The sequence below is a fragment of the Heloderma suspectum genome, chromosome 6 (genome assembly GCF_057233095.1).
Source record: "Heloderma suspectum isolate Gila_16-S chromosome 6, 16-S_ref, whole genome shotgun sequence".
Classification (NCBI taxonomy): Eukaryota; Metazoa; Chordata; class Lepidosauria; order Squamata; family Helodermatidae; genus Heloderma; species Heloderma suspectum.
The window spans coordinates 114,022,501-114,127,670 of NC_139463.1; the positions used below are offsets into that span (position 1 = coordinate 114,022,501).

General features: G+C 44.8%; 5 protein-coding genes and 1 pseudogene across 5 annotated transcripts in view; all 6 read left to right on the forward strand.

Annotated features, from left to right (window-relative positions):
- Positions 1-28,550, forward strand: part of LOC146342607 (vomeronasal type-2 receptor 26-like) — a 31,399-nt gene extending 2,849 nt beyond the window's left edge. The window contains exons 2-6 of the mRNA XM_084807927.1: positions 17,545-17,836; positions 19,873-20,715; positions 23,405-23,632; positions 26,123-26,249; positions 27,637-28,550. Of these exons, the coding sequence (XP_084664053.1) occupies positions 17,545-17,836; positions 19,873-20,715; positions 23,405-23,632; positions 26,123-26,249; positions 27,637-28,550 (2,404 nt within the window). The remainder of the gene's footprint in view (positions 1-17,544; positions 17,837-19,872; positions 20,716-23,404; positions 23,633-26,122; positions 26,250-27,636) is intronic.
- Positions 28,551-43,693: 15,143 nt separating this feature from the next.
- LOC146342608 (G-protein coupled receptor family C group 6 member A-like) lies at positions 43,694-56,991 on the forward strand. The gene is made up of 3 exons (XM_084807928.1): positions 43,694-43,899; positions 53,959-54,434; positions 56,909-56,991. The coding sequence occupies exons 1-3, from the start codon at positions 43,694-43,696 to the stop codon at positions 56,989-56,991; spliced, it is 765 nt and encodes a 254-aa protein (XP_084664054.1).
- A 1,961-nt stretch (positions 56,992-58,952) lies between these two features.
- LOC146342609 (vomeronasal type-2 receptor 26-like) lies at positions 58,953-70,265 on the forward strand (annotated as a pseudogene).
- A 449-nt stretch (positions 70,266-70,714) lies between these two features.
- On the forward strand, positions 70,715-75,951 carry LOC146342610 (vomeronasal type-2 receptor 26-like). Its single transcript, XM_084807929.1, has 2 exons — positions 70,715-71,518; positions 75,585-75,951. Exons 1-2 carry the CDS (start codon positions 71,307-71,309, stop codon positions 75,949-75,951), a joined length of 579 nt encoding a protein of 192 aa, XP_084664055.1. The 5' UTR covers positions 70,715-71,306.
- A 4,750-nt stretch (positions 75,952-80,701) lies between these two features.
- Positions 80,702-97,471, forward strand: LOC146342611 (vomeronasal type-2 receptor 26-like). Its single transcript, XM_084806207.1, has 5 exons — positions 80,702-80,724; positions 82,171-82,271; positions 85,615-85,842; positions 94,809-94,935; positions 95,571-97,471. The coding sequence occupies exons 2-5, from the start codon at positions 82,188-82,190 to the stop codon at positions 96,479-96,481; spliced, it is 1,350 nt and encodes a 449-aa protein (XP_084662333.1). The 5' UTR covers positions 80,702-80,724; positions 82,171-82,187; the 3' UTR covers positions 96,482-97,471.
- Positions 97,472-101,256: 3,785 nt separating this feature from the next.
- LOC146342612 (vomeronasal type-2 receptor 26-like) lies at positions 101,257-104,388 on the forward strand. The gene is made up of 3 exons (XM_084807931.1): positions 101,257-101,516; positions 102,800-103,091; positions 104,380-104,388. The coding sequence occupies exons 1-3, from the start codon at positions 101,305-101,307 to the stop codon at positions 104,386-104,388; spliced, it is 513 nt and encodes a 170-aa protein (XP_084664057.1). The 5' UTR covers positions 101,257-101,304.
- The last annotated feature ends 782 nt before the right edge of the window (positions 104,389-105,170 follow it).

The following is a 105,170-nucleotide window of genomic DNA, read 5'->3' on the forward strand; positions in this document are numbered from 1 at the left end:
TTATATTCTCATTTGTAAGTTGCCTTGAGTTCGTTTTTTGACATAGAAAGGTGGGATGTAAATATTCCAAGACATAAGAACAAACAGGATCTCCTGCTTTATTTATTTATTTGTTTGTTCATTCGTTTCGTCATTTAATGTATATCCTGCCTCTCTGCCAACAAATTGCACTCAAGGCAGCTCACAATAAAGCCTAGATTAAAAACAAAACCTTACTTAAAAGACGGCATAAAAATAAGTGTTCAAAACACAATTAAAAACATCATGACAGCAACAACAAATGTAAGCAGCACCAACTAGGGATGTATGAATTCCTTACCTGGTTCCAGTCGGGGCATCCACTGGGGGGGAGGAGCACCATCCCTTCCCCTCAGAATCCTTGATGGGGGGGGGAAGCAATCAGGTCCTCCCCCCTGGAATCCTGCCTGGCCGGCTCTGCTCCGCAACGGCTCCGCGGAGCAGCCGGCCATAGCAGTCCACAGCCGGAGTTGGGCTGCTGTGGATGCAAATGGCAGCCACCATAGCAACCGCCATTTGTGTCCTTCCAGGCTGCTGTGATAGGCTACGTAAGTATTTGCGTAGCCTATCACGGCATGCCCCCCAAAAAAAACAGTGTACGCAAATGGCAGCAGCTACGGCGGCCGCCATTTGCATTCCCTATTTTTCACCGTTCTAGCCAATGTAAATATTTACGTAGGCAATTCCGGCAAAAAAAAGAAAGGGAACTGCAAATACCATAGTGGACGCTATTTGCGTTTCTTTCTCTTTTTTTCACCGTAAAAGCCTACGTAAATATTTACATAGGCTAGAACGGCGAAAAATAGGGAACGCAAATGGCGGCCACCGTAGCCGCCACCATTTGCGTACACTGTTTTCTTGGGGGGTTAGCCGTGATAGGCTACGTAAATTATTACATAGCCTATCACAGCTGCAAAGACGCCAATGGTGGCCGCAGCAGCCTGGCCGCGGCCGGCCAGGAGACCAGCTGCCGGAGCCGCCACTGCCGCCGCTGCTGCCAGAACCACCTCTGTCACCGCCGCATCCAGCCCAGATAAGTGCCATCCCAGGGGATTCCATGGGGGGGTGGGGGGCAGGAGGCCATTCCACCACAGATTCTGGGGGGCTGCATTCTAAAGAATCCAGCCTCACTGGAATCCGTGGCAGAACACTCTGCCATCCCTACACCAAACATTTTATTGTCCCCTTCAGCAATAGACCCGCTTACATGCCAAATGCCTGCTTGAATAAAAACATAATTGCCTGCTGGTGGGAGGCCAGCAGGGAGGGAGCCAACCTAACCTCCCTTGGCAGGGAGTTCCACAGTGTGGGAGCGGCCACCGAGAAGGCCCTCTCTTGTGTCACCAGCAAATGTACCTCTGATTGGGATGTATGAAAGTCACTTACCTTTTTGAAGGGTGGCATTCGCAGTGGGGGGGAGGCGCTCCATCCTTCCCCCCAAAATTCTCTCCAGCTGGTTCCACTCCACAGAGATTCCACAGAGTCACTGGCCGGGGCTGCCTGCAGCTGGACATCCAGCCGCTGGGCAGCCTGCAGGGACGCAAATGGCAGCTGCCATAGCGGCCACCATTTGCGTCCCTGTATTTTGCCATGATAGGCTACATAAATAATTACGTAGCCTATTACAGCAAAAAAAAAAACCACACACAACAACAACGAATGCAAATGGCGGTGGCTACAGCGGCCGCCATTTGAGTTCCCTTTTTTTTTTGCCATTTTAGCCTACGTAAATATTTACGTAGGCTATTACGGCAAAAAAAAAAAAGGAATGCAAATGGCGGCAGCCATAGCTGCCGCCATTTGTGTTCCCTTAGTTAAGCCATGATAGGCTACATAAATACTTACGTAGCCTATCATGGCTATAATGAAGAAGCGACTGGAACCCGCAGATGCGGCCACCATTCGCAAAGCAGCGCGAACGGCAGCAGGTAGGTGTCCCGTTTCACGTGCCTTTCATGGGGAGGGGGGCGGGGGGCTTCGTTCCGCCATGGATTTTGGGGGGATGAAATGCGCTGGCATTTGGCCTCACCGAGATCCGTGGCGGAATTCTCTGACATCCCTAGCCTCTGAAGATTGTGTTACTGAAAGAAGACCTCCTTCCAGGAGATCTTAAAACCCAGGCAGGCGCATATAGGAGAAGGTGGTCATTCATCCAAATCTCTTGCTTTATCTGAGTTCACTTTCATGTAAATCCTGTCCTCCCTGCCAGCCTTGTGAAACCTTACGTTCCATGTTTTACAAATCCAATGCACAGCGATGGCGGAGAATTCTGCCAGGTACTCCAGTGAGTCTGGATTCTTTAGAATCCAGCCCCACAGAGTCCATGGAAGAATGGCCCTCTTCCCCCCCACCACCCCCGGAATCCCCCCAGGACAGACCTACCTGGTGGTGGATGCGGTGGCACCAGAGGCGCCAGCAGCATCTCCGGCAGCGAATGAAGCGCTGCGGCCGCCATTTGCATCCCTACGCTGCGGCCGCCATTTGCATCCCTACGTTGCAGCTGTGGATGCCATTTGCATCCCTACGCTAGCCAGTGATAGGCCACGTATATATTTATATGTAGCCTATCATGGCTAAAGCAGGGACATAAATTGCGTCCCCTATGCCATTTGCATTCCCACTTTAGCCGTGATAGGCTATGTAAATATATACGTGGCCTATCACGGGCTAGCGTAGGGATGCAAATGACAACCCCTATGCAGGACGCCATTTGCGTAGGGGTGGACGAAAGTCCCTTACCTTTCGCCGAAGCTTGTTCGCGGTGGGGGGGAGGCGCTTCGTTGCTCCCCCCGCGAAGTTCAGGCCGGGGGGGGGAGGCTTCCCGCCTCACCCCGGCTGAAATTCAGGCAGGGGGGGAGGCTTCCCGCCTCGCCCCGGCAGAAATTCAGGCCGGGGAGGAGGCTTCCTGCCACGCCCGGCCGCCTCGCCCAGCCGCCTCGCCCGGCCGCTGCCATTACAAAATAAAAAAATAAACAAAAAACAAAAAAAACACACCCGTGATAGGCTACGTGACGATTAACGTAGCCTATCATGGCTAGATCTGCAAAGTCACGGGTGACTTTAAAAAAAAAAAAACACGTACACTAATGGCGGCCCCCATAGGGAGCCGCCATTCGCGTTCCTTATTTGGTCGCCGTAGTCTACGTAAATCTTTACATAGACTACAGCGACCAAATAAGGAACGGGAATGGCGGCTCCCTATGGGGGCCGCCATTATCCGTACGCGCTTTTTTTTTTTAAGTCCCCCGTGATAGGCTACGTGATGATTGACGTAGCCTATCATGGCTGACTTTGCAAATCCAGCCGTGATAGGCTACGTTAATCGTTACGTAGCCTATCACGGGGGCGTTTTTTTTTTTCTTTTGTTGGAATGGCGGCGGCGGCAGCCGGTCGAAAGACCAGCCGCCGCTCCCGCCCCGCACGAACAGCTGCCGAACCGCCGGCCGGACCCGCCGCCGGGAGGGACATTCGGCGAAGGTAAGTCCTGTCCCAGGGGGGGTGCGGGGGGCAGGGGGGTGCGGAGGATTTCTCCCTGAAACTTGTTCAGGGGGCTGAACACGTTGGCGCTCAGCCCCCCCAAGTTTCGGGGAGAAATTCTCCGCCATCCCTACATTTGCGTCCGCAGCAGCCTGGCAGCACGTGGATTTCCCACTGTCGGTTGGCCCAGCCAGTGGCTCTGTTGACTGGCCGCAGAGTGTAGCCATCCAGGCAGTATTCTGAGGGGGGGGAGGAATGGATCGTCTCTCCCCACCTGTGGACCGCAGCAGAGCCAGGTAAGTGGGTTTTCGTATACCCCTACCGATGCATTAGAAAAACAAAAAAGGTTTTGAACACCAAAAGATACAGAGTGCCATTGTGTTTGTTATGGCCAAAGCTTGTGAGGGGAGCTTCAGGTTTAGTGTTGTTGTTCAGTCGTTCAGTCATGTCCGACTCTTCGTGACCCCATGGACCATAGCATGCCAGGCCTTCCTGTCCTCTGCTCTCTCCTGGAGTGTGCTCAAGTTCATATTTGTGCAGCTCCTGTGGATGCAAATGGCGGCGGCTACAGCCGCCACCTTTTGTGTACCTTTTTTTTGCCGTGATAGGCTAAGTAAATATTTACGTAGCCTATCATGGACTCCACAGGGACTCAAATGGCATCCCTGTGTTAGGCATGATAGATAAGTATTTACGTAGCCTATCACAGCAAAAATGGGGAAGTGAATGGCGGCTGCAGATGTGGCCGCCATTCGCAAAGCAGTGCGAACAGCACCAGGTAAGTGTTCCGTTTTGTGTGCCTTTTGTGGGGTGGTGGGGCGGGGGGCTTCATTCTGCCATGGATTTTGGGGGGCCGAATGCCCTGGCATTTGGCCTCACTGAGATCCATGGCAGAATTCTTTGACATCCCTAATTGTAACATTGTGCTGTTGCCATCATGACGTTCCATGTGAAAGCAGTGTAACTCAAGGTTCAGAGCAGCATGGTGGGAATCATTTTCTGTGTCAGGACCCAGCTCTGGAATATGTGAACTGTGAACAAACATTATCTTTGAACATGCACAGATTATTATTTCCTCTCAAATTTATTTATTTTATTTTTATTTATTTATTACATTTATATCTCACCTCCACTTTGCATAGTCATTTTTCATACCACATTTGCTTTCTTTCCAAGGTTCTGAGCTTTAGAGAACTAATTGTTTTTAAGGACAGACACACTATTTATAAACAGAACACCACTTCTGGTGTACTGCTGTTTTATTTCTTGTATGGAGTCAAGAGTGCTGCCACCATGTACCTTTTCTTCAATCTCCTACTAATGCTTGTTTAAACAAGGCACACACCTCGATGCCGTTAGGCTTAGGGATGGCAGAGAATTCCACCATAGATTCCAGTGAAGCCAGATTCTTTAGAATCCAGCCCCCCGGAATCTGTGGTGGAACTGCCTCCTGCCCCCCCGCCCCCCCTGCAGAATCCCCCGGGATGGAACTTACCTGGGCGGGTGCGGCGGATGCGGCGGCAGTGGTTCCAGCAGCAGCAGCTGGTCTCCTGGCCAGCTGTGGCTGGGTTGCTGCAGCCGCCATTGCTGTCCTTCGAGCTGTGATAGGCTATGTAAGAATTTACGTAGCCTATCACGGCTAACCCCTCCCCCAAAAAACCCAGCGTACGCAAATGGCAGAGGCTACGGCGGCCGCCATTTGCGTTCCCTATTTTTCACCATTCTAGCCTACGTAAATATTTACGTAGGCAATTACAGCGAAAAAAGGGAACCGGGCGCTGTTTGCGTTACTTTTTTTTTCTCCGTAAAAAAGATTTGCATTTCTTTTCTTTTTTTCGCCATAAAAGCCTACATAAATATTTATGTAGGCTTTTATGGCGAAAAAAAGAAAAGAAATGCAAATAGCGCCCACTACACTATTTGCAGTTCCTTTTTTTTTTTTGCTGTTATTGCCTATGTAAATATTTACGTAGGCTAGAACGTCAAAAAATAGGGAACGCAAATGGTGGCCGCCGTAGCCGCCGCCATTTGCGTATGCTGTTTTTTTTTGTTTTGGGGAGGTATGCCATGATAGGCTATGTAAATACTTATGTAGCCTATCACAGCAGCCTGGAAGGATGAAAATGGCGGCCGCTACGGCTGCAGGCATTCGCATCTGCAGCAGCCCATCCGCGGCTGGAAGACTGGCTGCGGACAGCCCTGGCCACCTGCTCCACGGAGCCTCCGCAGAGCAGAGCCGGCCGGGCAGGATTCCAGGGGGGGGGGACCGGATTGCCTCCCCCCCCATCAAGGATTCTGGGGGGAGGGACGGAGTGCCTCCCCCCAAGCAGATGCCCCGACTGGAACGGTAAGTGGATTTCGTACACTCCTAGTTAGGCTGGATCCAGGCTAAGGAAGTTGAACTTCATTCCCACTGAAATCAGTCAGACTTAAGTTCAGCAATGGCTAACCGACTCCATGGATTTTGATGGGAAGAATATTCAACCAAAGGACTGGAAGTACGAAGTACTGTGTTCAGTGTCTACTCGGCCTGGATCTATTTCATTGGCTGCATGATCTACCATGTCACTCATCTTGTTTAATTGACTATTACCAGAGAGATGCAGGGAGAATTGTGACACAGCATCAGCCATGTACCTCCTTGAATATTAAAACTACTTAACCTTAGATGGAGCATGCAACATATTTTAATCAGAAGGAGACAATCAATAAAATGGGGTCAACAATTGTCTTGAACCTTCTCAGAGAAGTTCTACATGGTGCCATGCCTCAGTCTTCCTTCCAATCCTTATCAGAATGTCACATTTGCTTTGAGGCTTAGGCATAATGCTCCTCTCTTATCAGAAACTAGGCCCAAATAAATATCATTATATTTGTTCACATTAATGCTGTTCAACCTGTTGCATGTTTGTGGCTTGCAACAATGTGAACATTATTTATTTATAACACCCTTCCTTCACTCTGCCCTTCAGTTTTGGCATTTAAGTTGGGCTTAAGATACTATGGGGTTACATGTCTTTGGGTGTGTGTGCTACTCACTTTCAGCCAAAAGATTAACAGTTTAGAGATCAAAATTTTAGGAAGTTTGCTCAGGAAGCCAGGAGATTGTAAAATTCAACATAAGCCAGAGGAGGAGAGAAAATAGAAGATTTTTATTTGGTACTTCATTTATGTATTTATTGGTCTGTTTACAGACCCCCCCCCAATTAGCTTTGGAGGGTAATTTGGATCTTCTGAATCAGCCCTGATTCACTTCAGACCCAATCCAAATCAAATTTTGTATATCCAAATTATAGGGATTTTATGTTTTTTCCATTGACATGCATTGAAAAACAGAAATGACCATAACCTTTTCATTTTTTATCATAAATTTATGAAATTTGGAGATCTGGCAGCCCCTATGGAGGTATCTGAACCTGCCAAATGTCAGATAGTTTGGCCCAGTAGTTTTTGTGCAAGGTGCTGGTGCAGAGAAATTTTGCTTTTTTCAAGGAAATTTCTCAAAGCAAAGCGTTACAATTCTTCAGTGTTTCTACAGAAGTGTATGAAATGTGGGCACCTGGCAGCCCCAATGGAAGTGACTGAATCTGCCAAACTTCAGACAGGTTGGCCCAGTAGTTTTTGTGCTAGGCACAGGTGAAATATGCTTTTCTTAGAAACTCAACCCAATGGTAATATCTACCAGCACTCAGAGAACTTAGGTGTTTAAGGTGACAATTAGGAGGAGGTCACTCACTATCCCTAGTCTCTGGTGTAGGTTTTCCTATCCAGCTTCACAAGGGATGACTGCAGGCTCTTCTCAAACCTCTGAATAGAATCCACACATTACTTTGAAAATGTCATACTGAACTGTGAGGAGCTTATATTGCACTTTGACTATTGCAAGTGACTTTATTTTCAATATTGCACTTTGACTATTGCATGTGATAGGGATGGCAGAAAAATCCACCACAGACTCCAGTGAGGCCAGAGTCTGTGGCGGAACAGACTACCCCCCCACTGCCACCCCCTGAAATCCCCCTGGGACGGACCTTACCTGGTGGCGGCGGCGACTCCGGGTTGGGTCGTCCTCTTCCTTCTGCAGCCATCGTAGCGGCCGCCATTTGCATCTCTGCTAGTGATTGGCTACGTAAATATTTATTTAGGCGTCTGCTACTCCATTTGCATCCCTGCTCTTTTCGTGATAGGCTACATAAATATATACGTAGCCTATCATGAGCAGGGATGCAAATGGCGGCCACTATGCCATTTGCATCCCTGCTAGGGATGTCAGAGAATTCCGCCACGGATCTCAGTGAGGCTGAATGCCAGTGCATTCGGCCCCCCGAACTCCGGGGCAGAATGGCCTGCCACCCCCTCACCCCCCCCCGTGGATCCCCCCCGGGACGAGACTTACCTGGGGTGGATGTTCCGGACTGCGGCAGCTCCAGTGGCAGCGGCAGCAGCGGCTGGTCTTCCAACCAGCTGCCGCTACCGCCACCATTTGCAATCTGTTTTTTTTTCTTTCCCCCCATTCGTGATAGGCTATGTAAAAACTTATGTAGCCTATCACGTCTGAGTTAAAAAAAAAAAAACGCGTACACAAATGGTGGTGGCTATGGCCGCCGCCAGTTGCGTTCCTTATTTTTGGCCGTCTTAGTCTACGTAAATATTTACGTAGACTAAGATGGCAAAAATAAGGGGGAACGCAAATAGCATAGCAGACGTCTTAGAGGACCTTATTTTTGGCTGTCTTAGTCAATGTAAATATTTATGTAGAGTAAGACGGTGAAAATAAAGGGGAATGCAAATAGCATCTGCTATGCTATTTGCGTTCCCCTTTCTTGTCTTCATCTTCGTCTACGTAAATATTTACGTAGACTAAGATGGCCAAAAATAAGGAATGCAAATGGCGGCGGCTGTAGCTGCTGCCATTTGCATACGCATTTTTTTTTAACCCAGACATGATAGGCTACGTACGTCTTTACGTAGCCTATCACGGCTGAATTCAGGGATGCAAATGGCAGCGGCTACGGCCGCCGCCATTTGCATCCCTGCTAGCCAGCGGCTGGATGTCCGGCTGCTGGCGGAGCTGGCCGGCAGCTCTGCAGAATCCCTGTGGAGTTGTGCCTAAGTACACAACAGTGCCACCATGTACCTTTACATAGGCACACTGATACTGGAGGTGGCATATAGCCATCGGGACTATTAGCCATCGATAGCCTTGAAGATGGCTCGGAACATTTGGAAAAGCCAAAATGCCCAGTGGTGCAGGAGTTGTGGCACTGATGGAAGAGTTTCTCCTGGAGGATTTTGGAAGGCAAAGTTAATTGGGAACTAATGGCCCTGGAAGATGCAGCTCTTCCTCCCTACCCAGGACTTCTCAGTTCAACAATTATTATTAGTCTTCCCCTTCTTTCTTTCCTAGATTCTTTATTAAAAAAACATACAAAACTGTCAATTCAATATTTGGACTATTAAAAAAAAACCCTGTTTTTTTGAAAATAGAGATCACATGCTAGGGGTGTACAACCCCATTCACCATTCTGCTGGTGGCATCCATGGGAGGGGGCAATCCACCCATCCCCCTGGAATCCAGCCTGGCTGGCTCTGCTCTGCGGTGAGTCCGTAGAGCTGCCGGCCGGGCCCATCTGCAGCCAGACTGCCGTCCACTGCCTGGCTGCTGCGGCCGCAAATGGAGGCTGTCATAGTGGCTGCCAGTTGCTGGGGAACATGGGTGGGAAGTAAACCCATATAGCCCCATATAGCCAGCTGTCGCACCCATGTCCTGCTTGTGGGTTTCCCATGAGCAGCTGATTGGCCACTGTGTGAACAGAATGCTGGACTAGGTGGATCCTTGGACTGATCCAGCATGGCTCTTGTTATATTCTTATCCCTAAGTTGCACTTACTGAACTCTGATATAGGCTGAAAGTGGTAAATGGCTTGCTGCTTGCTCCTTTGTAGCCAAGTTTCCCAAATGGGTTTGGAGAGTTCTTAGACTGGATGAGAATACCCCCCCCCCAATTTGGCACTGATTCATGGCACTGGCCATCTAGAGATGTTCCAGATTTCAGTGGTCAGTTCTAACTGCCACTGGGTGCTGTGCGCCCTCTGAAAGATGCCTCCACGTTTCTAACGCCAACTTTATGGCTAAAAGTTATTTCTCCCAGATGATGTAGTTCCTCTCAGACATGCTTAATTTCCTGGAATGTTAAGCACAAGGCTGTAACTCTTCCCCTGCTGCTCCCGGCTGGAAAAGTACAGCCCCCAAAGCAAAGTCAGAAGCATCTGTTTGCACTACAAAGGGTTTTTGTGGATCTGGATGTAAAAGGATCGGTTCAGAGCTAAACACCCACTTCAGCTCTTCAAAAGACTGTTGGTTGGAGTTGGACCAGTAAAAGGGGTATTTCTTGCCTTTGAGAAGGTCTGTCAGAGGAGCCATAAGGTTTGCATAGCAGGGCAGAACTTTCTGTAAAAAATGGCAAAGCCCAGGAATCATTGTAAGTCTTTCTTGGTGGATGGAGCCTGCCAGGAGAGGACCGCTGAAAGATAGCTTTCGGGGGAGTGCCGAATGCACTACCCTAAAATCCATCACAGAATGGCCTGCCACCCCCCGCCCCCCGCAGTTCCCCCCTGGGATGAGACTTACCTGGGGCGGATGTTTCGGACGGCAGTGGCTCCAGTGGTGGCTTTGGCAGCTGCGGCGGTTGGTCTTCCAACCGGCTGCCACCACCGCCATTTGCAGTCTGTGTTTTTTTCTTTCCCCCCCCATTGACGTGATAGGCTACATAAAGACTTACATAGCCTATCACATCTGGGTAAAAAAAAAAAAAGCGTACGCAAATGGCGGCGGCTATGGCTGCCACCATTTGCATTCCTTATTTTTCGCCATCTTAGTCTACGTAAATATTTACGTAGACTAAGACAAAGACAAGAAAGGGGAACGCAAATAGTGCCCAGTACGCTATTTGCATTCCCTTTTCTTTTCTTCATCTTAGTCTACGTAAATATTTACATAGACTAAGACGGCGAAAAATAAGGAACGCAAATGGCAGCGGCCGTAGTTGCCGCCATTTGCATACGTGTGTTTGTTTTTATCCAGAGCCCTCCACGGCCGGAAATCCGCGGCCGAAAATGTGTGGCGCACAGCCAGCCGTCGAGGATTCCAGGGGGAGGGATGGAACACCTCCCCCCCCACCATGAACAGAATCCGTGAAAAGGTAAGTGATTTTCGTACATCCCTATTCTGGAGGCCAGATTCCAAAGAATTCAGCCTCATTTTAATCCATGGCGGATTTCTCTAACATCCCTAGTTGCACTCTTGCCCGAGGCAGAGCAGAATCTCCTTTGGTAGTGGAAGAGGGGATTCTGCTCATGGACGTCAGGTCAGAGGTGTCTGACGTTCTCTGTGTGGTGGAGGGTGAAGAAGAGGAGAACCACCAGGGTGTGTTGCAGGAGGAGCAGCAGGCAGAGACTCTGGCACCTGACCCCTCTTCCATTGTCCCCCCACTTGTGTAGTGTGCCCACCCCAAGTCAAGGCAGGCAGTCTCTGTCTCCTCCTCCCTTGAAACATCAGGGCAGCATCGTGTGGGACCACTTTGAGTTGGGAGCCGATTAGGGATGTACGAAAGTCACTTACCTGGTCTCGCAGCTTGCTTCGCGGTGGGGGGGAGGCGCTTCACTTCTCCCCCCGAAGTTCAGGATGGGGGGAGAGGCTTCCCGCCTCGCCCAGCCGAAATGCAGGCCAGGGGGGAGGCTTCCCGCCTTGCCCGGCCGAAATTCAGGCTGGGGAGAAGCGCCCCGTCTCCCCAGCCGCGAACTTCAAAAGAAAAGTAAAAAAAATTAAAAAGCCCCGTGATAGGCTACGTAACGATTTACGTAGCCTATCACAGCTAGATCTGCAAAGTCAGCCATGATAGGCTACGTTAATCATCACGTAGCCTATCACGGGTGACTTAAAAAAAAAAAAAAGCCCATACGCAAATGGCGGCCCCCATAGGGAGCCGCCATTCGCGTTCCTTATTTGGTCCCTGTAGTCTATGTAAAGATTTACGTAGACTACGGCGAAAATAAGGGCAGAGCTATTTGCGTTTATCCCTATTAAATATCATTCTTGTTTTCTGCCTAGTGCTCCAGTCTATCAAGATCACTTTGAATTTTGTTTCTGTCTTCCAAAGTATTAGCTATCCTGCCCAATTTTGTGTCATCTGCAAATTTGATCAGCATTCCCTGCACCTCCTCCTCCAAGTCATTAATAAAAATGTTGAAGACTGCTTGGCCCAGGACTGAGCCCTGCGGTACCCCACTTGTTACCTCTCCCCAGTTTGAGCAGGTCCCATTGATAAGCACTCTTTGAGTCCCATTCTGTAGCCAACTGTGGATCCACCGGATCGTTGTTTCATCTAGCCCACTTTGAGCTAGTTTACTCATCAGGATATCATGGGGCACTTTGTCGAAAGCTTTGCTGAAGTCGAGGTATATGATGTCTACAGCATTCCCATGGTCCACAAGGGAGGTTACTTGATCAAAACATGAGATCAGATTTGTCTGGCAGGACTTGTTTATGACAAATCCATGTTGGCTTCGAGTAATCACTGCATTGTTTTCAAGGTGCTTCCAGATGGATTGCTTCATCACCTGCTCCAGAATTTTCCCAGGTATTGATGTCAGACTGACTGGTCTGTAGTTCCCAGGTTCCTCCTTTTTACCCTTTTTGAAGATAGGGGCAACATTAGCCCTCCTCTAGTCATCTGGCACTTCACCCATCCTCCATGATTTCTCAAAGAGAATAGACAGAGGTTCTGGGAGTTCTTCTGCCAGTTCCTTTATTACTCTAGGATGCAGTTCATCTGGCCCTGGAGATTTGAACTCATTCAAAGTAATTAGGTGTTCCTTGACAATATGCCTATTGATCTCAAGCTGCAATCCTGCCCCTTCATCCTGTACTTCACCTTTGTACTTCGAGGGGGGGTCATAGACCCTCTTTTGGGAGAAGACTGAGCCAAAGTAGGAATTGAGCACCTCTGCCTTTTCTTTGTCATCTGTTATCGTTTTGCCATCCTTATTTAATAGCTGAACCACCATTTCTTTCCTCTGCCTTTTACTATGCACGTAGCTGAAGAAAGCCTTTTTGTTGTTTTTAGCATCCCTCGCTAACCTCAGCTTGTTCTCAGCTTTAGCCTTCCTGACACCATCCCCGCAATTCTGTGCTACCTGCCTGCACTCTTCCTTTGTTACTTGGCCTTCTTTCCACTTCATCTATATGTCCTTTTTTGTTTTCAGGTCATCCCTAAGCTTTTTGTGAAGCCACATTGGCTTCTTCTGTTGTCTTCCACCTTTTCTTCTTGGAATTGTTTGTGATTGTGCCTTGAGAATTTCCTTTTTTAAAAGCTCCCACCCATCTTGGACTCCTTTTCTCATTAGCGTCACTTGCCATGGGACCTTACTGATCATTGTTCTGAGTTTTTTAAAATCAGCTTTCCTAAAATCCAGGGTACGTGTTTGACTACACTCCAAACATGGAAATATCAACACTCATTCTGTGTGTGCTAGAATAAACAACAGCATATAAAATTTATTCCAGCCTGCCTGCCAGGTCAAGTGTATATACACTGTAGTCATAGAAAGGATGATCCGGTGATTATTCAGAATAAATTTGTTCTGCATTTCAAAGAAATCTGCAGCAGATATTGGGCATAGTGACCTCCGCTTCAACACTCTTCCCCTTCTGAGTTTGCTTTGAGTTTTATGTAAAAGTGAAATTTCACCTGCGCCTAGCACACAAGCCAGTGGGCCCAACTCCCTGGGCTTTGGGGGAAGTGATGCCCTGGAGGGGGGCTGAGAATGGCCAAGATGTCATATGTGTGCATGGAAACAGGGAGAAGTTACAACTCTTAGCTTTGGGAGTTTTCCTGGAAAAACTCGTATTTCACCTGCGCCTAGCACACAAGCCATAGGGCCAAAATGCCTGGGCTTTGAGGGGTGTGATGCTGGGGGGGAGGGGGTTGGTGGGGCCAAGGTGTCACCTGCATGCTTGGAAACAGGGAGAAGTTACAGCTCTTTGCTTGGAGAGTTTCTGTGGGAAACATCAGATTTTAACTCCGCCTAGCACAAAAATCACTGGGCCAAACTGGCTGAAATTTTGCAGGTGGCCTCCTCTCCACAGGGGTGGAGAGCCAAATTTCATGCCTGCATCATAAAAACTTTAAAAAGTTATGACTGTTTGTTTTCCCATGCAAGTCAATGGGAAAACGCCAAAATCACGCGATCCGGATATCCGAATCTCGCCTTGGATTCAGATCTGAGTCAAAGCAGAGGGGGTCCAAATTAGTCCTAAGCAGATTGGGGTCACTTTGGAGGATCTGAAGCAGATCGGGGTTATGTGCGCAGCCCTAATTTCATAGCCCTCCAACACACCTACTTTTACCTAGTGAGCTGTAGAATAGCTTCCATGTGTGGAAGCTTGCTATTGTTTAAGCTAGAGCTGGGGAACGTGTGGCCCTCAAGTTGCTCTTGGACTAAAGCGCCAATCATCCTGATTGATTTACAAGTAATTTTGAAGTGTACAAGGATGGTGGCCAGCTGGGTCTCTCTATGGAACATAGTAGTCCAATCAATCACTGACGATGCTGGCTCATGGGAAATGGAGTTCAGAAAGATCTGAATGGCTACTGATTCACCAACCCTGACTTAAACTACAACTCCTTTAATGCCCAACCAACTCACACATTCTCTAATTGTGTAGGATCCTTTAAGGCTTCCTCAAGCCCTGGATATTGCACTTTGAAAATCTGAAGCCTTTTGCTCCTGTCCTTACATTTATCAAGTAACTCAATGTCAGCAGCTGTTAGTGTGTGTCCATCCTCCACTACCAAAGGGGCAGGTGATGGAATGGCCTCAAGACACATCATACAACCCATGGCATCTTCAGGCATATGAAGCTTCCAGGATGGTATTTTTTTATTATTATTAGTTGGGCATATCACCAACTGGATTAATTTCTGGACATCTTTAATGTATATTCTACATTAATGTGGATAATTCTGGATCATCCATATTAATAATTATTGGATGAATATTTTTTTGTATTGGAGGGAAGTTGGAGCATATTTTGTAGGGATGTATGAAATCCCTTACCTCCAGTCCGCCGGGGGTCCACAGGGGGAGGCGATCCATTCCCCCCTCTGGAATCCTCGCTGACCAGCTCCGCTCCATGGCGAGTCCGCAGAGCTGCCGGCCAGCTCCATTCCACAAGTAATATGGCCACCATTGTGGTCCGTATCACTGTCTGAGTGGAAAGAGGAAGTGATCCGGACACAAATGGCATCCGCTACACCATTTGCGTTCCTGTTTCTTCTCACAATAGGCTACGCGTCTTTATTTGCATAGGTATTTATATAGCCTATCACGTGGGGGGGGGGGGAAACAGGGATGCAAATGGCATCCACTACGCTGTTTGTGTCCCTGTTTTTTCATGCGATAGGCTACTTAGGTATCTATGTAAATAATGATGCATAGTCTATTGCGAGACGAAACAGGGACACAAATGATGTAGTGGACACCATTTGTGTCCGATCACTTCCTGGTTCTGTTCAGGATAGTGGAACGGAATCGGCCGGGAGGAGAGATTCAGCCTGTTGAGTCCGGGGTGGCAGGGGTAAGTACATTCGTTCTGCCACGGACTCCGGGGGGGGGGGCAAATTCACTGGAATTTGGCCTCATTTGAGTCCGTGGTGGATTTCGCAGCCATCCCTAATATTTTTGTGAGCAGGAGTGATGGTGGGAGCCGTCTCAGTGTGGCTGTGGATGTGGGGTCCGGGGTGGCAGTAGGGATAGATTGAGGAAAATGCTAATTTAGCTCAGATGACATTCATCTCTTTCCCAATATTTTGTGAAATAATTTTGATTAATCCAAGCCAATGTGTTTTAAGCCTGTGGGAATTTGCCTGCTGCTTCCTTGTGGATGTTCTGAGATCAACAAAGCCATAAGTGGGCCTCTCTCAGCCCTCTCTAGTTAAACATCTTTAAACAGAGATGCCAGAGGTTGGACCTGTGCCCTTCTGCATGCAAATGATGTTCTGTAATGTGGATCTCAAGCATCACTTTCTCTTCAGCTATATACCAAGGTCTTATTGCTTCCCCCATCCCAGGATCCTACTTAGTTCATGTGGTTTTCCTGTCCCACAAAGTAACAGAGAAGAACTTGGATAAGATAAACATGTTTTTCTCAATGCCGCCACTGCACACATTGCCATATAAATTGAAATACTCTGGGGACTGCAAACCATATAATTATCTCAAAGTACTGTGAATTAATCTTTTGTCTTGGCAAACGTCCACACGTCTTTTTGGAAACCACAAGCATATGAAATAACAAAGCCTCAGAAGTTTATATAAAACTCTCTAGTGCTGTGCAGAGCTTTTGTACTTTTTAAGGATAGTTCAGAGATGCTGGAGGCAAGTCATACACTACTGGTTGAGAATGATTTAGACTGAAACAGGGGACACAGTATCCAGGGAAGCAGCTCTTTCCATCAAGATGTCAGAATTATTCATTTTGCTGTTACTCCTAGCTTTTCCTGAAATTGAGGGCAAGTCACATCCTGCTTTCTGTAGCATGAATGATCCCCTTCATATCCAACATGAGTATTATCAGCCAGGGGACCTCAGCATTGGTGAGATCACTTCACAACTATTCACACCCCCATTCTCTCCAATACTCTTCAACAAGAAGCCAGAAACAGTGCTTGTGGATATACATGCGTAAGGAACCATTTATTTTTCTCTCTGTCCAAACTATAGTAATCACCACTGATAGATACCAGGACCGATTGAACATTCAGAAAACAACTACTTTGGACATTTTTAAAAAAGTTGGAGCATAATTATTTTGAATAAATTAATGAATACATAAATAAAAATGGAGTTGAAGTGTAATTTGCACAAAAATCAAAATTAGATTCTCTTTTAACAAATGCAATGTAAATTGTTTAAACAACAACAACAACACAGAATTCAAAATTGAAATATGGTGATATTGGATGGATTGCATGCCACTGAAGTTGTTGAAATATGGTGATATTGGATGGATTGCATGTCACTGAAGTTGAAGGAGGACATTTATTTGATCTCTGCAGTTTACTTATATTCTTGAATGGGGAAAATACATTTTCAAAGAGACTTTTGGGCAATGGAAAATGTGGTTCTTTTAGAGGTTCTTTCACTAATTCTGCCTTTCTTTTCTTTCTTTTTTTAACTTTCCAGTCTTTTTTTTTTACTTTTGCTGCAGCCTTCAATATGTTAATGTCTTTCATGCCTCCCCCTCCCCATGTAGGCACACGTTTCCAGCGATAAAACACTACATTGCAAAGGAAAGCCATTGTGATGTGATTGTACAAATGGTTATACCATACACACACACACACACACACACACTTACAAATGTGCAAAAATGTTCATGCAATCATCCCATCAAAACTGAGTTTTTGGAATATTTTATCAATGTGTATGTTGGGCACATAGATAGGAAGAAATGATGTAAATAATGTAAATGAGCTGAAGGAACAGATATTCAGAACAAACTGACCAGGCTTGAGTTTTGGAATCTCCTAGCTAAACCACCACTAACAAAGAGTAGAAGACATTATAGTGCAAACTTCTGGAACAACAAAGCAATGGAACTGAGGGAAGCCAATGACCCATAGAGGTGGTTTATATTTTTGCCTGGGCTGACTTCTTTAAAGAACTGAAATTCTGTCCACTCTAAGCCTAATGAGTGATTCAGTTATGATGGCATACTTTACTTATTTGTTCACTTATTTACATAATTTGTACCCCATATCTTCATCATATGTTTATTTATCCAAATTGTCTAACAAAATAGTGAGAATCTTTAAAAATACAATAAAAATAGAAAAACAGGGTAAAATAAAGCATAGGAGCTAACACAATAACTATAACAGTAATAGCCCAATTACAGTATACACTCCTTTAGGAACAGTATATAGGTGTTAGAAACCAATGAAGGGTACAATATTCATTGCATGCATAATATGATACTTGTTTTTAGCACAGTGCCAAAGAACTACCAGCATGTCCTGTCCTTGGTGTTTGCTGTGAAGGAGATCAATGAGAATCCCAAGATTTTATCCAATGTCACATTGGGGTTCCAGATCTATGAAAGCTACTTCAGTGCAAGGATGACTTATCAAAACACCCTTAATCTTGTCTCTCGTCATAAGAAGACCATCCCCAATTACAAGTGTGATGATGAGAAGAATCTGATTGCCGTCATTGGGGGCCTTGACTCTGAAATATCCCTCTACATGGCCACCATCTTAGGCCTTTACAAGATTCCACAGGTAAGTTGAGTGTGTCGTAGGGATGGGCAGGTAATTCAAGTGGTTCACAGTTCAATGCAAACTTACCAAATGTGTACTCCCTGAACCTAAATACAAAGCAGAATGCAGTTAGATGTCAAAAGCTGTGCTTTTCTGAAGTTTGTGATACAATTCACAAAAAAGGCTGCAAAATGCATAGACTTGAAAATGTGCACCAAAAAGTGTACATCTGAAAAAAGTGCACCCAAAAGTGTACATTTGAAAAAGAAAGTGCACAAAAATGTATACATATTTTCATGCAGACTTTTAAAAAATCAACCCAATGCATAGACAGAATGTAGCTAACTACACAGGGGAACAATGACAATTAGATGGAAATGGAACTTGACAGATTCACTCATCCCTCAAGTGTGCAGAATGAAGCTGTTACAACTGTGGCAGATCATGGACCCTTACTGCATATTCCCAGGGATTTGTGTTGGTAGCACCTATAAGGTTCTGGGAAGGAAGGGTGTGGAGGGTGACAAAACATATAGAGACTGATACGGGTTAATAAATTGGCCACAACTTTATTAGTTGCAACATAAAATAGTCCAATGCCTGGTTGAAATCTCTGCCCAGGCCTTGTGCCAGGGGCTTGGTAAGGAGCTCAGCTGCCTGGGCTCGTGGTGGTGCAAACCACACATGTGAGCTCCTATGTGAGCTCCCACTCCCCTGCCCCAAAAAGTTGGATCCTGCCCCATGCCTACCCCACAACAGTGACAGGTGAAACATTTTTGCCATTGTTTTTAACAGCCAAACTCTATCAGCATATATACAAGCTCATCCTTCCTACGGGGAAGGCAAGAACCCTGAATAGCAGAGCCAATTGTGTGTGCAGGTAAAACTCCTTCCTATTTCTGGTAACTGGCAGCTAACACCTATCCCTAGCAAGATGCCCAGAACCTCCTCTTACATGTTTGGTCTGGGAGGGCAAATCCAATTCAGCAATGCTGGCCCTCACCCCTCAACTCGGCCTGGTACTGATAGGCCCAGAGTGGACTGAAGGGAGAAAGTCTTCACTCTGGTCTGCTCCAAAGACCCTGCCGCCTCAGCCATCCTGTTGGTACTGGTTGGTTTGGCTTCTCCCACCATTTCTCCTGCTCCTCCAAGGAGTGCTGGGGCACCACCTGAACAGGAGTCCCCTTCCTCCTTCTCCTGCACCTGGTGTCCCCACAACCTGTGGCTCTCCAGTAAGTTGGGAGTCAACTCTGGGTGGAAATGAGGAAGAAACCAGAAGGGAAGAGGGATTAGTTGCAGACACACACAAAATGTAAGTGTTGCTTGTATATATAATAAAGTATCCTAACTGAAAATAGAGTGTCCACCATAAAACAATAGATAGTAAGAAAACCATTAGGATGCCCACTGTCTTATTCACCTACCTTGTTCTGGTGGAAAGTAGGATGTTATGGTAATTCAATTTGGTCTGTTAGTGGAGCTCTGTTTTAACTAATTCACAAGAGGGAGGTTTAGAAAGGATCTGAAGGGAAGATAAGCCTAGTTGTTCACTTGCAAGTTGATCAAATGTATTGACAGAACTTGTATCCAGGATTTCAGTCTATTCCCTGCATGATTAGAATCCTTCCACAGAGTCATTGTCAGTCATCACAGTTTTGTTCTAGTAAAGTGGCGACAAACAATATCAAAAAGAAAAGAATGAGGCCTCTGTTGTTGGCCGTTGCAAATACTAAGTCCTCCTCGATCAAAACCGAAGCAATTTCAGCAGCCCAAGCCCACCTGTGAAAAATATGAAAAATGCCTCTGAAATTTTGCAGCCGGAGAATGCAGTTGCAATAAGAGGCACTTTTGGCCCAGTACTAGTTAAGAAGAGGATCACATGTTATAGTGATTAAAATAGGGATAAATTCCACGTATTCATCAATACATGAATCTCTTGAAGGATAGTTGGGATGTATAGCATGATAGAATGTATGATAGAATTAAGCAAGTGTCTGACTCTCCAAACACACAAAAATCTCCACCCAAGTAATGAAAATCCCTCCGTTCTTGTTTAGGTCACCTATTCCTTCTTTTCTCTAGCACTGAGTGACAAAATCCAGTTTTCATCTTTATACAAGATGGTCCCTGATGAAGCATATCAGTACACTGGGATTGTTCAGCTTTTTCTGCATTTACAATGGAAATGGGTTGGGATCATTGCCATGGCTGATGAGAAAGGAGAAAAGTTTGTGCAGACTTTGACACACCGGCTATTCCTGAGTGGGATCTGTATAGCCCTCACTGAAAGAACACCAATCCACAGTGGATTTTTTGATGTTACGAAGCTGATAAATGTCTTTTTGGATATGATCATATCTCTAAACAAGACAAATGTTGATATAGTTGTTGTAAATGCAGAGACTCACACCATGTTGGATGTGCAGTGGTTGATAATTCTTAATATGATGCCTATAAACAAGGTATGGGTTATGACAGCCCATTCAGATTTTTCATCAGAAACATTTCAAAGAGATTTGGATGTACAAAACTTCCATGGTGCCCTATCCTTTGCAATCCAGTCTAATGAAGTGAAAGGGTTCAAAGATTTCCTTCTCAACCTGCATCCCCACTCTGAAGCTGATGGTTTTATCAGGCTGTTCTGGGAGCAGGCATTTAACTGTTTATTTTCAGAAACTGATATGGGTGAGGAGACTGGAGAAAACTGCACTGGGGATGAGAAGCTGGAGAGCCTTCCTGGGCCTCTTTTTGAAATGCAGATGACCAGCCAAAGCTACAGCATCTATAATGCTGTCTATGCTGTGGCACACGCTTTCGATACCATTTGTTCATCCAGAAGTAAACACAGAGCAATGGCAGTTGGACACTGCCTGGAACCTTCTAAACCACAACATTTTCAGGTAATGCTAATTAAAAATAATAATATTCTATTAAGCAAATGTGTCAGTATTTTATTAATTGGTATTTTATTCAGCAAATGTGTGCTTTCAGAGCATTCACTCACACTACCAAACTTATAGGGAATATTGCTCTTTCATTAAGCTCTTATACCTGAACAGCCTAGCTTCACATCCCACTCACCACACAGAGATCGTCCCTTGTAGACCAACAGAGAAACCTAAAGGAGACTGAAGAGGGACACCTTTATCTGTTTATCCATTTGTCTGTCTCTCCTTCTGTAGTTAGCAGTTAACTGCAAATAAGAGATGAAATAATCATGGGAAGTTTCAGTAAGTCCAAGTTAGATCTTGCCCAAAGAATTAAAGATATAGATCTACAAAATTTACTAGGTGGGGCACATGGAATACATAAGGATGTACGAGAATTTTGTTTCAGTTCATCAAATATCAGAACTTGCCTCATTCATACCACCCAAATGGGGACGTGATCATAGTTTTTTGGAGAAAGCTAGCATATTCCCGGGGTTGTGACTGTGTTTGCAAAATGAATCCCTTAGAAAAATTCTCACTTTTAAATTGTGCATTTTAAGAATAAATACACATTTTCATGCTTTAGCCATTGGGGGTAAAGCATGTGGGGGCACCAAAATGTACACTTTTCCTGTAGGAACAATAACAACCAAAACTTGCAGAGGAATGAGGCAGACTGAAGTTTAAGGTGGAAGCTGGTTCATCATGAATTTTATGGCGTACTTATGTTTAAAAATGTATGCACATGCACACTCACTCACACACATATTGGATTCCTAAATGTCAAAGCACTTTCATGTTTGAATGATTAAGGGCGCAATCCAATGGGGATGACTGTAAGCCTCCGAACTCAGAGGCTTACAGCCACCCAATGCAGAGTGGGAGGAGGAGTGGAGGCAATTGTCACTTCTGCCGCTTCTCCTGTTCTGCATTTCAGCTACATGGGCAAAAAAGCCCATCTAGCCGAGGCATCAGGGAGAAGGAGGGGAGGAGGCTGGGGAGGCTGGAGGATTCCTCATACAGTGGCCTCCCCAGTCCTGTCCCCTCTGTTCCCTGCCCACGAGAATGCCCCCTTTCCCTTCCCTCCGAGGTTGCTTTTGCGACCTCCGAGAGGAAGCTGGTACTGTTCTCTCCAGAGAGGGGAGGGGGTGGGGCGCTTGGACTCCTGGGTCCAAGGTTGGAGTACTGACTCCAGCCTCAGTTCCAAGAATCTGAGGTATCCTATGCCCCGCTCCCCCGATGCTGTCTAGGGACATAGGATTGCCCTCCCTTGTGTTTTGATCATCCAGTTTGAATGGGCATTTTAAAGGAATGCTGATGGTTTATACACTTGCTGATGTGCTGCTTTGTTGTTGTTGTTGATGATGATGATTTACATTTTTATACTACCCCATAGCTGAAGCTCTCTGGGCGGTTTACAAAGATTAGAAACATTAAAAATACAATATGCAAAAAAAAAAAACATTAAAAAATACAACAGACAGTATACACAGAGACAAGATATATTTAAAAAAATACTGTTTCCTGATGACATTGTTATTTTGAGAGGCCTTCCTTGAGTGACCAGCCACACTTTATTAAGTTCAGAATATGTTTCTTTTAAAATGTTTAAAATGTTTTGATATGATGTTTTATTCTTTTATCTTGTTGTTCACTGGTCTGAAATCTTTGATGTGGAGCAGTATATAAATATTGTAAATAAATAAATAAAATAAATAAAAACAGCTGCATCATTAAACTGCATATTGTAGAAAGATTTACAGTGGCTATTGATATCCTCTTTGCTGGCTCCTTATAGGGTCAACTCTTTACAATTCTATATATCATTGTGGTTCTGGGAAGGAAGTGTGCTTTTGAGAAGGAAGCATGTCTATATGCGACTGTCTTTCCCATAGACTCTCTGGGTTGAGGAGAGAATTGTGGCATTTTGATGCATTTTTGCTTGATACAAATATTTCTTGCAAGCAAATTCCCTAATATTTGAAATCCCTAATATTTTTCAATTAAATTCTCCAATTAAAAACACATTCACAAATGCCTATATAAGGAACATTAACACTATTTTTTCCTTATATATGCATTTTCAATGCATTTTTAATTAGAGAATTTGATTGCAAAATTTGGAGAAGTGTGAATTTAGAAAGATAACTGCATTTCTGTACACATAGTGGTTTGAAAGTGTAAAATGAGATGCATTCATATTCAAGCAAGAACTGATTTTCTCCCGCATCATTAGGCAGCTGAAGCCACCCTGAAATCTGGTGGCTTTAAAAATTACTAAAATGGTGGAGGAAAGGGAAAGGGAAAGGGAAAGGGAAGAAAAATGTTTAAGAAGGCCCCACACAACTGCCATTCTAAGAACACAAACACTGTTCACTTTCATTTCTGGAATCCCACCTCCCATCCCTGCAAAACAAATCTACAGCCAGAACAAAACAAAAAGTGACCAGCCTTACACTATTGCATTGGATAATCAGCCAGAGACACATGTATCCTGCTAGTGAGCTTCCAATTGACTGGGAACCACTAAAAGCCACATGGACAGTACAGCTTTGCTTTCAAGGGAAATAAAACCACTAGCTTCAAGGAAGATTGTAAGCATATCCCAGGGTGATGAAGCATTTATGTGTAATACACCTCTAACTCTCTACCACTGCAGTTACACCATTTCCTGAGGAGCATCTCATTTAACAATAGTGGTGGGGACGAGATTGTTTTTAATGGCAATGGTGAGTTAGAAGTTGGATTTGATATCATCAACTGGGTGACCTTCCCAAATAAATCCTTCGTAAGGGTGAAGGTAGGGAAAATGGATCCGCAAGGTCCGAAAGGCAAAGAGCTCTCAGTTAATGAGAAGATAATTACGTGGCACCACCACTTTAACCAGGTATGACCCAACTGTAACTCCTAAGGTCAGTAATGTTTAATAATCCCTTACAACCTCCTGGATGAATTCCAGTTAGTTTATTTAAGCCTTATGGTCAATGGTGGGGGTTGGACTCAATGGTCTTGTCAGCCCCTTCCAACCCTATGATACTATGATTCTATGTTTGCAAGTACCTGTAGTGATCCTAGCTCTCAAGGCTTAACAGTCCAGTGCAGTTCTTTTTCTGATTGGCTGTTTTCAATAACAAGATTCCCAAACTCTGTTCTCTATTTAATACACCTGATTTTATACAGGTCATATAATTCAGAGTTCCTTGATATATAATTTGAGTTTTATTGGTGAATATCTATATCTATATGGGGCCGTGGTGGCTTAGTGGTTAAGACACTGAACTGCAGACCAGAAGGTCAGCAGGACAGCAGTTCGAGACCCGAGTGCTGCGTGATTGAGTGAGTTCCCGTCTTCAGTCCCAGCTTCTGCCAACGTAGCAGTTCGAAAGCAAGAAATTGCAAGTAGATAAATAGGTACCGCTTCGGTGGGAAAGGTAACAGCGTTCTGTGCACCTCGGTGTTCAGTCATGCCAGCCACATGACTACGGAGGCGTCTTCAGACAACGTTGGCTCTTCGGCTTAGAAACGGAGATGGGCACCACACCCTTGAGTCAGACACAACTGGTTGGGGACACCTTTACCTTTACCTTTTTATCTATATCTATGTATCTTGTGTGGAGTACACAGTAATCATGATTTTTGTCATAACACTCACAACATTAGGACTGCCAACTCACCAGGGAAACTAGTGTGGCCTGTTCTCCTGCCTTTAACAGCCAGTTTGTAACTGAAAACAGCTTCAGAAACTAATTGAAAAGCTGGCAATCTCTATGAACATGTCAGTTGTGCGGAATTGGAAAGTACTGATATCCTTTGTGAAGGATATGAACACTATACTGGGGCAATATTTTGTGCTGTGTTTGTCCCATTTTGAAACCACCAGAACATGTACACAATATCTTAAATCAATGGATTAGGCATTTTCAGGAAGAACACAAAACAGGTGTTAAAAGAGGGAACAAATTGAGATTTGACACTAGTCTGATTAGACATTGAATTTGGTTTATTTGTAACAGGTTGAGGTGATGAGAAATGAAGCATTTTTATACAACTCCCAAACCATAAATTACTCAAATGCAACTTTGAGATGTGAAGATATAACCAGTTAATCAATTAGCTTTAAAATTGTGTCCCATGCCTTCCCATTCAAACATTACAGTGTTGCATGAAGCAGTTTCAATTTGCATGAATCAATGTAGAAATTTATTGTTTCCCTTGCTGAATTCTCCTTCTCATTTACAGATGGGAAAATGGAGGTAGGATCATTGATTTTTCAGAGGGTATTTTAAAAGAATTTTAAGACCACATCAGCTGGGAAACTTCAGCAGTTTCTTTTCTTATCCTGCAGTTGTTGTTGTTTTACTTTTTGTCAGCCATAATGACAGATATCCTCACAACACCCAGCAATGGCTGGCTTCTAGCTGCCATTATTCTACCAAAAATATAAATATTCCTGAAATGACTCTATGTCAGCCTTAATGGATCCTGGATATCAGCCTCTCTAGCATATGTAGAAACCCTCAGACTCTTTCAGGGCCAAAGAAGTAGCAATCAAATGAATGGATCCCTTCTTTGCAAGAGGAATTGCAAGTGGAATTTAAAGCCCTGATATCACCATAGCTAGGGATTTAATATGGATTGGGTCTTCTGCACATTCATTAGTGAAAAAGAGGGGAATGTAACTCCTAGCTGTGTCTTTAAAGCAAGCATGGGGATTGTGTGGCCCTCCAGATGTTGATGGACTGTAACTCCCATCATCCCTCACCTAGTTATGCTGGTGGATAATGGGAACTGCAATCCACCAACATTTGGAGGGCCACAAATTCCCCATCCATGCTTTAAAATAACATGCATTTCAGCCCTCAGAGCAACCACACCCAGTTAGCATTACTCCCTCAAATTGTTGCTTAACAACCTGGAGGGAGAAGGGATGGAATTTCCCCCCCAAAAAAAATGTAGGCCATCCAGCTTCACCACCACTGACTCAAAACATCCCTCTCAATTTGCCACCCTGGTCTTTGGCAGCAAATAGAGCGTCGAACATTTTATGTTGCCTGTTTTATCCCCCTAAATCATTTCATGATGATTCTGGGGATGGGGCTGTTAACTTTGGCTAGCATCTCCAGAGAGAGGTATTCTGGTGGGATAAAACATGGCAGTTGTAAACCTGCTTCAGTGACTGCAGCCCACTATATATTTGGTTACAAGAAAATGGGTGGAAGACCTGCTTCAGTCACCATTACATTAAAAAGTTCTCTTTCCCCTGAACCCTTTTGAAAGAGTCCAGAGGACAATGCAACAACTTGTTGATTACACAAGTCAAAAAGCAAATGAGAAGAAAATGGAATGCCTGTTTTGTTTTGTTTTCTTTTATGGGTAGGTTATGCCCCGTGCCTTGTGTAATGACCATTGCTATCAAGGTTACAACAAACAAAGGAAGGAAGGGGAACTATTTTGTTGCTATGATTGCACTCCATGTCCAGAAGGGAAGATTTCAAACCAGACAGGTATGGCACATTGTACTATAAATCATGAAGTGACGGCGTATAAACCACAGTTGGGGAAAACCTTTATTAGGACCAACCAAAATGCCACAAAAGAGTGTGCAAGCTTTCGAGCTCTCCAGCACTCTTCACCATGCTAGGTGTACAAAAACCAGGTGATAAACAGTAAGAAACAAACAAACAAACAAACAAAATAGGCCAGATGTTGTGGCCATGAGGTTTGCAGCTTAGACCTAGGGATGTACAGACTACATAAAATCCGCTCTGTCTGTGATTCACGGATTGTCAGGCACCTTTTGTCCCGTCATCTGCCCACAGATGGATGCGAATATTTTTTTTTCATCATGCGGAAAAATACGGAAATATTTATGTAATTATTTATGTAAGTATTTACATAATTTACCTCAGTGCATAACATTTAACGTATTGTCCCCCATTCCATCATACGTTTCTTCAGCAGAAACTTATGTATTTTTCTACGGATTTATATGCGTAAATTTTGGGAAAGTAAAAAAATCATCCCGAAGTCCACAGACTCCGCACAGCCTGAGGGGGGCTCTCTGCAGCAGATTCTGCAGGTTGGATTCTTAGAAATCCGAGCTCATTTTAGTCCATCTCGAATTTCTCCAGCATCCCTACTTAGACCCAATCTCAAGAGGTAGATTGCAGACTGAATGAATTAGGCACCGATAGGTGCTGTGGGTATAACATAACACCTAGCATTCTGTGACAAAGAATACAATGTGCTGTCTTTGATTAAGGTTGCTATACTCAGATAGAGATTCCCAATGGTCTGCCAGTATAGGTGATGTTCACTTACATTAGAGAAGGGAGGTTTTTTTTTTTTTTTTTTTTTTTTTAAGGTCCATCAAAGTGTGGAACAAACTACTGGACAAACTCCAGTATGGGAGTGGGACATAGTTCAGTGGAGAACCATATTTTTTGCACTAAAAAAAGATCACAAATTCAGCTCCTAACATCTATCGTTAAAAATATCTCAGGCAGGAGGACCCCTTCCTGAGATTTTGGAGAGCTTCTCACTATATGAGTAGATAATATTGCATTAACTCAACTAAAAAAAAATGTAAGTCATATAAGCCAGCTTCATCTGTTCCATATAATTGACTGGTCACTCATCCATGGAAGACACAGCTTCTGCACCAGGGATGTTGGAGCTCACCAAGCTTTTATCAGCTTAGACCTCCATACTTTCCCCATGACCTGGCCTGACTTGATCTGCATCGAGTCAGGCCAGTTCACAGATTTCCCTTAAAAAAAAAAAATAGAAATGTGCACCACTGTTTCATTATGGTGCAATAATAATCCAAGCACCAGAATAATTTCCAGTAAAGAATTAATCTCTTGAATATCTTTCCTTCCATCCTCAAAGATATGGATGATTGTTTCAAATGTCCAGAAGATCAGTATCCAAACAAGGAGAGAAACCAGTGCTTTCGCAAGGACCTAAACTTCCTGTCTTATGATAAACCACTGGGCGTCAGTTTGGCTATTGTGGCTTTGGCTCTTTCTGTAACTACAGCTTTGGTGCTTGGGATCTTTATTAAGCACCATCACACTCCAGTAGTCAAAGCCAACAACCAGAATCTCACCTACTCTCTGCTCATCTCTCTCCTGCTCTGTTTTCTCTCCTCTTTACTATTCATTGGCCGACCCCAGTTAATGACCTGCCATCTACGACAAACTGCTTTTGGTATCATCTTCTCAGTGGCAATTTCTTCTGTGTTGGCAAAAACCGTCACAGTGGTCCTGGCTTTCATGGCCACCAAGCCAGGAACCAGGATAAGGAAATGGGTGGGGAAAAGACTTGCATATTCTATTGTTCTCTGCTGCTCATTTATTCAGGCAAGCATTTGCATGCTGTGGCTATGTACAGATCCTCCATTTCCAGCTTTGGACATGCACTCTCTGCCTGAAGAAATCATAGTGGAATGCAATGAAGGATCAACCAACATGTTCTACTATATTCTAGGTTACATGGGATTTCTGGCTTTTGTCAGCTTCATTGTGGCTTTCTTTGCTCGAAAATTGCCAGACACCTTTAATGAAACCAAGTTTATCACATTTAGTATGTTAGTGTTTTGCAGTATGTGGGTGGCTTTTGTTCCAACTTACCTAAGCACAAAAGGGAAACACATGGTGGCTGTGGAAATCTTGTCCATCTTGGTCTCCAGCGCTGGACTATTGGGTTGCATCTTTTCCCCAAAATGTTATATAATTGTTTTTAGGCCTGAACTTAACAGCAAAGAACAACTAATAAGGAACAACAACAACAACAACATTTGAAATCTCTGCTACTGAATTTCCATGAAATAATGATGCTAAAATCTAAGTGGAGCTGAGCAAGTAATTTTGCAAACACTTATGATTTCAGCAACAATATTTCTTTCTTCAAATCTCACAATATTTTTCCTTTAAAGTCAGATTCCTTAATTGTATTGCATCTTGGTCCATTATTTCATGGAGACTATTCTTTAAAGATAACAGTAGCAGAAAGTGATGTAGGAAGGGAGCCTACATCTAGTTATTGGGCTCATGTGTGACCCATTGTCCATGTTAGAAATCCTTCTGCAGCTCCTCACAGTTTTACTAGGATCTTGCATTTACATTTGCCACAAACATTTCCATCTGAAGAGAAATCTAAAACAAATTTTGGAACAAGTCCCTCCTTCGGACTTGTAGTCTACAACATGTGGGTGAACATATGCTAACAAATGCCCTACCCGGCGCCAGCTTGTCTGCCTGAAGGGGGGGGGGCATTGTGGGCGGGTGGGGTGATAAGACGTATGGGCCTCCGATTGGTGCACCCCAGTCACACCACCAGTCAGGGAGGAGCAGGCCGAGTTGTCTTAAACTCGTCCCCCCTCCCTATCTCAGCTCTTTGGCGCGACGCAGCTATTGAGAGCTACAGACTCTCCTGGATTCGACGAGGGATTCTTGCCTGCTGGAGACCGGCTTCGTTGTCGTCTTTCCAGCCACCTGGACTCAGCGTGCTTCTGCGCACCAAAGCTTCTATTCACGCGCGGCTACCGAGTTGCCGACACTCGCAGCAGGTCTCGTGCGCTCCGGCGCCGCTCCCTCTGGGACAGCGCCTGCTGGCCGTCAGGAGAGCCAACGTTACTGGTGATATCGTGTCCCCCCCCTTCCCTCCTTCCCTGCCGCCTCTTCTCCTCGAGCACCCGCCGCAGCCCCGGTTTGGCCGGTGGCTCGGCGGCAGCGCTCGAGCATGAGATCTCTTTTCTCCGCTGCCGGCCGTTAGTCCTAAACGCCGGCCACAGCTCCTAGTTTGCGTGCCTGGGTGAGGCACCTTACTTCTTCCCGGGTGTCCGGGTGGGGCGGCACGCACCCGCCCGCCTGCTCCCTCAGCCTTTGTTCACCCCCCCAATCACCTCCCTCGCTCGCCCACCCGCCCGCTCGATCGCCCGCCCCCCTCGTCCTTTGCCTGCCTGCCCGCCCGCCCACTCACTCGCTCACTCACTCACTCACTCACCCGCCTGCCCGCCTGCCCGCCCGGCCTCTCGGTCGCCCACCCATTTTTGTCAGCCGGCTCGCCGGCCTGGGCCTCGGAGGCATTGGTGGCGGCGAGGTGTGGTGGCGGCGCGCATTGAGCGCAGCACCCGTGTTTGCGGGCTCCGGCTGTCCCGGCAGCTGCGTGCCTGCCTCCCCCCCCCCAAGCTCGACAGTTTAGACAGCCTGGTGGGGAGGGGAGTCTGGCGGCAGAGCCAGGGGCTGGGTGTTTTCCCCCAGTGCCTTGACTATTCTCCTGTCGGCATCTTCCCCCCCCCCAATAATTAAACTATTGAAGCAGCCGCGGCTGCCTGTTTGGCGCCTCCTGAGCCAGGGCACCCTCAGCTGTGGGTGCCCGCGCTCAAGCGCGTTTCCTTCTCAAAAAAAAAAAACAACTTTGCGGCACCTCTTAAGCTTTAATCTCTCGGTCTGGAACTCGTATCCGCTGATCGTGAAGATTGTCAGGTAGTTGCCTGTTGCCCGGGGTGCCCACTTGCTTACTTAAGTCTCCGATAGCAGCTAAGCTTAACTCACCTTTGGCATCATGCCTCCCAAGAAGGGCCAAGGTGGTAAGAAAGGGAAGGGGACGGCCCCGCCCCCCTCCCCAAAAGACCACTGCCAAGGCCTGATTCTGAGTCTGATGAGGACTCAGACCCGGTACTGTCATCAATTCTTTCTCGTTTGGAAGCTGCTGAGCGCTCCTCGGGGATCCGTCTCCCTCCCCCAGCCAGGCCCAAAAAACCCTCAGCGGTCCAGCCTAAGCGAACGCGGCAGCAGACCCAACGCTCGTTGCTCCTTTCTATTTCAGCTTGTCTGGACGCTATTGAGGCATCCACCTCCTCTCCATCGGCTCTTCCAGAAGGCGCACCGCCTTCAATGGAGCTCCTCCCTCCTGTGGCCTCATCATCCCTGGGTGCACAAGCAGCAACGTCGGTTTCTCCAGCTAGGGATCAGAGCACACCTACGATTGATACAGGTGAGACTGCTTTGGCACCTCAATTCGCATGGCCGGGCATGGGGCAAATCACCCCATGGGGTTGGTTGCCATGGTTTACCCTTCCGGGTGGCCCAGTTTCCCCTCTCTCACTTCCTTCAGTTACTTCAGCCTCCCAGTTAGTACTCCCCAGCCCGTTGCCTCGGCCTCAACTCTCAGTTCAACTGCTCTGGTGGCTAGCCCACCTAATTCAGTGGGGCCTGGTGCTTCATTCCCCTTAGCAGGAGATGCCACCACGTCGGCTCCGCCACTGCTCCAGCCTCATCCAATTAACGTCGCCTCCGCCAGTGTTTGGCAGGGGCCCGCCGGTTCTTTTCAGGACCCCCTGGCGTCCCTATCTCCTCCTCTCCTAGCCCCACAGTTGTCCTCGGTTGACCCATGTGCCAACCTGAGCAGAGGATCTATGCCCACTGGTGCTACTTCCTCCCCTACTGGTTTTCACTTAACCAATGCCACCAGAGAAAAGATTCTGCGGGGTGAATTTACCGATGTTTTTGCCCTGCTCTTTCGTGAGCCTGAACCCAGCGATAAAGATAGGACCCGTGACCGAGATCCTGAGCGGAGCAAAGCCCTCAAAGTGCCTCGCACCTGGGCGAACTTTTTTAATTTACGCTGGCATCCTCCAACAGAGATTCCCTGAGAGGGCTTGGGTTCTCACCAAATACCTTGACATAATATACAGGGCTTACACCAAATATGAAGGGAGTGCATGGCTGGCCTAAGATGAAGCCTTTTGAAGGAGGGCCGCCACTGATCCCTCCATGCGCTGGGATCTGAAGGACCAGGACCTTTGGCTCCAATTCATGACCCCTTCTAGGCCAGGCTTCGGCGACAGGTCCAACAGCAGCCACATCCTGGCCAAGCTGTCGCCCGCAATAGCCGTTAGGCCTATTGCGGGTCCAGGGGTTCAACACCGCTGGCTGTGCTGGGAGTTCAGCTCCAAAGGTTCCTGCTCCCGAAACCCATGCCGCTTCCGGTATGAGTGCTCTCTTTGTGGTGGCCAACTCCTGCTCCTCCTGCCCGAGAGCCAGAGGTTGGAAAGGTTCCCCAAGGGATGGCCGTGGTGGCAGAAAACAGGGCAGAGGGCACCCTCCCCCTCCCAAAGGGCCCCAGCCCAGTTAAGATTTTTCCGCTCCTTCAACTTCTAAGGCATTACCCAAATCGTCGGGCAGCGATCTACTTGGAATGCGGCTTTACACTGGGTTTCAGGATCCCCTTTATGGGTCTGCGAAAGCCGTATTTGACCGGTAACCACTGGTCTGTTCTTAGCATGCGGCGCTTGGTGCAAGACAAAATTAACAAAGAAGTTCAGTCAGGTCGGGTTATCGGCCCCTTTTCCTCGCCCCCACTACCCAACCTGCGGATTTCCCCTTTGGGAATTATCCCCAAGAAATCGCCCGGTGAGTTCAGGTTAATTCATGACCTCTCTTTCCCCAAGGGTTAGTCTGTTAACGATGAAATCCCAGATTCCCTATGTTCCGTGCATTACATTTCCTTCGACACTGCGGTAGCCATGATAAGAGCCCTGGGCCATGGGGCATTGATGGGCAAATGCGATATCAAATCCGCTTTTTGCATTTTGCCTATCAATCCTCTGGATTTTGATTTGCTGGGATTTTCCTTCCAGGACAAATTTTACATTGACCTCGCCCTCCCTATGGGATGCTTCATTTCTTGCGCCATGTTTGAAACATTTAGTACCTTTCTGGAATGGGCCATACGGGATAAGATGGACTGTGGTGATGTGGTCCACTATTTAGATGACTTCCTGTTTGCTGGACCCAGGGACGGCAGTCAATGCTCTGACCTGATTAAGGCATTCATATCCCTTTCCTCAGATTTAGGTGTCCCTTTGGCACACGAGAAGACAGAGGGCCCAGCTGTTACTTTGACGTTCTTAGGTATCGACCTCGATACCCTCGCACAGTGTTCTCGTCTCCCTCATGATAAATTGCTGGTACTTAGGAATAAGATCCAATCCATCTTGCACCTTCGTAAAGTCTCCCTTAGAGACCTCCAAGAGGTCATTGGCCATTTGAACTTCGCTTGTAGGGTAGTGGCCCCTGGCCGCGCATTCCTGCGACGGCTCTGCTGGGCAATGCGGGGTCTTCGACTCCCACATCATCGCACCAGAGTCACCTCCGCTATGCGCATGGACCTGCAGGTATGGCTTAAATTTCTGAGACTTTAACGGCATCTCCTTTTGGAGGCGTTAGTTACTTCTACCAGCCGACATGCAGATCCATTCGGATGCGGCTGGCACCTTTGGTCTTGGGCTAATTTGGCGAGACCGGTGGTGCCGGGGCCAGTGGCCAGAGAGCTGGGCTGCATGCCGGCAGTATCTGTCGTGACCTCACCTTCCTGGAATTCTTCCCCATTTACGTGGCTGTACACATTTGGGTAGAATTGATGGCCATCTCTGTCGCTCTTTTTTGGTGTGACAATTTGGCGATAGTGCACGTCATTAATACTTTATCCTCCAGAAACCAAAGGGTTATGGAGTTAGTTAGAGCATTTACCCTCCAATGCCTACGCCACAACATATGGTTTGTGTGTTTATTTATTTATTTATTTATTTATTTATTTATTTATTTCATTTCTATACCGCCCAATAGCTGAAGCTCTCTGGGCGGTTCACAAAAATTAAAACCAAACAACACACAATAAAACAATTTAAAATATATAGAACATTAAAACCACAATATAACAATACAACCACAATAAAACCTAGCAGCAGTGCAAGAGTTTAAAATACAGATTTAAAACAGCAAAGATAAAAATTTAGAAAGCTAAAACGCTAAAATGCCTGGGAAAATAAAAAGGTCTTCACCTGGCGCCGAAAGGAATACAACGTAGGTGCCAGGCGAACCTCACTAGGGAGCTCATTCCAGAGCCGGGGTGCCACAACAGAAAAAGCCCTCCTCCTAGTAGCCACCCGCCTCACTTCCTTTGGCAGGGGCTCATGGAGAAGGGCCGCTGATGATGATCTTAAGGTCCGGGCAGGCAAATATGGGAGGAGGCGATCCTTCAGGTAACCTGGCCCCAAGCCGTTAAGGGCTTTGAATGTTAACACCAGCACTTTGAATCGGGCCCGGAAATGGACTGGCAGCCAGTGCAGCTGGAAAAGTACTGGCATAATATGAGCTCGCAGGCCAGTCCCTGTTAACAATCTTGCTGCCCTATTTTGGACCAGCTGAAGTTTCCAGACCGTTTTCAAAGGCAGCCCCATGTATAACGCATTGCAGTAATCCAGACGAGAAGTTATCAGAGCATGGATAACTGTAGCAAGGCTATCTCTGTCCAGATAAGGGCGTAGTTGGTATACCAGCCTAAGGTGATAAAAAGTGCTCCGTGCCACTGAGTTCACCTGTGCCTCAAGTGACAGTTCTGGATCCAAGAGCACCCCCAAACTACGAACCTGATCCTTTAGGGGGAGTGCAACCCCCTCCAGAACAGGTTGAATATCACCTAGCCGGGCAGACGAACCACCCACTAACAGTACCTCCGTCTTGTCTGGATTGAGTTTCAGTTTATTAGCCCTCATCCAGTCCTTTACCGTGCCCAGGCACTGGTTCAGAACAGCCACTGCCTCACCTGGTTTTGATGAGAAAGAGAGGTAGAGCTGGGTGTCATCTGCATATTGATGGCACCTCAGCCCACACCTCCGGATAACCACCCCCAGCAGTTTCATGTAGATGTTAAACAGCATGGGGGATAAAATAGAGCCCTGTGGAACCCCATGGCATAATTGCCGTGGCACAGAGCAATAATCCCCCAGCACCACCTTCTGGAATCGGCCATCCAAGTAGGAGCGGAACCACTGTAGTGCAGTGCCTCCAACTCCTAACCCAGACAACCTATCCAGAAGGATACCATGGTCGATGGTATCGAAAGCCGCTAAGAGGTCCAGGAGAATCAACAGGGTCGCACTCCCCCTGTCCCTCTCCCGGCAGAGGTCATCCCACAGGGCGACCAAGGCAGTTTCCATTCCAACACCAGGCCTGAAGCCCGATTGAAATGGATCTAGATAATCCGTTTCATTCAAGAGTGCCTGGAGCTGTCCTACAACCACCCGCTCAAGCACCTTGCCCAGGAAGGGGATATTGGCCACTGGCCTATAATTGTTAACATCCTTCTGACTGGCTGTGAGCTCACCAGGAGCTTCTGAGAGCTCCAACTGAATTGGAGGGGTGTGGCCTGAGTACTCCCAGCAGCTGACTGGGCGGGAAGCTTCAGTCTGTTTCCCGCCTCCCAGCTGAGCAGAGCAGAGCAGAGCAAGCTGCTCCAGCTGGTCCAGGGACTACAGAAGCAGGCAAGCTCCCAGAGAGCGAGCGAACAGAGCGAGCGAACAGGGGGAGCAAACAGGAGTTGGCCAGGGGAGTTGCAGTGGTTGAAGAGACAAAGGAGACAAAGGAGACAGAGGCTAAGAGGTAAGTGGGTTGCAGGAAGCCCAGGGCGCTGCCCTTTATCCTTCTGACTGGCTGTGAGCTCACCAGGAGCTTCTGAGAGCTCCAACTGAATTGGAGGGGTGTGGCCTGAGTACTCCCAGCAGCTGACTGGGCGGGAAGCTTCAGTCTGTTTCCCGCCTCCCAGCTGAGCAGAGCAGAGCAGAGCAAGCTGCTCCAGCTGGTCCAGGGACTACAGAAGCAGGCAAGCTCCCAGAGAGCGAGCGAACAGAGCGAGCGAACAGGGGGAGCAAACAGGAGTTGGCCAGGGGAGTTGCAGTGGTTGAAGAGACAAAGGAGACAAAGGAGACAGAGGCTAAGAGGTAAGTGGGTTGCAGGAAGCCCAGGGCGCTGCCCTTTATCCTTCTGACTGGCTGTGAGCTCACCAGGAGCTTCTGAGAGCTCCAACTGAATTGGAGGGGTGTGGCCTGAGTACTCCCAGCAGCTGACTGGGCGGGAAGCTTCAGTCTGTTTCCCGCCTCCCAGCTGAGCAGAGCAGAGCAGAGCAAGCTGCTCCAGCTGGTCCAGGGACTACAGAAGCAGGCAAGCTCCCAGAGAGCGAGCGAACAGAGCGAGCGGACAGGGGGAGCAAACAGGAGTTGGCCAGGGGAGTTCGGCAGGGGAGGTCAAGGGGGAGGCCCCTAACATTTTTTTTTTATTTTTTTTTACTAACTTTTTTCCATTTATTTGTCTTGTAACACACACTTCCACACCAGTGGGACTCTGCTTTTAACCTCTACTGAGTAGAGGAGCAGGCACAGGCTAGTCTAGAACAATCACAAAGCTAGACACAAAAAGGGAAAAGAGGCTATGGAAGGACAAGACTCTCCAGTGGTGGTGACCTGCAAGGTGTGTGCAATGTTTGTTTTCTTGCCTGAGAACAACATGGCCTACACCTGCAACAAGTGCAAGTTGATCACGCTGCTGGAGGAAAAAGTAAGTGGACTGGAGCGGCGACTGTCAACCCTCCGGGGAATAAGAGAACACGAAGAGTTCTTGGACAGAATGGGGGAACTACAGCAGCAAAGGGCAGACCAGAAGCTTGAAGAGCAACAGCAAGATGAGGCAGTGGGAAATGCTGAGGTGAAGAAAAATGGAGTAGAGGATACTCCTTGGAAAATGGTGACAGTTAGGAGAAGAAGAACTAGACGCCACTCTGCACCAGTGGAAGCGGTGGAGCTGTGGAACCGATTCCAGGTACTTGCAGATGAGACTGGAGGACAGCCTGCAGAGGAAGAATCACAGGGGAACCTGCATGAGAGTGAGCAAGAGGCTAAAGGTCAGTCAAACAGAGGCGATGAAACCCAGGCCTACAAGAAGAAGAAGAGAAGAGTGGTAGTAGTGGGAGACTCCTTGCTGCGTGGGATCGAGACCCAAGTATGTCGCGAAGACCCGTGGACTCGCCAGGTATGTTGTCTCCCGGGAGGACAGATTAGAGACGTGACTGAAAGGTTGCCTGCACTCATAAAGCCCACTGACAGGTATCCCTTTCTTCTCATCCATGTGGGAACAAATGATACCGCCAAGCGGAGCTACGAAGAGATCACGTCAGACTTTGAAGCTTTGGGAAGGAAACTCAAGAACTTTGGGGCCCAGATAGTTTTCTCATCCATCCTTCCAGTAGTTAGAAGAGGGATAGAAAGGGAACGAAAAATACTCCGGGTGAATGACTGGCTACGAAGGTGGTGCCGACGAGAGAGATTTGGATTCTGGGACCACGGGCTATACTTCCTGGAAGATGGGCTGTTGGCTAGGGATGGGTTGCACCTCACAAAGGCTGGGAAGAATGTGTTTGGCCACAGCATGAAAAACTTCATCAGGAGGGCTTTAAACTGAATCCTACGGGGAAGGGAGATGTAATGTTGGGGGTAACAATGGACGTAGGCGCATGCACTGCAATGGAGAGAACAGCGCTGATAGTGCCCAATAATAGTCTTCAGACACATGTAGGAAGAAAGCCAGACTATGAAGCACATGGTCTTCGATGTCTATATACTAATGCCCAGAGTATGGGAAACAAACAGAACGAACTTGAACTCTTAATACAGGAGGGAAATTATGACTTGATAGGTATAACTGAGACTTGGTGGGATGACTCTCATGACTGGAATACAGCAGTTGAAGGATATAACTTGTTCAAAAAGAACAGGAGGAACAGAAAGGGAGGCGGGGTTGCACTGTATGTGAAAAATACATATCTCTGCACAGAAATACAGGAGGAGGAGCTTGGTAGCCCCATCGAGAGTATCTGGGTTGAAATAAATGGAGCAAAGAATAAAAGGAACCTGGTGGTCGGAGTCTACTACCGGCCACCCAGTCAAGGAGAAGCCAAGGATGAAACTTTTGAAAAGCAAATAGCCAATGTTTTAAGGAAGCATGATGTAGTAGTAATGGGGGACTTCAATTTCCCCGATATTTGTTGGGAGACAAATTCTGCCAAACATGGCCCCTCCAGGAAATTCCTGACTTGTGTGGCGGATAACTTCCTCCTACAGAAAGTAGAGGAAGGAACTAGAGGATCGGCTATCCTTGACTTGATCCTAACCAACAGAGATGACTTAGTGGATAAAGTAGCAGTTACAGGAACTCTGGGGGAAAGCGACCATGTTGTACTTGAGTTCTTGGTTCTAAGGGAAGCAAAAGCCGAGTGTACTCAAACGCGTACCCTGGATTTTAGGAAAGCTGATTTTAATAAACTCAGAACAATGATCAGTAAGGTCCCATGGCAAACAATGCTAGCGAGAAAAGGAGTCCAAGATGGGTGGGAACTTTTAAAAAAGGAAATTCTCAAGGCACAATCACAAACAATTCCAACAAGAAGAAAAGGTGGAAGACAACAGAAGAAGCCAATGTGGCTTCACAAAAAGCTTAGGGATGACCTGAAAACAAAAAAGGACACATATAGGAAGTGGAAAGAAGGCCAAGTAACAAAGGAAGAGTACAGGCAGGTAGCACAGAATTGCAGGGATGGCGTCAGGAAGGCTAAAGCTGAGAACGAGCTGAGGTTAGCGAGGGATGCTAAAAACAACAAAAAGGCTTTCTTCAGCTACGTGCATAGTAAAAGGCAGAGGAAAGAAATGGTTGTTCAGCTATTAAATAAGGATGGCAAAATGATAACAGATGACAAAGAAAAGGCAGAGGTGCTCAATTCCTACTTTGGCTCAGTCTTCTCCCAAAAGAGGGTCTATGACCCCCCTGGCAAAGGCGAAGTACAGGCTGAAGGGGCAGGATTGCAGCTTGAGATCGACAGGCATATGGTCAAGGAACACCTCATTACTTTGAATGAGTTCAAATCTCCAGGGCCAGATGAACTGCATCCTAGAGTAATAAAGGAACTGGCAGAAGAACTCTCAGAACCGCTGTCTATTCTCTTTGAGAAATCATGGAGGACCGGGGAAGTGCCAGATGACTGGAGGAGGGCTAACGTTGTCCCTATCTTCAAAAAGGGTAAAAAGGAGGAACCTGGGAACTACAGACCAGTCAGTCTGACATCAATCCCTGGGAAAATTCTGGAGCAGATCATAAAGCAATCCATCTGGAAGCACCTTGACAACAATGCTGTGATTACTCGAAGCCAACATGGATTTGTCAAAAACAAGTCCTGCCAGACAAATCTGATCTCATTTTTTGATCAAGTAACCTCCCTTGTAGACCGTGGGAATGCTGTAGACATCATATACCTCGACTTCAGCAAAGCTTTCGACAAAGTGCCCCATGATATCCTGATGAGCAAACTTGCTCGAAGTGGGCTAGATGAAACAACGATCTGGTGGATCCACAGTTGGCTACAGAATCGGACTCAAAGAGTGCTTATCAATGGGACCTTCTCAAGCTGGGGAGAAGTAACGAGTGGGGTACCGCAGGGCTCAGTCCTGGGCCCAGTGCTCTTCAACATTTTTATTAATGACTTGGAGGAGGAGGTGCAGGGAATGCTGATCAAATTTGCAGATGACACAAAATTGGGAGGGATAGCTAATACTTTGGAAGACAGAAACAAAATTCAAAGTGATCTGGATAGACTGGAGTGCTGGGCAGAAAACAACAGAATGGCATTTAATAGGGACAAATGCCAAGTTCTGCACCTAGGAAAAAGAAACCAAATGCACAGTTACAAGATGGGAGATACGTGGCTCAACCACACTACGAGCGAGAAGGATCTTGGAATTGTCGTCGATCACAAGCTGAATATGAGCCAACAATGTGATGTGGCTGCAAAAAAGGCAAATGTTATTTTGGGCTGCATTAATAGAAGCATCGCTTCCAAATCCCGGGAAGTACTAGTTCCCCTCTACTCAGCACTGGTTAGGCCTCATCTGGAGTACTGTGTCCAGTTCTGGGCACCACACTTTAAGAAGGATGCAGACAAGCTGGAGAGGGTTCAAAGGAGGGCAACAAAGATGATCAGGGGACTGGAAACAAAGCCCTATGAAGAGAGACTGAAAGAACTGGGCATGTTTAGCCTTGAGAAGAGAAGACTGAGGGGAGATATGATAGCACTCTTCAAGTACTTGAAAGGTTGTCACAGAGAAGAAGGCCAGGATCTCTTCTTGATCATCCCAGAGTGCAGGACACGGAATAATGGGCTCAAGTTACAGGAAGCCAGATTCCGGCTGAACATCAGGAAAAACTTCCTGAGTGTCAGAGCAATACGGCAATGGAACCAATTACCTGGGGAGGTGGTGGGCTCTCCCACACTGGAGGCCTTTAAGACGAGGCTGGACAGCCATTTGTCAGGGATGCTCTGACTTGGATTCCTGCATTGAGCAGGGGGTTGGACTCGATGGCCTTGTAGGCCCCTTCCAACCCTACTATTCTATGATTCTATGATTCTATGATTCTATGATTCTATGATTCCTCTGGGTCCAGGTTAGGCTTTTTCAGGAGTGGTCTAATTACTGCCTCTTTTAAAGCACCACGTGCCGGGTCTGGGGAACCCTGTAGCCGATGCTTTGTCACGAAACCAGATCGACCGGTTCCGTGCGTTGGCTCCGTGGGCACGTCTGCTGCCAGACCCCATGCCAGATAAACTGTGAGAGATTGGTGCTCTCAAGTCAAACACGCTATCCTGAATTCTATAGCCCCCAGCACTAGAGCTGCCTACGAGAGAGCAGGTAGGGAGTTTAGCACCTTCAGGTGTGGACTGCAGTTGCAGGATGTGTGGCCCTTACCTGTGGACCACTTGTTACAATTCTGCGTACATCTGCATAATAAGGGACTGTCTGCTAGGACCATTTCGGGGAAGCTCGCCTCTTTGGCCTTCTGGGCCAAAGTGCGAGGGGTGGAGGATTTCACTTCAGATTTCCAAATCAGGAAGGCTGTGCAAGGCTGGGCACGGATGTCTCCTGCCCCGCCAGACTCCAGTCATCCTTTGTCGCCAGTTATTCTTATAGGGCTTCGGGCATTGTGGCCCTCCATTTGCTCTTCTCCATACGAAGCCTCCCTCTTTCACGCTGCGGCCTTAACAGCCTTTTTCGGGGCCCTTAGGATTTCAGAACTGGTCTGGGCATCCAAATCCGACACCGCCGGGAGGGCCTTGAGGTATTCCGATACCCTGATCCATTCTAGCCTGATTCACCTCCATATTCGACGTTCAAAAACCGATCAGTCAGGCAAGGGAGCATTGGTGACCCTTAACCAGGCCCAGGCTGATGAGTTATGCCCTGTCAGGGCCTTGCAGGCTTTCAATGAGCATCGCGGGGTGAAGGAGGGTCCCCTATTTTGCTATGCTGACGGTTCACCACTGACAAAGTTCCAATTTTGGGCAGTCACTAAGTTAGCCTTGACCACACTGGGTCTGAGGCATTATCGTTTCGGGACTCACTCATTCCGTATTGGGGCGGCCTCTACGGCAGCTGCCATAGGCTTTTCTTCCAAGCAAGTGAAGGCGGTAGGGAGATGGCAGTCCAGGGCCTTCTGCTCTTACATTCGCAAGTTGCCTGATGCTTCATGATGATTCTCTTCACCTTCCCCAATGTTTTATTTAGATGGGATTTGACTGACACCGGTACGGGTGCTCATTTGTGGGCACAGTATGGTTTTTGGGGCTGCCCACAGAGCTTCTACGTCGGCCTTCAGATCCCGGCTACAGTTTCCCCAACAGGTGGCGATACAATGGATCGGCCGACGGGGTATGCGATGGGACAGTCTTCTTCCCACACTCTTTCAACGAGGTTTGGTCAGTTTCCCTCCACAGGTCCTGGTGCTGCACCTAGGAGGGAACAACCTGGGCTACAAGCCTGGAAAGGGCTTGATTGAGCAGGCATTGGCTGATCTGCGGACGATCCGACATCGCTGGCCAGGGGTGACCATATTATGGTCCTCAATGCTCCCGAGAATCATGTGGAGGGCACAGAGCAATGCGGCCATGGAACGGGCCCGGCACAAGGTGAACAGAGAACTGGCACGTGGGTTGTCAGAGCATGGTGATGGTTATATCAACCACCAAGGAATCCATTGGACTAGGAGGGAGCTTTACAGGCAGGACGGCATCCACCTGTCAGGCATAGGCAATGACTTATTTTTGGCCAATCTGCAAAGGGGCCTGCGGGAAGTTCTTCTGCACAGGTGGGGGGAGTTTCACAAGCAATAGGCTTGTGACTCCTGTGGCGGCTAAGACGGGCAAAACAGGAAAGGGAGTAGGGATGGTGTGCACGCAGAGGCACCTTATGGTGGAAGGTGACGTCTGAGGCCCCCCGAACGGGTTGTGCGTCTCGGCGGGGGGATAAGGGTTGCCTGAGAGATCAACCCTACCCACTCACCCAGGTGTTGTGTGGCACCGGGTTGGGGGCGACACCGGAAGGTCTACCTCCCCCAGAAGGGGCAGTCCAGAGGGATGGCGAGATCACCGCCACCCCTCAGGCTGGGTGTGTTTTCGCCCTAGAAGTGTCAGCTAGCCGCTGACACAGTTAGATGCCCGTCCTAGTTACCCCTTTGGAAATATTTCAATAAATGTGGCCCAGTTTTTAATCCAAGCTTGTTGTCTGCGTCTTCTTTGACCCATCTCCACTCGCAAATGCCCTACCCGGCGCCAGCTTGTCTGGCTGAAAGGGGGGGCCATTGCGGGCGGGTGGGGTGAGAAGATGTATGGGCATCTGATCGGTGCACCCCAGTCGCACCACCAGTCAGGGAGGAGCAGGCCGAGTTGTCTTAAACTCGACCCCCCTCCCTATCTCAGCTCTTTGGCGTGACGCAGCTCCCTCCCACCCTCCCCTTAGCAGTGTGGATTTTGCCGGTTGCCCCTGTGGGAGCCATGTAGGAATTTTTTGGCTCACAGCCAGATTGGGCTAGGACTGTGAGTCTTTTTTGCCTACGTCACACTGTTATGCGCATTGAGTGTGTCCTGTAAGGGAATCCAGTCTATATCATCGGTCACATTCCACTTGGCGGCTAGGACAGGCAAAACAGGAAAGGGAGTAGGGATGGTGTGCACGCTAGGGGTGGACGAAAGTCACTTACCTGTCGAAGGCCGTTCGCGGTGGGGGGGAGGCGCTTCGCTGCTCCCCCTGCGAAGTTCAGGCTGTGGGGGGAGGCTTCCCGCCTCGCCCGGCCAAAATTCAGGCCGGGGAGGAGGCGCCTTGCCCTTATTTTCGCCGTAGTCTACGTAAACATTTACGTAGACTACAGCCACCAAATAAGGAACGGGAATGGCGGCTCCCTATGGGGGCCGCCATTATCCGTACACTCTTTTTTTGTTTGTTTTTAAAGTCACCCATGATAGGCTACGTGACGATTGACGTAGCCTATCACGGCTGACTTTGCAAATCTAGCCGTGATAGGCTACGTGAATCGTCACGTAGCCTAACAGGGGGCGTTTTTTTTTTTTTCCTTTCATTGCAATGGCGGCGGCAGCCGGTTGAAAGACCGGCTGCCGCTCCCGCCTCGTTCGAACACCCGCCGAACCGCCGGCTGGACCAGCCACCAGGAGGGACATTCGGTGAAGGTAAGTCCCGTCCCAGGGGGGTGTGGGGGGGTGCGGAGGATTTCTCCCCGAAACTTGTTCGGGGGGCCGAACACGTTGGCGCTCGGCCCCCCTAAGTTTCGGGGAGAAATTCTCCGCCATCTCTAGTGCACGCAGAGGCACCTTATGGTGGCAGGTGATGCCTGAGGCCCCCCGAACGGCTTGTGCGGCTCGGCGGGGGGATAAGGGTTGCCTGGGAGACCAACCCTACTCACTCACCCAGGTGTTGTGCTGCACTGGGTTGGGGGTGACACCGGAAGGTCTACCTCCCCCAGAAGGGGCAGTCCGGAGGGAGGGTGAGATCACCGCCACCCCTCAGGCTGGGTGTGTTTTCGCCCTAGAAGTGTCAGCTAGCCGCTGACACAGTTAGATGCCCGTCCTAGTTACCCCTTTGCAAATATTTCAATAAATGTGGCCCAATTTTTAATCCAAGCTTGTTGTCTGCGTCTTCTTTGACCCATCTCCGCTCACAAAGAGAAACCCACATTTCGAGGAAAGATTTGAAATCGGGAGTTTGGGGTTTGTGATGTTGCTACTGCTGGAGTTCTCCTTTCTTCCTCTCCAAGTATTTACTATGAAGTGTTCACCGACTGAGCCAGTTCCTATTCCACATGAGTGGCACCAGCCAAATAAAGTCATCATTGGCGCAATTGCATCTCATATCAATTACATTTTCCATATAATTTTATTTGATACACCCTTCGCAGGAGTTGATTATGCTTCCATTGTAAGGTTCTCTTCCCCCCTCCCCACCCCGCCTTATGCCATGAATCTCAATTTGATTTTATAGATGCTTTCTGCTTGTATGTCGGCAAATTGTTTTGACCTTTTGGGGAAAAAATGGATATAATTTTGGTAAAGATAGGAAAGAATGAGTTGTTGCTAATTTTATTTGCTATGAAATGTGAAATGGACAGACTCTTGTATACAGACAATAAGGACACACTGGCAACAACACCTGTTATGTCATTCAAATTTTGCCATTTCTTTGCACTCCAGCCTAGAAGAAGGTTAGGGGAAAACTCTACCAGATTTGCTTACTATGAGGCTAATTCCAGTTCCATGTACTTCTAATTTTGGAGTGTTGTACATTATCTGAAGGTGGGGGAGAGGAATAAAACACCCTGAAAATAATCTTGAGATATTATTACAAACTAGGAACAGAGTAGCTTTTAGTTCTTGCTGTTATTAATTGGTGCAATTACACATCTGTGTGTGACTTAGATTTATATATATACTTCTACATTTGGAGAGGTGTGTTTTACCAGAAATGAAGAAAAAAAAAATACAGAAAACAGAACACCCTGAATAATCAGCTTGCAAACTACCAGGACCAAATATTTTGCTTGCAATACGTTTCAGAAAAAAAATCCACCAAAAAGAGGCAACGGCTTTGTCTACTACAATGTTGTGTATACTAGATTTTGCCTCCCAAACTCTTCTGCACCCCAGTGCTTTGTCTTCCCCCCACATCCTGAATATTTCTATTCTTCTTCTAACCCAAATAATTCCTTGATAAGTGTTTATATTCCTCTGGCTGTATGTCAAAATTCTTTTCTTTTCATCTTCCAGTACTGCTATTCAAAACTCATTTTTTTCCTTTTTTAAAGAAAAATAGATATAATTGTCTGTAAGTGTAAATGAATGAGTTGATGGAACATTGATGGCTCAGAACAAGGAAACATGCAGAATCGAGTATACAGATGTGATGGTCACACACATGCCGCAAGGCCTGCTGCATCATTCAGTTTCTGTGATCTGATTGCATGCTACCATGATGAGATACACAACTTACCATCTAGAAGGTGGTTAGTGACAGGGTAGCTTTGTGTTGTTGTTAACTGCACCAAATTTGCACACTTCCAGGAAAGTGCCACTCGTATGAAGTTCTGCATCTGGAGAGGTTATCTGAAGGAGTCAGGGGATAAGCAGAATTTACAGACTATGAATTTACAGACTATGTAGACCCAACAACTTGCTTCAAATATATTTCAGAAAAAAACCTGCCATCTGTGAGACCCGCCCATTTTATTTCTAGTTTTAAAATGATGGTCCATGAGGAATTCAGGCTGTATAGTTTTGTACTTACTTGTGCCTATCCTGTGCAAATCTTAAATTATTAATACGAGCTTTTTATTGCATTTCATATATTTTTTCTGTCTGCACTAACTTTTGTCTCCCTCATCTCCTCTTCTCTGCCTTTGTGTTTTGTATTCCCCTCAATATTCTCTGTGTGTTTCTATTTGTCTTCTAACCCATGTAATTCCCTGCTTTTAGTTGTCTGGCTTGGAGTTGAAATGCCATTCTCTTAAGCTTCCTGTATGGATGTACTTCATGGATCACTGCCTTGTTGTGGCGAAGGGGCTTGCGTAACTCAGTGAAGCCATAAGCTATGCCATGCAGGGCCACCCAAGACGGACAGGTCATGGCAGAGAGTTCTGACAAAATGTGGTCCACTGGAGAAGGAAATGGCAACCCACTCCAGTATTCTTGCCAAGAAAACCCCATGGAACGTATCACAAGGCTAAAAGAGATGACGCCGGAAGATGAGCCCCTCAGGTCGGAAGGTGTCCAATATGCTACTGGGGAAGAGCAGAGGGTATTTCCAAGTAGCGCCAGAAAGAGTGAAGCGGCTGGGCCAAAGCCGAAAGGACACTCAGCTGTGGATGTGTCTGGTGGTGAAAAGAAAATCCGATGCTGTAAAGAACAATATTGTTTAGGAACCTGGAATGTCAGATCAATGAATCAAGGTAAGCTGGAGGTGGTCAAACATGAGATGGCAAGATTGAACATCGACATCTTGGGAATCAGCGAACTAAAATGGACAGGCATGGGTGAATTTAATTCAGGTGACCATCATATCTACTATTGTGGGCAAGAATCCCTTAGAAGAAATGGAGTAGCACTCATAGTCAACAAAAGGGTGGGAAAAGCAGTACTGGGGTACAATCTTAAAAATGATAGAATGATCTCAGTACGAATCCAAGGCAAACCATTCAACATCACAGTAATTCAAGTCTATGCCCCAACCACTGAGGCCGAAGAAGCTGAGGTTGATCGGTTCTATGAAGACCTACAACACCTTCTAGAACTAACACCAAAAAAAGATGTCCTCTTCATCATAGGGGATTGGAATGCTAAAGTAGGAAGTCAAGAAATCACCGGGATAACAGGCAGGCATGGCCTTGGTGTACAAAATGAAGCAGGACAAAAGCTAATAGAGTTTTGCCAGGAGAACATGCTGATCATAGCAAACACTCTTTTCCAACAGCACAAGAGGCGACTCTACACATGGACATCACCAGATGGTCAATATCGAAATCAGATTGATTATATCCTTTGCAGCCAAAGATGGAGAAGCTCCATACAGTCAGTAAAAACAAGACCTGGAGCTGACTGTGGCTCAGATCATGAGCTGCTTCTTGCAAAATTTCGGCTTAAATTGAAGAACGTCGGGAAAACCACTAAACCGTTCAGGTATGACCTCAATCATATCCCTGATGAATATACAGTGGAGGTGAGGAATAGATTTCAGGGATTAGACCTGATAGACAGAGTGCCTGAGGAACTATGGACGGAGGTCCGTAACATTGTTCAGGAGGCAGCAACGAAATCCATCCCAAAGAAAAAGAAATGCAAGAAAGCAAAGTGGCTGTCTGATGAGGCTTTACAAGTAGCTCACGAAAGAAGGGAAGCAAAAAGCAAGGGAGAAAGGGGAAGATATACCCAACTGAATGCAGAGTTCCAGAGAATAGCAAGGAGAGACAAGAAGGCCTTCTGAAATGAACAATGCAAAGAAATCGAGGAAAACAACAGAATGGGAAAGACTAGAGATCTCTTCAAGAAAATTGGAGATCTCAAGGGAATGTTTTGTGCAAAGACGGGCATGATAAAGGACAAAGAAGGCAGGGACCTAACAGAAGCAGATGAGATTAAGAAGAGGTGGCAAGAATACACAGAAGAACTATACAGGAAAGATCTGAATGTCCATGATAGCCATGATAGTGCGGTCACTGAACTTGAGTCGAACATCCTCGAGAGTGAAGTCAAGTGGGCCTTAGGAAGCATTAGTAACAACAAAGCTAGTGGAGATGACAGTATTCCAGCCGAGCTATTTAAAATCCTAAAAGATGATGCTGTTAAAGTGCTGCATTCAAAATGCCAACAAATCTGGAACACTCAACAGTGGCCACAAGACTGGAAAAGGTCAGTTTACATTCCAATTCCAAAGAAGGGCAAGGCCAAAGAGTGTTCAAACTACCGCACAATTGCGCTCATTTCACATGCCAGCAAGGTGATGCTCAAAATCCTACAAGCTAGGCTTCAGCAGTATGCGAACCGAGAACTACCGCAAGTACAAGCTGGGTTTAGAAGAGGCAGAGGAACTAGAGATCAAATCGCCAACATTCGCTGCATCATGGAGAAAGCAAGAGAATTCCAGAAAAACGTCTATTTCTGCTTAGTTGACTACGCTAAAGCCTTTGATTGTGTGGATCACAACAAACTGTGGCAAATTCTTAAAGTGATGGGAGTACCAGACCACCTTACCTGTCTCCTGAGAAACCTGTACGAGGGTCAAGAAGCAACAGTCAGAACCAGACATGGAACAACCGAGTGGTTCCAAATTGGGAAAGGAGTATGACAAGGCTGCATATTGTCACCCTGCTTATTTAACTGGTATGCAGAGTTGTTGTTGTTCAGTCGTTCAGTCGTGTCCGACTCTTCGTGACCCCATGGACCATAGCACGCCAGGCCTTCCTGTCCTGCGCTCTCTCCCGGAGCGTGCTCAAGTTCATATTCGTTGCATCCGTGATGCTATCTAGCCATCTCATCCTCTGCCGTCCCCTTCTCCTTTTGCCTTCAGTCTTTCCCAGCATCAGTGTCTTTTCCAGGGAGTTTTCTCTTCGCATTAGGTGGCCAAAATATTGGAGCTTCAGCTTCAGTATCTGTCCTTCCAATGAGCAGTCAGGGTTGATTTCCTTTAGGATGGACTGATTTGACCTCCTTGCAGTCCAGGGGACTCGTAAGAGTCTTCTCCAGCACCACAGTTCGAAAGCATCAATTCTTCGGCGCTCAGCCTTCCTTATAGTCCAGCTCTCACAGCCATACATTACTACTGGGAAAACCATAGCTTTGATTAGACGGACCTTTGTCGGCAAGGTGATGTCTCTGCTTCTTACTATGCTGTCTAGGTTGGCCATAGCTTTCCTCCCAAGGAGCAAGCGTCTTTGAATTTCATGGCTACAGTCACCATCTGTGGTGATCTTGGAGCCCAAGAAAGTAAAATCTGTCACTGCTTCCATTTCTTCCCCTTCTATATGCCAGGAAGTGATAGGGCCAGATGACATGATCTTAGTTTTTTTAATGTTGAGTTTCAAACCAGCTTTTGCACTCTCCTCTTTCACCCTCAACAAGAGGCTCTTGAGATCCTCTTCGCTTTCTGCCATTAGGGTGGTATCGTCTGCATATCGGAGGTTGTTGATAATTCTCCCAGCAATCTTAATTCCGACCTCTGATTCATCCAACCCGGCATTTCTCATGATGTACTCTGCATATAAGTTAAATAAGCAGGGTGACAATATGCAGCCTTGTCGTACTCCTTTCCCAATTTTGAACCAATCGGTTGTTCCATGTCTGGTTCTTACTGTTGCTTCTTGACCCTCGTACAGGTTTCTCAGGAGACAGGTAAGGTGGTCTGGTACTCCCATCACTTTAAGAATTTGCCACAGTTTGTTGTGATCCACACAATCAAAGGCTTTAGCATAGTCAATGAAGCAGAAATAGACGTTTTTCTGGAATTCTCTTGCTTTCTCCATGATGCAGCGAATGTTGGCGATTTGATCTCTAGTTCCTCTGCCTCTTCGAAACCCAGCTTGTACTTCCGGTAGTTCTCGGTTCGCATACTGCTGAAGCCTAGCTTGTAGGATTTTGAGCATCACCTTGCTGGCATGTGAAATGAGCGCAATTGTGCGGTAGTTTGAACACTCTTTGGCGTTGCCCTTCTTTGGAATTGGAATGTAAACTGACCTTTTCCAGTCTCGTGGCCACTGTTGAGTGTTCCAGATTTGTTGGCATATTGAATGCAGCACTTTAACAGCATCATCTTTTAGGATTTTAAATAGCTCAGCTGGAATACTGTCATCTCCGCTAGATTTGTTGTTACTAATGCTTCCTAAGGCCCACTTGACTTCACTCTCGAGGATGTCCGGCTCAAGTTCAGTGACCGCACTATCATGGCTATCAGGGACATTCAGATCTTTCCTGTATAGTTCTTCTGTGTATTCTTGCCACCTCTTCTTAATCTCATCTGCTTCTGTTAGGTCCCTGCCTTCTTTGTCCTTTATCATGCCCGTCTTTGCACAAAACGTTCCCTTGACATCTCCAATTTTCTTGAAGAGATCTCTAGTCTTTCCCATTCTGTTGTTTTCCTCAATTTCTTTGCACTGTTCATTTAAGAAGGCCTTCTTGTCTCTCCTTGCTATTCTCTGGAACTCTGCATTCAGTTGGGTATATCTTCCCCTTTCTCCCTTGCTTTTCGCTTCCCTTCTTTCGTGAGCTACTTGTAAAGCCTCATCAGACAGCCACTTGGCTTTCTTGCATTTCTTTTTCTTTGGGACGGATTTCGTTGCTGCCTCCTGAACAATGTTACGGACCTCCGTCCATAGTTCCTCAGGCACTCTGTCTATCAGGTCTAATCCCTGAAATCTATTCCTCACCTCCACTGTATATTCATCAGGGATATGATTGAGGTCATACCTGAACGGTTTAGTGGTTTTCCCGACGTTCTTCAATTTAAGCCGAAATTTTGCAGGAAGCAGCTCATGATCTGAGCCACAGTCAGCTCCAGGTCTTGTTTTTACTGACTGTATGGAGCTTCTCCATCTTTGGCTGCAAAGGACATAATCAATCTGATTTCGATATTGACCATCTGGTGACGTCCATGTGTAGAGTCGCCTCTTGTGCTGTTGGAAAAGAGTGTTTGCTATGATCAGCGTGTTCTCTTGGCAAAACTCTATTAGCTTTTGTCCTGCTTCATTTTGTACACCAAGGCCATGCCTGCCTGTTATCCCGGTGATTTCTTGACTTCCTACTTTAGCATTCCAATCCCCTATGATGAAGAGGACATCTTTTTTTGGTGTTAGTTCTAGAAGGTGTTGTAGGTCTTCATAGAACCGATCAACCTCAGCTTCTTCGGCCTCAGTGGTTGGGGCATAGACTTGAATTACTGTGATGTTGAATGGTTTGCCTTGGATTCGTACTGAGATCATTCTATCATTTTTAAGATTGTACCCCAGTACTGCTTTTCCCACCCTTTTGTTGACTATGAGTGCTACTCCATTTCTTCTAAGGGATTCTTGCCCACAATAGTAGATATGATGGTCACCTGAATTAAATTCGCCCATGCCTGTCCATTTGAGTTCGCTGATTCCCAAGATGTCGATGTTCAATCTTGCCATCTCATGTTTGACCACCTCCAGCTTACCTTGATTCATTGATCTGACATTCCAGGTTCCTAAACAATATTGTTCTTTACAGCATCGGATTTTCTTTTCACCGCCAGACACATCCACAGCTGAGTGTCCTTTCGGGTTTGGCCCAGCCGCTTCACTCTTTCTGGCGCTACTTGGAAATACCCTCTGCTCTTCCCCAGTAGCATATTGGACACCTTCCGACCTGAGGGGCTCATCTTCCGGCGTCATCTCTTTTAGCCTTGTGATACGTTCCATGGGGTTTTCTTGGCAAGAATACTGGAGTGGGTTGCCATTTCCTTCTCCAGTGGACCACATTTTGTCAGAACTCTCTGCCATGACCTGTCCGTCTTGGGTGGCCCTGCACGGCATAGCTTATGGCTTCACTGAGTATGCAGAGTACATCATGAGAAATGCCGGGTTGGATGAATCAGAGGTCAGAATTAAGATTGCTGGGAGAATTATCAACAACCTCCGATATGCAGACGATACCACCCTAATGGCAGAAAGCGAAGAGGATCTCAAGAGCCTCTTGTTGAGGGTGAAAGAGGAGAGTGCAAAAGCTGGTTTGAAACTCAACATTAAAAAAACTAAGATCATGGCATCTGGCCCCATCACTTCCTGGCATATAGAAGGGGAAGAAATGGAAGCAGTGACAGATTTTACTTTCTTGGGCTCCAAGATCACCGCAGACGGTGACTGTAGCCATGAAATTAAAAGATGCTTACTCCTTGGGAGGAAAGCTATGGCCAACCTAGACAGCATAGTAAGAAGCAGAGACATCACCTTGCCGACAAAGGTCCATCTAATCAAAGCTATGGTTTTCCCAGTAGTAATGTATGGCTGTGAGAGCTGGACTATAAGGAAGGCTGAGCGCCGAAGTATTGATGCTTTCGAACTGTGGTGCTGGAGAAGACTCTTAATAGTCCCCTGGATTGCAAGGAGGTCAAATCAGTCCATCCTAAAGGAAATCAACCCTGATTGCTCATTGGAAGGACAGATAATGAAGCTGAAGCTCCAATATTTTGGCCACCTAATGCGAAGAGAAAACTCCCTGGAAAAGACCCTGATGCTGGGAAAGACTGGAGGCAAAAGGAGAAGGGGACGGCAGAGGATGAGATGGCTAGATAGCATCACGGATGCAATGAATATGAACTTGAGCACGCTCCGGGAGAGAGCGCAGGACAGGAAGGCCTGGCGTGCTATGGTCCATGGGGTCACGAAGAGTCGGACACGACTGAACGACTGAACAACAACAACATGGTTGTACTGCTGTTTAGGAGCAAAGCTCAGCACAGTTTTCTGGCTGGAGTTCACAGCTCATTTTTCTCCTTTAAAAGCAATTTTATCTTCGTGGCAAAGGCAGCAGGGTCTTTAGCAGTATCTATATATCTTTGCAATGTTTGAGGGAGTAAGATACTTAAAACAACAATTTCAAGCTTTTTAAAAAATCCCTTTTATTCAGGGTGTTGGTGGTGGGGATTTCAAAATTAAAAATAAATGTAGAAAATTCTATATTTTGTATTTTCTTTGGACATCCTTCTCCCATTTATTAGATACAAGTTAGCCTTTTGACATTCAATATCCAATGAAATTGACACTCAATCATTTGTGTCATTTTAAATATCTCTATACTTACAGAGATGCATCTTTCGTTCATTCATTCTTCCTTCCTTCCTTCGTTCCTTCCTTTTATATATACCATATAACCTTTTGGGTTATATTATATCCCATTCTAAATCCTAGAAAATATATTGTTTTCAAAGTATAATATATTTTCCAAATTCTATTGCTACTCTAAATATCTTGCCTCCACTTTACATATAAACAGTTCTGGAAGTTCTAAAGAGGGCAGCAAATTTCCCCCTTCCCTTCATCTCAACACAAACTTCTAGCTTGCTTCATCACTCCACTCAGCCTGCCTGGCTCTTGGAGGGATGGAGGGATCTGATTAAGTATAAACAGTTCTGGCTGTAAAGATAATCATAAATATTGCCCCTTTCATTTCCACATGAACTTCTAGATAGGGAATAACATAATTGGTATTGGAAAGAGCTTTATAAGAATTCATCATGGTTTTGTTTTTTTGGGTTTTTTGCACAGACTAATAGTACAGTATTATATGTGTCTACCCAAAGTGAGTCTCATTGAAGTCAAGAAAGGGTATATAAGTAGTATCCAATGTTAGTCCTATGTAAAGTAGACCCATTAAAATGAATGAGACTTAAGTTGGCCATGACTAACTTCAGTCTCATTCATTTCAGTGGGTCTACTCTATGTAGGACTAACATTGGATATTCTGCTATGATTGCAGCCTACAGTATGTAAGGGTTGATCACACTTCAAATCTGTGTTTCTTAAGACAGAAGCAGACAGTGGTATAAGAGGTGGTATTTTGCTGCTGTATTTACCAGATGTATTTTATACCACATTAATAATAGAATTATTCATGCCTAACTCATTTCATTGGGTTGGATCCAGACTAAGACAGGCACATTTAGTTGCCATTGAAATCAGTGAGCTTGACTAACTTATCTCATTGATTTCAAAGGATATTGTCTGCAACTAATAGGTTGGATCCAACCTAATGAGTTTTGTTTAACATCAGTCATTTATTCCGTATCTTCCACAGCAAGTCACAGCAACATTTGCATTTGAAAACACATCTAGTTTTTCTTAGTATTAAAAAATGTGTCCGGTTTTTCATGATTGTGTCCATTTCTACTTTTTCTTAGACTGTTATGTGAGGTGTTGTTTTTGATAGTTCTGTCATAAAAATTATTCGATATCTCTAAATGGAGAAGGTCACTGTACTGTAGAATGGAAATGAGTTGATTAAAGTATTCAAGACAGAATTTTAGACCATGCCTGTCTTGAAGAAATTTGCTAAATTAGAATGTGGAACAATGGTATTTTCCCATGTTTGTCTGTCTTCACTCCTACATGGGTCCCAAGCTGCAAATACAACTAGATGATAAAGGTATTGTGTGGTGTATGAAATGTATGATAACCTAGTAGCACTACCAAGGTAAATATTCATAAAAAAAAACAGATACATAAGAAGAAATGTGTGCCAGCCCTTGTTCAATCTGCTAAGCTCCCTAGAGGAATACCTGAAGATTTGGCAAGAAATGGTAAAGGTGACAAAACTGACATTCAAGAAAGGGAATCATAACTTCGAAGAGGACCTAGTTAGGACTATCTATGCTGGTTGGTCCCTCTCTTTATCGTCAGGCAGCTGCAGAGTGGATCAATATTTTGATGAAATCATTTTGTGCCTACTTTAATTCTCCCGTGAAATAGCAAATTACTTTATTTTCAGAGTGGTGACTAAGTTCCACCAGCATATCCTGGCCTTGGTGTTTGCTGTTCATGAGATCAATGACAATCCTATGATCTTCCCCAATGTCACTCTTGGCTTCCATGTCTATGACCGCTATTCCAACTCAAGGATGACCTACCGTACCACTCTGGACCTGCTCTGCAAGTCATCACAGACATTTGTTCCTAACTACAAATGTGGCATCCAGAAAAATATAATAGGAATCATTGGGGGACTTGACTCTGATACGTCCTCACACATGGCTGACATCTTAAGTCTTTACAAGATTCCACAGGTAGGATTTGTACATGCAGGTTATGGGGATTTTCCAAAACCATATAGTTCCCACATTGTTTTAAAGATGGGTGCTGCCATTTCGTCTTTGGATTGGATCCAAAATAGGTTAATTGAACCTAGCTCATATGAAAATCAATGGGACAAACTTAGTCATGAACTGAATCCCATTGATTTCAATGGTAATTATGAACAATTAGCTTCATTTTGATCCAACCCTTAAAAATTGTTATGTTCTTATTGGATTTGTTTAATTCTTGCAGGCACTAAAGCCAATGCTTTCACATGGTGGAATCTTCACCAGTAGAACTCTTAAAATATATGTTCCTTCAGCTTTTCTGAAGGTTTCCATCTTTATTGAGTAATACTGCAGTTCTTGTGCAGAGCAAAATTACTGCATGCGTTATATATAAAGTATACCCATTATTGGGTTAGCACCTCTTATACAGCTGGCATCAACAATGATTCCACTAATACATGCTAAACATAAGTTGAAATCCTCTGCAGCAGTCATGTGGATCACAATGGTGCAAACTGGGGCTTCACCACACCAGACTTTTTATCCCACAACTTACCAGGGCTTTTGTTTCCCTTATTCTTTTCAGGATTAAGATTGGCTCCTTTACCCAGGTGGACACATGCTTTGATGAGGAAATTCCTTTCTCAGCAAGTTCCATGTGTTTCATTTTACAGCCACTAGCCATTTTACAGCTGTGTTTTTAGTGAAACTGTGCAATTCACATGACCGATATATCAGATTAATGTTCCTTATCGGGTTAGGTTCAATCTTTTTAAAAGTGGCATAAAGGTCAGAAACCATGGGAGATGCCCTGGAGATCGACAACACCATGTAAAGGTCACACAAACGTCTGTGAGTGACCAATCATAAGCATGCAATAGAAGACTCCTATACTGTAGAAATGCTTTGGATGTCACATTACACAGCTTTCAAAAAAAAAAAGCAAAGCAAGGCAAAACCCATTTTGAGACAAAGGAAGCAGATTTAGGAACATGAAAGCTTCATTATACTGAGTCAGACATCAGGCCATCTAACTCAGTACTGTTGAGACTGTCTGGCAGCAGCTCTCCAGGGCTTCCAGCAGCGAGCCCTACCTGGAAACGCTAGGGATTGAGTTTGAGACCTTCTGCATGTAAAGCATGTGCTATACCACTGAACCACAGCCCTTCAGACCAACACTCCATCTTGCCCAGCACAGTGACTGGCAGTGGCTCTCTGGGGTTTCAGGCAGGGTTTTTTTCCAGCCCTACCTGGAGATGCCAGAGATTGAACTTGGTACCTTCTGCATGCAAAGCAGGTGCTGTATGACTGGGCCATGCCACTGCAGGATTGCTGAAAGATTTTTGGGAGAAGGTGTTCAACTCCACAGTAGGTCCATAAATACTCTCCTATGTCCACAAAATAAAATGGGACACGTACTGGAGAGGAGGGAAAAGAGAACCGTACTGGCCCTATTATTAATATGAGCATGGGTAGCCAGAACTAAAATATCTACAATGCTGCCTACATGGTGACATGATCCTTTCATACCATTCAAGGTGAACCACAAAACATTGGAGGATGGAGGCAAAATGGCACCTCAGAGTATGGAACCCTGGCAAGTTGTTTCCTCAAGGGCAAAACTGTATTGTCATGGTGTGAAAGTTTGAGGCTTACAGAAGCAAAGGAGGAAAGGTCAGGCTTGGAGGCCTAGAATTTTCTGTTGGGTGGGGTAACCCTGAGGAGTAGTTTCATTTCTCTGGTTGGGTGGCAGTTTCATTTCTCTGCTTAAGTTCCTTTTCTTCAGGTTGAGGCAGTACTTTCAGTTTTGAGGATGGAGGGTAAGTAAAGACATAAGAGAGCCAGTAAGCATCAGAAACACCAGGCTGCACCCACAGCAAGAGCAGGAGACATAGCCAGAGCCTGAAGTGAGAGTAGAGTCTGAGGAGTGAGCAGGAAGAAGCAACCTAGAAAAGTCGAGGGACAGCTAAGGTAAAGGAACTTGCATTTTGCAACTGTTCTTTTCTTTTCATGCCTGTTGTATCACTCAGCTGTATTGTGTAAATACCTTTAGTTGTGATTTGTTTGATTTAAATCTACTAGCAAACTCTTGTGATTAAACCCTGTGTCTAGAGTATCAGTCCCCCCATGTCTACAGCCTAAATTGGGAAGGGTGAGTTTAAAAGAGGGAAGGAGGGACTCTTAAGGAGGCAAGAGATCCTTAAGGAGTTGTTCAGAGGGTCCAGGTTGTAAAGGGAACCCTGAGACATGGCTTTAGTACATTGAGGTAGTGTGATATGGAGCAGTCATTAATCAGTAGGCCATTGAACAATCTCAATAGTATGTGGGTTCACTCTTTGTTCTTACTCATCTTCCCAAATTCTTCCCATTCTTTCCATATTGCTACAAAGCCCCACATTCACTTATTATCCATGGGAGTTGTCTGAGCAGCACTGTCACTTGAAGATCAAACTGATGGACTCTTTGTGACTCTCTTCCAATATCTGATGCCTAAAGTGGGATATTGCCCTTTATCATACCCATTCATTTGCAAGACAGTTGTATTTTTAAGCTGGTTCACATGAACTGCACTTTTCTTTTTTTAAAGGGGGGGGGGTTTACAGGGAAACACGCCTGTTTGTTTAATTTCTGTCCCAGATAAGGTGGTGAAAAGTATGATTAAAGTTAGAGCAATTAAGCATACAGAAGAAAAAAAACTTGCTGAGGAAGAATCGGTTTGACGTTTGCAAAGGGAAGTCTCCAACATTTAATAGTTCTTCAAATGTTTCAGGAAACACATGGATATCAGTGATCTAGCTGACATTATATATTTGGACTTTCAAAAAGGTTTTGAGAAAGTCATGCATCAAAGTTTCCAGAATACCCTTTGCAGTATTTGGAGAAAAGTGCAGGTCCCCTATGGGCTGAGAACTAGCCACCTTGAGTGCCATTTTCTTGGTGTAATGGTGAGGTACAAATCAAAGAATATACTAGTTAAGCAAAATGAATCAGAGAGTAGATTAAGTAGGCTGTTCTGACAGTGAAGGAAAGTAAGAAGTGTTGTTGTTTAATTTGTGCATGAACGATCTGCAGTTTGGGGGTGAACAGCGAGGTGGCCAAGTTTGCAGGTAAAACCAAATTATTCCAGTTCATGAAAACACAACTGAATGATGGAGAGATACAAATGGATTTTTCCATACTGGGTGAATTTTAGTGAAAGGGCAAATGAAGCTCAACATAAGTATCTGTAAAGAATATACATTGGGGTAAAATGGAATCCTAACTTCACAAATACACTGATGAGGTCTGAACTGAGAGTGACTAATGAAGAAGGAGAAAACACATTAGTGCTGCATACCTCACTATAAACAAGGATGTAAGGAAATACTAACACTTAAGTAAAAGAGGCAGAAAATATGTCCATGTAATTCTAACTTGTTGGTTTTAATGGATGTTGAAATTCCATAAGATATACATTGTGGATCCTTATGGACGAACAGTTACAGATGTTATCACACATATAAGTGAATAAGAATACACACAGACAGACACACAGACACACTTTTGACAAAGTATCTAATTAAAGGTTCCAGAGTGTCTTTCCACTAATGGAAAGAAGGCAGGTCATCTTATGGACTGAGAAGTACCCATCCTGAGCACCATTTTACTGGTGGAAAGGTGGGGTACAAATCAAATATATAAATTAATAACCAAAACGATCATAGAAACATAGAATAGTAGGTTGCAAAGGGCCTACAAGACCATCAAGTCCTGGCCCCTGCTCAATGCAGGAATCTAAGTCAAAGCATCCCTGACAGATGGCTGTCCAGCTTCATCTTGAATGCCTCCAGTGTGGGAGAGCCCACTACCTCCTTAGGAATCAGAGAGTAGACTTAATAGGCTGTTCAGACAGTGAAGGGAAGTAAGAAGTGGTGCTGCTTAACTAGTGTATAAACTATCTGCAGTTCAGGGGTGAACAGTGAGGTGGCCAAGTTTGCAGATAAAACTAAGTCATTCAGATTCATGAAAAATACAGCTGAATGATAGGGAGATCCAAATGGATTTTTCCATACTGGGTGAATGAGCAACGAAAGGGCAAATGAGTTCCAGCATAAGTATCCATAAATAATATATATTGGGGCAACATTGAATCCTAACTTCACATATACACTGATGAGGTTTGAACTGATAGTGACTAATGAAGAAAGAGAAATCAGGTTCTCATACCGCAGTGTAAACCAGTATGTAAGGAAATAACACTAAGTAAAAGAGGCAGCGAATGTGTGCATGCAATTATAACTGGATGGTTTTAATAGATGTTGAAATTCCATATGATACATTCTGGATCCTTAGGGATGAAAAGGTGCAGAAGTTATGTATACCCTTTTCAATTTTTGAGATATCTCCCCCCTCCCCCAGCTGTACATGTAATTATAATGTGATGGTCTTAATGGATGTTGAAATTCCATATGTTACCTTGGGGATTCTTCTGGATGAAAAGTTCCAGATGTTATTAAACTATATATATATATATATATATATATATATACACACACACACACACACACACACACGTATGTATGTCTTCATATACTCATATTCAGTTTCTGAAATATCTGCCCCCCTTTCCTTTTTTCAGATTTCATATGGCTCATTTGAACCAAAATTTAGAGTTCAAACTGATTTCTCTTCCTTTTACCGCATGGTCCCCAATGAAGATACTCAGTACCTGGGGATCATCGAGTTACTTCTTCATTTTGGATTGAAATGGGTAGGGCTTATCACAATGGATAATGAAGGTGGAGAGCGTTTTTTTGCAGGTTTTGGAGCCAATGTTTTCCCAGAATGGAATCTGTTCAGCATTCACAGAAATTGTTCCAAAGAACATACATTTCTTTAGCATAGATGAGATTATTGATGTCTATCTTAGTGATATTCCTGTTTTTATGAAGAGCAAAGCCAATGTAGTTGTTATTTATGGAGAAAATAGATCCATTGCACAGTTGATGGGCATTCTAATAGTAAGAATGCTCACTGCTTCAACAGCTGGTGAATTTGAGGAGATGAGCTTTGCAGGGAAAGTGTGGATTATGACAGCTCAAATTGATTTCACATTTATTGCCTTTCAAAAGATGTTTGATATGCAGACACTCCATGGTGCTATCACCTTCCCAATTGAATCAAAGCAGGTTCTAAGCTTCCAAGAATTTCTTCAAACCATCCACCCATCTGGGGCAAATGGAGGTGGTTTTATCAAGGATTTCTGGGAGCAAGCATTTGACTGTTCCATTCAAAATTCCCATGACCCAAATAAACTAAGTGAATCCTGTTCTGCAGAGGAGAGACTGGAAAGACTTGCTGCACCATTTTTTGAAATGGGCATGACCGGCCACAGCTACAGTATCTATAATGCTGTGTATACTCTTGCACATGCTTTGCATAACATGTACTCATCTAGAACCAACCACCCAGCAATGGAGGATGGGGGCGGATTGGCCCTTCATAATGTGGAACCTTGGCAGGTAATGTTTCCTTACTGAGAAAGGTCTATTTTCATAACCTGAGTGCCATATGATGGTGTGTATAACACCTCCAAATTTCTGTAAAACATGAACACTGTATTTTTGTCCCATTTACCTCCCTCAAATTATTCCGCTACTTTCCATGTATTGAAACCACAAATTTTTACAGCCTCAATTATTATTCAGGGACCATTCTGGATGTTCTCTCATCAACACCACTGACTGAGAAAGTTACACTGACCCCCATTTTTTCAGGTATTTAAAGTGGGATATACTCCCTTGTCATGAATCTCCTATCATAAAAGTATTGCATTCCATTGGAGAGGATCAAATGATCCATCTAGCTCAGCAACCTGTTTCCACAGGGGCCAGTCAAATGTCCCTAGAAAGCTCATGAGGAAGACATGAAGGCAATAAGCTCTTTCTGTTATTGGCCCTAGCAGAAGTGTTTCAGTGATGTAGTGTTTTTGAACTTCAAGGTTGGATATCCATCATGACTTGATGGAAAGGGCATTGACAGACCTTTTGTTTATGAATCTGTCCAATGTGCATTTGAAGCCATTAAAACTAGAAGCCATAATAATATCTTGGGCAGATTATGTGTGTGTGTGTGTGTGTTGTGATAAGCAATTCTCTTCCCTCTCCTGAATCTCCTGCTGATCAGTTTCATTAGATGAATTATCATCATAATAATCATTATAATATCAATTATCATCCTCATCATCCTCATCGGTGTATGCACTTTATTTTTTTCTGTGAAAAATACTTTCATTCTTGGGGTCCTTGGGGTCTCAGAGAAAGCAAGGATCTAAATCCAACTACAAAAGCTAGTTGAAAAATTTAACCTGATTACAACAAATACGCACATACAATAAAATATATACAACATACAATAAAAATAACTACAGCACTTTATATCCCACTGTTTATCTTTCTCTTCTGCCTAGCTTCACTCTTCGATTCAAAGGATCTCCTTCAACAACAATGCAGGAGATGAAGTTAAGTTCAATGAACATGGAGAATTAGCAGCTGGATTTGGTATTACAAACTTGGTCGCTTTCCCAAACAATTCCTATGTCAGAGCCAAGGTGGGAAGGCTGGATCCACTGGCTCCTCCTGGCAAAACGTTCATCATGAATGAGGACAGAATTCAGTGGAATAAACACTTCATTCAGGTGTAGAAATAGCCTCATTATCCCTTAATTGATGCAGTTCTTGGTCACTGAATGATCTACCTTTTTAGAAGTTGAAACCAGTACAGAAAAATTGGAGGGGCTAACTAAATTTTGAATGTGGCCAATGCCTGTCAGTCATACTTGCACTAGCCAGTCAGAAATGAGGCAGCATTCTACATTAAAGGAAAATAAGACAGGAATTGCAATTCTATACATTTTTAATTAGAAGTAATTCCCACTGAGATCATATGGAATTTCTCCCTGGTAAGTATGTATCTGCTGCTGAGGCACCACTGAGTTCACTGGATCCCAGGTTAGTGTGTAGAGGAGGCTGAAATCCAAGGCACACTTACTAATGAGTAAGTTCCCTTGAAAACTAATCACATGTACCTCTGAGTAAACATGAATTTCTGGTTATAGTGGTGGAATGCAATTCATCCAACTCACCCTTACCATAAGGCCAAAGCTCTCTCTCTCTCTCTCTCTCTCTCTCTCTCTCTCTCTCTCTCTCTCTCCCTCCCTCCCCACATACACCACCCCACTGCAATCAGGCTTTGTAAAAGCCTCCATTGTTTCCAAATGAGGCTTTTATAAAGTCTTAGTGTAGCTGAGGAGGAGGGAGTTTTGAGGGGAGTCACAGCATTGGGGAGGTTTACCCTTTCTCAGGCCAGCAGCAAACCCTCCAATGCTCCCTGTGAGGACCTGAGGCCTTTTTGACCCACCTCCTACTTCTAGTCACCAGGTCAGGTGTCTCTCCTCGCACTGCCACCTTTAGGCTCTCACCCACAACCCTTTGCTGGTGTAGTGTGATGCTTCACCACTCTCTCAGTTGCTGCCACCAATAACCCTTTTTTTTTTTTAGCTGCTTTCTTCCTATTTGGGAGCACGGACCAAGCAGCCGGCATGTGCGGGTTATTCCACGAAACCCTTCCTAATCACAAAAAAAGGGAACTATCTTTTAAAACTGAAAATAAGGAAGGTTTACTTGGTACAACAGGACTGGAAATAGGAACTGGGTTGGGATGAGGAAAGGATATCAGGAATGATGACTAAAATAAGTAAACACTATAAACTACACAATATAACTTGCTTTTAGCACTATTTTCAGAAACCTCTCATATGCTCTCTCTCACTATCTGACACACTATCCCACAGACTATCTCACTAGATGTTCTCACTCTTGTTTCCCAATCTCAACTCAGATTTCTCTAGCTGTACCTAATCTATCTTCCTCCCAGACTGATCTGACGCCCTAGAAGCACTCATCCTACCTTTCTCTGCACAAGCTAGGGGTGCACGAAAGCCACTTACCTGGTCTTGCAACTTGCTTCGCGGTGGGGGGGAGGTGCTTCGCTGCTCCCCCCAAAGTTCAGGCTGGGGGGGGAGGCTTCCCGCCTCGCCCGGCCGAAATTCAGGCCGGGGAGGAGGCGCCTCGCCTCGCCCGGCCGCGAAATAAAAAGTAAAACAAAAAACAAAAACGTCCCCGTGATAGGCTACGTGACGATTAACGTAGCCTATCACGGCTAGATTTGCAAAGTCAGCCGTGATAGGCTACGTAAATCGTCACGTAGCCTATCACGGGTGACTAAAAAAAAAAAAAAAAGCGCATACGCGAATGGCGGCCCCCATAGGGAGCCGCCATTCGCATTCCTTATTTGGTCGCTGTAGTCTACGTAAATCTTTACGTAGACTACGGCGAAAATAAGGGCAACGCAAATAGCGTTGCCCTTATTTTCGCCGTAGTCTACGTAATCTTTGCAAATCTTGGCTGACTTTGCAAATCTAGCCGTGATAGGCTACGTTAATCGTCACGTAGCCTATCACGGGGGCATTTTTTTTTTTTTACTTTTATTGGAATGGCGGTGGCGGCGGCAGCCGGTCGAAAGACCGGCTGCCGCCTCTGCCCCTGTCGAAGACCTGACGAACCGCCGCCGGGACCCGCCGCCGGGAGGGACATTCGGGAAAGGTAAGTCCCATCCCGGGGGGGTGCGGGGGCGGGGGGGGTGCGGAGAATTTCTCCCCGAAACTACTTCGGGGGGCCGAACACGTTGGCACTTGGCCCCCCGAAGTTTCGGGGAGAAATTCTCCCCCATCCCTAGCACAAGCTCTCCTCCAAGCAGACTGCATTCCACTCTCACTTATCTCCCAATCTGATCTCAGACTTATCTAGCTGTACCCAATCTACCCTCCCAGACTGATCTGACTCCCTAGAAGCAATCACCCCACCCTTTTCTGCGCAAGCTCTCCTCCAATCACAAGCATTCCATTCTCACTCAGCCACTCCCCCTTTCCTCCACTGGCCAGACTGTCATTCTTGCTCACACTCTACCAAACCCCCTCCTCACATTCACCTGCCAATCATTCCAGACACATACCAGCCACCCTACACATACACAAACCTTTACTATATGCATATCGTGCATGTGGAATTGCCGCACTCCCCATGCTGCAATTTGACTTTAAAATGGCTATACCAATGGAGGCTTTTTAACAGGCTTATTGCAGCAGAATCCCAGAGTTTAGGAAGGGGGGGTTATCCCTATCCAATCAAAATCCCCCCCCCTGCTGCAATTAGACTTTTAATTGGACCTAATGCAGATTTATTTAAAGGCCTCATTTCAGTGTGGGAGAAAGGTGGGGAAATCCCTTATCTTCAATTACTGATCAGAGATAAGGGCAGCATGGAAACTGGCTGGCCAGATGGGGACCTCCTGTCGGCCATATCCACCCCATGGTCCAGAGCTTCCCCGTCCCTGCTGTATAGGTCTTCTCTGAATTTCAGGCAGCCATGGCTAACTAAGCAGAGATAACCTTTCTCATCATGCACTGCTTGTGAACTTGTCAGAGTAGAGGCAAGAACCATTGAGTCTGTCTAAGCAAGTTAATGGAGGGCTTCTTCAGTTCATATCAGGCCTAGTCCAGAATAAATGTGCTACCTGTAATACCACATTCTCCCTAGTGTAAAGTCGGCTGCACCCTTTCAGTGCCAGCAGAATGGTTGCTCTGAAATTTTTGGGTCCTTTCAGGCCTTATATCATCATGGAAACTTAGGAACCTGCATTATACCAATTGAACATTTCTACAAATGTACTATTATCAACCATGACTACCAGTAGTTCTCCAGGATCCAAAGAAGTGAACTTTCCCATGAGCTTCTACCTGGTCCTTCTAATTGGAGATATATGGAATTCCATCTGTGATGACATGCAAGATATATAGTCTACAACAGAGCAATTCTCCATTCCCAGTGGAGACTGCACCAGATCAGCAATAGAGTTTGTCCTTGTTATTCAAACTTGTGTGCTGATGGTGATAAGGCCTTTTGACCATCATCAGCTCCTAAACAGCAAATAGCAGTACGCAGGTAATGACTTCATTCCCCATTTCTCCTTGATCCAATCAGCCTTGTGGGTCTGGTTTGGGTAAGTCTCTCTACACCATTGAATGGCTTGCTTTGGCTACTTGGGATCTGTGGCACATTCTCTCCTCACCCCCCTCATGTCGTGCTTTGCCTTCCAACATGCTCTTAACCTGCCAGTTGTGACATATATATGTAGTAAAGGAATCAATCTGTATGGAGCCCAACATCACCTGTCTGCCAGAGCAAGTTATGGGGGAAAAAAAGTATCCCTTCCTTCTGTCCATTTAGTAATGGAAAACAAAACAAAACTTCCCACGTGGTCCTGTTTGTAGCTGTTAGAGGAAAGAAGGCTTCCTTCAGAATCCAGATCTCTTTCTGAAATGATGAAAACAAAAAGAAACACAGATTTGCACAAATTGAAGCAAACAATAAGGAATGTTAATAATAATAATAATAATAATAATAATAATAATAATGGTTAGTACCAATGCTTTTTTTAACTTGTTCATAAATTACCTGTAATTAAGAGTGAGCAGAGAAGTGCTAAAATTTGCTGATGACACTAAATTATTTAGGTTGGTCAAAACAAAAAGGGATTGTAATCCAGATCTCTACAGTCTGGGAGAATGGGCATTAAATTAGCAAATGCAGTTCAATGAAAGCAAGTGTAAAGTAATGTACATTGGGGCAAAAAATCCCAAACTTAATGCATGTGATAATGGGAACTGGGGTCGTAATGACAGACTGAAACAGAGATCTTGGGGTTGTGCTGGATAGCTCAATGAAAATGTTAACCCTGTGTGTGGCTACTTTGAAAAAGGAGAATTCCATGTTGGGCATAATTAGGAAAGGAATTGAAAATAAAACTGCCACCATCATACTGTCCTTATACAAAAATCTGGTGTGACCACATTTGGAATACTGTGTACTATTCTGGTCACTGCACTCACAAATTTTATTGCAGTTGAGTTGGAGAAGGCAGAGAAAATGGCAACAAAAATCACCAAGGGGCTGGAGCAATCCTCAGTGAGGAAAGGTTAGAACATCTGGGCCTGTTTAGCTTAGGAAAAGCTGCTAACGGGGAGACATGATAGAGATATACAAAATTATGCTTAGGTAGAGAAAGGGGATAATACCAGGATCATTCCATGAAGCTGAATGCTGGAAGATTCAGGACAGATAAAATTAAGTACTTCACACAGCACACATATAATTATGGAGTTTGCTACCACAAGATGTTGTGATGGCCACCAACTTGTATAGCTTTAAAAAGGGATTAGACACGTTCATGGAGGAGAAGACTATATGGCTACTAGTTATGATATGCTCCACCAGTATCAGAGGTAGTATGCTTCTGTATACCAGTTGCTGGGGAATACGAGCAGGAGGGTGCCATTCCACATATATCCTTCTGGTGGGCTTCCCACAGGCAGCCGGTTGGCCACTATGTGAGCAGAATTCTGGGCTAGATACACCACTGGTATGATTCACCATGGCTATAAGAAAAACATTTCTTTTTATGTTATCAGATAATCCTATCCTGTCAGGATAGGGGAGGTGGCAGCAGTAAAATCTACCCTTCTCCACCACATGAAGTGTACTGAGGACTGGAGCCTTATTGTTATTTCTTCATGTCATCACCCTTGTCATTTACCAAGTACATCATTTTGAAAGCAATGTTCCCCAAACAGTGTAATTTCTTTTGTTCAAGGGCAGGTCCCTCCTTTCTCTCTGTGTAATGACAAGTGTCATCCTGGCTACAGCAGAAAAAAGGAGAGGGAGAAATTTTGTTGCTACAATTGTGCTTCATGTCCCGAAGGGAAGATCACAAACCAGATGGGTAGGAAATATATTGTTAACCAATGTGACTTGGATCAAATATTCAGACAATAATGTGGGATCAATGGCAAAAGGTGTGATATAGAATATACATACATGTCCATAATTGCTGGACTTTGGACAATTTGAAAAATAAGCTAAAGAATATGTTTATTATCCAGCCCTGATTATCTTCCATTATTTGCTTAGTAATTTGAATATAGAAGTTGGGACCCAGAACATGCTGCAATGTATCTCCTGTCCCTAACAGGAGGGCCCAGTGTCAAGGATCCTGAGAGTAAGTCCTATTGAATTCAGTTGGGTTTACTTCTGAGTAAACATGCTAGGATTACAATACATGGCTGCAATTGTATATTTATTATTTACTACTATTCCTATCCTGCCTTTTAGAATACAAATCTTTCCACGGCAGCTTACATGTAAAATCCTCCATCATAAATGTAATCAAACTAAACAGTATATATTAAAAAGAAAGAAACATAGCAATCAATCAGGATATGTCCCACTGGATGGATTGTGGTAAATGTGGCAGGGTATTGTCTCTCTTTTCTGGGATCCTTCCCACAGTGTAAATAATGGAAATTCGCCCTGTGCAAGGGACAGTGCAGCTAAATGAGACTCTCGGATTTACTTTGTCTGCCTCCCTCTTTCTCTCCTCTCCCATATATATGGAAAAGTCCATGAAATAGACTGTGTTGAATGGTTATTATTTCTAGGAGGAGCCATCTGCCTCCCAGGGGCAGTGTGGAAATAAGAACCCCTCGTTTTGTTTTGTTTTAATTTTACTGTTAAGAAGGCTGAATGTATTCAGAGGCTCTAGGCCTCAGTTGTGTTTATACTGAAATAAAGAGTTCAAGTAACTTTAGCTTGGCCAGATGAAAAGGAGGACAGCCAGGGCTCCGACATCTCTATGAGTTATGTAGAAGAAGCGGGAATTTCAGCTTGTATGTCAAGCTACAGCTACTGAATTTCCCTCTTCTACAATGCTATTAAGTGTGGAGGGGCTCTGTCCTCTTTTTAAAATCACCACATTAAGTTAATTCCAAAAACTCTAGCTGTAAGTCCCATTAAACTAATTAATAATGAACAGGTCCCATTGAACTTAACAAGAATGAGTTGATAGATCATCCAAGTTGAACAATATATTATTTGACATAATTAAAATTGAACCAGATGATATAGATTCTTAATTCCCAAGTGATTTCTGCACCTTTTACAAATCTGAAACTACTTGTTGAATCTTGAAGCAAGGTTCCCAGCCTAGGCGCAATTTTCCCCAGATCCACCACTGGGACAGAGCCCTATGGTGTTGGAGGTATAAAGTAGCAATTACTAGCTCTTAAACAGCCCTTGGAGGTAAGGTAGAAATATCATAACTACCCCCTGAGGTTTACAGAAGGCAGCAGCTATCTGTCACTGTCATGTATGGTGAGGGACACAGGGATGTCAGAGAATTCCGCCACGGATCTCGGTGAGGCCGAATGCCAGTGCATTCGGCCCCCCAAAAATCTGTGGCAGAATGGCCTGCCACCCCCTTGCCCCCCCGCAGATCCCCCCCGGGACGAGACTTAGCTGGGGTGGATGTTCCGGGCGGCGGCGGCTCCGACGGTGGCGGTGGCTGGTCTTCCAACTGGCTGTCGCCGCCGCCATTTGCAGTCTTGTCGGATTTTTTTTTACAAGACGTGATAGGCTACATAAAGATTTACGTAGCCTATCATGGCTGGGTAAAAAAAAAAAAAAAACGCGTACCCAAATGGCGGCGGCTACGGCTGCTGCCATTTGCGTTCCTTATTTTTGGCCGTCTTAGTCTACGTAAATATTTACGTAGACTAAGACGGTGAAAATAAGGGGAACACAAATAGCGTAGTGGGCACTATTTGCATCCCTTTTTGATTCGCCGTTTTAGCCTACGTAAATATTTTTAGCCACCTCACTTGGTCTCCTATCACATTGGACTCCTATCACATTGTTTGCTAAAGAAAAGGGGGGAAAATCACATTATGATCTCCTTCCTCTAGGAGCTGCAAACACTCCATATGACATGAGGAGAGGTGCATCTTTGCCTTCAGAGCAATTATAATATCTTTAATATTATCATATTTTCCTCTTCTAGACATGGATGATTGTATCAGCTGCCTAGAAGATCATTACCCAAACAAGCACAGAAATCACTGTGTTCCCAAGATTAAAATTTTCCTTCCTTCAGCTCTTCTCTTTTCTCTGATCACAGCTCTTGTGCTGGCAGTCTTCATTAAGCAACGCGACACTCCCATTGTCAAAGCAAACAATGAAAGCCTTACCTATGTCCTGCTCATGTCTCTTCTTCTTTGCTTCCTCTGCTCCTTGCTCTTCCTTGGAAAGCCAAATAGGATTTCCTGTCTCCTCCGACAAACAGCTTTTGGTATCATCTTCTCTGTTGCAGTTTCTTCTGTTTTGGCCAAAACCAGTGTTGTGGTTGTGGCTTTCATGGCCTCCAAGCCAGGGAACATTTTTTGGAAATGGGTGAGGAAAAGATTGGCACATTCTATTGTCATTTCCTGTTCTCTTGCTCAAGTAGGCATTTGTGCTGTTTGGTTGGCTATTTCTCCCCCATTCCCAGATTTGGACATGCGCTCAGTGTTTGGAGAAATCAATGTGGAATGTAATGAACGTTCAGTCACCATGTTCTATTGTGTCTTGGGGTACATGGGATTTCTGGCCATTCTTAGCTTCACGGTGGCTTTTCTAGCAAGGAAGTTACCTGACAGTTTCAATGAAGCCAAGTTCATCACCTTCAGCATGTTAGTTTTTTGTAGTGTCTGGCTGTCTTTTGTTCCAACCTACCTAAGCACAAGAGGAAAATACATGGTAGCTGTGGAAATCTTCTCTATCTTAGTTTCCAGTGCTGGGTTATTGGTCTGCATCTTTTCCCCCAAATGCTACATTATTTTAGTGAGACCAGATTTCAACAGGAGGGAGCACCTAATAAGGAGAATGCATTGAATTATCTGATCATCATTCCATTTGCTCTGCTAATAGAATTAGTTAATTGTGTTACCTCAGAAGTATTTCTGTAATATAAATCAGAGAGCCTGCACAAAATCTGATCTTGGGCAACTCTGTAGAAAGCATCACACCTCTGAATCAAATGTAGAATGAAATCTCTTCCAACTATGGTTGCTTCTTGACTGATGTCCATGATGGAGGCTGGTGGTAGAAGTTAGGGAATAAACACCAAAGACCTCTGACACTGTATGACCACCACCTTGTTGTTTAACAATTTCAATAAAGGACTGTTACTTTTGAAAGTTAGTTCTGGACATGGCAATAGTAGTATGTACTAGAGAAACAATACAAAGGATTGTAATCCAGCTCCCCAAAGTTCCCCATTGGCACAAATCCTAGCAGGTATATAGCAGTGTAGAATATTCAAATGTACACATACATTATCTTAATAATTCTTATTACAATACCTGTATGACTGGTCTGGCACACCTCTGGTGGGCCTAAGGAAAACACTTGGCTACAGCGCCTTTTCTGCACTCCATACCCCTCCTTATATGGGGTATAAAGAGACTCTTTGCCAGTCTTCTACTTTGGCATACTTACTATAGAGGGGAGAGCGGGGGAATGATGCCACAGAGCATGCCATCTATGCCAGGAGGGGTTCAGGGAAGGGGCAGTCAGACATTCCTTCACCTTTGTGATATGGATTGAAACTCGTCGGCCCAGCGGCTAAGATTTGGCCAGAGACCGCACTTTGCTGTGGTATGTTTTCCCTGTTAAGAAAGTGTAGCTGACTTGCCTAGGCCCATAGCTCCTACAATATAGCTAAAGGGACCAGATCAGTTCTGCCCCATCCTTTCTTCACACCACTTCCTTCCTGGAATGGGGGAAGGAGGCAGGGTGGGCAAAGCTGAAGTGGTCAGGCCACCTTCAGTGCTTCAAAAGCAGAGCAAAGGGGATTCTGCTGGCCAACATCATCGCATCTACACAATTATCCTGACAAGAACCCTGTGAAGTGCATTAATCTGAGAGACGGTGCCTGGCTCAAAGTCATCAAGTGAGCTTCATGTCTCAATAGGAACTTCATTTCAATCCTGGCTTCTCCCATCCTTGTCCAAGGTTCTAATCACATGCCCAAAACCTCTGTTATAATGTGACATGATGTTGTATTGGGATTAACTAATGGGCAGAACTTTAATAAATACTTGAAAGAAAATCTGCCAGAGAATATGGGCAACTTCCTACCAGACACCCAATATGGATAAACATTTGGCTTACAGAGGCATCTTTGCATTGCCACCTGTTGCAACACCAAGCTTCTGAGTCTGAAATAAGAGACAGGAGATGGGCCTGCAGATGGACCTCTGTAACCACTGAGACTTGGACCTTTTGGATGAAGTGGATTCTTGACACAATCCATTTTATTGCTGCATATAATTGTGGTAACTTAAAAATGGACATATGCATTCCTTCTCCAGACTGGGGTTACTGCTGCAGAAGCTCAAAAGATTAATGTCCAAACAAAGTATAAGATTAAATAAATGACACAATTTCCATTGCTTTTCCATGCATGCCCATTTCCTCCTTGATCCCATCCCAAAGGCCACTGTAGGTTATTCTGAAATCAACACCCATTGTGCCTGTCCCAGTAAGGAACAGAAGAACATTGTGGTAAGAACTATCAAGTGTGTCGCCTCAATACCGGAGGGAGCTCAAGAACATCACCAGCATGATTATCACCCTGTAATTATAAACATTACTATCTTTTATTCACCTGATTAAAGCTCCAGTGGCTTCCCAGAAGCCACTAGAAAGAAAAATAACAACCTAACAAGGTTCAGATCAATAGAACCTGTGCTGTGTCACTGGCTGCTAAAAGTCACATTGCAGGGCTTTGTCACTAGGACTGTATAGTTCTCCTATTTGCATTGCATAGGTGAGACTTGAAATAATTGTCTCTCCACTGGCATTCAAGGCACAATTTTAGAGCAGACATGAGGCTAAGCATAAGGATGGCAGCAGCCTCTTTCAGAAGTACATTAGCAGAACTCAACTTCTAGCCAAGCCAGCTTCTTTAAACCAGTCGCAAAGCAGCTAGTGATGCTGCTGCTGTAAAGTGAGCAAGAACATCAACATTTTCAGGAAAGATTTGGCCTCTGGCATTGGGGTTTGTGATGCTGCTGCTGCTGGTGGTTTTCTTCCTTCCTCACCAAGTGTGCACAGTGAGTACTATGAAATGTGCACCAACTGACCCGCTTCCTATTCCACATGAGTGGCACCAGCCAAATGAAGTCATCATTGGTGCGGTTGCATCTCATATCAATTATATGTTCCATCGAATTTTCTTTGATAAACACCCTTCGGAGGAGTCAATTAGGTTTCCATTGTAAGGATCTTTTTTCCCCCTGAGTATCTCATGAATGTCAATTTGGTGTTATCGATTCTTTCTTCTTTTATGTTGGCAAATTGATTGAATTTTTGAAAAAAGAAGTGTATATAATTTTGTGTACAGATATGAATGAATACGTTGCTGCTAACTTTGGTTGCTATGAAAAAGTGAAATGCACAGAATCAAGTATACAAACATTACAGCCACACTGGCAGGCAGGATGACCTGTTACAACGTTCAGTTTTTGCCATGAATTTCCACTCTAGCCTATGCATCTTATAGTCTTATTTGATGAGGGGTCTCATGTTCTGAAATTTTGGAACCTGCATTGGTTGGTCCCAGAAAGGTGGTATGGAAATACAATAAATGTGTGAAGTGAATACATTTATAAAGTGAATAAATGCCCTGAAAATGTACATACATGTTGACCCTTACCGTCTGTAAGTGTGTTATGGGAAATTAATGCACCAAATGCTCACACTACTTGGCATGTTCTACGTTTGTGTCATTCTATGTTTTGGAGAGATGTGCATGATCTGAAAGGGGAGGGGATTTATGGGGACAAAACTGCCTCAATATCATCTTGTGCTGCGTTCACAAGGTAGGAATTATTGGTGTTTTCTTTAGAAGAATATCACTGCGAATGCGTTACAACCCAAAACTGGCCCTGTATTTCCAAATAACTAAAGGTTTGATTTTGACTGTGCCCTTATGAAAAAAGCAATTGAACAAGGTTTCAATTATATATAAAAAAGGGAATGTTAGGGTATGGTATTAAGTCCCTAATCACGTATAAGAAACAATTGAAGATGCTTGAATGGTGGAAGTTATTGATCTCTTCTCCCTCCATTGACGGTAGTAAAGTATTCTAGCAAATGGTTTCAGGTGGAGGAGTTAAAGGCCCCTATGGAATTCCTGATTTCTGCATTCTGCCATGTGCCTGGGAACAATCTTATGGCCACTAGATACCGTCTAGAGGGTCATAGGGTTTTTTCAGTTTGTGGGCACTGAGGTCGGAGCCCTGCCTCCTCATAGCTGCTGCCATTCTCTCTATGCCAGCTACTTCTCTGTGCTTGTAAAATGGAGTGCAGAGATAGGAGAAGGGGGATGGTTCTGGCAGCAGGGAGGGAAGGAGACTGTGGGAAGCATTTTACGCGACTTCCCATGTGCCACCTCCATGCCCCCCGCTCCAAATTCCCCAGCTAGATGCACAAAATCATGCTTTTAGCCATCAACTCAGGGCAGCCAGGGCACAGAGGAGATGATCCCTTCTGAGCTCCAGCTCACGATAGTCTCCAGCCTCTGGCAGCAATCTTCATAGGATTTCACCCTTCATGACAACTATTTTTCTGATTAAAAAGTAGAAAACGCATCAGTGCTCCCCAAATGGGGTGCAGTGCAGTCACCGCTCAGGAAGTTAGGGATTTAATTTTGCATCTGATATCAAGGGAAGTGCCTGGTCCTGATTTTATCTCCCTCCTCCCTGAATTATTTAAGGTCAATGTGGGTTGATCCCCCCCCCCAGTCTGCTCTTTTTACTTTTATTAACAAAAATGGCAATATGCCTGAAACATGGGTTAATCATAAATCATAGAATCATAGGGTTGGAAGGGGCCTACGAGACCATCAAGTCCAACCCCCTGCTCAGTGCTGGAAGCCTGATTCCCAGATGGTTCCCAATCCAAGTACTAACCAGGGCGGACCCTGCTGAGCTTCCAAGATCAGACAAGATCAGGCACATCCTGCCCTTAGAGACACAGTGTGAAAGTTTGATGTGAATTACTACAGACCCCACTACTACAGACCTATAAGCCTGCTGTCTGTCACTGGTAAATGGCATGACAGTGTTCTATATATTCAATATGAGGCTTGGCTCAAGACAGACAATATTCTCGGTGGGAAGCAGACAGGTTTCAGAAATGGTGGTTCTACCATAGACCACTGTTTTATTCTATTGCACCTTGCAGGAAGAAAAAAAATCTGTTTCTGTCATGAAGAGGCTAGTTGTAGCCTTTGAGGATCTTAGATCAGCCTTTGATCTACTACCTGGAGAAAGGCTGTGCACTAAGTGAAAGACTGCAACAACTGACAATAGGTTCCTTTATCTTACAAAGCAATTATAATTGGAAACGTCCATGCAAATTTGGTGCAGAGTTGGTGGCCATTTTCAAATTCAAGAAAGTCATCCAGAGGAGTTAGACAGGAGTGCATTTTAGTTCCCCTTCTGTTTAATCATTCCACTAATGATCTCTCTCCAAGTTTTAACCCCCCTTAAATTTTTACAACGAAACTTGCAGAAAAACAGGTGCCCTTACTACTTTACGCAGATGAAGCAGCTTATCTGTCTCAAACACAAATTGGTTTAAAATGTTTATTAAAGGAATTAGCCAATTACTGTAACAATGAAGCCCTCTCAATCAAGTATAAGCCTAAGTTTTTAATATTTTCAAAAAGTAACAAAAATATAGTTGGTCTCTACATGGACATTTATTTGAACAGGCCTCAACATTTAAGCATTTAGGGGTTTTTCCCCCCATTCTTCTCTATCCTAGACATTCTATAGGAATTATGCTATTGATAATGCATGCAACAATATGGCTGCCATTCAGCATTTCTTTTATCAGAAAGGGAAAGTCATATCCCTTCAGTCTTGCAAGATTTAAATGCCAAATCAGTAAATCACTTGCTCAGCTTCTATATGGCACTCAAATCTGGGTTTTGAGCTACAATTCAAATGCTGAAAAAGTTAAATGACAATTTTTGATGTCCCCAAACATGTGACAGCTGCATCTTTGAAACTGGAACCAGGACTGGAGTCTATAGAAGGCATGGTCTGGTCTCTGAAACTTTGTCTTCACTCAATTTTTCCTGTTTCACCATCCAATTACTTAACATTGGTCCACTTAGATCTGTATGTAGGGATGGACAACCCCCTCAACATCTGGGTTCTACAGATGCCCACCAAGCCCCTGCCCCTGCTCATACACCACTGGACCTGTGCCCAATCACCAAACCATCCACACTCAACCTGGGCCAGTAAATGGGGCTTTTACACCTGTAACCTTGTGTATATTGGCCATTCACAGCGCCATTTCGCATAAGGCCAAATTTGTGTATATCTGCACCCACCATTTTTTTCAAAATGGCGGCTGCAGAGATTGCAAGATGGGCCCAGGGTGGGTGCTGACAGCTTGGCAAGCAAGGGTGGGGGTCAAGTGGGGCATGGGGCACAGTGGGTGTGGCTTGGGGCAGCCATGCGGGGGGGATCCACCAGACACAATCGGGCAGCACCATTCCTATCTATATGTAAACGTATGGATGAAGATGCTAAGCAACAAGTATTACTCAGGGTTCTCCCCATCATCACTGCTTTTCTTAAATGGCCCTGATATAGCTAGATCTTGTATACTACAGCAGATAATATTAAAGATATAGATTTTCAGGTGTCACTTGCAGCAGCAAATAAGACCTCCTTTTCCCCAGCATTTGGCATTATTCATCCAGCTTCTGTTACCTCTGAAATCAAATACTTGCAAATATTAAGCATCTCAAAATGTAGGAGGGAATTCACCCTTGCATACTGTTTCTGAAGACATTTGCTGAATTAAAATGGAAGCAAATGTTGAAACTTTCCTGTCTTTGTCTGCCTCCACTCCTATGTGGATCCCAAACTGCAAATGACAACTAGATGAGAAAGGTATTCAAATGTGGTGCATGAACTGTAGGATATAAAATGACATCAGTACCAAAGCATATGTTTGTCAAAAAAGCAATAGCTACATAAGAAGAAATTTGTGTCAGCCTTTGTTTACTCTGTTAAATTCCCTAGACGGATATTTGAATCTCTGGCAAGAAATGCTGAAGATGAACAAAAATAACATTAAAGAAAGTGAATCCAACTTTTCAATAGGACTTAGTCATAACTAATTTTGGTTGTTATACCCTCTCTTTATAGTTAGACAGCTGCATAGTGGACCAGTATTGTGATAAAATTATGTTGTGCACTCTTTAATTCTTACATGAAACAACAACAACAACAACAACAACAACACATTATTTGCAGTGTGGTGACTAAGTTCTACCAGCACATCTTGGCCTTGGTGTTTGCTGTTCATGAGATCAATGAGAATCCCAAGATCTTGCCCAATGTCACACTTGGCTTCCACATCTATGACAGTTATTTTGATTCCAGGAAGACCTACCGTAACACTCTAGACCTGCTCTGCAAATCACAGACATTTGTTCCTAACTATCAATGTGACATCAAGAAAAATCTAATAGGAGTCATTGGAGGACTTGATTCTGATACATCCTCACGCATGGCAGATATCTTAAGTCTTTACAAGATTCCACAGGTAGGAATTGTTCTTGCGGGTTGTGGTGCTTTTCCCAAACCGTACAATTTCCACAATTTCCTTTCCCAATTTTGAACCAATCGCTTGTTCCATGTCCGGTTCTTACTCTTGCTTCTTGACCCTCATACAGGTTTCTCAGGAGACAGGTAAGGTGGTCTGGTACTCCCATCTTTTTAAGAATTTGCCACCATTTGTTGTGATCCACACAATCAAAGGCTTTAGCGTAGTCAATGAAGCAGAAATAGATGTTTTTCTGGAATTCTCTTGCTTTCTTCATGATCCAGTGAATGTTGGTGATTTGATCTCTAGTTCCTCTGCCTCTTCGAAATCCTGCTTGTACTTCCTGTAGTTCTCAGTTCACATACTGCTGAAGCCTAGCTTGTAGGATTTTGAGCATAACCTTGCTGGCATGTGAAATGAGCGCAATAGTACGGTAGTTCGAACACTCTTTGGCATTGCCCTTCTTTGGAATTGGAATGTAAACTGACCTTTTCCAGTCTTGCAGCCACTGTTGAGTGTTCCAGATTTGTTGGCATATTGAGTGCAGCACTTTAACAGCATCATCTTTTAGGATCTTAAATAGCTCAGCTGGAATACTGTCATCTCCACTAGTTTTGTTGTTAGCAATGCTTCCTAAGGCCCACTGGACTTCACTCTCGAGGATGTCCGGCTCAAGTGCAGTGAGCGCACTATCATGGCTATCAGGGACATTAAGACCTTTCCTGTATAGTTCTTCTGTGTATTCTTTCCACCTCTTCTTAATCTCATCTGCTTCTGTTAGGTCCCTTCCTTCTTTGTTCTTTATCATGCTCGTCTTTGCACAAAACGTTCCCTTGATATCTCAAATTTTCTTGAAGAGATTGCTAGTCTTTCCCATTCTATTGTTTTCTTTTATTTCTTTGCATTGTTCATTTAAGAAGGCCTTCTTGTCTCTCCTTGCTATTCTCTTGAACTCTGCATTCAGTTGGGTATATCTTCCCCTTTCTCCCTTGCTTTTCACTTCCCTTCTTTCCTCAGCTACTTGTAAAGCCTCATCAGACAGCCACTTTCCTTTCTTGCATTTCTTTTTCTTTGGGATGGATTTCGTTGCTGCCTCCTGAACAATGTTACGGACCTCCGTCCATAGTTCCTCAGGCACTCTGTCTATCAGGTCTAATCCCTGAAATCTATTCCTCACCTCCTCTGTATATGCATAAGGGAAATGATTTAGGTCACACCTGAACGGTTTAGTGGTTTTCCCTATGTTCTTCAATTTAAGCCAAAATGTTGCAAGAAGCTGCTCATGATCTGAGCCACAGTCAGCTCCAGCTCTTGTTTTGACTGACTGTATAGAGCTTCTCCATCTTTGGCTGCAAAGGACATAATCAATCTGATTTTGATATTGACCATCTGGTGATGTCCATGTGTAGAGTCACCTCTTGTGCTGTTGGAAAAGAGTGTTTGCTATGATCAGCCGAGGGCTGGGGATCAGGGAGGGGGAGTGGCTGTTATCTACCGAGAGTCCTTGGTCATCACCTGACCCCCGGTCTGGGAGACCAAGGTTGCTGAGTGCATGTACTGGAGTTTGGACCCAAAGGGAAGTCTGGGGATTCTGCTCATGTACCGTCCACCCTGCTGCATGACTGACTCCCTGGCCGAGGTGCCTGAGGTGGTCTCTGATGTGCGTGTACAGTCCCCCAACTTATTGGTGTTGGGGGACTTCAACGTACATTCAGAGGCCATCCTCATGGGGGCGCCTCAGTAGGGATGTCAGAGAATTCCGCCACAGATCTAGGTGAGGCCGAATGCCAGTGCATTCGGCCCCCCAAAATCCATGGCGGAACGGCCTGCCACCCCCCTGCGGATTCCCCCCAGGATGAGACCTCGGGCGGATGTTCTGGACGGTGGCGGCTCCATCAGCGGTGGCGGCGGCGGCGGCTGGTCTTCCATCCAGCTGCCACCACCTCCATTTGCAGTCTGGTCGCTTCTGTGTGTGTGTTTTTTTACATAGGAGTGATAGGCTACGTAAAGACTTATGTAGCGTATCATGGCTGGGTTAAAAAAAAAACGCGTATGCAAATGGCGGCAGCTACAGCTGCCGCCATTTGCGTTCGTTATTTTTGGCTGTCTTAGTCTATGTAAATATTTACATAGACTATGACAGCAAAAATAAAGGGGAACTCAAATAGCGTAGCGGGTGCTATTTGCGTCCCTTTTTAATTTGCCGTTTTAGCCTACGTAAATCTTTACATAGGCTAAAATGGTGAATCAAAAAGGGACGCAAATAGCACCCGCTATGCTATTTGTGTTCCCCTTTATTTTCACCATCATAGTCTACGTAAATGTTTACGTAGATTCAGACGGCCAAAAATAACGAACGCAAATGGTGGCGGCCGTAGCCGCCACCATTTGCGTACACGGTTGTTGTTGGTTTTTTCCCAGAGCCCTCCGTGGCTGGAAATCTGGCTGTGGACAGCTCTGGGCTGGGCTGGGCCTGGCCGGCTGCTCCGCGGAGCTGCCGCGGAGCACAGCTGGCCATCGAGGATTCCGGGAGGGAGGAACGGATCGCCTCCCCCCCCATTGAGGATTCCGGGGGGAGGGACGGAATGCCTCCCCCCCATCAACATAATCCTCGAAAGGTAAGTCACTTAAGTACATCCCTACCACAACTCCTCTGCAGGGGTGGAGGACCTATTAAAATGGTCTGCCCTAGGCGTCTTATGGATTCGAATGGATTCCTGAACGCGCTTGGGGATTCTCTGGGGCACGCCAACAGCCACTCGGTCGAGACCCTGGGGGGGGGCTGGAATGCCGCAATCACTGGGGCATTACATCGGGTGGCTCCGAAACGCCCTCTCCCCCTGAACAGGGCTCGGACTGCACCATGGTTCAATCCACGGTTACAAGCTCTGAAACAGGAGGTGAGACAGCTAGAGCGCCAGTGGCAGAAGTCTCGCTCCAAATGATCAGACACGGGCTAGAGCTGTATCTTCAGCCTGTTGAAGGCAGCAAAAAAGGAATATTATGCTGCCTCTATCGCATCTGCAGAGTGCTGTCCCAGGAGGCTGTTCCAAGTGGTCCGGAGCCTGGTTGGTCCTGTGGCTCCTGAACCACTGGAGCATTCTAAGGCCTCCTGTGAGGCCTTAGCAAGGCACTTTGCAGATAAAATTGATCAGGTTAGGAGTGTTACTCCGCATGCTGTGGATACAGTTAGTGAGCAAGAGGCAGTCTGTGGCAAACCGAGTTTTGTGGGAGTGGTTCCAGCTTCTTCCTCCTGATGAAGTGGACAAGGTGCTTTCATCTGTATGGCCGACCACCTGCTTACTTGATCCTTGCCCATCTTGGCTCATTATGGACTGCAGAGAGAGACTGGGTGAGGGGATCAGGGTGGTGGTGAATGCCTCCTTTGAGGAGGCAGTGATGCCATCAGCCCTCAAGGAGGCAGTGATAAGACTGCTCTTAAAGAAGCCTCCTTGGATCATCAAGTTCTGAACAACTTTTGCACAGTCTCAAATCTGCCATTTTTGGGGAAGGCGATTGAGCGGGTGGTGGCGATGCAGTTGAAGACACACTTGGAAGAAACTGATTATCTAGACCCATTTCAGTGGGGCTTCAGGCTTGGGCATGGGACAGAAATGGCCTTGGTGGATGATATGAGGAGGGCTCTGGATAGGGGTGAATGATCCGCAGCCAGGGGGTCATTTTGGACTCCCAGCTGTCCATGGAGGCTCAGGTGTCGGCTGTGAGCCGGACAGTGCTGTATCCACTCCATCTGATACCGCAGCTGCGCCCCTTCCTTCCTGACCATCTGCTCCCATCGGTAGTACATGCCCTGGTCTCCTCTTGTTTAGACTACTGTGATGCACTCTACGTGGGGTTACCCTTGAAGACAGTTTGGAAGCTGCAGCTGGTACAGAATGCGGCACCTCGCCTGATTAATGGTAGCCGCCGGCAAGATCACATCACTCCAGTGCTGAAGGAGTTGCACTGGTTACCAGTTGTTTTCCAGGCCAAATTCAAGGTGTTGGTTTTGACCTTTAAAACCCTATATGGTTCTGGCCCAGCCTATCTTAAGGAGCACCTCCAGCAACACCAGACAGGCCGCTTAACAAGATCAGTCTCAGATGGCCTTCTCTCTGTGCCATCAGCCAGGACAGCTAGACTGGTGGGGACAAGGGAGAGAGCCTTTTCTGGCCCCCACTCTGTGGAACTCCCTCCCTAGGGAACTCCGCCATGCCCCCTCTTTAATGAGCTTCCGCCATCCATTAAAAACGTGGTTGTTCAGGCAGGCATTTGGGGTGGGTTAGGGTATTTTAGAAAACATTTTTATTGTAGAATTTTATTGTTTTAAACTGTTTTATTATGTGCTGCACATTGCCCAGAGTGGCTGGGTGACCAGCCAGATGGGCGATTAATAAATTTAATATTATTATTATTATTATTATTATTATTAATAATAATAATAATAATAATTCTCTTGGCAAAACTCTATTAGCCTTTGTCCTGCTTCATTTTGTACACCAAGGCCACGCTTGTCTGTTATCCCGGTTATTTCTTGACTTCCTACTTTAGCATTCCAATCCCTATGATGAAGAGGACATCTTTTTTTTGGTGTTAGTTCTAGAAGGTGTTGTAGGTCTTCATAGAACCAATCAACCTCAGCTTCTTTGGCATCAGTGGTTGGGGCATAGACTTGAATTACTGTGATGTTGAATGGTTTGTTACTCCCATCCAGTATAAAGTGCCTAAAGTGGGGTACTGTCTTTTATCATGGCCCTTTATTTTCAAGAGAGCTGCATTTTAAGCTGGTTAATAACTGCACATTTATTTTTTTAAAAAGGGATTCAGGAGAAGTGCGAGACAACAGAGGTAAGTTCATTTAACATCTGTCTGAGATAAACTGATGAAAAACATGTTTGAAGTTAGAACAATTAAGCATATAGAAGAAAAGACTTACTGTAGAAGAATCAATTTGACTTTTGCAAAAGGAAATCTCCAGAATTTAATAGTTCTTCAAACATTTCAAAAAGCACATGGATATGGATGATCTAGTTGACATTATATATTTGGACTTTCAAAAAGGTTTTGAGAAAATCACGCATCAAATTTTCCAGAATACTCTTTGCAGTATATGGAGAAAAGTGCAGGTCCCCTATGGGCTGAGAACCTTGAGTGCCATTTTGAGTGCCACCTTGAGTGCCATTTTCTTGGTGTAATGGTGAGGTACAAATCAAAGAATATACTAGTTAAGCAAAATGAATCAGAGAGTAGATTAAGTAGGCTGTTCTGACAGTGAAGGAAAGTAAGAAGTGTTGTTATTTAATTTGTGCATGAACGATCTGCAGTTTGGGGGTGAACAGCGAGGTGGCCAAGTTTGCAGGTAAAACCAAATTATTCCAGTTCATGAAAACACAACTGAACGATGGAGAGATACAAATGGATTTTTCCATACTGGGTGAATTGGCAGTAAAAGGGCAAATGAAGCTCAACGTAAGTATCTGTAAAGAATATACATTGGGGTAAAATGGAATCCTAACTTCACAAATACACTGATGAGGTCTGAACTGAGAGTGACTAATGAAGAAGGAGAAAACACATTTGTGCTGCATACCTCACTATAAACAAGGATGTAAGGAAATACTAACACTAAGTAAAAGAGGCAGAAAATATGTCTGTGTAATTCTAACTGGTTGGTTTTAATAGATGTTGAAATTCCATAAGATATACATTGTGGATCCTTATGGATGAACAATTATAGATGTTATCACACATATGAGTGAATAAAAATACACACACACACACACACACACACACACGCTGTTTGGAAGCCCTCAGATAGTCCTTTTCAATTTCTGCAATAGCTGCCACCCCAAACTGGTTAGTTTTTTGTTTTTTGTTTTTGTTTTTAGGTTTCATATGGCTCATTTGAACCAAAAGTGAGTGATGGAACAGATTTCTCTCCCTTTTACCGCATGGTCCCCAATGAGGATATTCAGTACCTGGGAATCATCCAGTTACTTCTGCATTTTGGATGGAAATGGGTAGGGCTCATCACACTAGGAAATAAAGGTGGAGAACATTTCTTGCAGGTCTTAGAGCCAATGCTGTCCCAGAATGGAATCTGTTCAGCATTCACAGAAATCGTTCCAAAGACACATAACTTCCTTAGCATAGATGAAATCATTGATCTCTATCTTACTAATATTCCTGTTTTCTTGAAGAGCAAAGCCAATGCAGTTGTTATTTATGGAGAAAATCGATCCCTTGCACGGCTGAAGGGTATTGTATTTATAAGAACTTTACCTTCTTCAATAGCTGCTGAATATGAGAAGATGATCTCTGCAGGGAAAGTGTGGATTATGACGGCTCAGATTGATTTTACATTGCATTGCCTTCAAAAGGTGTTTGATATGCAGGTACTCCATGGCGCTATCTCTTTTACAATTCAAACAAAGCAGGTTCTGGGCTTCCAAGAATTTCTTCAAACAATCCACCCATCTGGGGCAAATGGAGGTGGTTTTATCAAGGATTTCTGGGAGCAAGCATTTGACTGTTCCATTCAGAATTCCCACAACCCAAAGGAATTAAGTGACTCCTGTTCTGGAGAGGAGAGGCTGGAGAGCCTTACTGCACCTTTTTTTGAAATGAGCATGACTGGCCATAGCTACAGTATCTACAATGCTGTGTATGCTCTGGTGCATGCTTTTCATGGCTTGTACTCATCTAGAACCAAACACAGAGCAATGGAGGATGAGGGCAGATTCCCCCCTCATAATGTGGAACCCTGGCAGGTAATGTTTCCTTACTGTTAAAGGCCTGTTTTCATAACTCAAATGCCATGTGATGGTGTCACACACTAGTCAAGCATGAGGACGTGTTGGACAATTTGTGAATACTTTTGGCAGATATGTACTTGTGCTTATGCTCACATTCATATTCGATGCTTTGAATGGGGCATGCTCGCACATTTTGCAAACAAAAACAACATTCCCTAGATTTCTGTGAAGCATGAGAACTCTCTTTTTGTCCCACTCCTTGCCCTCAACTCATGCTGTTAGTTTCCAGACATTGATGCCACAAATATTTACAGCCTCATTTATTATTGAGGGACCATTTTTGAAGTTCTCTCATCAGCACCACCAACTGATGAAGTTACATGCATCCCCGTGTTTTCCTGTACCTAAAGTGGGATATATTCCCTTGTCATGAATCTTCTATCAGAAAAGTTAGGGATATATGGGAATTTTGTTTTTGTTTGCAAAATGTGCAAGCATGCCCTGTTCGAAGCATCGAATACAAATGTGGTCACAAGCGCAATCACATATCTGCCAAAAGTATTTGAAATTGTCCAACACATCCACATGTTTGTTTCATTCCTGATTCCCAGTTCGACTTGTGCAAATTTCCTCAGTAGACTGAATCAATCCCACCTTAGTCTATGGAGGAAATTTGTGCAGACTTGGGCAGATTTCTGCAAATTTTGGGAGAGTTGTGCAAATTTGGAAGATCTGCACAAATCTCCCATTTGACCACTGCTCGAATGGTGCAAGGTCCCTGTTTGCACAAAGTGAGAGGTGATCGCAAATGGGAATCAGTAACACAATGAGCAGCGAGACAATATTCAGAGATTCCTGATGATCTCAAAAATTGCTCATACACCCATCCCTAATACAAATATTGTGTTTTATTGGGGAGGGCCAAATGGTCCATCTAGTCCAGCATCCTGTTTCCATAGTGGCCAGCAAAATGCCTCTAGAAAGCTCATAAGGAAGAAATGAAGGCTAAACCCTTCTGTTCTTGATCTCAACAGCTGGTATTCAATGGCATAGTGCCTGTGGACCTCAAAGGTGCATAAATCTGTTATAGTAGGTAGGGTGTCCCAGGGTCCTTTTCACCCAATCCTCACCGCCAGAAGTGGGTTTAATTAATGAGGCTCTGGATTTTACTGAATGGTGTCACCAAGGCATAGTTCAGAAGACCCATGCCTTATACAAAGGAAATACAGAAAATACATGCTTTCTTTGCACTTCCAAGTAGGGATGGGGGAGAATTTCTCCCCGAAACTTCGGGGGGCCGAGTGCCAATGTGTTCGGCCCCCTGAAGTAGTTTCGGGGAGAAATTCTCCGCACCCCCCCCGCACCCCCCCCCCAGGATGGGACTTACCTTTCCCAAATGTCCCTCCCGGCAGCAGGTCCCGGCGGTGTTTCGTCAGGTCTTCGACAGGGGCAGAGGCGGCAGCTGGTCTTTCGACCGGCTGCCACCACCGCCATTCCAATAAAAGTAAAAAAAAAAAAAAAACGCCTCCGTGATAGGCTACGTGACGATTAATGTAGCCTATCATGGCTAGATTTGCAAAGTCAGCCATGATAGGCTACGTAAATCGTCACGTAGCCTATCACAGGTGACTTTAAAAAAAAAAAAAAGCACGTACGGCTAATGGTGGCCCCCATAGGGAGCCGCCATTCACGTTCCTTATTTGGTCACTGTAGTCTACGTAAAGATTACGTAGACTACAGCGAAAATCAGGGCAATGCTATTTGCGTTGCCCTTATTTTCGCCGTAGTCTATGTAAAGATTTACGTAGACTACAGCGACCAAATAAGGAACGCGAATGGCGGCTCCCTATGGGGGCCGCCATTTGCGTACGCACTTTTTTTTTTTTTAAGTCACCCGTGATAGGCTACGAGACGATTAACGTAGCCTATCACGGCTGACTTTGCAGATCTAGCCGTGATAGGCTACGTTAATCGTCACGTAGCCTATCATGGGGGCGTTTGTTTTTTTTTTAACTTTTTATTTCGCGGCTGGGCAAGGCGAGGCGCCTCCTCCCCAGCCTGAATTTTGGCCAGGCGAGGCGGGAAGCCTCCCCCCCGGCCTGAACTTCGGGGGGAGCAGCGAAGCGCCTCCCCCCCACCGCGAAGCAAGCTGCGAGACCAGGTAAGTGGCTTTCATGCACTCCTACTTCCAAGTCCTGTCACTAGGCAAGCAATAAAGGGTAACATGCAACAAAACAACCAGAATCATTTTTGCATCCTCTTAACTGATTACACTTCCATCCTGGAAGAGGGGTGTGGCAGCTGACCTGAACTCCCTGACTCGGCCAGCTAACAGTCAGATCACTGACCTTGATGCCAAACATGAATCTGGTGGAGCTTTTTGCCTGAGAATGCTGGCCTCATATCTGCCTCGGGGTTCTCACCCCCCTCCAGCTGCAGGAAGCCACCTTCAGAGATCATCCCTCCATTGAAATTCATCCATTTGCTTGGTTTTTGCCTGGATTGCTGCCAGCTGTGTCTAAGCCACTATAATCTTTTGGGGACTTTTTTATTTAAAAATCCTGTAAGCACTCCCTTTATTACAGCTAGGGAGGGGAATGGCCAGGGCCACTCAATTACAATATTCATCATGACTGGTACCCATTCAGAGACTTCTCTTCCATGATCCTGCCTAATAGCCATCTAAGCTAGAGGCCATCGGGATATCATCGGCACCGAGTTTAATTTTATGCTGTTAGAATAAGTTATTCTTTTTCTATCCTGAATATCCTGCTACTCAGGATATTAAGGATTACCTTAAATTCTATGGTGGGGATGATGTTGCTGCTGCTGCTGCTGATAAAAAAAACCAACTATTGCACTACTACCATTTTCTAAATCATAAAATTAGTTAATTAATAAATACATAACTCACTCCACCTTGGAGAGGTATTTGAAATGAAATTCTTTTTAATCTCTTTGATCCATTTCTCCTTTCTCCTAGCTTTACTCTTTGATTCAGAGGATCTCCTTCAACAACAATGCAGGGGATGAAGTTAAGTTCAGTGAACATGGAGAATTATTGGCTGGATTTGATATTATAAACTTGGTGACTTTCCCAAATAACTCCTATGTCAGAATCAAAGTGGGACAGCTGGATAAACAGGCTCCTCCTGGAAAAAAGTTCATCATTAATGAAGACAGAATCCAGTGGCATGGATGTTTCATTCAGGTGTGGATATAGCCGCAGTACCTCTATTCAGTTCTTGGTCACTGAATGATGAAGGGTGCAATCCTATGGCTGCTAGACAGCCATAGGATTTTTCAGTTTTCAGGAACCAACCTTGGAGCCCGCACTCTGAGGCCAGTTCCGAGAAAACTGTCTCCCCGCCCCCTTGTAAGAGGTATGGTTTGTCCTGAGCTCATGAGACCAGCATGGAGCAGGAGAAAAGGGGGTGTTCCCACAGGTGGGGAAGGGTAAGGGATGGCAGAAGTGTTGTTACGATGCTTCCTATGTGCTGTCCAGCTGGGCCCACTCCGCTCTGAAGCGCTGCAGCTAGATAGCCGAAATAGGCCATGTAGCCACTAATGCAGGGTGACCGGAGCACGGAGGAGAAGATCCCCTCCATCCTCTGCCCACCCTGCATTGGATAGGTAGTCGCCTCTGAGTTCAGCCACCTATCACTATAGGATTGTGCCCATAGAAGTCTAAACCAGTATAAAAAAGAAGTGGAGGGACCCACTAACTATTGACTCTGGCCAGTGCCTGTCAGTCATACCTTGTACGGAGAACTTCCACTAGCCAGGCAGTTTTGAGGCATGATTCCATATGCTGCAGTAAAGGAAAACTAACTGTACCCACTGCAAAAAAATTCACAACCATGCATGTGTAACTTGTGATTTAGTAACTTTATCAATCAGCTGTTTCACCTAATCTTGAGATTTCACAACTTCATATTAAATTTGTCTTAAAACTGTTAGAGATAGACTGGTACAGTAAGTGAAACAGGTGTTCAGTTTTGAAAGCTTTTTCAAAATAAAAAATCCCAGAAATCACTATGACCCAGTTTTGGAGTTATACATAATTTAAAAACAAACATATTTTCCCAATTATTTTGATGAAACTAGCCCCAAAAGTGTTTTTTTGTATTTTTTGCCGAGTCTGTGTGGTAAATGCTATATATGTGTGTGGGGGTGTATGAGAGAGAGAGAGAGAGAGAGAGAAAGGAAGGAAGAGAGAGAGAGAGAGAGAGAGAGAGAGAGAGAGAGAGAGAAGGAAGAGAGAGAGAGAATCAGCCTAGTAAAACTCAAGATACTGATTGCTAAAGAAATTGCTTCACATTTTAATATATGTATATCATGTGGTGATTTCATAACAGAGATTAAGATTTCATAACAGAAGTCCATGTAAACAATTCAAAATGCTAATTCAAGTACTAAATGTCAAGTTTACCATTATTTATTTACCTCTAAGCATCTCTGCTATTCCACATCTTCAATTACTAAATTATGTGCTTGAGCTGCTTCTTTAAAAGTATCATATACTACCCAATTATATGTTCTGGTATCTTTGTAACTGGTGGCTAGGGATGTTAGAGAATTCTGCCATGGACTCCCGGAGTCCATGGCGGAATGAAGCAATCCCCCGCGCCACCCCATGAAATTTCCCCGGGACGGACCCTACCTTTTGTTGGCTGTCCAGTCTGTCCGCTGCCCTGGTCTGCGGCTGCGAATGGCTGCCCCAGTCTGTGGCTGCCATTTCCCGCCCTACTTTAGCCATGATAGGCTACATAAGTATTTATGTAGCCTATCACGGCAAAGAGCAAGGACACAAATAGCGTCCGCTACACCATTTACGTCCCTGCCTTTTGCCGTAATAGGCTACTTAAATATATATGTAGCCTAGGATGGCTAATGCAGGGACGCAAATGGCAGCCTCTATGACGGCCACCATTTCTGGCCACAGCCCAACAGCAGACGGAAGTCAACTGTGGGCGGCCCCGGCCGGCAGCTCCGTGGACTCGCCCCGGAGGATTCCGGTGGGAGGGAGAGATCACCTCCCACCCCACCGTGGACGCCCCGGACCAGAATGGGGTGAGAAATCCATACACCCCTACTGGTGGCACCAGCAACATGTAGTAACAGTAATCTAAGAAAATATCTTTCTGTATCTGAAGGAGAGACACCATTCATTCCCCCTAGACAGGGACAGCCCAAGGGACTGGGGACTGCATACATCAGCGATGTAGAAACTCAGACCTAGGGGCCATATCCAGCCTGCTTGGGGTCCCAATCCATCCCTTCAGGGTTCTTCAGGTGGCCACATACCCTTTCCCCTGACCACTGATTGTTTGGTGGTTTCCCAGCTTTTCTGTGGTTTTCTCCCCATTCTAAACAATCAACATGCTTCTCCTAAGGCTCAATGACTGGCAGTTAAGAGCTTGAAGCTACAATGGGCTGGCATTTTAGCCCCCCCCTGCCTTTGCCTTTGGCTCCACCCAGTGTGGCCCCTGAGAGGTTATCCAACCAGGAATTTGGCACTCAAACTGAAAGAGGTTCAATACCCCTGGCATACATCCTATAGCATGCAGTAGTGTTAGGGATGCAGAACCTCTGGTCCTTGGCCAAAATGTGGACCTCCAGGCCTCTTTGTCTAGACCTCCAGGCTCTTCCAAGGCCATGCCCCTTCACTGGCCCCACTCCATGTTACCCATATTATTTACTTCAACACTGAAATTATTGATCCTTTCCAACTATACAGGGGGGCTCATTCAGTTTCCCACCCCACCTCTACAGTAAGTACAGTGTAGGAGTTAAAATTGGGAGGTACCAGGCCATGTACTCAGTGAAGTACATACCTCCAGGCTTTCTTGGAAATATTCCTGTTCATACAGCACATGACCTGCAATAGCAATAGTGGGGACCATGTGTAGAATGGCATCGCAAGGTAATCACATCACAATTAGGGGTGTCAGAGAATTCCGCCACAGATCTCGGTGAGGCCGAATGCCAGTGCATTCAGCCCCCTGAAATCTGTGGTGGAACGAAGCCCCTGCCCCCCCAACCCAAGAAAGGCATGCAAAACGGAGCACTTACCTGCTGCCGTCCGCACTGACTTGCGAATGGCGGCCACCCTGCAGTGTTTTGGCTTGCCGTGATAGGCTACGTATGGCAGCTTCGCTGGACGGAAATCGCGGCAGCAGCAGCCCATCCATGGCTGGAACTCCGGCTCCGGACGGCCCTGGCTGGCGGCTCCGCGGAGCCACTGCAGAGTGGAGCTGGCCCAGGGAGGATTTTGGGGGTGAGGGATGGAGCGCCTCCCCCCCTCCGTGAATCCAAGCTGCGAAAAGATAAGTGACTTTCGTACATCCCTAATCACAATACAGTGAGAAGGTAGACCATGCTTACATTAAAAATGTTAACATTTAATTATTGATGTTTCAAGTAATTTTTAAAAACGGGCGTATTTTTCTGCAATTCTAGACATCAATAGTGAACGCATGTGATCATGTATTGTGCACCCATTCAGCTCTGTGATACAAATTATTATAATCTTTAACAGTTAATTGCAAAGCTATCAATTTATTTCTCAGGGTGCAATTATTTTTCTGCAAATCTAGGCATCAGCAGCTTTAATTTGAGACCATTCTGAACTCAATCGGATAATATATAGGGATCGAAACAGAGTGAACAAAAATGTGTTCTTTATATTAATATATAGATGGGGCTGATAGTACAATCTTATAATTTTTTTTAGGAGCTTTGAGCTCAAAGGGACTTTCTCCTAGGTAAATTTGTATACGTTCAAAATTAAGCACCATTGAGTTTACTGGAATCCTGATTAATATATAGAGGAGACTGAAATGCCATGCACATTTACTTGAGAAACCAAACACAGATACCACTGAGTAAACTTGCATTTCTGGTTATAAGGGTGAAATACAATTCATTCAACTTGTCCTTAACATAGGGCTGAAGCTATATCACTATCAGGCACGCGCGCGTGCGCACACACACACACACACACACACACTGCTATTGGGCTTTTTTAAAGCCCCCACTGATTCCAGGGGAGGGGGGTCACAGCACTGGGGACGTTTAGCTTTTCCCACCACAGCAGCACCCCCCCCCCAATGTTCCCCCATGCTGCACTTAGGTTTTAAGAGCGACGCACCAATGGGAGCTTTAGAATAGCTTCATTCCAACAGAGGAGGGGGAGTCACACAGTTTAGGAAGGGAGGATTAACCCTCCTGCAACAAAACGCCTCCAAGCTACAATTAGGTTTTTAAAAAAGCAAATAATGGAGTTTTATTTAAAGGTCTCATCTCAGCGTGAGAGGAAGGTGGGGGAAATCCCTTATCTCCAATTACTGATGGGAGATAAGGGCAGCACGGAAGTTGGCAGGCTAGATGGGGACTCCCATGGGCCATATTGACCCCATGGGCCAGCAGTTCCAGATCCCTGCTATATAGATCATATCTGAATTCCAGGCACTCATAGCTAACTAAGCAGAGACAATAATATAAAAATATAAGCTTGACAAAGCAGAGGCAAGAGCCATTGAGTTCATGATGTGTTAGTATCTCTGCGCAGGAAAATACTTCCCATTTTCAATGGTATCATGCATAGTCCAGCAACAGGTTTTCCTCCCAATATATGTGCTACCTATAATGTATGGCTGTGAGAGCTGGACTATAAGGAAGGCTGAGTGCCGAAGAATTGATGCTTTCAAACTGTGGTGCTGGAGAAGACTCTTACAAGTCCCCTGGACTGCAAGGAGGTCAAATCAGTCCATCCTAAAGGAAATCAACCCTGAGTGCTCATTGGAAGGACAGATACTGAAGCTGAAGCTGAAATATTTTGGCCACCTAATGCGAAGATAAAACTCTCTGGAAAAGACCCTGATGCTGGGAAAGACTGAAGGCAAAAGGAGAAGGGGACGACAGAGGATGAGATGGCTAGATAGAATCACCGATGCAATGAATATGAACTTGAGCACACTCCGGAAGAGAGTGCAGGACAGGAAGGCCTGGCGTGCTGTGGTCCATGGGGTCACGAAGAGTCGGACATGACTGAACGACTGAACAACAACAACGTGGTTGTACTGCTGTACTGCTGTACAACAACAACAACAATCTGGTATCACATTGTCACTAGTAGGGATGTAAGAACTCACCTTAGCTCTGTTTCTCCAGGCCAAAGCAGCGCCCCTGCTCGCACCACCACCCCCTACTGGTCCTCAGGATGCCCACGAGCTTGGTGAGTTCCCCGGCCTCACCATGACCCCATTTGGTGAGTGCCCGCCATTTTCGCGCCTTTGATTTCTACGTAAACCAGGAAGTTAAAAAAATGCATATTTAAATATGTGCAGTTTAGAGCTGGGAAAGCTAAATAACTGCAATATTAGAGGTATAATCTAATATTGCAGTATTAGAGGTATAATCCAACAATAAAGAACTCTTTACATATATCAGAAATAGGAAGCTGGATAGGGAGGAAGTAGGACTATTCGATGGCAGCAGAGTTGAACGAGAACCAGAGGAGGATGTGGAGATTGCCAAAAAGCTAAATGAGTTTCTTTTATCTATCTTTACTAGGGATGGCGGAGAATTTCTCCACAAATCTCCGGGAGGCCGAATGCCAACGTATTCGGCCCCCCGAAATTGGTGGTGAAATTCTCCGCTGCCCCCCCCCCGGGATGGGACTTACCTCGTGCGAATGTCCCTCTGGGCGGCGGGTCCCAGAGGCGGGTCCCAGCGGCGGTTCGGCGGCGGTTTGGCGGGGGCGGCGGCAGCAGCCAGTCTTCTGACCGGCTGCCGCCGCCGCCATTGCAAAATAAAAAAGGAAAGTAAAAAAAAAAACCCCACACCCGTGATAGGCTACGTAACGATTTACATAGCCTATCATGGCTAGATTTCCAAAGTCAGCCGTGATACGCTATGTAAATTGTCACGTAGCCTATCACGGGTGACTTTGAAAAAAAAAGCGCATACGCAAATGGCGGCACCCATGAGGCGCCGCCATTTGCGTTCCTTAGTTTGGCATGTCTAGTCTACGTAAAGATTTACGTAGACTACAACAAAAATAAGGGCAATGCAAATAGCGTTCCCTTATTTTCGCCGTAGTCTACGTAAATCTTTACGTAGACTAGATGTGCCAAACTAAGGAACGCAAATGGCGGCGCCCCATGGGTGCCGCCATTTGCGTACGCGCTTTTTTTTTTTAAAGTCACCCATGATAGGCTACGTGATGATTTACATAGCCTATCATGGCTGACTTTGGAAATCTAGCCATGATAGGCTACGTAAATCGTTACGTAGCCGATAACGGGTGTGGTTTTGTTTTGTTTTTTACTTTACTTTTTTTTGTGGCCGGGTAGACGGGGCGCTCCTCCCCGGCCTGAATTTCGGCGGTGAGGGATGGGGCCCCTCCTCCCTGGCCTGAATTTTAGTCGGGCGAGGCGGGGCGCCTCCCCCCCCTCGCCTGAAGTTCGGGGGGAGAACCGAAGCGCCTCCCCCCCACCGCGAAGCAAGCTGCGGGACCAAGTACATCCCTTTTGTCCATCCCTAATCTTTACTGCAAATAATGTAGGACAGATTGCCATGCCTGAACTGATATTTTCAGGAAGGGAGTCTGAGGAACTGAGGCAAATTGTGCTGACAAGAGATGAAGTTCTCCACCTTATTGAAAAATTGAAAGCTAATCAGTCACCAGATCCAGATGGTATCCACCATCCTAGAGTTCTTAAAGAATTCAAAGGTGAAATAGCAGCTCTTCTGACAAAAATATGTGACATGTCCTTAAGATCAGTCTCTGTAGTAGAGGACTAGAGATAGTAGAGAATGGCCAACGTAATGGGAAGTTTTAAAATGGGATGTGGGGGGGATCCAGTCATCCAGCAAATTACAAACTGATTAGCTTAACATCTGAATAACTTGGTGGAAACCATTATTAAAGTTAAAATTAGTAAGCATATAGAAGGACAAGCGCTGCTGAAAAGGAATCAGATTGGCTTCAACAAAGATAAGACACAGATATGATAATACTAACCTTTTAGAGTTCTTTGAGAGTGTCAATAAACCTGTGGATGGGGTGATCTGGTAGGCATTGGTTACTTGGACTTCCAGAAGATGTTTGATATACTCACTTCTGAGCAAACATTAAGGAATAAGAAGACAGGTCCCCTTATGGTTAAAGAACAAAAAGCTGAGAGGAGGAATAAAAGGTCAATTCTTACGATGGAAGGATGTAAACAGTGTGGTCCCACAAGGATCTTTACTGGCATCTATGCTTTTTAATTCATTCATAAATGATCTGGAATTACGAGTGAGCAGTGAGGTGGCCATGTTTGCTGATTATACCATATTATTTACTGTGGTCAAAACAAAAAGTGATTGAAAGAGCTCCAGAACGATATCTCTTAACTGGGAGAATGTGTATTAAAATGGCAAATGCCATTCACTGTAAGCAAGCGTAAAGTGATGCACACTTCAGGCAAAAAAGTCTAACTTCACATCTGTGCAGATGGGATCCGAGATGGTGGTGACTGACCAAGAAAGAAACCTTGGGAATGTGGTGGACAGTTGGATGAAAACATTGACCAAGTTTGTGGCTGCTAAAAAAAAAGACAAAGGGAAATTTATACATAATTAGAAAAGCAATTGAAAATAAAATTGCCAATAACAGACTGACTTACACAAATGAACTGTGTAATCACAGTTGGAATACTGATCACTGCACCTAAAAAGGATTTTGTAGAGTTGGGAAAAGTGCAGAAAAGGGCACCCGGAATAATGAAGGGGGTGGAACGACTTTCCGATCAGGGAAGGTTTGCATGTCTGGGCCTGCTTAGCATAGAGGAAAGGTAATTATGAGGAGACATGATAGGCATGTACTAGTGATGTACAAAGGTTATGAAATCTGTTCTGTTTCTTTTTCGTAGCTTGTTAGGGATCTTTCATTCTGTCATCTGCAGTGATTTGAGAAAGCGTATTGAATCCGGTCCACACTTTCTGGTTTGCTATTTGCAAACTCCGGAGGTTTGCCTGTGTCTGCCTCTTTTCAAGGAGGGAGGGAAATCCCATTGAAAGCAAATTGCCTTCTGATTTGGAGGTGACAGACGCTGCTTTCCCACCTAAGCACTGCTTTCCCACCTAAAGCAACTGGCTGGGGAATGCTGGGAGTTGTAGGACTTTTTTTCTGTCTAAACATGCATAGGGTTGTGTCCTAAACAGCCAGTGAAATCCAAACTTTCAAGGCTTTCTCCTGCTTGGCTGAAAAAGAAGGCTCCCCCATTCACTCAGGGAGCCAATGTGGTGGGAGGCACTGGGTAAAACAAGGGCAAAAACAAGTCTGCAACCCTCAGGTAAGCCCCTTGGAACTTAATAGGGTGCTCTGAAACAACAGAGGAAGTTGCTTCTGAGGTGGGGTGGGGGATCATTTCAGGGAGGCATTTTACCCTCTTCCCCCTCTGATTGAGAAATGCAAATGCAGGAGACACAATTCACAGGCATTTGTTTGTATTTGTCCCAGCGATAGGGTAATGGCAGCTGCTATTCACATATCGTCTTCCAGAGAGCCCACATGAAATCCTCCAGAGCTGGAGGTAAGTGATTCCGTTCCGCTGCGGAATCCGGAGGTTGGATTTTCTGGAATCCAGCCTCATTTGAGTCTGCAGCAGAATTCTCTGACATCCCTAGCATGTACAACATTAGGCATTGTGTGGAGGAAGTGGACAGGGAGACATTTCTCTCTCTCTCTCATAATACTAGAACCTGGGATCATCCTATGAAGCTGATGGGTGGGAGACTCAGGGCAGATAAAAGGAAGTATTTCTTCACACAGCACATAGTCATATTTTGGAATTCACTACCAAATGATGGAAAGATGGCCACCAACATTAATGGATTTAAATGAGGATCAGATAAATTCCTGATGGATAAGGCTACCAATGACCACTACTCGTATATTTGGTAAATATTGCTTCCAGGATCAAGAGCCAGTGTGCCTCTGCATGCAAGTTGCTGGGGAACACGAGCAGGAAGTTGCTATTGCACACATCTCCATCACAGGAAGCTGGTTGAGGAACATCATTGTTATTTCTCCATGTCATCACCCCTGCTATTTACCAGTCTACAATTTTTAAGCAAACATTCTGCAAACGTTCACTCAGAGCTGTTCCTTTTGTTCATGGGTAGGTGCCACCCTCCTCTCTCTGTAATGACAGGTGCCATCCTGGTTACAGCAGAAAAAAGAAGGAAGGGGAGAAATTCTGCTGCTATGATTGTGCTGCATGTCCAGCAGGGAAGATCACAAATCAGACAGGTAGGAGATACATTGTTAACACACATGACTTGGATCAAATATGCAGTTACATGGGATTAAAGACAAAAGGTGCAATCTAGAGGATACAGATGCCTGCCGTTGCTGGACTTTGGGCCACTGAAAAAGAGGCAGAAGGATGTGCTTATTTCCCATTTGCTGGAGAATTCAAAACAAACAAAAGTGAACCAGCACCACACTCCAAGCATGATCCCTTCCCACTAACAGGGTGCAGATCCTGAGATATACTTTGTCTACCTGCCCTTTTCTCTCCTCTCCTATATGACACAAAATGCATGAAAATAGGTCAGGTAGACAGATCATTACTCCCCTCTGCCAATCTGCCATTGTAGTGGAGGGAGATGGACAAAGCTTTCTACAAGGAGGAGAAAACCCAGTGAAAGTGCCTCCTCTCTCTACTTGATTGGCTGACTGCTATCACATTGATTTTTAAAGAATGCCGGGTTAGGATCTCTACCTGTCAGAGCTGCACACACCATACACCTGACTGTCATCACATTGACATTACAATCTGTTACCATTAAGAATCTCATGAACTAGGTGAAGTGAATTATTGAAAAGAAGCATCTTACCCTGAGAACAATAATAATAGTAGCATACTTTTTTTTCTCTTTCAGACATGGATTATTGCATCAGCTGCCCAGAACATCAATATCCAAACAAGGGCAGAGATGAGTGCGTTCCCAAAGTTAAAAGCTTCCTTTCTTTTGAAGAACCTTTGGGAATCACTTTAGCTTCTTTGGCTCTTCTCTTTTCTCTGGTCACAGCTGTAGTGCTTGTTATCTTCATTAAGCAACGGGACACTCCCATTGTCAAAGCCAACAACCGGAGCCTTACCTATGTCCTCCTCATGTCTCTTCTTCTTTGCTTCCTCTGCTCCTTGCTCTTCATTGGACAGCCCAATAAGGTGACTTGCCTTCTTCGACAAACAGCTTTTGGCATCATCTTCTCTGTTGCAATTTCTTCTGTTTTGGCCAAAACCAGTGTTGTGGTTGTGGCTTTTATGGCCTCCAAGCCAGGGAACATTTTTCAGAAATGGGTGGGGAAAAGATTGGCACATTCTATTGTCCTCTCCTGTTCTCTTGCTCAAGTAGGCATTTGTGCTGTTTGGTTGGCTATTTCTCCCCCATTCCCAGATTTGGACATGAGCTCAGTGTTTGTAGAAATCAATGTGGAATGTAATGAAGGTTCAGTCACCATGTTCTATTGTGTTTTGGGCTATATGGGATTCCTGGCCATTCTTAGCTTCATGGTGGCTTTTCTAGCAAGGAAGTTACCTGACAGTTTCAATGAAGCCAAATTCATCACCTTCAGCATGTTAGTTTTTTGCTGTGTCTGGCTATCCTTTGTTCCAACCTACCTAAGCACAAGAGGAAAATACATGGTAGCTGTGGAAATCTTCTCCATCTTAGTTTCCAGTGCTGGGTTATTGGTCTGCATCTTTTCCCCCAAATGCTATATTATTTTGGTGAGGCCTGATCTGAACAACAGGGAGCAGCTAATAAGGAGGCCACAATGCAGTATCTAATATTTATCCCTTTGTTCTGCTGATAGCATTAGTGAATTGTGTTCCCTAGAAAGCATCACTAGTGTAAATCAGAGGCCTGCACAAACTCTTATCTTGGGTTATTCTGCAGAAAGCATCACACCTCTGAACCAAATAGGTGTAGAATGAAACTTCTTGCACTTATGACAGATGTAAATATTCTTCCCATTAAGATTGCTTTTTTTTTTTTTTATGTCCTTGATGGAGGTTGGGGGAGTGGAAGTTACAGAATAAGCACCATATACTTCTGACAGTGTATGACCATTCCAATAAAGGAATTTTACTTTTGAAAGCTAATTGTGGACAAGTCTATAGTATGTACTGAAGAAATGATTCTAAGGATTATAATCCAGCTCCCCCAAATTCCCATTTGCACAAATATTAGCATGTATATAGAAGTGTAGAATATTGAAATATACATGGACATTATATTAGTAATTCTTATTACAATAACCATATGACTCGTCTGGCACAGCTGTGTTTGTCATAAGGAAAACGTTCGGCTATAGGTCCTTTCCTGCACTCCACACCCCTCTGTATACTGATGGTATCCTCCTGCCAATCTTCCATTTCATCATGCTTACCATGGAGGGGATGGAGAGGGAGTGATGGCACAGGGCATGCCATCTTTGCCAGGAAAGGTGTATGGGGGTAGAGATTCCTTTACCTGTATAATGTAGATCTAAGGGCACATTCCTCTGCATGTTTAGACAAGAAAAAGTCCTACAACACCCAGCATTCCCCAGCCAGACCTTACAAGATTGGACGTTCCCATGTGGCTCTTTTCCACCACCACTGATCCTCACATCCAGTGAGTGGGGAAGAGTGTGTGGATGGAGACTCCTATATGTGTTGGGTGGTCCAGAGAGGGTATGGTTCGACATCTGTTTTGAATAAGAGTTGTGATGAAAATTATTGATTCCTGAACATTCTCAGCAGATGTCCTTTAAATTAAACTGCTGTATATGTGTGAGTGAGTGTTAATATTTATTTATTTATTTATTTATTTATGTATTTTTATCCTGCCTTCTGTGTCAGTGTCACAAAATGCTTTACAAAAGACTCCGAACAAACAGAGAAATGGTGCTACAAAATAAACCCCATGTAAGTCTATGGGGGTAGGGATGGGAATATCTGCCAAACTTTAAAATCATATAAATAATGAATTCTTTGACCTTTCTTCCTCAAATCAAAATGAGCACAAACTATCCTCAAGCTCAGCTCCCTTACACTGCCAAGCTTCAGAGCACTTTCTTTGACCCATTTTCTCAGTATAAGCCATGGGTGTAGAACTAGATTCATGGTGGGGGGGGGTGACCTCCACCCAGCCCCCCCCCATGCCTACTTGACATTATTTGCTCCCTGACCCAGGGACAACACTTTGGCCCAGCAACAACCATTTGGCCTGGGACCACAGTTTATTCTCTGCCACTTTTCCCTGTTAGGAAAGTGAAGTTGAGCAGCCTAGTTCCTAGAGGTGTATGAAATCCCACTTACCTGGCTTTGCCGGGTTCTGCAGGTGGGGGGAGGTGCTCCGTCCCCCCCCCCCGGAATCCTGGCTGGCTGGCTCCGCTCTGCAGCCAAAACACGCAGTGTACGCGAATGGCGGCCACGGCGTCCGCCATTTGCATTCCCTATTTTTTGCCGACTTATCTTAAGTAAATATTTACATAAGATAAAACAGCGAAAAAAAGGGGAATGCAAATCAAGTGGTGGACGCTATTTGCATTCCTTAGGGATGTCAGAGAATAACAACACAGACTGAAATGGGATTGAATTCCCTTCAGACTGTGCCACGGAATCCTCTGCGGAATGGCACCACGAGGTCCTGCGGAGCCAGCAGTCATGCGGCTTTTTTGTGTGTTATCTGCACAGTCTCGAAATTTTCGTAAATAAAAACGCAAGGTAGTATATTCTGATAATAAATACATAAGTGTTTTTTTTTTAATGAATTGTGCTCACCACCTTGTTTGTGGGTGTTCTTTTTCAATTGAAATACTCCGTCTCTGTTTACTTTCAGCCAAAACACTTCCTCCTCCTCAGGGCTTCCCAAAACAAGGCTGCCCTAGGTATGCCTGAGCGATGCACTCTTTGTTTAAAGCAATGCTGTTTGAAAGAAAGAAAGAAAGAAAGAGAAAGAAAGAAAGAAAGAAAGAAAAAAGAAAGAAAGAAAGAAAGAAAAAGAGAAAGAAAGAAAGAAAGAAAGAAAGAAAGAAAGAAAGAAAGAAAGAACCTTTTAAAATGACCATGCTGGTCTGGAGCCCTGCATGAGTATTATTCCCCCTGCTAGGCTTTTTGTTTCCACATCCAACCTTGTTGGCGACATTGTGAGGCTAAAATGGAGAGGAGAACCAACTCTGTGCATGTCCGCTCAGAAGTAAGTCTTACTGAGTTCAATGCAACTTATTCCTACACATGTCAGCACCCCACTTGCCCCCAGCTCAGCTTTGTATTTCCACATCCAGCTCATGATCCAACCTGTTAGTTATCTCACTGGGTGACTTTGGGCTAGACTCTAACCACTAGATCATACTTCTGTTATGAAACTCATGAAGAAAAAGAGACAGTTTAATGGAAAGTTCTTTCTGAAGCAGTCACACTTCACTTGTACAAATGCAGCATGAAGGGAAAGATCAGCAACCTTCTCTTTGTTTGAATAAAAAGCACACTCTGCACATGCTCAGGGAATGGACAAAATGAGGAATAAACATACCAGGGAAACTGAAGCAGAAAGTTCTTTCTGAAGCAACTTCCTCTGTTGTTTCAGAGCACCCTATTAAGTTCCAAGGGGCTTACCTGAGGGTTGCAGACTTGTTTTTACCCTTGTTTTACCCAGTGCCTCCCACTAGGGTTGGCGGAGAATTTCTCCCCGAAACTTCGGGGGGCCGAGCGCCAATCTGTTTGGCCCCCCGAACAAGTTTTGGGGAGAAATCCTCCGAACCTTCCCGCCCCACGCAACCCCCCCCCCCGGGACGGGACTTACCTTCACCGAATGTCCCTCCCGGCGGCGGGTCCGGCCGGCGGTTCGGCGGGTGATCGAGTGGCTGATGATCGAGCTGCCGCCGCCGCCATTGCAATAAAAGAAAAAAAACGCCCCCTGATAGGCTACGTAATGATTAACGTAGCCTATCACGGCTAGATTTGCAAAGTCAGCCATGATAGGCTACGTCAATCGTCACGTAGCCTATCACGGGTGACTTTAAAAAAAAAGTGTGTACGGATAATGGCGGCCCTCATAGGGAGCCACCATTCCCGTTCCTTATTTGGTTGCTGTAGTCTACGTAAAGATTTACGTAGACTACGGTGAAAATAAGGGCAACGCTATTTGCGTTGCCCTTATTTTCGCCGTAGTCTACGTAAACATTTACGTAGACTACAGCGACTAAATAAGGAACGCGAATGGCGGCTCCCTATGGGGGCCGCCATTAGTGTACATGCTTTTTTTTTTTAAGTCACCCGTGATAGGCTACGTGACAATTGACGTAGCCTATCACGGCTGACTTTGCAGATCTAGCCATGATAGGCTACGTTAATCGTCATGTAGCCTATCAGGGGGCGTTTAAAAAAAAAAAAAAACTTTCGCGTTTGCAGCCGGGCGAGGCGGGAAGCCTCCCCCCCGGCCTGAATTTCGGCTGGGGCGAGGCGGGAAGCCTCCCCCCCCGGCCTGAACTTCGTGGGGGGAACAGCGAAGCGCCTCCCCCCCACCGCGAACGTCCTTCGAGGACAGGTAAGGGACTTTCGTCCACCCCTACCTCCCACCACTTGGCTCCCTGAGTGAATGGAGGAGCCTTCTTTTTCAGCCAAGCAGGAGAAATCCAGAATGCACAAACTCTAAAATAAGGTGACATGATGTTGTACTGGGGTTACATAATGGCCAGAATTTTAATGAACAATTTGAAGAAAATCTACCACAGAATATTGGCAACTTCCCACTAAAAATGTGGATAAACATTTGGTGTACAGAGGCATAATTGCATTACCTCCTATTGCAACACCAAGTCTTGAAGTCATAAATAAAAGATAGGTGATAGCCCTGCAATTCTGTAACCACTCAGAGTTGGAAGTATTGGGTGAAATGGACTCTGGATACAATCCATTTTATTGCTGAGTATAACTGTGGTAACTTTCAAATAGAATCTACATTTACATCAATAGCCAAACAAAGTCTAAAATCAAATAAATGACACATTTTCCATTGCTTTTCCAGGCATGCCCATTTGCTCCTTGATCCCATCCTATGGGTCACTGTAGGCTATTCTGAACTCAGCATCCATTTCCTGTCCCACTAACGACCAGAGGAACATTGTGGAAGAACTACCAGGCATGTTGCCTCCATACTGGAGGGAGCTCAAGAACATCACAGAAGCGATTATCACCCCTGTAATTACCAAAATCACTGCCTTTTATTCACTTGGCTAAAGCTCTAGTCCCAGAAGGCATTAAAAAGAAAAATAAGAACCTAACAAGGTTCAGATCAATAAAACCTGTGCTGTGCCACTGGCTGCTAAAATCACATTGCAGGGCTTTGTCACCAGGACTGTATAGTTCTCCTATTTGCATTGTATAAGCAAGACTTGAAATAATTGTCTCTCCACTGGCATTCAAGGCACAATTTAGAGCAGACATGAGGCTAAGCATAAGGATGGCAGCAGCCTCTTTCAGAAATACATTAGCAGAACTCAACTTCTAGCCAAGCCAGCTTCTTTAAACCAGTCGCAAAGCAGCTAGTGATGCTGCTGCTGTAAAGTGAGCAAGAACATCAACATTTGCAGGAAAGATTTGGCCTCAGGCGTTTGGGGTTTGTGATGTTGCTGCTGCTGGTGGTTTTCTTCCTTCCTCACCAAGTGTGCACAGTGAGTACTATGAAATGTGCACCAACTGACCCGCTTCCTATTCCACATGAGTGGCACCAGCCAAATGAAGTCATCATTGGTGCGGTTGCATCTCATATCAATTATATGTTCCATAGAATTTTATTTGTTAAACACCCCTCACAGGAGTCGATTAAGTTTCCATTGTAAGGACATTTATTTCCAAGAAGTATGTTACGAATGTCAATTTGACGTTATATACTCTTCTGTTTCTATGATGGCAAACTGTTTTGACCTTTTGAAAAAAAAAAAGTATATAATGTTTGTACAGATATGAATGAATAAGTTGCTGCTAACTTTGGCTAGTATGAAACGCACAGAATCAAGTATACCATCACTTTGGCCACATTGGCAACATGACCTGTAACATCATTCAGTTTTTGCAATGTGATTTCCAAAGGCTATGTTTCTTATTTGACTATGGTTTTCATATTCTGAAATTCTGGAAACCATCTTGGTTGGTCCCAGAAAGGTGGTATAGTAATACAATATATTAATAAAGTGATTAAATACCCTGTACATACATGTTGAAACTTACCATGGGAAAAATGCACCAAATTTACGCACACGTATAAAAGTTTCACTTCTATGTCATTCTACCTTTGGGGAGGTGTGCATGATCTGAAAGTGGAGCAGGATTTACAGGGGAAAAATGCCTGAAAATTACCTTGTGCTTACAACATAGGAGTTAGGATTAGAATAGCTTTTGGGTTTTGTAAATTCTAAAAAAAGGGGGCAACAGTTCTTATTACTGTTTGCTGCTAATACTAACTGTGCATCCCCAGTTCCTTTTCTCTGCCTCAGTGTGTTGCCCTCCCCACATATCCTAATAATTCTGTGATTTTCTATCATAGAATTTGATACGATATCTCCTAATGGAGATGGTCACTGGCAAAGAGGTGTAATATAGAATGAAAAGCAGCTCTTTTGTAGACAGAAGAATTCTAGGCAGAATTTTGGACCATGCTTCTCTTGAAGACATTTGCTGAATTAAAATGGCAGCAAATGTTGAAAATTTCCTGTCTTTGTCTGCCTTCACTCCTATGTGGATTCCAAGTTGCAAATAACAACTAGATGAGAGGTATTCAAATGTGGTGTATGAACTGTAGAATATAAATGACATCAGTTCCATAGTATATGTTTGTCAAAAACAACAGATAAATAAAAAGAAATGTGTGTCAGCCTTTGTTTACTCTGTTAAATTTCCTAGACGGATATTTGAATCTCTGGCAAGAAATGCTGATGTTGAACAAAACTGACATTAAAGAAAGTGAATCCAAAATTCCAGACAGACTTAACTATTACCAATTTTGGTGGTTGTGCCCTCTCTTTATAGTCAGGCAGCTGCATAGTTGATCAGTATTGGGATAAAATTGTTTTGTGCACTCTTTAATTCTTCCACGAAACAGAAAGATCATTTTATTTGCAGAGTGGTAACTAAGTTCTACCAGCACATCTTGGCCTTGGTGTTTGCTGTTCATGAGATCAATGAGAATCCCAAGATCTTGCCCAATGTCACACTTGGCTTCCACATCTATGACAGTTATTCTGATTCCAGGAAGACCTACCGTAACACTCTAGACCTGCTCTGCAAATCACAGGCATTTGTTCCTAACTATCAATGTGACATCAAGAAAAATCTAATAGGAGTCATTGGAGGACTTGATTCTGATACATCCTCACGCATGGCAGATATCTTAAGTCTTTACAAGATTCCACAGGTAGGAATTGTTCTTGCGGGTTGTGGGGATTTTCCAAAACTGTATAATTCCCACATTGTTTTAAGGATATTTGGTGCCATTTCATCTTTGGATTAGATACAGATTAAATTAATTGAATTTAGGTACCATGGAAATCAGTTGGGCAAGTGAGTCATGACTTAAGCCCAATTGTTTTCAATGGGAATTATGAGCAACAAGATTAATTTGGATCCAACCCATAATTTTTATTCAACTTTATGGGATGACGCCAGGTTATAGCATTTTGAAGAGGGAGAAACATGGGTCCTACTGACTTTCTCCATATCATGCATAATTTTGTATCTTTCTATCATTTATCCTGTTACTTGCCTTTTTTGTAAGATACACAGTCCCAGATATTGCACCCTTTCCACACAGGGAATTGCTCCAGCCCCTTTATCATTTTACTTGTCATTTTCCTCACTTTTCCCAACTATATGATACCCCTTTTAGGTGTGGTGACCACAACTGTACATGGTACTCCCATTGTGTACACATAATAAATTAGTATATGGGCAGTATGATGTTGGCAGTTTATTTTTGAATCCTTTCCTAATTATGCCTATCATGGAATTCACCATCCTTACAATGGTTGCACACTGGGTTGACATTTTTATCAAGCTGTGTAGTACAATCCCAACAGCTCTTTCTCAGTCAGTCACCACTACTTCAGATTCCATCAGTGTGTAGTGAAATTGGGTTTTTTTGTCTTGTTTTGTTGTTGTTTTTTGCCTTGAAATTCATCACTGCACTTGCTTATATTGCCATTTCAATTCCCATTCTTTAAGTTTGGAGATATCCTTTTGGAGCTGGAATTAACCCTAACAGGTGCCAGCCAGGACTGAGTACAAGATGTGAGTGTTGTTGAACCAATTGGAAATAGTGAGTACAGTGCTATCAGAATCAATAAGACATTCTTGTGTGTCCTTTGTTAAGGCTTGACAGTAAAAAAAGAAGTTTTCCACAATGTAAAATAGTAATCAGGGTTTGGGTTGTTCTAACCTGTATTTAGGGCATCAAGGAATTTAACCTCTTCTTCATGACTGGAACTTTTCTCCAGTCAATGTGTGTGTGGGCAACTGAATTCACCCATCATTAGAACATTTCACCATTTGGATGCCTCCCTAATGTCATTTACCATCTCAAGATCACCTTGTATTTTTTAGTCCAGGGGGCAAAAGCATGTCCCTAGTATTAACTTACTTCTGGAGGATGGCATTGTCACCCACAGTGTTTCTGTGGAGGAATCTGACGCTTTCTGGGTTTCTAGTCTGCTTGACACAATGCCCTCTTCAACAAGAGCAGTTTCACCACTTCCAGCAGGCCCTTCTCTGGCCTTCCTATAGGTATTTTATGCAGAGGTGATTGTATCCTTCTGGTTCTCTCCATTCCACCTTGAGTGCCATTTTTTTCTTGGCAGAAAAGTGGGGTACAAATCAAATCAGTCAATCAATCCCACCATGTTTCCATTATATTCACTATATCTATGTTCTCCTTTAAAATCAGGTAATCTTGTCTCAGAAGCTTCTAGCTGTAGCATAGAAACACCTATACACAGTGTCCCTCCCCAGATGTCTTTGCCATGTGCATCTTCTTCTATGGCCCTTAGGACTCTGTGACTGGCTATCATGTTTCACCATAAGCTCATGGCCTATTTCCTCCCTGTCCCCATTTGCACAATCAGCAACATTTACACCTTTTTCTCATATGTATGATGTAACCCAAGCCAGATTCTTCCCATTTCCTGGCATCTTTCTCCAAAGGTTCTGTTTAAAATCTTCTCTACCATCCTTTATTCGTGAAGCTCCAGCAGTCTGATCTCTTTGCTAACCAGCCACAGTTAATCTTTCATTCTTCACTGCTCTGGATCTGTTTAGATGTGGAGCAGTATATAAATGTTGCAAATAAAAAAATAAAAAAAATACTAGAGTGGGGGGAAATACACACACTGCAGCCTTGACCCCATCCCTGTGAACCTGACCCATTTGTGGCAGTAAAGCAGCCACCCTGGCTGTCTCAGGATTGCTGGGGAGGGGAAGGGGCTACTGCTGCCTTCTCCCT

Coding starts and splice junctions, on each gene's coding strand:
- LOC146342611 (XM_084806207.1), top strand. CDS start 82,188: ATGATCTCTGCAGGGAAAGTGTGGATTATGACGGCTCAGATTGATTTT. Junction 85,843..94,808: donor GGCATGGATGTTTCATTCAG/GTGTGGATATAG, acceptor GTTCATGGGTAG/GTGCCACCCTCCTCTCTCTG. Junction 94,936..95,570: donor GAAGATCACAAATCAGACAG/GTAGGAGATACA, acceptor TTTCTCTTTCAG/ACATGGATTATTGCATCAGC.
- LOC146342610 (XM_084807929.1), top strand. CDS start 71,307: ATGCTGCTGCTGCTGGTGGTTTTCTTCCTTCCTCACCAAGTGTGCACA. Junction 71,519..75,584: donor GAGTCAATTAGGTTTCCATT/GTAAGGATCTTT, acceptor CATTATTTGCAG/TGTGGTGACTAAGTTCTACC.
- LOC146342612 (XM_084807931.1), top strand. CDS start 101,305: ATGTTGCTGCTGCTGGTGGTTTTCTTCCTTCCTCACCAAGTGTGCACA. Junction 101,517..102,799: donor GAGTCGATTAAGTTTCCATT/GTAAGGACATTT, acceptor TTTTATTTGCAG/AGTGGTAACTAAGTTCTACC.
- LOC146342608 (XM_084807928.1), top strand. CDS start 43,694: ATGTTGCTACTGCTGGAGTTCTCCTTTCTTCCTCTCCAAGTATTTACT. Junction 43,900..53,958: donor GATTATGCTTCCATTGTAAG/GTTCTCTTCCCC, acceptor CTTTATTTTCAG/AGTGGTGACTAAGTTCCACC. Junction 54,435..56,908: donor GAATCCCATTGATTTCAATG/GTAATTATGAAC, acceptor TTTCTGTCCCAG/ATAAGGTGGTGAAAAGTATG.